Source organism: Acomys minous (assembly GCF_964271855.1).
Source record: "Acomys minous genome assembly, chromosome: 8".
Lineage (NCBI taxonomy): Eukaryota > Metazoa > Chordata > Mammalia > Rodentia > Muridae > Acomys > Acomys minous.
The window spans coordinates 126,078,653-126,212,772 of NC_140489.1; the positions used below are offsets into that span (position 1 = coordinate 126,078,653).

Below are 134,120 nucleotides of genomic sequence, written 5' to 3' on the forward strand. Positions count from 1 at the left end.
GAAAGAAAGAAAGAAAGAAAGAAAAATCTGTGCTGGTTCTCTCCATGTACACAAGGCTGACTTCAAACTTGCGATGCCTCGGGCTCCTTGTGGTGCTGTAGGCATGCACCACCATGCCTGGTTCAGAATGCATTTGTGTGTACCATGAGATGCCAAGGTGCCCAAGTGCAGTGCTGGTACGCAGTAACCTTGCCGATTCTCTCTCTTCTGAACATGTGTTGGGACTCCATGGGCCCAGTGGTTTGTGGGTATATGTACAGTTTGTCACTTCTGGGCCTGAGCATTTAAATGTTGGTGGAGATGTTCCAGTGTGTCCTTCCACAGCCATAACTGGTGATGTTGCAAGTGGCACAGGCCCCCTTTAGCCGGTCTCTAAAGAGAGCCCTCTGGAATCCACAGTATGAGTGCATTAAGAAAGACATGTTTGTCATGTTAAGACAGCTGAAATTATGAGGCTTTGTGTTACTGCAGTGTAACCCAGCACATCCTGACTGACCTCCCTAGTGTCCCATCATGTGGCCAGGTTGCGAGTCAAAGCTGCTGGTTGCCTGGTACGATGGCATTTTCTCCACACAGACTGGATTAGACCTCATTGCCCTGATGTGTTGTGCGTGTGCCCTAAAGCTGTGATCGAGCCCACACTGCTCCTGATGTAGACCCCTGGAAAAAGCAACTGCTTCCAAGACAGGCCGCTGCCACTCCCCAACATCCTCTTCTATCAATCTCAGTGAAGGGGAGGAGTGTCCATATCAGAGATCAGTATATGGAGCAGAGCGGAGGCAGCCATCTCAACACACGGTTCACTTGGAATGGGAACCACTGGCCAGCTTGGGAACAGGACACTGGAGGACAACAGTGACAAATCCGATGTATCCCTTTCACTTCAATAACTCAGTATTCAATAGTCTAGTCAAAGGGGGAGAAAAGTGGGGAGGAGGGACAGAGAATAGAGAGGGAGGGGGAGAGGAGGGAGAAGGGAGGAGAGGAGATAGAGGGGGCCATAACACAATGCAGTGAACTACTTCCGCCAATAGCCAGGTGAGCATCCTGTTATCAGGGTGGCCAGAGTCACATTATGTCAGTGAATCCACGGACCTCTCACAGGAAGAGGAATGGGCCTGGACTGTGGGGACTTTATCTAACAATGGAAGTGCCCTGGCAAGACCGAAGCAGGTGTGTAGACCGGGTGGGCTCACTTGAGGTAGCAGAGAAGAGTCTGTTCCCAGAAGTCTCAAGTGCCTGTGCTGGTCTTCTTGTGACAGAGTCATGAAGAAAAGGAGAGGGGGGGAGGGAGAGAGGGAGGGAGGGAAGGAGGGAGGGAGGGAAGGAGAATCTACAGCTGTCAGGAGTCTAGCAGAACAGGATTTTTTTCATCACCACACAGCCACTGGCAGCTAAGGTAGCCAGTCTCTTCAGAGCTCAGATTTGGCTTACTGGAGCGACTGAGAGACTCTCAAGGGTCTAAAGCAGAGAGAGGACAGTTTGTGTCTGAAATCCCCAAAAAGGGTGAGTGGTTTTGAACTTCAGGGAGCTGTTTCCACAGCACGTAGCTCAGGCTCACAGGCTGTCAGACCAGGTTAGAGCCCTGACCAGCAACAGCATTCTTGTGTCTCCCCTTTAAAATCAAGATTGTCCCACAACTGCTTCAAGAGAGATGGCTAGCAAGCAGATTTACACATCCCACCCTAGGTGACAGCATGCCTTCCAGAGTTCCTCTTGCCTCAGGCAGGAACTGACAGCTGTGAATTCTCCCCTCCCCCCTTACACCCATTTTATTTTATTTTTCTTTTGGAGCGCTGGCACCTCAAGCAACACCTAGCACAGAGTAAGTACTCAGGACATACGCAGTGAATTAATGAAGGTGGCGTCATAGGAAGCAATAATCTAGAAAAGTCTTCCTTTGAACAGGCGAGGGCACTTGACAAGCTGGGTGTGACAGCACTTGCCTGCTAGACTAGTACTCAGGAGAATGGGGACTTAGAGGCCAGCCTGGGTTACATAGGGAGACCCCATCTCTAAAAAAAAAATCACTATATTTCTTTTCTTTTCTTTGTTTGTTTAGTGAGACAGGGTTTCTCTGTGTTAGCCTTAGCTGTCCTCGACACACTTTATAGACCAGGCTGGCCTCGAAATCCCAGTGAACTCCACCTGCCTCCGCCTCCCGAGTGCTGGGATTAAAGCCATGTGCCACCGCACCCGGCTACACTTTATATGTCTAAAGAAGATGTCAAACATGAGTCTCCTGTCTCCTCTGAGCACCACTGTGGAGAACGGTGAGGCGTTCAGGGGACCAGAATGTGCCGCGTTCTCCCCTGGCTGTGTCAACAGAACTGAAGCCCGCCTGAGAGGCCAAGCTATAGACCTAATGTCCGACTCTCTCATTACACAGATGGTGGAACTAGAATCCAGAGGGAGACCGACACACTGCAGGTCCTGCATCCATCTTCCTCACTTTCCATCCTGAGCTGTGTGGTCCAGGTGGCAAGAGGAGGAATGAGATGGAAGGGACAAACCGCACAGCTGTGACAGAGTACGTCCTGCTGGGACTCCAGGGCCACCACAGCCTAGAGATAGGCCTGTTTGTGCTTTGTCTGGGCATATACTGCGCAGCTCTGCTGGGGAACTCCTTCCTTCTGGGGCTGATCGTGCTGGACTCCCACCTGCACAACCCCATGTACTTCTTCCTCAGCAACCTCTCTCTCATCGACATCTGTGGCACCTCCTCCTTCACACCGCTGATGCTACTCAACTTCCTGGATGTCCAAAGGACCATCTCCCTCCCGAGCTGTGCCCTGCAGATGTTCATGACTCTGGCACTAGGTGCTACAGAGTGCCTGCTTCTGGCTGTGATGGCCTACGACCGGTACGTGGCTATCTGCCATCCGCTTCGGTACTCTGAGATCATGAACGGGCAGCTGTGCATGCAGATGGCAGTGATAAGCTGGGGCACGGGCTTTGCCAACTCTCTGTTGCATTCCATCTTTACCTGGCGCCTCCCCTTCTGCGGCCATAATGTCATCAACCATTTCTTCTGTGAGATCTTGGCGGTGCTGAAACTGGCCTGTGGGGACATTTCCCTCAATGCACTGATATTGACTGTGGCCACAGCTGCTCTGACAATGACCCCACTTGTGCTCATCTGCCTCTCTTACGTGTGTATCCTGGCCACCATCCTTAGGGTGCCCTCGGCTGCAGGCCGGATGAAAGCTTTCTCCACTTGCTCTGCCCACCTCACAGTGGTGGTGATTTTCTATGGAACCATCTCCTTCATGTACCTCAAGCCCAAAAGCAAAGACGCCAGCACGGATAAGATTATCACATTATTCTACGGGATTGTGGCGCCCTCGCTAAACTCTTTCATCTATAGTCTGAGGAACTCAGAGGTGAAAGCAGCTGCCATAGCCATGGTGCGGGGAGGTCTCCTTGCCAGGAAAATGTCCCACTTTTAACATTCACCCTCCGCCTTTATCAGTCAGCACCTGTTGATCACCACGACCCAGGGAAAAGAGAAGCAAACAGGCCTGCATGGACTCTCACAGCACAGTCCACTCAGAAGTGGCGCGGCGCCTTCCACTCTTCATCTCACTGGCCGATCCTCAGCCACATCTAACACAAGGGGTCTGGGGTGAAGCTCAGTCTGGCACATGCTTGGGAAAAAGAGGACTCAGAGGTTTCTGAAAACCTAGGGACCAACACACAAAGCTGGGGAGTAGGCCAAAGAGAAAGTAGAGACTCGGTTTCCTGTGCCCTGACCTCTCCTTCCCAGACCTACACAGGGTTCTGCACCCCAACAAAGTTCCCTTAGCTTGTTACTGGCAGCTTTTTACCGGGACAGCCCGGCTAGGCTAGAAGTGTGCTTCTCAGAACTTTCTGTTCCTATGAGCTGCCCATGCGAGACATGCACAAAAATTTGGAAGCCAGAATGAGCAATGCCCAGCCCTGCAGGAGCACGCATGTCACTGACATGCTGGGCTCCCTTGTTAGCAGCCCCTTCCTATGCCAGCCAGATCCCCTCCAGAGCTCTCCGCAGGCCGAGCCAAGTGCAGCTACTTGCAAAAGGTGCCCACTTCTCCTCAGGCCCTGTGCATCATCACGTTTGGAGAGAGAGAGCTGGACACAGTCTTCATTTTTCTCCTCAGCTCTAATCCACCTGTACTCTCCTTCCCTCACAAGCGTGCCCTGCCCGCCTGCCTGTCCACCTGCCATCAGGCCTGTAAAAGCTTCAGGCCCAGTGCCAAATGCAGAGACTTCAGCTTGTATGGAGCAAACTACTCTCATGACTGTGTAAGTCTAATCTTGATACAACCTTATGACAATAACCTCTTGTCCCCCAAAGACTGAAATAATATCCCTTGAGATTAGGACCATGTACTTTAACCTGCTGACCTGCTGTGCACCCAGCTTAAGTTTAACCTGTCTTTAACAGAACAATGTAAGCAGTCTTACTAAGCATTGCCCCGGGGCAATGAACTTTCCAAGCTGAGCTAAGGCACAGCTGTAATCTTATTTGCTTGCCCACGCCCTCAACCCAGTGTGTATGTTGTAGTAATCGTTTGCTAAAAACAGCTAGCAAGCTGGAAGCAACTTGAAAACAAATGCCCGACTTGAATGTTGACAGAAACGTGTGGGCAGTTGGGGGCAGTAAAGTTACTTCCTTTTTAAAACTTGAAGATTTTGGTAAGAATTCTCATTCCTGTCCTATGCCATACTGTCTGTGCCGTTCTACACATATGGTTCAAAGCCAGTTTGTACAGACAGACACAGGACATTCAGGGACAGACACAGGGACAGGCACACATTCAAAAACAGACACAGATAAGAAACAAGGACAGTCACCCCCACACACAGACCAGACAGGCCGGCAACCACGAACTACAGACAGAAGACACAGGAAAACAAATAACGATTTCAAATGATGGCTCATTGTTGGTCAAATTAATCCAAGGAAGTAGAGCATTGTGGTGCATTCCTTTAATATCAGCACTCGGGAGGAAGAGATGGGTAGATCTTCATGGGTTTGGGGTTAGCCTGATCTACACAGTGAGTTCCAGGCCAGCCACAGCTACACAGTGAGACCCTTTCTCAAAAAATAAGAAAAAATTTAAATGGAGAAACTGCTTGTTGCCATTCCTTAATGGGACACATTCTAGTGTTCCCTGGGGTTGCCTGTGTTAGCTACCCACAGTCTCTACAATGAGTCCCTTGTATCACCTTTCACGGCTTCCCACTATCACATCATTAAATCTAATGTTCTTTGGCTGAGACCTCAAGGCCCCTAGGAGCCTGGCTCCACCTACTTCCGCAGCATGACTTCCCCTCCCCATGGGCCAAGCTCTAATTATGTCACTTGTACTTGTCGTACCCTCAGATCTTTGCTCATGCTATTCATGAATCACATCAAGGTCAGGTTTTCAGGTGACTTTTTTTGATGCACTTTGAGGTTGTCCTCTTCATAGCCTGTGGCACTCTGGTTGGGACCCTGAATTTAGGATTGGGCCCATCTTTACACTCATGTCACCAACAAGAGAGCTCCTTTGGGGCAAGATGCTAGCAACTCCGACTCACTCCTGTGGTCCTTACAAGATTGGGGGACCGGGTTGTCACATGGAAGTTCTCACGCCAGCACCTGATGACACTGAGCTGGCGTCACTAGGTACGCTCCTAGCAGCCAAGGTGGGTTGGCAGGGAATGTGGTACAGCAATGCATACAGATACATGCAAGGAAGCAGCAACAACTAACAGCCACAGCGCTGTGTCCATGGCAGGCCAGGCTCGCTGCATCTGAGATACCCCCAGAGATCCAAGACAGCACACAACTAAGGGCTCCGGGCCTGGTTCAGCTGCTATGCACAGGCCTGTCTTATTACTAGCCCCCCAACCCCAGTACTCCAACAAATCCCTCTAATTCAAAATGTCCCCAACTGTCCTCATCATCCCCAGTCACAAGCGCCACTGTTAAGGGAATGGCACTATAATCCAAGCCAAAAAGGGAGTGGCCACCCTAGACTTCCCACCCCACCCCTCCCCACCACACTAAGCACTGCACTAAGTGCTCCCAAGTCCGCCTCCTGGAGCTCTTAAACCAGTCTCCTGCTTCCACTGTACAGAAGCCTCGACTGGTTCCCTTTCAAATAGCATGGGGCTTTGTCACTGCACTCTCCTCACCCAAACACACCCTTCACACAGCCACCAAAATGCCAGTGCTACTCTCCTGCTAAAATGCTTCCCTCTTCCCACAGGGTAAAGAGCAGCACCTCTCTACAGAAAACATCATTAGCTGTTCACTTTCATCACCCCAACTCTCTCTCTTCTCCCCTCCCCCTCCCCCCTTTCCCCCTCCTCCAGGCCTACTTCACTCTCCACAGGTCCTCAGTCGTTCCCACCTCTGTCTCTCCCCATCATCCATCATCATAACCATTTCCAAACATGCCATGGCCTTTGTCCACTGTATGTGTGATAGGCTGGGCACTATGCTACATGTCCTAAGTATGCTAGTGACTGGGGACAGCGGGAACAGGTGTCTCAGGAAAGCAATAAAAGATGGACACTCACAACCACAGAGACTTCCCCAACGTCTTAGGTTACGGCAACCCATCTAATTCTCTCAGGGTGCCCTTCACCGGAAGTCCCTTCCTCGCCCTCCCCTTATCACTGCCTCTATCTTCTTGTCCAGTCAGGCCTGACCCTGGCCTTTGAGTCTACTGTCCTCATATCTGGCTCTACCCAGCCCAGGGTGAGAATGGCTTATCTCCCATCCAAGCACTGACCAAGCCCAGCCCTGCTTAGCTTCCAAGATCAAACAAGTGCACATCTGTTGAGGGTGATGCGGCCGTAAATAAGGTTAAGAGTTGGCATTTCTTTCTTTAAAAAAAAAAAAATTTATAGCCGGAGCAGTGGTGCACACCTGTAATCCCAGCACTCGGGAAGCAGAGGCAGAGGCAGGCAGATCTCTGTGAGTTCAAAGCCAGGCTGGTCTACAAAGAGAGTCCAGAACAGCCAGAGCTACACAGCAACCCTGTCTCCAAAAAAAATTTTTTTGTGTGTGAATGTGTGTGTGTGTGTGTGTGTGTGTGTGTGTGTGTGTATGTGTGTGCACGCACACGCACGTGTGTGGAGAGGCATCCATGGACCCAGAAGTGCCGAATCCTCTGGAGCTGTAGCTGCAGGCGTGTTAGCCTGCAACTGTGTCTAGAGAACTGAACTCAGGTCCTCGGGAAGAGCAATGATCCTCTTAGCTGCTGAGCCCCTGCTCCAGCCATCTTTCTTTATTTTACTTAAGAGAGGGTCTCTGTGACCTTGGCTGGCTTTAACTCATGTAACTCACCAGAATGCTGGGATTAAAGGCATGGCCACCATACCTGGCCCAAGAATAGCACTTCTGACACAGGAATGGACACCCAGCCCGTACACCTTCACCCCTGGCCACTCAGTAAGCTACTTATTCTGAACTAGGGGCCCCAGGAAAAAGATTTGATTGCAGAGAGTAAAGAATAAAATGGTATCTTCTAGGCTTTGAGCTTCAAAGGCCTGGGCTGCAAAGAGAAAGGACTTAAGGCACAGAGGAAAGATTTGGTAGAAATGTGGGGCTGTCTCCTCCAGACTGACAAGTAGGAGGGTGGGGAGGAAGGAAAGAGATGTGAGCACTGCCCCGGGTTCCCTGAAGAGACCAGAGCTGAGCCCCTGGCTTCAGCTAGAGTTTAAAAGAAAAAAATTCATTCATCTCTTGCACTACCAAGTAAAACCCAGCACAGGAGCCCAGAAGACTGGCTCCATGCTGTGCCTGGGTAACCAAGCAACATCTCATGTGGCACTAATCCAGGGGCAGAGACCCAGGGCCACGCAGACAGAACGAGACCCCTCCCATCGTTCGGCACCCTGTCTGACGGCTGACTAGGAGCCAGGTAGGATGGCTGAGCAGTCAGGTGAGTGAAGTATGGGCACTGGGGACCAGAAAGAATGTTCTAGTATCTCAGCATAAGACATGATCCTCAAAATTCAACTATGAGCCCATGGAAAAAGAAGTCCAGCTGCCAGGCATGGCATCCATGTCTGTAATTCCAGGACCCAGAGGATCATGGGATCCAGGCCAGAACAAACTACATACACAATGAGAAGCTCACCACCACCACCACCACATATCTATCTCTCTCTATCTCTCTCTCTCTCTCTCTCTCTCTCTCTCTCTCTCTCTCTCTCTCTCTCTCTCTCTCTCTCTCTCTCTCTCTCTTCTTGCACGCAACCACACACACACGATAAAAAAGGAAATCTCAATTCATACAAGATTATTTCTGGCATGCACGAAAAAAATGGAAGCTTAAAATAGTAGCTCCGTTCTTATGATGCCTTGTACATCTGAGATTTACTCTATTTCCTGGCACCTTGGCTTCCTTCTCTGTGGGTGTGGGCATCATGGGGCAAGCCTGTCTCTGTATAGACACAGCAAGCACAGGCATGCATGCATGCACACACCTCTTCACTACTGCAGACTAGGAGCCATAGCAATAGGGAAATGGGCCTGAGGAAGTATTTGGAATTAAACATGGGACCAGAAGGAAGGGAGGATGCAGGGTGCAAACCATAGGGCACAGACAGCAGCTTCCAGCATCTTCAGGAATGTCCCCTTCACGCTCACCGTTTCCCCAGTGTCCCTCTTTCCCTCCATTTCCCCATACCCTGGCCCCACAAGGGAAACAAAGGCAGCAGAGAATCAGCACATACTTCATTGGAGACACCAGGCTCCACCTGTGCCACACCAGGACACCAGCTGCCTAGCGGTCCAAGCTCTGCCTCTCTTGCAGCCCTTCTGCCCAGCACAGCAGCCCAAGGCCAGTGTTGCTGAGCCACTGGGAAAACCCAGTGCCTTGTTTCTGCAATGGGGACTCCTTTTTCCCTCTGTACCGATGGCACGCTACAAATGAAAATGTGTCTCCTTGGGGAGGATCTCACATCTGCAGAAGGGCTCCCTATCCCTCGGAAGGGCTCCACGGCCCTGGGGACATCTTGGTCCTCAGGGGCTCAGTGGCCTGCATAGCTCAACCTTGAGAAAGACTCCATAAACACAGGAGGACTCTAGGCTCTCAAGAAATTCTCCTCCTGGTCCCTGAAAAACAGTCATCCTTGAGAAAGATGGCGTGTCTTTAAGAAACACAACTTGTCCCTTGGTGCTAGGAGGGCTCCGCAGCCCCAGGAGGAGCCCCAAGTAGGGCTTACAACCCCTAGGAGCCTGGCCCAAAGCCTCTCTCAGCTAGCACAGATGCTGCTGACAGTGGCCCCTCCTGGGCCCACGAGACCCAGCTCCTCCTGTTCGTTGATGCACAGCTGGTAACCACAGCCCCGGGCCCTAGCTCCAGATGTCACCCGACGGTCAGTCTTGGCGCGGGGAGGCAGCAAGAAGCCCACACTGCCAGCAATGAGCATATGCCAGATACTATGGATGTAGAAGTAGTTGTTCCGGGTCTCCACGAAAGCATACAGTAGGACAGCACTGCCGGCAATAAGACTGCCCGGGCACAGGTAGAAGAGCCAGCGGCGCCATGTTGGCGGGTAACAGTGCCGGCGCCGGACGCTGCGAACTGTCTGGAGGAAGCAGAGAAGTGGGATTCAGGGATATGAGCCCTGAAATCCAAGCCAGAGACACTGCGGACTTCCCCTGAGCCCTAGGTGTGACCTAAAAGGCACCCACCAGGCCTGAGAGGCCACTGAACAGCAGGTGTTAACAATAGAATGCAAAGCTACCTTAAATTGGGGCCCAAATAGCCTGTATTCACTCCTGCTCCCTCTTGTGCCCCTCACAGATCTCTCCACTCTTACCCAAGCTGTGGCCAAGATCCCGAGGGCAAAGAGACTGGGGCCAAGCAGGTTCCAAAGTCCATGGCGGTCAAGCTGCAGAGCCATGGACAGCAGCATAGCCCCCAGCAAATACAGCACCTACAAAGAGAGGATGCCAGACAGGGCTGGGCCAGGATGCTGCAGCACCGCGGCGCTGGGGAGGCCTGGAGAGCGAGTGACTTTTAGATAGTGGTTAACTACACGTGTCTCCCAGGACCCACCCTGGACTGACCTGCTTGATCACAGGCTGTAGACGAGCCATGGCGATGACGGTGACCCACACGGACATTAGGGAGCCCAGGAAATCACAGAACTGAAGGACGTCATAGTCCATGATGCAGAACACCACGATGCCCGGCTGGTCACAGGCATGGTAGAACTGCAAGAAGAAACAGCAGGTGTTAAAAGGCCTCGAGGCTACAAATCTAAAGGTATGACATCAAAGAAAGAACCATGGGGACTACCTTGTCAGAAAACCCAAGGTCACAGGTCACAGGCAATGCTAGAAACACCCGAGTCCTTCATTCTTTGTTAAGATTTATTTTATGTGTATGGGTGGTTTTGCCTGCGGGTATGTCTGTGCACCACATGCATGCAGTGCCCACAGAGGCACAAGAAGAGGGCCTCGGATGTCCTAGAACTGTACAGATGAGCCTCATGTGGGTGCTGGGAATCAAACCCCAATCCTCCACAAGATTTACTCATTCTTGAGAAGAATACTGCAGTGAGGTCTGGTCTGCATTCCAGCCTAATGTTACCTGGCAGCTCAGACACTGGTCCCTCCCCATCCCCTCCCTGCTCCTGGGCTACACATGGAGAACCAGGGGCCCAGGTATCTCAAGCAGAGGAAGGCCCCATTTTCACCCTCTCGTGCTTACTGAGTCATCAACAATCCCCATCTCAGGCGTCATGGCATCTGGCTCTGGTTTTTAGGCAACCTCAGACTCAGAACTGGGCTTCACCCTCTCTCATCACTTACCTCGGCAGACCCACTTCAACACCCCACCCATGCCAAGGGGTCAGGAAGCTCAGGAAGCAAAAGGGCTGTGCCTGTGGCCGTGGACAGCAGGCATGGTGTGGCCATGGATGGGGGCATGGTATGGCCGTGGACAGGGGGCATGGTGTGGCGTGGACAGGGGGGCATGGTGTGGCCGTGGACAGGGGGCATGTGTGGCCATGGACAGGGGGCATGATGTGGCCGTGGACAGCAGGCATGTGTGGCTGTAGACAGGGGGCATGGTGTGGCATGGACAGGGGGCATGGTGTGACTGTGGACAGGGGGCATGGTGTGGCGTGGACAGGGGGGCATGGTGTGGCCATGGACAGGGGGCATGTGTGGCCATGGACAGGGGGCATGATGTGGCCGTGGACAGCAGGCATGTGTGGCTGTAGACAGGGGGCATGGTGTGACTGTGGACAGGGGGCATGGTGTGGCCATGGACAGGGGGCATGTGTGGCCATGGACAGGGGGCATGATGTGGCCGTGGACAGCAGGCATGTGTGGCTGTGGACAGGGGGCATGGTGTGGCGTGGACAGGGGGCATGGTGTGACTGTGGACAGGGGGGCATGGTGTGGCCATGGACAGGGGGCATGATGTGGCCGTGGACAGCGGGCATGGTGTTGTGTGGACAGCGGGCATGGTGTGGCTGTGGACAGGGGGCATGGTGTGGCGTGGACAGGGGGCATGGTGTAGCTGTGGACAGGGGGCATGGTGTGACTGTGGACAGGGGGGCATGATGTGGCCGTGGACAGCGGGCATGGTGTTGTGTGGACAGCGGGCATGGTGTGGCTGTGGACAGCGGGCATGGTGTGACCGTGGACAGCAGGCATGGTGTGACCGTGGACAGCGGGCATGGTGTGGCCATGGACAGCGGGCATGGTACAGCTATGCAGAGTGGCACTGTGACCATGAAGAGCAGCATGGCCTCACACCAGGATACCATGTGATGATGGGACATGGCACCCCCTCCCCTACACTGTGAAGAATCAACATTTGAATTTGGATTCACTGGACATTGTTCCCTAAATATCTGTTCTGTGACCCAGTCTGAAACAGAGTCCGAATCCTTTGCTCGGGCTGGCGTAGGAGGCTGCTGGGCAGCACAAGCTGACCTCAGACTTACAGCGATCCTCCTGGCTTGGCAAGCTGAGTGCTGAGGTTACAGGTGGCTATGTGGCTGGTCTCTTTCAAAATCAGACGTAAAAACTATGAGCCACTAATTAAGCTAACCGACGCTGGTTTCTGACTTGAGTTTACTTTTCAAGCATTATTTCTATATTCCAGGCTTAATCAATGTCTTGTACCTGCCTTTGGAGCTCACAGAAGAGAAAGCTCAACAGACTCAGGAAGAGGGGATTAAATCAGAAAAAAGCAGACACAGGGCAGCAGAACAAAAGTGGAGTCACCAGATCCATGAGGCATGCGTAAAGAGAGTCGCTGGGGCCTTTCTCCTGCACTGCTCTGCACTGACGGGCATGGGAGGCAGTCGCGTTAAGAAGGACTACAGTCTTATTCTGCTAACAGCATCCTAATCTGCACTGACTATTTCCTCATTTGGATGTTACACATAAGGTAGAAAATCTGGAAAAATTGGCTAAACTATAGAATTTTACAGTTTTAGACTGTAAATATATAGCTCACCCAGTGGTTCAGAATAGGCCATCCAGACATCAATCTAGAAATGCAAATGTCTTTAATGCACACAGAGACCGGGTATTTGCCCTCGGGACATGATTAGACTTATGTGATCCACTTATTTTTCTGTTTCCTTAGTCATTTTGTTCTAAGACCAGTCGTGGTCTTTACCAAGAGCCACTGAGATGGCTGAGGAACAGGAGAGGTAACACAGAAGCCGGTACATCAGCAACCACCAAGGACGGCTGGAGGCAGTGCAGGATGTGGGCTCTCCCTGGGCTTTTGGGGATCTGATCATAGGAACTCAGGTAGCAGTAAAGGTATATGTGCAGCTAAAGTACTGCGACGTCTGTTTGTTTATCTTAATTTGGTTAGATTCCCCAAGTGGCTCTTATCTTTTAAGAGTTTTGAGAGGTCTGGGATATGGCCCTGTGGTAGAGCACAGGGTCACTTTCCGGGGGCTGGAAGGAGGAAAACAGGGGGGACTGTTGGAGACACTTGGCCAGACAGTGCTACACTTGAGTCCCAGATTGCTCTTCCCTCGCCAGGAGCTCTGAGAAAGTGAAGGCAGAGCAGAGGTGCCCTGGGACAGGTAGGGAAGTGAGGCCAGGCTGAGTGAGCAGCTAGGTTCCACCATTCATGTCCCTCCTTGGGCAATACGCTCAGCTTCCTCTGCTCTACAGAACACAATGCAAGAGTGAGCATGCCCACCTGCCATCTTAGTGCAACCACGAGGGTTAACTAGGAACGTCACACAGCACGCGCTCAGTCACCGTCAGTGTCTGATCTCATTATCTGAACGCTAGACTACATACAGAATCAAGTGCTATGTTTCTGGCCTGGTTTGATATCCCTGGTCTAAAGCCTTGCGTGTTGCAGATAAGCTCCACCATGCATTTCCAGGGAGACCATCGGAGGTGGACACTCATCTACTGAGCCAGTCCTGCCAACCACAAAGGAATCAGCGGGACCTTGAGCAGGCACGGCTGGGAAGTAAAAGAAGGCCGAGCTCTCGGTTTAGATAGGAAAGGAAAGACAACAGGGACCCTGTGCCCAGAAAGCTGGATGAAGCTGGTTCTAGGGTTTGGGGACATGAAAAAGAGCAGAGCTACTGTAGGACTTTCGGTCGAAGCTTTAAAGCCAGTGAGCAGCTCCTTCTCATTCTCAGGCTCACTGACTTTTCTAAGAAAGCGGAGATTGGGGCTGGAGAGACAGTCAGGCAGCTAAGCGTAAAGGCTGCTCATGTGAAAGGCCCCAATTCAGTTCCCAGCAGCCACAGGTGGCTTAAAACCTCCTCTAACTCAGTTCTAGGGAGTCAACACCCTCTCCAGCCTCCATGGGCACCACGTGCTCACGGTGCACAAACATTCACGTACACAAAATAAAAGCAATAAATCTTTAAAAGGAAAGTAGGGGTTCTGTGTGTGATGTGACAGGGAGCAAGGCTCTCCAGTTCCTACTAGGACAAAGGTGTCTTTCCAGGTTGACAGGCCACTGCGTCGAGTGAAAAGGCATCTGGCCTAGAACATTTCAGGACAGGATGCTTGTGCAAAGTCCAGGGAAGGAACATTTTCTCTTACAGCTCCCGCTGCACTAAGGTGCTCTTACTAATTCTGAGTCACGTTAGATCTCCATGACCCAGGAGCGGGCTGGGAGAACAGCTGCTGGAAGATTCCATGAGCAACAGGAGACAGGGCACCTGGCAGTAAGGAGGAACAGAATCAAATATAAAAACAGAGACTCTATCAGACCAGGCCTGAAAAGGAGCCAGCTAAACTGGGGTACACTGGTCCATCTAACATGGCTACAGCCTTCTCTAACTGAGTACCTAGGAGAACCTCACACCCCTCACTGGGACACACAAGCCCCCTACTTCCTCTTAGGCCTTCACTATTTCTGAGATTTGGATTCTAGGGTAGCGATGTTCAGCTTTTTAATTACATTTTACAGTGGTTCCTGTGTGTGTGTGTGTGTGTGTGTGTGTGTCACACTTATGTCACAGTATGTATGTCAGGTCAAAGGACAGGTTGGGGTGATCACTCTCTCCTTCCTCTATGTAGGTCACAGGGTTGAGCTCGCAATGGCAGGCAGGTGACAGTGCCCTCGTTCACTGAGTTCATGCACGGATATGGTCTTTTGTGATATTCTTATTGCCAAAACACATGGAGAATCAAAATCCATCTGTTTGCAGTGCTCACAGGAAGACCTGTGTGCCACAATCTGCCAAGCACGTGCAGACGAGATGGCAAGATCCATGATGTCAGGTCCTGGTAGGGAGCAAACGCGTCAGGCAGCACTTCTGCCTTTCCTATCAGAGGCTGGCTTGTGGCACGCACCTCTCTGGCCACAGAGAAGCTGGACATCACAGGGAAGATACTGACGTCATGACGGGAACAGGAAGACTTAAAACTATAAACCTGGCTGGGCGTGGTGGCGCACGTCTTTCATCTCAGGACTCAGAGGCAGAGGCATCAAGGCTGGCCTGGTCTACTCAGTGATACCTTGTTTCAAAAACAAACAAACAAACAAAAACACTATAATTCTACATCAGAATTATTCCTTTGAACTGAGATTTTATATCATGTTGCCATTTCCCATGATGCCTCAGAACAAAGTTTCTCAAGACTTTAAATCAGATGTTTTATAAACTGCCCAAGATAAAGATCCTCTCCACATCCACAAGCTCTCATGAAAAGAAACGAAGAAGGCCAGGGTGACTGAATGCGGACAGAGGGGCATTTTTATGTCATAAAAATGAGCATGCTACAGACAGAAATCACTGGAACACATCTGTAAGCCTAGCTCAGAAACCCTGAGGTAGGAGTTCTAAGAGTTTCAGGCCTCCCTTGTACACAGATTAAACTATCTCAAGGGCGGAAAGAGGGAGAATGAGGTGAGGCAGTAGGAAAGAGAGCACTAGAGACCACTGAGCAGAGCACCCTCCCAGGGTGCAGTGAGGACTGAGCAGAGCACCCTCACACGGTGCAGTGAGGACTGAGCAGAGCACCCTCACACGGTGAAGTGAGGACTGAGCAGAGCACCCTCCCAGGGTGCAGTGAGGACTGAGCAGAGCACCCTCCCAGGGTGAAGTGAGGACTGAGCAAAGCACCCTCACAGGGCGAAGTGAGGACTGAGTAGAGCACCCTCACACGGTGAAGTGAGGACTGAGCAGAGCACCCTCACACGGTGCAGTGAGGACTGAGCAGAGCACCCTCACACGGTGAAGTGAGGACTGAGCAGAGCACCCTCACACGGTGCAGTGAGGACTGAGCAGAGCACCCTCACAGGGCGAAGTGAGGACTGAGTAGAGCACCCTCACAGGGCGAAGTGAGGACTGAGCAGAGCACCCTCACAGGGCGAAGTGAGGACTGAGCAGAGCACCCTCACAGGGCGAAGTGAGGACTGAGTAGAGCACCCTCACTGTGGAAAGGCTCCATGCAGAGACTCTGTGATGGTTACCGAGCAAAGGTGAAGGTGGAAACCCAACCCCACATTTAAGAATTTCATCGGGTGTGTTCAGCCAATATCTCTTCTACCTTCCGTGTGGGCAGAGTTGGGGTGGGGATGCAAAGCCCCACACTTGTTAGGTTAATGTACAAGGTGCCTGACAAAAAAAGTCACTTTCTACACCTGTCATAGGAGTTGTGGGGAGGTGTGTGTGTGACAGAAATGTAGACCCTCTCCCCACCCTGTGGTGACAAACACACACCAGGATGAAACAGAGGTGCCCCTGCATACCGTGGAGAAGAACATGGTGAAGGTGTAGACGGCGGCTTCCAGCACATATCGGCTCCGAATGGCCAAGACCACGGGTGGCAGGAACATGAGGTTGCTCAGGCAGAGGAGAAGTGTGGACAGCAGCTGGAATCCATAGGTGAGCGCATCCGCACTGTCCGTACAGCCCCAGCCCCGCCACCCTGCGGGCAGGGAGGGGAAGGGTGGGGGAGGGGGAAAGGCACCCGTGGGTTCAACAGACAATTATGCTCACCCCGGCCCCTCATCCAGCTTCTCGGGGTGCTCTTACTGGCCACCCTGACGCCGAAGGAAGCCCCAGTCTGGCCTGCTCCCCACCCCAGCCCGCTCACCAGCCTTGCACTCGCAGGCCGCATACAGGTAGTTGTGGGTGCGCAGCAGCTTGCACTGGCCATAGGGCCCACAATCATCCACACATGGGGACAGGAAGGTGCGCAGCCGCACTTCAGCCGTCGCATTGCGGCACCGCACAAACCTGCAAACATACATGCTCCTGGTTATCTGAGGCCAGGGCTGCCCCAACTGTGCCCCGCATTGCTCAGATGCTCACCGAGGTCCTACCCCGCACAGAGAGCGGAGAGTCAGGAACCAGGTCCCCGTCTGTGGGAATGGGATTCGCAGCCTGGCCACTCTGGAGGTGACGCTGACTGAGAGGAGGAAACCCGCCAGGGACTCTAAAGTGAGAAGACCCCAGGAGACAGGAGGAGTGGTCAGCACTGAGTCAGGACCCACTTCTGGGAACCCCTAAGCCTCTCCCACCACCATCGCGAGGGCGCCCAGCCTCCCCTTACTCCCCACTCTTCTCCCCACCTTTGGAACAGGTCATGGCAGCGTCCCCCAGGCTCAAGGGCACCTCATGAGTCAGGCATCCGAACACTGTTACGTTTTCTTGGCGCAGTGAGCTCTGAGTAGGGTGAGTATGCAAATGAGGCTGTCAGACCCTTGGGGTATGCAAATGAGGCTGTCAGACCCTTGGGGTGGGCGACCCAAGACCTGTCAGTTTTCCTACTCCCTGCGGCGGGACAGCCAGGGAGTCCTCAGGCTTGGCCCACTCCTCCAGGGACCAACCTATCCAAGCAGTGTTCTTACTTAGTAGGAGCATGGAAACCACAGATCCTCACAGCCAGACTCTTTCAAAGCCTAATGAGAGAGCAAGACCCGACTCTGAATCTCCCTTTTGGAGGACAAGGCAGCCTGGTTCGTGCTGTCTAGGAGGAACTGGGCACCTGATGCCAGATGTAGAAACTAGCTGTGGACAAAGGTAATTTAAGGCTCTTAGTCCCACTCCAGGTTCAGGGAGTTGGCTCAGTGGTTAAGGTCACTTAACCGTGCTCTTGAGAAGGACTTGGGTTCGATTGCCAGAACCCACATGGAGGCTCACCACTTCCTCGGACAGCAGGCATGTATGTGATGCAGATACATGTGCAGGCAAAAAACCTTGACTAAAATAAATCTTAAAAAAATAAAAAAATTTAAAAAAACGGTGAAATGACCCCAGGTACGGAACAGAGGTCAGTGAGGCCAGAGACATGAAATGTAGCACACCCAAAGTGTGGACACAGGGGCTGTCTACCAGGAAGAAGCAGGAAAGCTCGTCTCATTCCAGAAGGCCTTGAGGCAGCTTGATACATTAAATCAGGATAAGAATAAATGCATATGAGAAATTTTAAATCAGGATAGAAAAATAAGTCTGTCCCTAGAGCGGAGTTATGTAGTTGGTAGCTCCGAATAAAGAGGAATCTCGGTGATCTCCACATCTGTGCGCACACCACAGTCACTGTATCCAGGGACAAGCACTGAGTGGGGGACAACTTCAGCAAGATTCTTACTGCTGCTTTTGGTATTTCTGACACAGCACTGAATGGAACCCAGGCTGGCCTGGCCTGAAGCTCACTATGTAGCCTCCTTGTGCTGGGATTACGTGTGTGCACCAGCACACGTGCCTTCTCCAGCTAAATTCTCACCAAACAATGCTGTGTGTGTGTGCACCTGGCCTCAGCATTAAGAGTGAGCCCTGTGTGGTTTCTCACTCCCTTCAGTGGAGGCTGGGGAGGGCATTATGCAGAAGTATTGCTCAGCAAGAGTTATTATGGGAATAGCCAAAGGCAGTCTCCAGGGACTCAGCCCTTCATCCAGGGCTCCCCATCCACCAGTGCCCAGATGAGCCAGTGCGATGCGATAAGTCAAATACAGGCTTGTCCTCAAAATGCATGAATGCAAGGCCTTGGCTGGGTGTGGATCTACACCTTTAAGCACAAGGCTTAGGAGGCAGAAGTGGCAGCTTTTTGTGAGTTTGAAGCCAGCATGCTCTATATATAGTAAGTTCCAGGCCAGCAGGGTTACACAGTGAGACTCTGCATGAAAGATGGATGGATCGACAGACGGACGGACAGACAGACAGATAGATGGCCTCCCACACTGGTCAGACCAGCTCAGATCATCAATTTCAGAGCCACGATACTCAAAATATAAGCTGAGGAATGAGGGTCAGGTGGGAAGAAATCTAAACACAAGGGCCCCAAGACACTGAGGTGGGTTCAGCTGTTGGGAGAATGGTGGGAAATATCTGAAAGGTTGTTAAATTAGTATAGGGTTGTAACCAATGTACAGCATTAAGGTAATACATTAGTGATATGGGACACTGCATGGAGAAAGGAGACTATGTGGAGACGGTCTTTGTGTGTGTGTGTGTGTGTGTGTGTGTGTGTGTGTGTGTGTGTGTGTGTGTGTGTGTCTATGTGTGTGTGAGAGAGAGAGAGAGCACACGTGCGCACATGTGCAGTTACATGTATGAGCACATGGAAGCCAGAGGTCAATGTTAGGTATCATTCTTCAAATGCTATCTATCTTGTTTTTGAAACATGGCCTCTCATTTGACCTGGCAATCACCAAGTAGGCCAGGTTAGCCCAGGGCCCACTCTGTCTCTATCTCCTCAGCACTGAGCTTAGAGGGCAAGCACTGTATCCACTGACTGCATCCCAGACCCAAGCGGCTGCTCACTGCTCGCTGCTCACTTTCTTCTACACATCTAAAACTACTATAAAAGAATCTATGAAAAACAAGGGCACACATGGCTTTGCCAGATACAGCTTCTAGACAAAACAAAGATGAGTGCAGGAGGCTCGTGAGAGCAGCTCTGCTGATAGCCTGTCAGGAACGCCATTGGTTGCAGGCGCTGTCTGAACCCAGGCTGCATGGCCTCAAGAGGCAGTGATCCCCAACACAGAACTGCCACTGAGCTCAGCCTATAGAGCGCAGCAAGAGCACAGAACGCACTTGTTGACCAGAGCTGTGCTGAGCATGGGAGGAAAGACTTCCTAAAGTAGACAAGGGCCCTACACTCCTGCAGCTTTCCCCTTCACCCACCCCCCTTTACCCCGCCCCACACCCACCCCACCACAAGGGAACACCCCTCCAGGAATTACCACATTGAGCTGCAGCTCCAGACTAAGGGCACCTCCACTGTCAAGCACTGGCAACAGCCTCAGGGCAAACACAGCCGGGCGCTCAGGCGGAAGGGCCACGCTGGGGCCAAAGAAGATGTAGAAGTGGACAGAGAAGGTATCCAGCTCATTGCGCAGAGTCGGGCGCACAGGCCAGCAGTGCTCAGGTGGCAATACAGCTCCAGAGCCTTCCACAGGAGTCCCCAGGGATGGTGGCTCCGGGGGCACCGGCTGGCTGCCCAGGGACTGGGGCATGTTCATGGCAGCCCCAGGGACCAAGGCACGAGACAGGCTGGGTTGTGGACACTCTGTGAAACAGAGGAAAACCGAAGGTGAGACGCGTGGCCCGCACCGCCCTGCAGCCCAGCATGCACAAAGAAGAGGAAGAAATATAAACTAGAGCGTGACAGGCCTGGAGTGGGAGGTGTCAGGGTCGCACAACTCCAGATGTTTCCTAGTTGTGACCATTATTCAACTGCCAAGATGGGGGTATAAAGGTCATCTGTCCCTCCCCAAGGTCATACTTCAAGGAATTAAAATCATATGTCTCCCTCAAAACAGTGAAAACACTGCAATGTGAGCTAATGTGACATGCGGTGTTGTGGCAAAGGCAGTTCCAGAAGTCCTGGCTGGCCGTGTCCACCCCAGGACACTGAAAATGAGACTAAGCCAAGAAAAACAATGAGAGCCTTTAGTCGCCCCAAGTCAGGTACAAAGGCACACAGGAAGGCAGCCGTGCGACCTGACGCTCCAGGGAGGAGGGAGCTCAGGAGGTGAAGATGCCTGGGTGGAGAAGGGAGGTGCAGGGATGGTGCCAAGGGTCACAGTACACAGCCATCCAGATTACCCCCAACCATGCACTGCTGCACAGGTTGGAGAGTTGAGGCAGATGAAGGGGTCTGACCTTGTAACCTTACACACAGCTGGAAGCGGATGGTCCGGCCAGAGCCACGGGATGGTGTCTCCACGCGCACATAGACCCAGTGCCCCCAAGGGGGCAAGGCCAACTCCAGCTGGCATTCTGAGGTTCCTCCACAGGCCACAGAGCTTGAGTTGTGTAGGGGTGGCGCCTTGGGACGTAGGCGCAATGTCAGGGGGCAGACAGATGTCCCTCGGCCCCCTACACACACCAGCTGTGCCGAAACCCTGTAAGTAAAGCTGGGCACAAAGACCCTGGGCAGAGGACAGGTTGGGAGCAAGAAAAGACAGGACATGTGATGTAAGAAGAGGGAAACATGAGGAAGAAAGGGAAGGGACACAGAGGCATGGTCAGGTCTTCCTCTCTGAGCTCAGAGAGAGGATGCTGGGATGGGACCCACCCTGGGGATTCTGGGTCACTTTAGCAAGAGGGAGAGCAAGACTGCCCCTGTGTAAGATTTGCGGAGAAAAGGGCCATGGACTAGACTTGGTGAGTTTACTTACTTGTACAAGGCTGAACGGTTGTGGGAGGAGAGGGTTTGCTCTGAGGGACGGCCAGGAACCAGTACAGCCACATCCAGCAGTCGTCGGACTATCAGCTGTGGCTGAAGGAGGTACTGACATTCATCCTGGAGACCCTGAAACAGTGACAGGGGTAGCAGGAGTGAGAGAGAGAGAGAGAGAGCGAGAGAGAGACAGAGAGACAGAGAGAGAGAGAGAGAGAGAGCGCAAGAGAGAGAGAGAGAGAGAGAGAGAGAGAGAGAGAGAGAGAGAGCGCAAGAGAGAGAGAGAGAGAGAGAGAGAGAGAGAGAGAGAGCGCAAGAGAGAGAGAGAGAGCAAGAGACAGAGAGACAGAGAGAGAGAAAAAGAGCTACCAAACCAAGGGGTCCTAGAGAAACCCCTTTAGCCTCTACCTCCCAGAGCTCCTACTCTGGTCTCTAAGCTCTGAACTTTTCCAACCTAAGTAGTTTAATTAAGGGTTGTATTTAAAAGCTTTTTAAAAGCAGGCTTAACTATAAGAGTTAGGAGAGAAAGAGGCACTCAGAAGAAAGAGATACCCAATTATGGGTCCAGGCTCTTTGGGGGGAGAACTGCCTTTTTTATTTGTGTATGTTCATGTATTTGAGTGCAAAAACATGCCATAAAGTACAATCCCTCTCTTGGACATTGTGGAGTGGAACGGTTTGCTGTTAGGGTAATGCACCTTATCGCAATCCAATCCCTCCTCTTGGATATTCCATCCCACAACCCAATGCTGGCTCTGCTAGGGGAGTCAGAAAGCTCCTTCTAGGCCTCTGGTCCAACCTTTCCTAGTCTGAGCCATTAATTGCTCCAGCTTGCCCGGTTGCCCTCATGATACGTGCCTACCTGACCCCGGTTTCATCAGGACAGTGAGGACTATTTACTGCCTCCCAAGCAACCTCCAGACTATTTGGAACTTGAGAGGAGAACTTGGCTCTCCAGGCGCAGGCCCAATACAGCGTGCGCAACTTGCCATGAGTGTTTGCCAAACCCATGAGTCAGCACAGCTGCAGACAGCACTGACCTTCAGGAAGCCAAAACATGTCCCCTCACAACCACCCCGACCTGACCCTCAGCCTCGCACTGTCCCTTCAGACACTGAAGGAGCTACCACCATGCTTCCCAAGGCTTCTCCTGTACTAAATAAAGTCCTGGGACTCTTCCATTCTACTCTACTGAGAGTGCACTCCCAGCAGCGCCATCACCTCAGGGTCACATTCCCCTTCTACAGCATCCACATCGTGCAAGCCCTACAGACCGCTAGTTAAGGAGCGTGAGGGCCTCGAGGCTTCTCTAACCTTCTAGATAAATGGCCTTTTGTTGGCTCAATAAACTAGAGACTACAGTTCATTGTAGTGGTTACCTTGATGGAGATGTGCCTGCAAAGCCTTGTTCTGGGGGGAAGTCCCAGGCCCTGACATTGCACCACGGTTTATGCAATGGAAGAAGCCAACCGAGCCACAGACTTTAGACTAAGTCCACAGTGCTATGTAGAGGCCTCGGTCTGTGTCGGATCAGAAGACTCAGGTAACAGGTGCCTAGCACTTTTCTGTACCATCTCACTGTTGCAGTCTCAATGCTTAGCCCCATCCACAGTGAGCTGGGCCCACCTGGCACATTTGAAGTGTTGAAAAAAAAAATAGCTGTCAAGTTGAAAGATGGGTGCCAAAAGGGACCTAATTGTCCAGAATTTTCCATCTCTGACATCCAAAGCAGATGCTCCTCACTTCTGATGTAAAACCCTATGGATGTGATATACTCTGGCAGACATTTGAGAGGACCCCTGCCCCAGTGCAGGGATCTGTAACAATCTGCAGGGCAGGATGTGGTCCTGCTTCCCCGCCTCACAGTCAGAGAAAGGAGCGCTGCTCCCGTTTTCCGCTGTTAGTTTCAGGAAAGGAGCAGGACCTGTGTGTGCTCCGGCTGTGTTCCTTCAGCACCCAGACTCTGCTCCAACAGGAAGCCGAGACCAAGAGCAGCAGAGGGCCTGGTGGCTGGACTCTGGACTACAGGAAAACCCTCAGGGTTTGTGGGGCACAGAGAATGTTTTTTCTTTTTTGTTTTGTTTTTGTTTTTGTTTTTGTTTTTCGTTTTGTTTTGCTTTGTTTTTACAGAGGATACAGGGTCTTATTCTATAATCTAGGCTAGCCTGTGATCTAGGCTAGTTAGAACTCATGGCAATCCTCCTGTCTCAGCCTCTCATGTACAGATATGAGGCACCATGCCCAACTGGGCTAGGTTTCTTTAAGAAACTCCAGGCCCTGAGTGGGGCTTTGTATTGGCTGGTTTTGTGTCAACTTGACACAAGGTAGAGTCACTTTGGAAGAAGAAACCTCAATTGATAAAATGCCCTGACCAGACGGGCAAACCCATGGTGCATTTTCTTGATTGATGATTAACATGGGAAGGTGCAGCCCATGTGGCCCACCCCTGGGCCAGTGATCCTGGGTTCTGTAAGAGGGCAGGGTAAGCTATCAAAAGCAAGCCAGGAAGCAGCACCCTCCATGGCCTCTGCCTCAGCTCCTGCCTCCAGGGTCCTGCCCTGACTTCCCTCAGCAGTGGAGTCTGTCCTGAGAGCTGAAACCCTTTCCTCTCCACACTGATTTTGGTCATGGTGCTCTATCATGGCAACAGAAACTCTAACTAAGAGGGGCTCGAAGACTGAGGTGTCCAAGGACAGGTTCCTTCCTCTGTGCCCAGCACAGCTTCCCTGTCCTTGGTCAGTCAATGTGGAAGTGAATGGGGGCAGGAGACTGGGCAGAGCGACCATTTAGGAGGTTACTGTGGTGGTACAGGAAAACACCAGAGAAGATGTGCTAAGTGCAAAAGTGGAGATGCAGCACAAAGCTGAGAGACAAGACTTTAGGACTGGTCAGGGAAGTAAGAGAAGAGTAAGACTCAAGAGTGACACACTCGAGACGTGACCAAGCAGCGGGTGGCGATTGTAACTACGAGGAAGAAGCCTAGACTGGGAATAAGAGCAATGGATGCGTTTTGGACTTCGCTCTGCTTTGTACGTATTAAGCTTGAGACTGTTCTTGGACAAGCAGTTGACGGTATCAAGGATGATAGACATAAAGTTTTTTAAGATTCAAAGAACACAGGACTGGCTGTCTACTCTTATCAGCATCAGCTCCTACATGGTATGTAGAACAACTGTGCCACAGATGCCAAGCAAGAGGATAAAAATACAAAGAGGTCTCCCGGGACCAAGCATCAGGTCAGGACAGCACTCATAGATCAAGCAGAGACGTCAGAAAAACAAAAAACAAAACCCAGAAGAGTGGACAGAGGTCAGAAGGAGCAGAACAGTGGAGTCCTAACTGCTGAGAGGAGGGTGGTCAAGAAGCGGAGGGTAATATACACAAGTGGGTGAAATCTGGGTACGCGTTACCTGGGGAGAGAAACTCAAAACTTGGAGGCGGGAAGGAAGACTTACTTTTCACTGTGGGCCTGTTGTGCCTTTCAAAGGCTGTACCAGGTACACATGTCACCTATTTGAAATATAAATAAGATAACTTGAGGGGAGAGAAGACGGGAGGCGCTGTTGGCAGATGCTACCTACCGTGGCAGAGCTGCCAACAGGCCTGGCCGTCATCAGCGAGCTGCCTTCTAACCGCTGGCTTCTGTGTTTTCTATCTAGTCACTTTCATTATCGGCCCGATTTTATCAACACCCCTATCTTGGGCTGGAAAGAGAAGGTCTTCAAGGCCTGCGCCCAGCTATTTGGTAAAAGCTCTCATTAGGGGCTCTCAGGTGCTCACTGGTTCCACGACCCCAAAGCCAGCATGGCAGACAGTAAGCAGGGGCCTTCGGATGAGTGCCTGCTAAGACATGGAAGACAGTGAGCTGAGAGGCTGAAGAAGGGGACAAGGACAGGAGTCGTGAGGCCAGCTTAGGGCAATAGGAGTTTGAGAAGGTTGCCACAAAAACTTGCCGAACCCCACCATAAGCCAGCTCTACGCTGGGTACTGGAACATGAAGGTCAGGACTGGAGAAGGGCAGCCTTCCGAGGCCCTGTCACTCTCAGAGTACAGTTCAAACTTCTTGGCCCTCTTTGGTCTGGCTGCAGCCCACCCTTCCACCTCCTTTACCCAACTCACACTGACCTCCGTCAGAGCTCTGGTGCCTGCTACTCTCACCAGCTGAAACACTTTCTCTGTCTCCTCCCTGTCAGGCCTCACTGCCTAACAGCCTCCAAATACAATCTCCACCTCTCTGTCCATCCAACCTCTAAGACAGGCACACCCGAAGAGTGACACGTCTTGGTGCTCAGACGTGCAGCCTCCAGTGACTGTGCCCTTTTCTCCCTGGTCTCTCTCTGCATGGTGCTAGGCGCATGGCTAGCCAGGCCTCCAGCTGCAGTTCCAAGTCTTCACAGGACTGCCTACTCTCTCTACACAGAAACACGTATGCCAGGCCTGGCTCTTTTCTCACTGCCCAGTGGTTAGGACACTTTGAATCAGGCACTGGATTCTGAGAAGCCTTGTACTTGTACTGCTAGCCTCAAGCAACTGTGGCCACTCCCTCCCAGGCCTCGTCTCCATAATCCCTACCCAGGTCTAAGCTCCAGGACTTCCTGTGCACTTGGGAGAGGTGGGCAGGCAGAGCTGGGCTGGAGGATCCCTCCATCAGTTCTTACAGAGGGAGGCAAGATGGTGGCTGGGCTAAGAGGCAGGTCTTTGAGATTTGGCCAAAGACTAATAAGGACATTCCTCCTAGGAGAAAAATCCTTAGTTCTGATATGAGCCAAGAGCTCCCAGCATGCTCTCATCCACGGGCCACCAGACCCTCCTGGGCTTCAAAAAACTCAGTCTAGACTGTTCTGGACATTTTGCCAATGTAGACCCATTTTTCACCTGGTTGGGAACTCCCGACTCTCGCTTTGTAGCGCTCCTGCTTTATACTCTCTATAAAGCTCTCGTTCTGTTCGTGTTCTGCCCTTCACTCTTACCAAAGCCCACAGCACACATGGCTACTAGAGTAAGAGTGGCCATCCCATCATACCATCTCTCTCCTACGATGGGCACATGTAGGAAGCCCACGTACCTCCTTACTACACAGAGGAATCCCAACTTGTCCAACATACAAGGGCAGTGGGGAAATACTGTGCTACTTTCTTTCACTCCAAACTGAAGAAGCATCCTGACCTTTGAACCTGCCCTGCAGTCTGACAACCTCCACTGTGTTAGAAGCATCCTGACCTTTGAGCCCACCATGCAGTCTGACAACTTCAGAGAAAAAGAAGGATATCAGCTCCCAAAGTCCCTTTTATTAGGAAAAGCTTCTCTCAAGGATTCTCACAGGGCAAGGGAGAGACTTGAAACCATGACACATGGGCTAGAGATGAGGGCGCGGCCTGAGAGAAGTTTCAGGGCTGTTATCAGCCAATATATAAAACAAGATCAGTGCTGGGTTTGTACAGCAGGTTCCACCAGGCCCAGATAGCTGAGACCATCTTTATTAACCTTAGTGCCCTCTGACAGGGAAGGACGCAGCTGCCCAGGCCTATCCAGGGCCTCACTTCGGAATCTGTCATTTCTCTCTCCAGCTCTCCTGGAATCACTGTGTCCCAGATGCCAGCTGCAGACCATCCTTCTAGATAACCTGCTGGCCTCTACTGTGGCCACTACAGCCCTCTGGTGCTGACGCCCATCCTGGTAACAAGGCTTTGAGGCCAGTAAGCATTCATCAGGGGTGGAGGGGACGATATGACCCCTCCTGTCCCAGCCAGCATCAACCCACCTTGACAGAGATGTGGCCATGGGCTTGGGGGAGGTGGGCAGCCAAGAACCAGTCCCCAGGTAAGGGGCTGCTGACGTTAAAGATGCCTGAGGTTCTGTTGGGCAGTGTCCAGCTGAGGGTCAGAGAGAAGACCCCAGGCACAACTGTATCTGCTGGGAAGTGTGTGCGCAGGGGATTGATGACAGGAGGCGCTCCAGACCGGAAATACCTGAGGGACAAGAATTAGGATGAGAGAAAAAACATGGGGTGGGAATTGGGAAGTGGGAGTTAACAATGAGCTATCACTCATCACTAGTAAAACAAACTTCTTCCCTATACTGGCATATACCACAAAACAGTTCTGGGTCAAGGGCCAAGTCCACAAGGGGCAATGGGTCAACTCAGGCACTCACAGTAGCTGCAAATGCTCAGGTGGAGGAGGTCATGGCCCCCAAGTGACACTTCATCCTGGATAAGGGTCAAGGTCAGGGTCAAGAGGCTTGTTTAGACCTCTAGAAGTCATACTTCAGTTTGAAAAGCGACTAGGGTTGGAAATTGGGGTTACAGAGGGCAATTCAAACACTCACACAGTCACACTTTGATCTGGGCAGTGGTCCCCAAAGGTCCCTCCCTGCTCCTTGAAGATGATGAGGTTCCAAACAGCCAGGAGTGTGTCCTCGGGGACGTGGAAGTGGAAGAGCTCAGTGCTGGCAAAGGAGCGAAATGGGCTGAGCTTGCGAGGTGAGCAGGTAGAGTAGTCAGTCAGGAAAAGGCCTCCTGGGAAGCAGATGTCAGGAGAGGGGAGGGACAAAGGCATTTCCGTTAGGTAGCAGGCACGCCCATTTTTCTCACTAACAATGCCAAGTCAACAGCAGCACTCTCAGCCAGTTTATTCCTCTCGAAAACCTTCTTTTTTAAAAGATTCATCTTGCAGCCGGGCGTGGTGGCACACGCCTTTAATCCTAGCACTTGGGCGGCAAAGCCAGGAGGATCGATGTGAGTTCGAGGCCAGCCTGGTCTACAAAGTGAGTCCAGGACAGCCAAGGCTACACAGGGAAACCTTGTCTCAAAAAAAAAAAACAACAACAAAAAAAAAAAAAAACCCACAAAAAACAAAAAGATACATCTTGCAAAAATGAAAACCTGAGGATTTAAACCCAGGACCCTTCATAAGGCCTCACAGCAGCTCACTTCCTCAGGGAGAACTGTTCTCTACTCACTAAACCTAACAGACAGAGTGTGTGTGTGTATGTGTGTGTCCGTGTGTGCATGCGTGTGTGTTTGTGTGTGCGTGTGTTCACCCATGCGCGCATGTGTGTGTGTGCCTATGTGAGTTGGCATATGCTCTTAAGCCACTGAGCAAGCTAGAACCCCACCTGTGGGGCTTGGGAGTCAGCACAGAACTGTGTAACTTGTTTGTTTTCTGCCCTGTTTCTATTCCCCAGTGGTTAGGGGCAGGAAAAATCCTCAGAAGCTTCACAAGAGCTGTCTGTATACCAGCCCAGGGCAGAAGAAGGGAGGGGAGGTGTGGTGAGGCTGCAAGGGAGCTGCTTGGGTGGCAGAGTCAAGAAAAGGACCTGACGGGCCACCACGACAGTGCCCAAGAGAGGAGAGTGATCAGACTCTCCAGGGTCAAAAAGAGGAGCCAGGGGTGTCCTCCCAGAGGGAGGTCCTGGAGGTGACCCAGGTCTCCAGGTGGGGAGGAGATGGCTCTATAGCTGAAATGCTCAGATCCCTGCTGTCAGAAGCAGAGCCAGGGCGGGCAGGCAAGTCACTAGCCAGGTAAGCACATGGGGGCATAAGTGCCCAGCGGTGAAGGTGAACCACAGCTCAGATGATAGGAGAGGGTGGCTCAAACAGGCAGGCAAAGTGTCCCCACGTAAAACACTCTCCCCAGCCCCTCCTTCAGAATGGCTCCACAGAAGCCCAGGGACATGTCCCTGGACAGGTGAAAATACGGAGAAACTCAATCATCTTCAAGGTAGAGTGGAGGTTGGAGGGAGGACTCTGGACGGGAGTTTGCAGCTACACAAGAAATACCCATAAGGCTTACCTAGCCTGAAGGAGACAGGACACGTGACTCCAAACATGAGGCATTTAAAGTAACAGGGAGGTGGGGCCTCAGGAAGAAGGCGGCTGTGGAAGGAGGGCAGGTTGGCCCCACTAAACAGACACAACTTAAAAGAGTCACACACTCAAGATATGACTTATATGAGTGGAACACACTGACTCACGGCTCAAAGGCCACGACAGCGCCAAAGGACTAGACTCTGCTGTGCCAACCAGATAATCAATTTCAACAAGAAAAACTGCCAACTTGCAAGCTGAGCACTGCCCAGGAACCTAGAGAGGCTCAGAACTGCAGTCAGACAGCAGTGGGGAGGTTCTCAAGGCGGAGTGCGGTGGAACTAATAAGAAGACTGCTTCCTAGGAGGCCTGCCTCTCACAACTGGGACCCAGAGGCCCAACACTGAATAGCCTTGAATACTATTGTTACAGGAAATGAGAGCTCCGGAGTGCCCTCTGCTGGGGCTAGGAACAGATGCGCCTCCTAAAAACAACATCGGACAAGCACACAGAGCTTGCTTGGTCTGGAGAATCAGGGACCTGCCTGAGCCAAGCCGGACAAAGCCAGCTGCTATGGGCTCACAGGGTGTACTTACTGGGAAAGGGTTTCATATCAGCTTGGAGCTCTGGCGGAAGCTTAGAAGGAGTCTGGAGGCGGAATGGATCCTTGGGAAACACCCCTATTTACCACAAGCTTTCATTTGGGTTTTGAACAGGACCTACCAGAACCATGTCCCAGAGAAGGCATAAGCAAGGCCCTCTCCAAGTCTAAATGAGCTTGTCCTGATGCCACCCAAATCGTGGTGTGTGTGTGTGTGTGTGTGTGTGTGTGTGTGTGTGAACTCCCTCATCAAAAGCTGATTGCCAGCCGCTTCTCCAAGCACCAAACCTGCACTGCAGTCAACAAGGAATGCCCACCCCTCTGCCCTGGCCCCTTCCTTCCAGAAGACTAGATGGAGGATGAATAAGATGCTCTCAGGGTCTAGGGAGATGATTCTGTGGGTAAGGATACCTGCTATGGAAGTATGAGGACCTGAGGTGAAGTCGTCATTGCCCACATTAAAAAATAATAATAATAATAAGCAAGAAAAAGCCAAGCATGGCCGTGCATGCCTGTGACCCAACACTGAGCCGTGAAGGTAAATGGTTAATAGAGGCTTCAGGCTCACACACACTGGTGTGTAAATTCACACACACACACACACACACACACACACACACACACACACACACACACACCCCTAACACTTCCTTCAAGCCTAGGAATAACCTGCTTCCAAAAGCAGCACTTTAGTGATATGCTCCTAAGAGGAGTGGGCCAAGCTGAGGAGTGTGTGGGTCACGCCACTTTCCCTCACCCTCACACAACAACACATGCACTCCAAAGACACATCAGCTCACGTATGTTCCAATAAAATACATGCCACCAACCTACACGCAGGAATGCGTGGCGCCTATGAGCCATCCCCACAGGTCCCTGGTAGACACACAAGTGTGCAGTGCCCACACGTCTCTGCAGGACTGTGACCTTAGGGATGCATTGATCTCAAGCTGCCCACTGAGATCAACCCACCTCCACCCACGGCTGCTGACAGTTGTCACTGCCAAAGACTGCTGAGGCAATCTCCGTCCTCAGAGTGCCGCTCAGTGGCTTGGAGCTGAGGCCGCGAACCCTAGCCATTTCATAAGGGGGCCATCTCTGCCCGAGGACCCTCACTGCTTCGCTCGTTCCAACCACTAAGAAGCTGGACCACTCTAACCAAGTGGCTTCCAAGGCTGGCAGATGAGAAACAGTTTGTGAATTAAGCCTCCTTGCAGACAGACTGGGGAGAAAAGCAATTATGCTTTGGGCCAATGGAGGAATATTTTGATCTGGTTTTGTGCTCAGCGGGAGGGAGGGAGGGAGGAGAGGGAAACAATCAGTATGTCACAGGAATTAGGAAACTTCTCTAGGTCCACTACTGCCTTTCACACACAATACAACTTTGAACAGGTTGCCACCTCTCTGAGCCTCCGTTTACCCATTTGTAGAATGCTGCTGAGGTTCAGCTGTGCTTTAAAAGTATCAAGAACCATCCGTAGCCCAGTGACACTTGCTTGAGGAAGGACCCAGCACAAGAAGAAAGCTCACTGTAATAGCAGCCAAGCCATGCCCATCTACTTAATGCAACATATCGTCTCAAGACTTCGTTTTAGCCCTTTTTCAGACTTTGAGGGTTGGTTTCAAAGCACAGTTTCGCTGTGTAACAGAGCTGTAGCCGTCCTGGACTCCATCTGCAGACCTGGCTGGCTTTGAACTCACGAAGATACTCCTACCTGAGAGCTGGGACTAACGGTACGTGGCACCACGCCCAGCCTTTGGCCCCTTTTCAACATGTGTTTGCTATCTCCAAGGTTTAGGCCACGTCTCGGGCTGGAATAGAAGCTTCTGCTGTAGAACTACATCATCTCCTTAAAACTTTGGAAACAGAAGGACTAAAGCCCCAAAGACTTCGTAGGAAAGCCAGACTTGAGGAGTCCTGGTGGATACCAGGAAAGGAGGTCTCCCAGAGTCCCCTGAGGGCTATTAGCCACCTGCTGAACCATCTGAGTAGGACCTCCTCCAATCTTGAAGGCTGCCAACCCATCTCTTGTGTAAGCCCCTTTTCTCCCTTAACCCCCCAACCCTCTCCAACACACACACACACACACACACACACACACACACACACACACACACACGCCACACTTTCCTCTAGTGACCGAGTTCACCAAGTCGCGCCTCTCCCGATTCTTCCCAAGCCACCCCTCCCTGGAACCCCATCCTCGTCTCAATTCTTTCTGCTTCTGCACTCACCAGCCACTGGACCAAGGACAGAAAACAGCAACAGCAGCAGTAGGGCTGGCGGCAGCTGGAGCCCAGACCTGAGTCGAGGCTGGGAGAGGGGCAGAGTATGAGAGAGGCGGGGGGCCAGTGGAATAGCCTTGGGCAAACACAGAGACGGGGGCAGGGGCTGAAATGTTGAGTTGCGCTGGACTGAGCACTGGGGTTCACACAAGGGCAGGAGGTGTGATGGAGGGAGTGGACGGGATGGGGACGGGTACAAAGGCTGGGGTTGGGCTAAGGGTTTGAGCAAACGCTGGGAACCGGACAGGGTCAGAGGCTGGGCTGGGAACAAGGGCCGAGGTGGAGACAGCGGCCAGGCCAGGGACAGGGACTGGGGTAGGAGCGGGGACCTGGACCTGGGCATTCGTTGGGACACTGGCCGGGGCTTGGGCAGGTTTGGGGAGCGGGGCGAGGGCGTGACCGGAGACCAAGGCTGAGATTGGGATAGGATGAGGGGCCGGGACAAGGGCTGGGCCATGGCCCGGGGCGGGGGCGGGGCCGGCCAGGCCAGCACGGGGCGCTCGCAGAGCTGACCCGCGGCTCCGCTCCCCACCCCCGGGGGTGACCTCTGGCGTCCTCGCGGGCCCGGGGCCGGGGCCGGGGGCCGGGACCTGGGTTAGTAGTTCAGGCCTGGGCGACTCCGGGATGCGCTGAACCGGCGAAAAGCAGGCCCCGCGGCGGCCTCGGCGTGACGCTCGCCCGGCGCTCCGCCCCGCGCCCCATTCGATTGGTCCCTCTCCGCAAAGCCCGCCCCCACCCAGTTCTATTGGCCTCTAACTTAAGGCTGCTGGGCTTCCTACCTAAGAGCCTCAGGCTGGCCCTCACCACCGGAGCGGCTTGACCCCTCAACGTGCTCACACATGGTACAGGAACCTTCCAGAGACTCACAAAACCAGGCTCCTCTCGGATCATGTTCCTCCCGCTCCTATGCGCCAACTAGATTCAAAGCAACCCCCTCAGGAAAACTCACGCAGAAGATGACCAAAAGACTTCTGTTGCCCTGGAGACCACTGGACATTCCGGCTGCCCTGGTGACCGATGCCCGCTCGCCCACTCCCCTGCTCCAGCCTAGGTTTCTCAAGCGCATCCTTCAGCGGGCCCCAAACCTCTCTTGTCCCTTCCCCCTTACTTCCCTTCCTCAACTCGGGCTAGAGTGCCTTTGCGAAGGTCTGCAGATGCCCAAGTCTCCCCAAACAAACCACAACAAGGCCTCTCAGTTAGCACCTACAGCCCGGCTCATCAACAGCAAAACCATTCCCTCAGTCAGGACCAACGCTCCCCTCTCCAACCCAGGTAAAGGTCTTGCAACCAGCGAGCCTAAGCCCTCCACTCCAACCTTTTACTCCATTCTGTCTCCTGACGCCTTCTGCCCCTCCCCCACTCATTCTTTACTTTTCATCCTTATCCCCTCTCTAAGTTCGAGGCCAGCCTGGTCTACAGAGTGAGTCCAGGACAGCCAAGGCTACACAGAAAAACCCTGTCTCGAAAAACCAAAAAACCAAAACCATTTTCTTTTCATTATACCTCTGCCCCTGTCCTAATTTGCCCTTCAGAAGGGCTCCAGTGGAATTACTTTGTTTTTTTTTTTTTTTTACCTTTAATTTTAATTGATGTGTATGGGTGTTTTTGCCTGCATGTGCATCTGTACACCACTTATGTACACTGCTTGCAGAGGCCAGGCGAGAGCATCAGATCCCTGGGGACTGGAGTTACAGACCACTGTGAGCCGTCACGAGGGTGTCGGGAATTAGGCTCAGGTCCTCTGCTTCCAGATTGCTCTAATGAGCTTAACTTAAGATGCAGTGTCTAGAGATGTCTGCTTCTGTCTCTGAAGCATGAGAGAACGGCAGAGCAGTGAAACGCAAGATTCCTCAAGTAGCACTTACAAATGATGATGAACTTACAGGTTACAGAGTCTGTTCTGGAAGCCCAAATGGTGGTACTGGCCTGTAATCCCAGTACGCAGGAGGGAGGCAGAAAAAAGGGAACTGTTGGCCAATTCAAAGCCACAATGGGCTACACAGCAAATTCTAGACCAGCCAGGGCTATATAGTGAGACCCTGTCTCAAACAAACAAGCAAACAAAACAAAAGGAAAAAAAAGAAACAAAACAGAACAGAACAGAGGTTGAGGTTGTAGCTCCGTGATAGAGCACTTGCCAGCATACGAAGGCCCTTTGTTCAATCCTTAGCACCTGAAGAGGGTCCAGGGTGGTGACAACAGACCTTGCAAGTCAGGACCAAGAAAACTTGGATGTAACCCTTTAGGCTGAGTCAGAATGTTTTGTGTGTTCAAAAGATCTTGCTGAAAGGGGAATGACAGCTGCTCTCTTGGATCTCTCTTCCTATGGTAAATTTGGCAGCCTCCCTTTTCACAGCATCCTGGAAATAAGCCACCATGCCTTTGTATTGTCCCTGTGTGTTACATTGTCTCTCCCAAGCTCGCCTGGTCCCAGTGTGTAGCAAGCATGGTGCTGGTCAGAGGTAGCCAGGCATGGTGATGCGCCTTTATAATGCTATCAAGAGGCTAAGAAAGGAGTGTCCTCTAAGTTCAGACCAGCCTGGACTATATAGTAAGACCTTGCCTCAAAAGAAACAGAAGGGGGTAGAGGTGGGAGGAACATGTGTGCACACAGAATGTAGCTGGAAGTAGTTGAAGCCTTGCACAGGATTGAGATCAAGGGAGGAGGCATCTGGTCCATGGATAAAAGCAGAGACCCGCTGTGTGCACTGCGTCCTGCGCTCGTGGCAGCCAACCCCAACTCTGGCTTCATGCTCAGACTCTGGCAACTCCATAGCTACAATTCCAGGGTCCTAAGCTAAGAGCCCCATACTCTCTGCACTTGGACTGGCTCCCTGTGTGGAGGACTGAGGGCCTGGTCCTCTGCTACCATCCGCTGATGGGGTTCTGAACCACCTTCTGTCTCTCCATCTTTAAATCCCAGCTCCCTGCCAACCTACGGTAGTATGCCGTGTTGGGGTACATGAGAGACCCTCCTGGCATTGCACCCTGACACTCAGACCTCTTTCTTCCTTCTAATGTCTTGGGGACCACTAATAATTGTTAACATCTGGGAACCCTGGGGCCCTGCAGCCTCTGCCTGATGAAGCCTATACCCGACTCTACCACTAGATGGAAGCAAATGAGACCACAGAGAGTCCTCAGACCACCGCAGACGCAAAGGAACACCCCTCCTTAAAGAGGCCCTCCGCTGGAGAAGAGCAGGAGCCTGAAACTCCCAGCTTGCAGACGTCTTTACAGCCTCCTGCCTCTGAAGCCTTTTTTGAAACATCTGCTTCCCCGAATCGTGAGGTGGAGAGCTCTGAGGACCTCGAGGAGCCTTCTGTCTCTGAAACTCCTTTAGAGTCCCATGGCGATAAGCTTCCTTCCACACAATCCCCAGTTTCTTTATCGGCCCAAGGCTATGAAAACCTTTCAAAGTCTCCCCAGTCTGTGCTCTCTCTAGAAAACGCCGTCACCGAGATCTCTTTGGAAGAGCCTGCATATGAGACTCCTGTCTCTCAAGTTCCTGAAAACTCTCTTCAGCTCTCGCCAACAACCAAAAGCCTGGAATCTCCTCCCCAAAAGCTTTCTTCTGAGCAAATCCCACAGACCCAGGTCCCCGAGTCTGAGCACTTTCCAAAGCACTCCCTTTCAGGACCTTCAACCCAGACCGAGGAGGACACATCTGCCAACCAAGAGGAAGCAGGGAAAGATGAGCCGGTGGTGGATAGCAGTCATGTCACTGCCCACGCAGCCACGCCTGAGCCTAGTGTGGCCAAGAAGAAGGAGAAGAGAGTTAATGGTAATTGTCGCTGCCTTTCCCCCTATCTTGTAACTTTGGCACTGTCCTGGGCTTACCCAGAAGTAGAGGACTGGCCTACTCTTGCACATGGCTCCTCTCAGTTAACTCAGCCCCTCTCTTCCCAGGTTATACAAACTGCCCAGTGGTCCTTAAAGGCCCAAGACTCTGAAAGCCTTTCAAAGTCTTTCCAGTCTGTGGCCTCTCTAGAAAAAGCCATCATGGAGATCCCTTTGCAGTAGCCTACAAATGAGGCTCTTGTCTCTACAGCTCCCAAAAACTCTCTTCAGCTCTCGCCGACAACCAACAGCCTGGAATCTCCTCCCCAAAAGCTTTCTTCTGAGCAAATCCCACAGACCCAGGTCCCCGAGTCTGAGCACTTTCCAAAGCACTCCCTTTCAGGACCTTCAACCCAGACCGAGGAGGACACATCTGCCAACCAAGAGGAAGCAGGGAAAGATGAGCCGGTGGTGGATAGCAGTCATGTCACTGCCCACGCAGCCACGCCTGAGCCTAGTGTGGCCAAGAAGAAGGAGAAGAGAGTTAATGGTAATTGTCGCTGCCTTTCCCCCTATTCCTGTGACTTTGGCATTGTCCTGGGCTTACCCAGAAGTGGGGGCCTGGCCTATTCTTGCACATGGCTCCTCTCAGTTTTAAGGCCCTTCCACTCCTCTCTGGTTACTCAGCCCCTCCCTTCCCAGGTTATAGAAGCCGCCCAGTGGTCCCTGATAAGCGGGAGGAGCTGGTGGAGGTGGCTAAGACAATGCACAGAGAGCAATTTGGTGCTCAGGTGAACAATCTTTTCCAGTGGGAGAAGGACTCAGCCCTGCAGGTCATCCAGACAGGTGAGCCCAGGTGGCCTTCCAGAGGAGGCGGCTTCCAACCCAACCGATTTGGGAACCCGCCCCTTCAGTGTGGAAATGGCCGCGCCACCTGCCTGGAATCTGGAAGGGGACCCTGTGGGGGCGGCCTGAGGAGAAAGTGGAGATTTCATATGAAGTCCAAGTCGCGATAGATAGATAGATGTGCTAAAGCACCAACAGATTTGGGGGCCAGCCCCAGATATAGGACCCAGATAGTCTACACCAGAACAACCCTAAGGCAGAGGTGACCCCAGGACCTTGGACAGTCTCTAAGAACCTTGTTCTCATATGAATATGACAAAAGATTTCAATCCTTTTACTCCAGTGAGGACTATCACTTCTGCATGGCAGATTAATGACCATCTGAGTACACAAAACCCCTGAAGGTCCTGATATATCTTATAACCCTGTTAAGTTCGAGTCCCAGCTCATAATTAGTATACCCACCCTAACCCACTCTTGAGACAAGGCCTCATGTAGCCCAGGCTAGCCTCAAACTTCCTATGTAGTCAACAGTGGCCTTTAAGACTAACCTTGAACTTCTGATCCTACTTCTGCCTCCTGAGTGCTGGGGTTACATGTGTGTGCCCTCCCCCACCACTGGTTACACATGGTGCTGGGGTTATATGGTGTGCCCCCCATACCGCTGGTTATACATGGTGCCGGTGTTACATGCATGTGCCCCCACCATCACCGCTGGTTATACATGGTGCCGGTGTTACATGCATGTGCCCCCCACACCGCTGGTTACACATGGTGCTGGGGTTGCATGTGTGTGCCCCCACACACAGCTGGTTTTACATGGTGGGGGCGTTGCATGTATTTGGATCATTTGCACTCCAGGTATAGTTTAGGCTAACAAATTGCTCTGCTCAGAATCCTGAAGAAACAGAGGAAAGAGGCACCAATTTTGGGTGCTAGACTACTAATAAGCACAGGAAGGAAAGACTGCGGAAGCTAATTACCTGTAAGAGGGTAAGGAGAGAGAGTCAAACTGGGTGTGCCGGGGCATAACTACGACCCCAGCACTTGGAAGGCTGAGGCAGGAAGATGACAAGTTTGAGGCCATCACAGTTTAGATGATGAGTTCCAGGTCGGCCTGGACTGCATAGTAAAAAAAAGAGCTTTCCAAAATAAAAGTTTAAGTAAATAAAAGAGATATAAGAAGACAAGGAGTCCTAGAAAACTATAGTGTTTTGTCTAGTGCAAGGGTGTTGGTGGGAGCATTGGCTCCACTCTGGAGACACAGCTGCGTGCGCAGGCATTTTTGTGCCAATGTGAAGAGTCACTGTTGTATCCCAAGGGCACCTGAGAATCACCAAGACATTTAAAAGAAGGCAACAAACAGCATAAGTTGTGCTTTTAAATGATCACCCCTGGCAGTAGAGCAGACTAGAGAAGGCAAGGCTGGACACGGGACCACTACACTGAGACACTAGTAGTAATTAAGAAGTTGTTGCTGCTGGGTGTGGTGGCAGCACTTTAATCCCAGTGCCTTTAATCCCAGCACTCAGGAGGCAGAGGCAGGCGGATCGACCTGAGTTCAAGGCCAGCCTGGTCTACAAAGGGAGTCCAGGATAGCCAAGACTACACAGAGAAACCCTGTCTCAAAAAACCAATAATAATAATTTTTAAAAAGTTGTGGCTGCGTGAAGGTAGAGACAAGTGGAGAGGTTCACAAGACACTGTTGGGTCATTGGATGTGTAGAACAAGTTGAGAAATGTTAAATAGCAGGATGTGGTGGCACACACCTTTATTCCCGAGCAGCAGGAAGGCAAAGGCAGGCAAATCTCGGAGAGTTCGAGGCCAGCCTGGTCTACAAAGAGAATTCCAGGACAGCCAGGGCAGTTACACAGAGAACAGCTGTCTCAAAAAAAAAAATTAAATACCTGGAGTGACACTTGGCTTAAGTGTCTGGTTGAATGAATAAAACAGAGCAGATAGATGCAGGGCGCACACAACCCTGCTGAGCTGAGGGCAAAAGCTGGGTAACAGGTTTTGAGATGAAAACTAAGGTAAGTGCTTAATAGAACATGTAGGTACGAATGTGATCGGCAGATGTCCCCATGGGTCTGAAGTCCAGGAGAGGGTTAGGATGGAGGCTTCCCTCATGTAAAAGACAGCTGTATGCCGTGTGGAAACCTCGGAGGAGTCAGGAGCCGATCGATAAACAAGCTACAGCGTGCAGAGGCAGAACGGAGGCCAAAATACTGTCTCTTCTGCCTGCCTAGTCCACATCTAACAGGAAGAGAGTCTGGAATCAGAGGGTGGAATCCAGAGCCAGATTCCAGCTTCCTCCACTTGTAAGGGCATTAAGGAGAGTAGAGAAGAGCAGAACAGAATCTGAGGGAATTCTTTCCAGCCTCTTTATTCAAACTCTTCCTCTGAACGCTAGATACCGATTCCCGCGTCCACGCTTAGACTGGCCAAGCTTTGATCTTCAGGTGGACTCCTTGACTCACCTGCTCCGCCACAGCTTAGCCTTTGTAGAGTTCAGAATTCCTCCAGCAGAGTGCTGGCTCCCACGCACCCATTGTGACCCTGCCTTCTCCGGGTGTTCTCAGCCAATCGTTCTGCGTACGGCAGGGGCCTGGCACTGCAGACTGTATCAGTCCAGAAGCAGCCAAGCCAAAGAAAGCCACACCTGAACAGGTTCTTAGAACCTTAGAAACTATGGGTAAGATAAAAATGCCTGGGCTGAGGCACAGAATGGTGGATTGTGCCGCTGAAGGAATTTATTCCTTCACTCAGTCAGGCAGTCCAGCCTCTCTGGCATCTCTCTCATGGCTGGATTTGCGACAGAGATGAAAATACGGACCCTTCTCTTGTGGGGAATCTGGGGACAACTTTTAGAAGAGGTGACACTGTCCTTGAGATCTTATATAACAGGCAGAGCCCGACAGCCTCAGGTTCCCGCCCCCTGAGGGCAGTTGGGGGGAGGGGGTTCAGGCAAGATCTGAAGTAAAGTTGAGATAGACTCTGCCCTCATGGAGAAGCAGGAGGCGCTGTTCATTTGTCGCCTCTCCTAGCCCTGCCCTTGCCAGGAGCTGAGTTCTTCCAGACCCCACTGCTAAAAAAACGGGGATCATGTAGCTAGCTACCTGCCAGTGGCTGCATTCGCGGATCCTAGGCCCCACTTTCCTCCCCATGCCTCAGCCCTGGCCTGCCCCTTTCTCCTGACCTCAGGAGAGTCATCAATCAGCCTTCTCAGGATCACAGAGGGCATTAGCTACATAACACCCGAGCTCAGGAGACATTGCAGAGATGCCAACCTGCAGAGTGAGGAGGCAGGCTTTCTCTCACCACTTGATACCAGGTCTGTCCAACTCCCTCCCTTTTCTCTGGGGTCTGTCACTAACAGTTCTCCTCGGGGACCTCTCCCCATCACCTACTGTCCTCTTTGCCCGGTAGCTTCCCTCTTGCTCAGCATAAACACTCCAGAAAGGTCGGACTCTTGCGCGGTCCAGGGAGGAGGTAAGAAACCCTCCAGTCACAGGGGCCTCATGTTCATCTTCAGTGTTATCTGCAATCTCCCTGCTCCAAAACTGAAGAGTGCCTTCAGTTCTCTGATAGGCTGGCAGGCGTGGAGCAGATCCTCGGATGGCAAGGAAACCGATGGAACGTTGAGATAATAATAAAAAATAAAAATAAAATAAAAAATTTAAAGACAAACAGTCTTGAGAGCCAGAAGTGAGGGCTCCCCAGTGGGAGACAGGAACAGCAGAGTATGGTGATGACTTACCCCACTCCAGAGGACCCACCAGAACACTTGTAGGAAGTTTAGGGTTTTTTTTGGGGGGGGGGAGCGGGTTGGACAGGGTTTCTCTGTAGCCTTGGCTGTCCTTGATTCGCTTTGTAGAGCAGTCTAGCCTCGAACTCACAGCGATCCGCTTGCCTCTGCCTCCCAAGTGCTGGGACTAAAGGCGTGTGCCACCACCGCCTGGCTATTATTCACGCTTATTAATCCCTTCATGTGCAGGCCTCTACATTGGCTGGCGCTGCCCCCACTACTTATGGGACTGTTTCCGTATTGGAGATGAGTCCAAGTGCTTTTGTGGACATTTGCTGAAAGAACACCAGATCATCTCAGGTAGGAAAGGAGTTACCAGACTCTTGTCAGATATAGAAGGGCTACTGGATTCTGTCAGGTCTTGGTGGGAGAGGGGGAGATGAACCGAGAGTGTAGAAATTCGGGCCCTTCCGAGTGCTGCTCCCATGTGCCACCATCTCCATCCTCCCAGATTTGTCGGTGCCCTGCAGTGTGAGCCAGTGCAGGTGCCTCATGTTCTGTTTCATCCCATCACGCCCGGAGGAGGTGGGTGAGTTCTGGCTTAAAAGACGGGCCACCTTTGACCCCAAGGCCTGGAGAGCCCAGTGTCGCTGCAAACATACTCATGAAGAACACGCAGCCACTGGAGCGCATCCCTGCAGGCACCGAGGTAACTTCTGGTGCAAAAGGGCGTTTGGGTGGGGAGAAGGGGATATGAGGTGCCCGGCGGGCTTGAGGTTACGGATGAGGTGAGAGTGAGTCAGCTTGTGAGGATGCTGTGATGCCTTCCGTTCTTCTCGGGTGCTCTTCTAGGCTGTGCTTGCAACTGTTTTGAGTCTAATTTCCTCTGCTCGGCCTGTGACCGGCGCTGGGAGGAGCACGAGACTTTCTTTGAAACCAAAGAAACCAGGCGAAGAGGAGGGAGACCTTACGGTAAGGGACAGCAGGGGCGGGACCATGCCAGCGTCTGTAAGCAGAAGGCTGGGCAGAAAGGCACTCCACCCTCTGCCCCATCCCCAGCCCACCCCGCCGCATCCCATGCCTGCACTACTTTCCATCCCCAGGAGCAGACTATGTGCCTTTTGCAGAGATGCTTGCCCTCTGAGATGCCATCCTCACCAACTCTGACCTTGGGGCCCTCCAGAGGCAGGTGTCTCTGGCCACCCCAATTCCCACTCTAGATCCCTGGCCCAAGCAGCCTTCGACCTGACCCCCATGTCTGACCCCCATACCTGACCCCTTCGCCTCTCTTCTTCCCTTTTCCAGGGACAGACACTGCCAACAACTGACACAGGCTCTTCTGAGCCTGGCCAAGATCAACAATAAAGTGAAAGCCAATAGAACCTGACCCGGCTCTATATGGGGCAGGTAGCGTTAAGACTCAATTTGCCGTCAGCTCAGACTCCAGGCAAGAGGCAGCACCAAGCAGCCATCATCTTCCTCTACCGTGTCACATTCGAGCTCTCCTGGCCCTGAAAGCCAAAGGGAGAGTTTGAGCAATAGAATAGGTGGTGGTTTCTGATGTAGCGGGGTTCCGTTGGCAAAGACACTGCAACCAGTAGGGCTCTGGAGACTTTGAGCAGTGTGGTTTCACACCACCTTGGTGGGGGGCAAAGAGCAAAAATCCATTCATTTGAAGGAGTTTTTTCAAGGTTGGGTAAGAAGGAGAGGTAAGAAATCAGCCAGTATCCAAAGTGGGCTGTAGATCAAAGAAGCAGCTTTTTTTAAAGGAAAAGGGCGGGGGGGGGGGGCAGGTGTGGTGGCACACGTCTGTAATTCCAGCACTCAGGGAGGCAGAGGCAGGCAGATCTTTGTGAGTTCCAGGCCAACCTTGTCTACAAAGCAAGTCCAGAAGTCCAGGACAGCCAAGAAAGACTACACAAAGAAACCCTGTCTTGAAAAACCAAAACCAAAACAAAACAAAACAAAAAAGGTGAGGGGTAGGGGGCATCCATATACAAAAAGATCTCCAAGGATGCAGAAGAAAGGAATGTTTGGTCAGACGAGATCTCCAATGTGGAGGAAAGAGGATGAGGTCAAGGCAGAGGTGAAGGTGTTTCCTCTGGTGAGGAGAAACTTCATTTCAGAGGAGGAGGTGTGAGCTGTGTGGAGTAGGAACTCCTAGAAGGTCCCCTCTGGTGACATCTATATTCCCTGTGATGCAAGGAAGGGGTTAGTGGAGAGCAGGAGACACCGGGGAAGACTGGCGTAGGGAATGGGAGCAAAGCGTGGAGCAAGCATAGAGGATCTGGCATGGTTGGAGGTGAGCGTGAGAGGAAAATAGCTAGGCTGGTGGATGCTGATGGGATGGTGTCGGGACAGTGAGGAAAAGGCAGCTAAAGAAATGGGCCTGGGGGCTGGAGAGATGGCTCAGGGGTTAAGAGCACTGGCTGTTCTCCCAAAGGTCCTGAGTTCAATTCCCGGCAACCACATGGTGGCTCACAGCCATCTATACATGAGATCTGGTCCTCTTCTGACATTCAGGCAGAATACTGAATAAATAATTAAAGAAAAAAAGAAAAAATGGGCCTGAAGAAGTGAGGGGAGCAGGTGTCACAAATGAGAAGTGATGTCAGGAAACAACTGCTGGATGACGGGAGCCAAAAAAAGGAACACGAGAGCTCTAGTGAGCTCCAGAAGCAGGTGTGTTGGCATGTGCTGCCGTGCAGGGCCTGCAGAGCACGCAGATTTCAGGGAGCAGCTGCAGGTGATGGCAGGTGTTGGGATAAGGAGTCCAGGTCAGGGTCAGGTTTGAGTCAGGGTCAAAATTATGAATGTCTGGGGGGTGACAGAACTCCATAGGTGATTTTAGGGCCGTAGGACAGTCAGACACTGGTGAGCTTTGTCATGCTAGGTTGCCTCCTTGGGCTTCAGTTGCTAGGTCTATAACAGAAATAACCTGTGTTCCCTGCTTTCCACAGAAACCCAAAGAAATACCTGGCTTCAAAGCTTGGCACTTACTGGATTCCCACCTTTCCTCCCATCCCAGATCCCCCTGCCTCGTACCTTTAAGTCTCACATCTAAGGCTCAGGGGCAAAGTGAGCCTACATTTCTCATATTTAGAAAGGTCATCTGTCTTTGCAGAGGAAGGGATGTAGCCCAGATTGCTAAGACCCCAGGGCAAAAATCATACCACATATCAACCCTCCAAAGAAGACAGGGCTTTCTAACAATAATATTTATGTAAAACAGAGCATGCTAATTCCAGAAGGTTCTCAACATTGGTTGTATGAACTGTGGTGATCATATAAAACTAATTCAGTTAATAGAAGAGTTGATAGAAGAGTTACTATGATTAGGTCACTGGGGTCACAGTATGTAAACACAAGAGAATAATAAACACCATCTATTTCTATATATAAAAAGCAGAACAGTGAAACACCAAATTAAAAAAAAACATTTATACAGCATTTATACATCAGGCCTCATGCAAAAACAAAACAAAACAGTCTCTAGAGGTACAATAGTAACTTACATTACTGTGCCAGACTAGAACTCACCAAGTGGTAAGTATTGGGGGCAGGAGAGGGGATGCTAATGATTTTTGAGTCCTAGTCTTGCTATGTAGACCAGACCAGCCTGGAACTCGTGAGTAGCCCTCCTGCCTCTGTCTCTCAAGTGGAATCTCGTGTTTCTTGTTTCAAGATACAGAGATGGGGAGATGGTTCAGTGCTTGAGCGTTGGCTGTCTTGTAGCAGACTGACGCTTGGTTCACATCTGGCGGCTCACTCCAGCTAGGAATCGCCAACACCCTCGCTGGCCTCCACAGGCACTCACATGGACTTGCACATAAACCCACACATATACATATAAACCCTTAGGGGCGGGAGAGATGGCTAAGCATTTAAGGGCACATACTGCACTTGGAGAGCACTGGGACTCAGCTGTCGGTAATCATATCAGGTGGCTCCCAAAAGCCTGTAACCTCCAGTTCTAGGGCACCTTATAGCGTCCCATGGGCACCTGTACACATAGGCACACAACCCACAGGCACACACACATAATTTTTGTGGGGAAAAAAATGGTATGTCTACAAGCAGAACTGGCTCGCTGAAGATGCTTGCCACAGAGCTAACGGCACCACACGCCACTTATGAAGTAGAAAAAAAAATGTACAGCATGCATAGGATGCTCCAATCCTCACCAGTTTGAGAAAAAAAAAATATGCCGGAAAAACTGCGTGATATCGATGTAGGCGGGAGCACGAACATAAAGAAACTGACCTTAAGTTAAAAAAATTTTTTTTCCCATACAATATATCTCGCATATTTGAAGTGGTCAAAGAGCTGGACTTGATGAGACCAGGTACCTACTCTACAAATTAAAAAAGACCTGGCTCCCAGTTCACCTTTAGTCCCGCCCACATGACTTCTGGAACCAATAAGCGCCGAATGTCCTTGGCCAACGCCGAGAAGGGGCTGCACTACATTTAGCCCTTTGTGCGGCAGGTGTCGAGGCTCCCCTCCCCTCTTCCTCCCACCATTAGGGGCCAGAGCTAAAAGGGACTAGCCGAGCACGAGTAAGGTCCCACCCACTCAGGAACCACAACCTAAGCTAGGTCTAGGTGGTAAACCTGAGCCCATTAGGAAAAGATCCCACCCCCCCGAGGTTCAGTCCTTCCAATGGAATGGGAAAGAACCTCAAAACGAAACTGCGTAGGGATCCAATGAGATGCACCGCGGGGTCCGCCCCGCAGCCGCACGGGGCCAATGGCGCTGTGGCTGCACGCGGCAGGCTCCGGGAAGATGGCTGCTGCAGTGCTGCTGGCACTGGGTTTGCGCGGTGCGCGCAGAACCCTGGCAGCCGCGGGGCTCCGGGGGGCGCAGGTGAGACGCAGCCGGAGGGGCGAGGGGGTCTTGCAGGCACCGGTGCATCCCGGGGTCGGCACGCGTGCCGCGCATCCCCACGGAGCCACTGCCTCTCCCAAGGGTCAGATTCAGGGACTTTCTCTGCAGCGTACCAGTTGGGACGGAACGGGTGCTGCTGGCTGGGCGCCTGCTCCAGGCTACCTCTGCCGTGCACGCTTGCAGGAATTGAGTTCTCCTTTCTGGGAGCTAGCCGGCTGGCCTCCTCGGACCTCAGGCCCCTAATGTGCACCAGTTTTTGCTTTTTCGTCTTCCACACTTTGCGGCAGCGATTTAATTTAGCCCACTGTTTCCCCTCAGTGTAACGCGCTCACTCTGGCCTTCCCTGAATCGGTGGGAAACTGGAATATTCCTACCTCCTATCGAGTTCACTTAGCTGGACTCTTACGTAACCCAGATATCAAGTTTGACACCCAAATGAGAGATCAGCCAAGTGTCCGATAGGACAAATATATTAAAAACCTAAACTCAAGCAACAAAGCCTAAAGATCGGAGAACGCACAGTAGAAATAAGCGGGAACATAGTAAAGAGCTTCACGCCCTCTTAGGACAGGATTTCCATCACTCTTCGAAGCGGTCAGAGGGGGTATTCAAGGGTAGCATAGGAACTCAGACCCCAACGTTGTTTTGTTTGCTTTTGGGGACAGTGTCTTATGCAGCCCACACTGCCTCCCCATCCTAGGGCCTGCAACTCCACACCTAGGAAGAGACAAGTCTTGCAACTGCTGTTCTGGGTCCTTTTTACATGCACAGCACTAGATTTCTTAGGCACATTTACAGGCATCAATTGCACTCCTAAGTCCTACACAGTAATTACTGCGTGTTCTGTAACCGGGCCCACCGTCATCTGGCGCACACGTTGCTGCTCAGGCCTTGAGATTCGGGAACTTTTCCCTTGAGTGGAACCACTAATGAGTTCTTAGAAGAAGGAAGGAGATTAGTGATGCTCTCGGGAGCCCAGCGCCAACTAAGTGCGAGGGGAAATCACTGCCAGCTCTCTCCTTTGGATTCACACGCCCCACCTTCAGGCTCGAGGAAACGCAGGTGTGACCGATGGGAGTGAAGTGGCCAAGGCCCAGACAGCAGCTCCTGGAGGAGCTGCACCAACCATCTTTTCCCGGATCTTGGACCGGAGCCTTCCAGCTGACATTCTGTATGAAGATCAGCAGGTGAGGGCCCCCCCCCACCCCCCCGGTTAGGGACCAACCCTCTTGAGAATTTCATAGGTGCCATTGGGCCTGATGAAGTAACAGTGATCTCTCACCTGTCGCTGCCCACCCCCCTCCCCAGTGCCTAGTGTTCCGGGATGTGGCGCCTCAGGCTCCTGTGCACTTTCTGGTCATTCCTAAGAAACCCATTCCTCGAATTAGCCAGGCTGAAGAAGAAGACCAGCAGGTAGGGAGACCGGGGACAGGGCCCTGTCTGGGAGGAGCCCTGGATTAAGCTAAAGGTTTGACTCTGATGGAGTTGGTCACCTCTGTCCCTCCCCTTTTCCCGGTAGCTTCTAGGACACTTACTTCTTGTGGCCAAGAAGATAGCAAAGGCTGAGGGTCTAAAAGACGGGTATCGGCTTGGTGAGTGATTTTTTTTTTCCACGAGAGTCCCGGTTTCTCGACACAATCTCTATTCTTTGGCCTCTCCCGTGGTCATGATCCCTAACCTCAAGCTCTGTTTCAGTGGTCAACGATGGGAAGATGGGCGCGCAGTCCGTGTATCACCTTCATATTCACGTGCTTGGAGGCCGACAGCTGCAGTGGCCACCTGGCTAACCCTGCCAGCTGCCCAAGGACCACAGACCTGGATGCTTGGGTGGAGAGAGTTGGAAAAGGAATCCTGTGGTGTTAATAAAATCTATTCTCCCCCACTATTGCATCTTTGTCTTAAATATGTGACAAATTTATACCACAAAGGTGAAAAAAGAAAATGGATCCAAGGCTATGAACTTTCTTAGCCATGGTCAGAATAAGACCCAGTCAGTGGCTGGAGTGGTGGCCTTTAATCCCAACACTTGGGAGGCAGAGGCAGGCAGATCACTGAGTTCGAGGCTGGCCTGGTCTACAAAGCAAGTGCAGGACAGCCAAGGCTACACAGAAACCCTGTCTCCAAAAACAAAAACAAAAACAAAAAAACCCAGCTCAGTGGTTAAAAGAACGTATAGCACAGATCTGCTAGTGTCTAATGGTCCATTCTAGGTCTGGCTTCTAGGGGAAATAATAATAATAACAGTAGAAATTTGCCCTAATGACTACACAGAGACGTGTGTACTGTACCATATTCCCTTCCACTTTGCAGTTATCTGTATCTCTGAGGAGGATCGAACCCAGGACCCCAGTTGGGCATGCTGGGCAAACACTACTACCACTGAGCTGCATTATCAGATCCTATTTCATATATTTTTCATCCCTAAACTGTTAAAAAAAGGAAGGGGGGAAAAGCGCTTTGCTCCCCCAACTTAGGAAATGAACCAAACAAACGGGAGTTCATATTGATGCCCATCCTGTTCTTGTCTCCGATGCATCCCCGCCCCCATAAGTCACTTTAGTCACTACAATCAAGTTGGGCGTGGGGGCGAGAGTCCAGACTAGTGGAACCTTTAAAGCCCAGGTGAAGCCGAACGGAGCCGGGACTATTGAAGAGCACCGAGTCCAAGACTTCCGCCCCTGGAGAGCGTTTGTTTATCTCCTCCTACCGGCTACAGCCGGGTCCGTCGAGCTCTTGTGCGCAGTCTCCTGGAGTTGTTTGCCGTCTCTATGGCAACCTAGGAGGTGGAGTCCGAAAATGGAGACCTCCAAGTCTACGGAGGACTCTCAATCCCAGTAAGCGCCCGTGGGTATGAGAGAACAAGGAAGGTCTACGAACTAACTTTGAAGCGATTTTGACAGCTTTGATGTATCCGTTTCTTTCAGATCTTTAGATGTACAGCCCAGCTCGGAAGAGCTGGAGACCACTTCAGAACCCATTCCTTCCAGTGACAGTCCTAGGTCTGCCCTAGAGTTTATAACTGCCCCAGTTGTACTACCTACAAGGGTTCCTGGGCTCACAGAGCTCTCCGAGGCCGCCTGCTTTGCTTCCCATCAGATGGGCCATGGGAGTTTGGGATATCAGCCCCTCTATGTTTCTTACGTTCCTCGGAATCCCTGTAACACCTCAGGCCCAGCAACTGCATCTTCTTATCCTGCCCATAGCTCTGGTCACAGCTCTGAGTCTGACCCTTGCTGTGGTCTTGGCCAGAGCTTTGAACCTTGCCAGGGCTCTGGGCCTGGGCCTGCCCCTACACCTGTCCCTGCCTCTGCACCTGTCCCTGTCTCTGCACCTGTCCCTGCCTCTGCACCTGTCCCTGCCTCTGCACCTGTCCCTGCCTCTGCACCTGTCCCCGCCTCTGCACCTGTCCCCGCCTCTGCACCTGGTCCTGCCCACTCTGTGTTCAGAAGCCCCGCACCATGTCTGCTCCCTATATGGAATCCTCCGCCCGGCCACTGGGAGCCACACCAACAGCCCTGGGAAGCTCTGCAAGTCTCAGAACCTGGGGCGCGGGGCCCACATAAGCCACCAGAGGTTGAAGAGGAACCTGGGTTTCTCTGTAAAACCCTGCCACGTGGCCAATGTCTCCTCTACAACTGGGAGGAAGAGGTATGAAAGTTTGGCCTGCTCTCTTTTCCTGAAAGCTGACCTCAGTTTCCTAAGGGAGCCAATAGTTTGTGGTGAAGGTCTATGTTAGAAGGGAACTCATAGTCACTTTACCATGGGATCCACAGAGAGCCACCAACCACCTGGATCAACTCCCAGGATTCCAAGATGGCTCTGAGAGTTACTTCTTCCGACACGGACACCAGGGGCTGCTGACTATGCAACTTCAATCACCCATGCCTTCTAGCACCACCCAGAAAGACTCTTACCAGCCCCCAAGAAAAGCCTGCCACCCACTTCGAGGTGTGAAGCATGGAAGACAGGGGGCCAGAAAGAGCCCGGTGGGCAGAAAGACAAGAGACAGGCCTTTCTGGTGGGACTGTGACTTGCTTGGTGGCTATAAAGGCCACACCCCAAGCCTTCCCTTCTTTTCCCTGAAGCTGCTTGACGACCCTCCTCTTCTGCCCTCCCACAGGGAAGCGTGAAGGCATGCTGGAGCTGCTCCTGCACCACCAGATCTGGTGAGAGCCTGGGAATGGGGAAGGGGAAGGGGAGGAGGAAAATGGGGATTGGCCTTGACCTCTCCCAGGGCTATGCAGTAAAGAGGTACAGGCAGAACAAGAACCTCCAAGGAAGCTCGTTGAGCCTGAGTCCGTAACACACCATGACTATAAAGTGCAGCTGGTACTAACAGGGCCTCCAGCCCCAACGAAGGTGAGAGAACCCAGCCCACCCTGCTTGTACAGCTGGGTGTACAACAGTGGGAAAGCAACAAACCCACAGGTTTTGAGAGAGAACCGAAGGCCAGGGGTTACTCAGTATGTCTCCTCTCACAGCCTCATGATTACCGCCAGGAACAGCCTGAGAGCTTCTGGGTACAGCGAGCGCCACAGCTACCGGTGTGTGCGGGTGACAAGGTGTTGGGATCGGGGGAGAGGGGCTCTTCTGTTCTAGCTCGGGGAAGGGTGGCATCTGTCCTTCTCCTGGGACTCTTCCAGGGTGTCAGTAACATCAAGACGCTGGACACGCCATTCCGGAAGAACTGCGCCTTCTCGACACCGGTGCCCTTGTCTCTGGGGCAGCCTTTGCCCTATGAACTTGACAGTGGCCCCCAGCAAATGGGGGCAGTGTCTTCCCTTGCCTGTCAGGGAGGAGGGCAAGGGTGTGGAAGAGAGAGAACAGCTCTACTCTAAGAGTTCAAGGGGCCAGGGGACATGGAAATTGGAGTCTATTTTTGTTGTTTATACTACAGAGGTGGAGTTAATTCTCTGTACTTGGCAAGGGAGTTTTACATAAAGCACTCCTACCCGGAAGCCACTAATGATTGATTCTGTGAGTCACTGTGTCCGCACCCACTATTCTTCTCTTGAGATGGCCCGGACCCCAGACAATGACACCATGATTTATTGTTGTTGTTGTTGTTGTTGTTTTATACTTGGACAAAATATTCTGGTCTAGATACAGATATTTACAGAAGGCAGGAAGAGGACCAAGCCAGGGAGGGGGCATGTATAATATATACAAGGCTGAGCTGCAGTATATGACTCCATATAAGGCAAAGGGCTTTTGTGCATGTTTTCCATCTCATATGGCATGGCATATGGCATGTTGTGTAGAGAGACGGCGTCCATTGCCCATCCAAGTGCCAGCGGCAGGAGATTGTCTGGCTTGGGGTTTACAGGAGTCCAGGAGGTCCTTTTCGCTCTCCTAGGAGCCAATAAGTTCTCATTTTTCCTTTTCCCTGGAGGCAGGGGAGTGGACATAGTTCAGATTCTTCTGTGTTAATGCCTTCATCTCCCTCTCTTCCCCCACCTTCCACCCTCCCACAAGCCACGCCCCCACGGCCTGCTGTCACCTTCATCTCCACATCCCCACGGAGCTCTAGCTGAAAGCATCCTAGCTCGTCCAGGGCATCCTTGGTGGTTGAGGAAACATGGATCTTTAGAGCTGGGGTGGTATAGACCAGGAACAGAGGGAGAAAGAAGAGTCAGAACTGACGTTGCTGGAGAATGCAGTCAGCCACCCCTCAGGAAGACACGCACATACCCCCTGCCCTCCCAGTGCACACTTATGATAATCAATATATGCCCAAGGACAGGGCACCTCAGAACTATCCAACCAAGAGACACGGAGGAGCTCTGGAAAGAAGAAAAGAGCTAGGCAGATCCAGGTCAAGGCTGGAATTAAAGGCTGATGTGATGTCCTCACCTTGACCATTGGACTCCATTCTAGAAGCAGTGTTTACTGTGTCTCCAAAAAGACAGTACCGGGGCATCTTCAGGCCAACAACACCAGCACAGACTGGCCCTATTAAAACAAACTTGTTGGTAGAGACCCAGAAAAGTAGGACCTTGGGCTGGGTGAGAATCAGCCTTACCAGTATGGACGCCGATGCGTAACCTCAGCTGGTCATGGGGTCGGTGGCGGATGCGGAAGGAAGAGACCGCATCTAGTAATGCTAGGGCCATTCGCGCAATCTCTGGTGCATGCCGCTGACCATTTCGGCCTGGAAGGCCAGATACCACCATGTAGGCATCCCCAATGGTTTCCACCTGATTTAAAGGGAAAGTTGAAAGGTCATCTGTCGGCTCAGTAGTAAGAACAATGGCTGCTCCTCCAGAGGACCCTGAGTTCAGTGCCCAGCACCCACGTAACAATGCAAGCCCCCTGTAACTCCAGCGCCAGGGAATATGACACCCTATTGTGGTCTCCACAGGCAACCACACACAGGTGTCACATTCACACAGATGCGCGCGCTCACACACACACACACACACACACACACACACACACACACACACGAATAAAATAATAAAGCTAGTTTGAAGAGGCCATCGCTAGCTGTGTCACCGGGAATGAGATAGGAAGACAAGCTGGGCACCATGCGTGGTCCTGCCAGCCTGCGAGGCCATGACTGAGTAGGTAGACTGGGAACTCCATGGCCCTAGGTCGTGGTCCTGAGAACCTGGGGATAAGACAGGGAACCCACAACTCCTCCTGGAGACCCCAGCACCCAGTGAATACTCAGCAGCATTTGCTGAGCAAGTAGAAAGGGTCACCATCCTAGTCCAAAGAACTCCAAGGCTCAAAGAAGATCAAGCAGCCTCCGCAGCACTTAGAGATAGAGGAACACTGTGTCTAAAACTTACTCTCAGCTGGTCCAGAAAATAATTAAATGAACTTCAAAAAATAAATAAGTAAAATAAGACCAGGGATGTACAAGCAGTGGAATGGATTAGCATGGGAAAAGCAATGGGTTTGATTCCCAAACACTCAGGGATAGGTGAAGTCATCTGAAGTAAATAGGAGGAAATAAAGCAATTGATGGATTTGAGTAAAAGGGTTTGTGGGAGTTTTGTTAGGGAAGCATCAGAGAGAGTGGCTTTAAAAGAACTTTGTTTACGTGTAGCCAAGGCTGACCTCAAACTCACATCCAACTGTCCCAGCCTCCTAAACACTGGGATGACAGGGAAGACATCACCATGCCCAACATAATTATCTGCCACATACCACACTCAATGTTAGGCGCTTAAAAAAACAAACAAACAAACAAAAACCAGAAACAGTTCTCTCTGGGCTCAGTGGAGCATGCCTGTAATCCCAGCACTCAGGGAGGCGGAGGCAGGCGGATCTCTGTCCAGCCTGGTCTACAAAGTGAGTCTAGGACAGCCAAGGCTACACAGAGAAACCCTGTCTAGAAAAAAAATAGTTCTCACATTTATTTATGTGTACATGCACATGAGTGCGCGCACACGCGCGCGCACACGCGCACACACACACACACACACACACACACACACACACACACACACACACACCCCTGTGGAAGTCAGAAGACAATCTGCAGAAGTCGGTTCTCTCCTTCCATCAGATTCCAGGGAGCGAGCCTAAGTCATCAGGTTTGGTGCCTTTACCCCTAAGCCGTCTCACCAGCCCATCAGTTCTCATATAACTAATCTATTCCTGCGACAAATTAGGCTCAGAGGACCCCTGTTGATTGCCTGAGTCCACATAGTTGGCTATAAAGTCGATATTCAAACGCAGCACATTTTTACTCCCAAGGACAATTCGGCCAGCTCAGTGACTTTAACAAAGAGCTTTATACCATATACTCATGTCTTTCCCCTCACCACACCCCATAGTCAGTCTGTGCTCACAGCCTCCGTGGTTCTTCTGGAAGGAAAGACCAGTTGGATATAGTAATGCCCCAGAGAGAGGGAGACTAACCCAGGTGATGGCTGTGATTAGGGAAGCTGAGAGTCACAGGTGTTAGCCCAGTGACCGCATTGCTAGAACCACATCCACTAAAGGGCACCAGGGTGCTGGAGGACCTTGGGGGAGCATCAGCTATGGAGTGGATCTGGTATGTAGGGTTCAGGAAACTGGGTTTCAAATGGGTCTTAGAAGGAGGTCGGCTCTGGCTCTCACCTTGTAGACATCAAAGTTGTCGATTATGGCATCAAAGCAGGTATAAAGGTCATTAAGGAGTGTCACCACCTAACAGGACGGGAAAGCAGAGGCTCTGAAGTTTACACCCAAGTGTCTAATAACTCTCAACCCTCAAGCCGAAAGATAAAAGAACTTGAGAGCGAATTAGTCCAGTAAGGCTTCCAGGGCCCTGCACCACCCGTGTCGGCTCACAGCCCTCACCTGCATGGGCGTGCTCTCGGCCGACAGTGCTGTGAAGCCCACAATGTCACTGAAGTAGATGGTAACACTGTCAAAGGCCTCCGCCTGGACCGTCTCTCCCCGTTTTAACTGCTCGGCCACAGAACTAGGAAGCAAGGGGGCACCGGTCAGCCCAGCCCAAGGGAAGAAAGTAGGAGGGTAAGGACAGGGTAGGTGGCTATGGCATGGACAAGCTATAGCATCAAAGCCAGATTTGGTGGAATAAAAGGAAAGCGGGTGAGAAGATGTCACCTAGTGCACAGTAGGGTGTGCAAGCGGTGGGGAGTTGTGGCGGGACCCATGTGGGGCTAAGTGCTTCCTGCTGAAATTGTTCTGCACACACTTGCTGAGACAACAGTGAGGAAGAACGGGGCCCTAAAAGTGAAGAGCATTTAGCCTGTAGCTGGAGGGTGGGGGAAGCTCACTGTGGCAAGAAGTAGGGTCCCCAGGATTGCAAACAAGTTCTCAGAAGATAAATGAGGCAGAACCCACAGTGGGACAGAGGTCTTACTGGGGTAGGATTTGGTAGAGCAGCGCCTCGGCCTTGCGTTTCTCCTCTAGATAGGCCTGTGTGCGTTCCTCCACCAGCTTTTCCAGGTTGTTGGCGTACTGCTCCATTCGAAGCAAGAGGTTGTCCAATATGCTGGTACCACCCTCCCTGCAGGAAGGCCAGGATATAACACCTGCTCCAAGGTCCTCAGGACTAACAGGACTTCCTATCCAACCCACACCTGGGGCCCACCAGCCTCATCCATTAAGAATGATACGGCTTCTGTCCCCGGGAGCCCCCGAGCCTCCGTGCCCTCTCACTTGTTAAACCGGTGAATGAAGCCTTTGATTTGCCCAAAGTCTGGACGTTCCGCTGGGTCCTGGGCCCAGCATCTCTCCATCAGCAAAACCAACTCTTCGTTCAGTTGTGTCCGATCAATGCTGGGCCGGAAATATGGCCTCTGGCCATTTCGCACTTTCTGGACAATCTCTGAAGGTGACAGAAAGTGTGGATGAAGAGCCAGGCTCCCCTAACAGAAGAAGCTGTGAATAGCAACTGACTCTCTCACCTTTGGGACTGAGATCCAGGCCTTCCAAGTAGAAGGGACCACTGCGAAGTGCTATTTCCTGAAGGATGATCGCAAAGCTGTAGACGTCTGCCTTCTGCATGCCCGTGGTTGGCAAAGGGTTCCCACTAAGCAGTTCGGGGGCAGTCCATAGCTTCTCTGCAAAGAGCAAAGAGGCTGGCTAGAGCATCCTGGATTCCACCGGGGCTTACCACCCCACCCCACCCCACCCACCCCCACACCCACATTACTGCTGCTGGTCTACCTCTCACATCCTCCCTGGGAGGAAATGACCAAGGCCTTAAGGACAATATAAAAGGTAGGTGGCAGGGGGAGGGAGTGGGAGAGGGGGGGATGATGCAGGAAGCAGCCTCACTGGCATAGAGGGCATGGCTGTCGTCAGGTTCGGCAGTCGATCGGAAGCTAGCCAGACCATAATCTGTTATCTTGAGCACAAAACGACTGTCCACCACACAGTTGGAGGACTTGAGACTTCCGTGGGATGAAATAATGCTGTTGTGGAGAAAGGCCATACCCTGCGGGATTCAGAGTAAGCATCTTGGTCAGACTCGGCTTAGGCCACCCCAGTCCATGAGACGACCCAGCTAAGTGTATAGAGACATTCAGACCGCTAACCCCAAATCACTAGAAATTAAAGGATATTGAGACCATAAAAACAAGCAGCTGAGTTGGGACAACATCCCTGGAGGAGCCTCTACTCAACGGAGCAGGGAGAGTGGGAAAGCCATCCCTTCCTGGTACCAGAAATAGCATCAAGGTATCAGGCACAAGGGATAGGGGGAAGTGCTTAAGAACAGAGGTACAGGGAATCACCAACAGTCTCCCTGGAAATGGCAGCCTTCTGAGCGGTGAGGGAACAGCCAACGCTAGTGTGGCACCCGAAGTGGCGTCACAACTTAAGGCTCTGGCCTAGTCTCTAGATGCACCACAGACAATCAGCCAGTTGGAATCTAGTGTTTTACTGTGTAGGAAGCAGGTCGTGGTGAGAGCAGAACAGGGTCCACTAGAGGGATGCTAGACCAGGCAGCAGTGAAGGAGACAGAAAAACCAACCAACCAACCAAATTAGACAGAAACAACAGCCAAGCCGTGCAGAAGTATGGCTTCCAGGAGGCAGAGACGTCACGACATTTTCCTTTAAGGAATTAAAAGGCTAGTCTTGAAGGACAAGCAGCAACCCCCAACACCCCCTACATACACATACACACACACACACACACACACACACACACACACACACACACACACACAAGGAAAGAAGGCTCAGCATGGTGAGCCGACATCGCGACATGAGCACGTAAAACTCCGGCCCTGAACAGCTCGTGGTCTGTGAGCTCTTACTCTTTATTGCTCTGAGAGCCAAGAACCCTTCAGAAATGCCTGAGCCAGTAAACTGACTGCTGTGGAAACTGAAAAAGGAGCCCTGCTTTTCATAGTTATCATCTCTCTCAGTTGATGACAAACTTTCATATGCATAACTTGATTTAAAAAAAAAAAAGCTTCCTGAGAATTTAGCAGAAACCCAGAGGTGTCATCAGGCACAGCCAGGGATCTTGTTATCAGACTGACTGGCTCTGAGACCTGCTCCTGAACACCTGTCGCACCCGTGCAAGGTTCCCCAGGGTGCTTCCACTGTTTGTGAGCCTCTGGGTCATTTGAAAATAGTTGACCGTCAGAATGGAAACAGGGCCGGGCTGTGGTGGCACAGGCCTCTGGTCCCAGCACTCAGGAGGCAGAGGCAGAAGGATCACCGAGAGTTCAAGGCCAGCCTGGTCTACAAAGCGAGTCCAGGACAGTCAAGGCTACACAGAGAAACTCTGTCTCGAAAAACCAAAAACCAAAAACAAAAACATAACAAACAAACAAAAACAAAATGGAAACTAAGGTTTAGTGCAATTCTCCTTCCCTTATCTTAGTTTAATGAATCTTTTTTTTTCCAGTCTAACCAGGTGTGGTGGCACATACCTACGGTGTTAGCATTTGGGCGGGAGGTAGAGATGGGAGAATCAGGAGTTCAAAGCAATTTCTGGCTTTATAGTAAGTTTGAGTTCAGTCTGGGAAACATGAAATCCTGTCTCTAAAAGAAATCAAAGCACGTGTGGTGTTACACGTGTGGCATTACACGCCTTTACTCCCAGCACAGAGGAAGCAGAGGCAGGAGGATCTCTGAGGCAAGCCTGGTCTACAGAGATAGTTCCAGGTCAGCCACGACTACACAGAGAGACCCAGTCTCCCAAAAAGTCAGTTACATTTAGATCTGCTGGCTACAGAGTAGACATATCTTTAGCAGCTAGTTATAGATATGCCAAGTACTGATTAAAGCAGGAAACAATAGGAAGTACGTGCTTGGAGGCTTCACTCATCTCTTTGCTGTGTAAGGGATTTGGTTTGATTGTTTTGTTCTGATACAGATTGTTACTATGATGTTCGGGCTGTTCTTGAACACCCAATCCTCCTGTCTCAGTGAGTGCTGAGATTAGAGGTGTGCACTACCCACATCCAACTAAGAGATGTCTTTTCACGGGTTTTTTTTTTCTTCTTGTTTTCTTTTTCTGGATAGGATCTTGTGTAGTCCAAACTGGCCTGAAACTCACTATGAAGCCTTGGCTGGGCTCAGAATCAGAGCACACCCCTGCCTCCACCTCCCATAGGATGGCATGCCCAGCTAGAGCTAAGGGATTTTAATACCCGCCCTCCCCCTTTGAGGCAAAGGAGGCACTAGAGGAACATTTAAGATACCTGGGACAAGAAGATAACCCTCCCTGGGTAAGGACTGCTGTGGCAGCTCAAACTCCCTGCTTCCCTGCCAGTTATAACCCAGAACCCCAGTTCACCCATCACCCCTCAACCACGGTGATAGAGGACATGAACAGAGCACTTGACTGTGAGAGATCTAGGAGAGAAACTGCAGCAAACACTGAACAATGGAGGCATTTTAAGTGGGTGGAAAAGACTCACCTTCACAAGATCATTAATGAGCGAATAGCGAAACATCCAGTCCAAATTGATGCTGTCATTTTCCAGAATATCCTGGCAGTGACATGGAAGAGATCAGCGTCTGTCCCGAGTCTCACTGGCTGTCACTTGGCACAGTGTGTGACTCTGGCACCTCCCCTACCCCACCACCATCTCCTACACTTGTCCCTCACTTGTAAACTCCCACGAGGACAGTACTCAGTGACGATGCAAATGTTGGGAGGGTCTATGCAGGCGCCAATGAACCGAGTAAGATGGTTGAACTGAACATCTCTCATCTATCAGAAAAACAAGGGAGCAAGAGAGCTGACATCACTAAGATTTAGATGCGGAAACATACTACTGTGACGTATACCTTACACTCTTACTTATACCTGCAACTGGGAACCAGTGATAAATGAATCCCCTAGCCAGTTTGCCATCCATGGTCCTCCCGTATCCTCTTCCCTCTCTACCCTCATCTTTCACTCATACCCAAGTACGTACGTGTTTGAGTTCAAACAGAACTTGCCGCGTCAGCTCGATGCGCTTCTTGTTCACATGTTTAATGGCAACAACATTTCCCTAAGGTCGGGGTGGAAACAGAAAAAGCGACTGAGCACCAGAAGGAGTGTCTGAGAAATACTGGGGAACCGAAGAGCACCCAAGAACTTAGCTGGATCCAGAGAGGGGGTTATGAGGGGCCAGAGGTTCAGGGGGCAGAAGTGGCCGATGGGGATGAGACACGATGAAATGGTTAGGAGCCAGAACAAGCAGATGACTCTTCACCTTGAAGTGACCGGTGTTGGCAAAGATCTGGTATTTCCCATGGGCTGTCATGAGCGAGCCGTAACTGGATCCCCGCTGGGGCCAAGGGCAACATGGAGGCGGAAGGATGAAAGGAACGTTAGATGGTGGTGGTAGTGCAAGGGTCTGTCCTTACAGGCCAGTGTGCTGGAGAAGGTCCAGGGTAGGAAAGAACAGGGGACGGGAAGGCAGGGGAAGGTGGAGGGCCAAGGACTCACCAGTGACAGTGTCAAGCGACTGCCTGCACCTTTATGATAACGATCCGAGTTGCCGAACTGCAGTTCCTCCCAGCGGATGCGCCACAGCATGCTAGCCAGCTCCTTCTCCAGCATCAGTTTTCTGTAAGGACTGCATATCTCAGTTGACTGCCAAAGCCCTGTCCTGTCACCCACTAGGGCTGCAAGGGTTACACCAGAGACAGGGCTAGGACAGAAGGAAGCGTGCCACATTCTTGTGAGTGCCTGTGTGTACTCAGTGTTAGAGGGAAAGTGGTTTGGGTTGGGTTGGGTTGGGTTGGGCTGGGTTGGGTTTGAGACAGGGCACAGGTAGGCCTCAAACTTTTGATGACTTTCCTGCCTCCGCCTTCCAAATGCTAGAATTATGGATGTATAGCACCACACATCGCTATAGTTGTGTATTTTTCTCCCTTCCGCTCTCATCTCTCTTCATTTCCTTCTTCCGGGCTAGGGGGTCAAGCCTGCGGCTTTAAACATGCTAGGCAAGGGCTCCAGTGAGCAGTGCCATGCCCAGCCTGGGGCATCTAGTCTTCCACTATGTGAAGACACAGTGAAACACTGTCTTCCACAAATCACAAAGTGCACCATAACCAGACATAGAATTTGTTGGTCACTTGATTTTGGATTCCCCAAATATTCAGATCTGCCAAATTTTTGTTGCTTATTAGTGGGAGTGAGGTGAGGAGGGAGGATGGGGACAACCATTGCACAGAAATTCACTTTTGATCCCAACTCTAACCAAAGTCAATACTCAAGGGCTGTGAGACATGGCTAAGTGGTTAGGAGCACCTGCTGCTCTTCCAGAGGATCCAACTTCAATTCTAAGCATCCACCCTGGGCAGCTCATAACCACCTGTAACTCAGGCCCCAGAGGTTCTGATGACCTCTTCTGGCCGCTACAGGCACCTACACATGCACATTGCATACACTCACACAGACATACAGGAGATATATAAATAAAAATATTTTTTTAAAAATCAGTACCCAGATCTGGGCATGGTGGAAGACTCCTTTAATCCCAGCACTCGAAAGACAGAAGTAGGTAAATCCCTGAGAATTTCAGGGCCAGCCTGGACTACATAGTGAGTTTCTAAACCAGCCAGGCCTCTGCAGTAAGACCCTATCTCAAACAAGAAAACAGTATTCAAGCAAGGCACCATGACATTCATCTGTAATCCCAGCACTCAGGAGGCTGAGGGGAGTAAGATCTTGACTTCAAGGCCAGCCTGGGCTACATACATAGCAAGATTTTGTCTCAAAAGCAAAAAAACAAAAACAAAAATAAAACAGACAAAAAAACTAGTCTACCCAGCTTACAAACATCTAGGATGAAGGGCAACCAAATTAAAAGGCCAGAGAGGAAAGTGCTAGTCCAAGAAACTCGCACCAGGTTGGGAGACTTGGCATCCACACCCCACACAACAAGGATGCCTGGCCTGAGCCAGAGGCCATGCAGCAAGAGGGAGGTAAGGAGGAGGAAACCCAGAACTCACCGGAAGATCAGGAAGCTGGACACGCCAAACATGATGAAGGTGATTCCCGTGCCCAGGGCCACAATTGCCAGAGTGGAAAGGGGGGCTGAAGAAGAAAGAGACGAAGAGAGAGACCCTGAGAAAGACTGGAGGGGGCCGAGGGGCAAAGAGACACAGGTGCAGGGGGTTACACGGCTTTCTTGAGGGAAAGAAGTAAGGAGAAAGAGCTGCAGCGGAAGATTAAGATACAGCTGGTAGTGGGAAAGGGTGTCGGTGAGGTGGAGGCAGAGCGCACAGGCAGGGTGAGAGGGGAGGGGACTGCTCCCAGTCCCTGCACACACCCACTTTTATCACAGGATGGGTCCTCCGCATCAAAGGCACAGGGGGGATTGTCCAAAGGTGGGGCCCCCTTCACCCAGGGAATAGGCCGGCCTGTCCACCAGATCTGCTTCTCGGCTCCTGAGTAGTGGGCTGCTGGCTGTGAGGAAGCAGAGCGCTGGGCCCGCAGGCCTGCCCCCCAGCCCCCTCCCTGAGACTCCCACCAGAGGTAGTAAGCTCCTGCCCACCTACCACCCACCCCCAGAGCTACTGATTCTGTCCCAACTGCACTTTCAGGTCACTTCCTCTTCCCTGTCCTCTCCCCCGTCACCTGAAAGTCCCCCAAATCCAAGTCTCCCATGGCCCACAGGACAAAATCAGTCTCTCGGTCATTGTTCTTGTCCATAACAACCAGTCCAGTTACACCTAAGATTAAAAAAAAAAAAAAAGAAAGAAAGAATGTCCCTCACATTTGAGATCTACCCCTGGGGCCAGGCGTGGTGGCGCATGTCCTTAATCCCAGCACTTGGGAGGCAGAGGTTCGTGGATCGCTGTGTGTTTGAGGCCAGCCTCGTCTACAAAGTGAGTCTAGGATAGCCAAGGCTACACAGAGAGACCCTCTCTCAAAAAAAAAAAAGAGAGAGAGAGAGAGAGAGAGAGAGAGAGAGAGAGAGAGAGATCTACCCCTGACCCACTCTCCTCCTGTTCCCCCCCACACACACACACACAACCTTGCTGGCCCAGGGCATCCACTCTGCCTGTTCCTGAACCTCCACTGACTCTCTCTGCCATCCCTGGATTCTCTCTTCTCCTGCCCGCTGCACTCCTGAGCCCAGTGCCAGCCCCCAGGCCTCCATTCACCCCCTCTTCATTACCGTGGTATCTTCGCCCTTGCATCTTCTCCACAATCCGAAGCCCGTCTTCCCGGGTGCCTCCTTCCTGTATTGTCTCATTCAGGACTTGGGCATAGAGCAGGACCCCGTCATAGAAACAGCCCGCGATGAGGTTCATCTGAGGGCAGCAACTTCAGCAACACTCCCCAAATGTCCCCCCCCCCCCGAGGTCCCCACACCCCTTCCCATCCCTGCAGTGTCCTCCTGCCTCCCCAGCTTCCTGGCTTACTTCCTCCCTGCTCTATCCACCTGGTCCCAAGAGTGACCCTCCCCCCAAAGTGGGGCTTGCTGTACGATGGAGATCAGATGATGAATTAAAGAGTGAGTCCCTACTCACCAGGGATGGGGCCAGCTCCACACCAAAGTCTTCCCGGGCTCTGATCAGCAAGCGGTTCTGAAATTCCTGATACTCCGGATTTGGGGGTTCTCGGTATGTGATCACCAATACAGTCTGCACCACGGTATATGGGGAAGAGTAAACAGGGTTCATGATAAGCACGAGGGGAAAAGATCATTCTAGGAGAACGTAGTTAAAAACAACGCAGTGTAACACATGCACAGGGCAGTGGGGTGGAGGGACTTCTGGGGAGAGTATGGGAATTGTGGCACCCCTCTATGAAAGACAGACGGGGCTGCTTCTGGGAAGGTGGCAGGGTGGCATGAAGTCAACTCCGTCTACAAGCTCAGCCCATCATGTCCCTGCCTCTCTTCCACCATCAAGCCTCCGGCCAGGCTACCACTCTCATGGGACTTCTTCTGCTCCGTGTTTTCCTGGTTACCTGCCACTGTCAAGAACTACAAACTCGATTTGGCCAGGTGTGGTGGCACAGGCCTTTGATGCCAGCACTCGGGAGGCAGAGGTGGGCCAGTCTCTGTGAGTTCTAGGTCAGCCAGAGCTACAGTTACTCCCAGCAGTGTTAAAAATGCTGATAATGTTATCCATTACAAGTTGACTTTTTCATAGTGGGTCACTGGCCCACACTGAATTAGATTCTAAGCCCTGTGAGAAAGACTTTGAGACAGCGATTGCATCTGTGAAAGCCATGAATGTGATTTACTGTATGACAGGGAACACCCACTATAGGCAGCGTGCTCACTAAGAAGCACATGTGTCACCTAAGTCACATGGCCATACACACTGCACAGATAAACAAATGATGCGTGTGGCCTCAGCCATGCATGCGTTTTACTAACATGAATCAATGCATCTCTGTCCCTCACCAGAGCGCCTGCCTGGCTCCTTTGAGCCTCATCTATTCCCCATCTCTAACTGCAGGACTGCTCAGACTTGGACCACAAACGAAATGAGACTCAGACGGTACTCAGGACTCAGACAGGAGACTGGTCTCTCAACTCAGAGTAAGATATCAGTGCGATACATTTTTTGAAATATGACTATGTGAGTGATGGATTGGAGTCTAGCCATTTCATGCTGGGCCTGGTGTGGGCCTGGTAACTCACGTGTGTAACCACAGCCCTCAGGAGGCTGAGGCAGGAGAACTGCAATAACATTAACGCCAGTCTTGTCTACACAGTGAGTTCCAGGCCCATCAGGTCTACATAGCAAGACTCCATTTCATAAAACAACCGCAGCAAAATCAGAACAAAAATCTGGCCATTACTACCAGTTTTGTTTATTCTCGTCACAGAAAGAACATATGGACCACACAGACATCCTGGCTGTATCACATGTGACCCACAGATGCTCCAGGTAAAAAGTAACAAAGTCAATTTCTAATGTGCATGCACCGTATTAAACTAGAATTTTCTTACTAGGGGATTCTGGTGCTTAATCTGACACCCTCTCATAGACATACATGCAGGCAAAACACCAATGCACATAAAATAAAAATAAATAATTTAAAAAAACAAAAACAAAAGTAGAGAGCTATGGTACTGTTGACAAATGACAAGGTCAGCAAAGAGCTGGAGAAAGATCAGAGCAGCACAATGTTTACTTCAATAAAGGCTAGTAATAGATTTTTATCACTTTTTCGACACTGTAACTCTCCAGGTTGAAGACTGACCCCTAAGCTGGCAGTGTTCAAACTTTTTGCCATGGGTGGTGGACACACGCCTACAGTTCCAGCACTCCAGAGACTCAGGCAGAAGGATGGAAAGTTCAAAGTCAGTTTGGGTTACACAGCAGGCCTCATCTTAAAAACAAAAACTGTCATAATCTCTGAATCCCTTTTTCACTTGAGAGAGAGAGAGAGAGAGAGAGAGAGAGAGAGAGAGAGAGAGAGAGAGAGAGAGAGATAACCCCTTTAGGCATTGGATACCCCTGGAGGTGGAGTGGCAGGAGGCTGCAAGCCACCTGATGTAGGTACTGAGAAGTGGACTTGGCACCTCTGGAAGAGCAGTGGATGCTCTTGACTGCTAAGCCATCTCTCCAGCCCTTGTTTTGTTCGTTGTTGTTGTTGTTGGTTTTGGCCTCAAACTTCCAATCCTCCTACTTCAGACCCTAAGCACTGGGATTACAAACTTGCCATCCATAAGTTTCTTCTCTTCAAATTTATTGAGAACCCCAAAGAAATTTTACGTCATCTATCAATAGTTAAAGAGTTAGAAGTTAAAATTAAGACTCAGCCTGATAAATTATGAAAACACAAGAATTCACAAGCGTGTTTTCCATGGCTGTCAGAGAGGTGACATCACCCCACACTGTGTAGCCTCTAGAAAATCCAGCTGTGCAATCGTAGGAGAACAGAGACAAAAGCAAATAACATCTTGACATTATTTTTAAATAGCTTTCACCTCACAGCCCCCTAAAAGAATTTCTGGGGCTCCCAGGATCCCAAGACCATACTTAGAAAATGGCTATTCAAGAATGTTTTGCTATGGTTACTAACTAGCTGGAAAAAAAAAAAACTAACCCCAAAACAAAAACAACTCCGAACAGTTTCTGTACTTACTCAAGGACTAAAAAGAAGGCAAAGGTAGCTAATTGAGTCCCAGTTCATAGTGGCCCCCAAGTGGAAAACTAAACAAGCAACCCTGCCAAAACTAAGGGGTTCAATGGGGGGCAAACCAGGAGTGCACCACCCACCTTGAGACCTGCTCTGGGCACAGCAGAAGGCGATGCCAGCCATGGCCGGAAGAAACCATGAATAGCCTCCAGAAAGGGAGCCTGCCTTCCATAGCCTCCGGCTTGGTGCTTTCTCCCCAAGTCTGTTTCTTGCTGTTTGTTGCCAGACAGAATCTTACCAGACAACCCAGGCTGGCCTCAAACTTCAGCGACCCTCCTGCCTCCGCCCCCACCAAGTGCTGAGATTACAGATAAGTGCCTTTCCCTCCATCCTTGTGGCAAACAGCGGTTCCCATGGTCAGCATGCATGGTTTGGGATTTCTAATCCTGTATCCACAGTTCCTCAGTGCGAATCTGAGTTCCGCCCCCCACCCCTGCACCCCGCTCCCTGCACACACACCCCACCCCCGCCCAGCATGGCTGCTTGCTTATTGCATTCCATTCTATTGACTTTTCTTACCTGTCCTGGCTAATTATCTTAGTTTATGGCGCCTGGAAGGTGTACTCTCTAAAGTAATTCCTAGGCTTATCCACCCTACACACACACACACACACACACACACACACACACACACACTTTGACACAGTACACGTGTATTAGACATCTACTGCATGCTAGGTACAGGCAATACGAAGATGAACACAACCAGGCCCTGCAGCATCAATGACTGAACGGGAAAGAAAGCAATCCTATCAATTCCAGTTCTTTCCCTCCCCTCAGTCCCGGTACCCAGACTGTGCCGGCACCTTTTGACGTGATATCACAGCCCCTTACAGAGGCTCTGAGCATCTAAGGCCAAGGCCTCTTTGCCTTACCTACCACCTTTGCAGAGTTGGCCTGGTCTGAGACCCAAGGGGATCAGCATCTCTGGCAGAAGAGGCTCACAGCTCTTTTGTTCTTGGCCAGGGCTGACCACTGACCTCCATGAGGCTTCCCCCTCTGTCAGTCCAGGCAAAGAATGAGAGAAGCTTTTCCTAAGGAGGCCTCACATCCCACCGCTCCCAAGCCCTGGTCTCCCTGCAAACTTATCCTTCACTGCCTGACTCCCTTAAGTAACAAGACTCTTCCCTTTTTGTCTGTCTGAATGAGGCCTACAGTGAGGGGAGAAGCCAAGAATTAGTTCACTGATAGAGCTCTTAACTGATCAGATCTTTCTTTCCCCTACTCTAAGTGCTGCCATCCCTGGGCTGCCGGTAATTCTCTTAGGAGGAAGAGATATTTGTCCTATACAAAGTTCCTTAGAAAACTACAGCCAGGAACGGGAGTGTAGCACGGCGGTAAGGCGCTTGTCTAGCAAGCACGAGGCCCTAGGTTGGATTCCAGAACTTAAAGAAAAAGCAAAACAAAAAATTCCTACCCAGCCGGGCGTGGTGGCGCATGCCTTTAATCCCAGCACTCAGGAGGCAGAGGCAGGTGGATCACTGTGAGTTCGAGGCCAGCCTGGACTACAAAGTGAGTCCAGGACAGCCAAGGCTACACAGAGAGACCCTGTCTCGAAAAAAAAAAAAAAAAAAATTCCTACCCAGACAGCTATAGAGTCCTGTGACCCAGGAAAGGTGCAGACATGCCTGGCCTGAACTAACCACGGCTCGGCCCTCTTTTCTTCTCATGCCACTCAGCCAGTTTTCTCCTGGTAACCCTTATCACCAGAGCATAAGTTTGCTTCTTGTCTGTCTCGCCTACTAACTGTGAACTCAGAAAAGGCGGAGAGTCTTTCTAGCGTGTTCTGCATCACATTCCAGGACCGAGTAAAGTGATGAGGCCATAAGAGATATTCAGTAAATCCCAACAGCGAGCGGTCTCTAAGGGAGTCCAACACTGAATAACATGCTCTCTGGTAGGCAGAACTGAGCACCGGAATAAGGGACTCAGCCCAGCCTGGGACCTGGGAATTGTTCCTTAGAAGGCGAAATACTGCTCTGAATCTTACGCTGTCATACAGACGCAGGTGGGCGGCTGTTTCAGGAGAGAGGAACAACACAGGCAAAGTCTACCCCATCACCGCCCGTGTTCAGGGGTGACAGTCACAGACTAAACGGCAGGCGTGCGAACAGATATGTCATTCACAGTCAGACACGCTCACCAGTCACAACCAAGTGTATAATCACAGCCACATAAATCCTTACTCACTGGAGAAGAATGGCCACCCGGCTCCAGCCTGTGTACCCTCTCCTTAGAACCAAAGACACTCAGAGAGGGAAGGACCTCACCATCACTCTGAAAGCCACCTCAAATGCTTTTTGAGGGCTATGGGCAAATAAATAGGAAACACTTACATACACAAATTGGTGACGAATTGGTGAGGGAACCAGACAGAGATTCAAGGGTGTGACCTCAAGAAGGAGTTTTAGAGTGGGGCGGGCGGGGGGGGGGGGGGGGGAGTAGAGAAGAAAACTAAAATGTGCAGAAAAGGAGCCAAAGTGCACAAGGCGGAAAGCTAGGGAGGGGGCCTGGGCTGGCAAGGGGCTAGTCAGCTGGGCTTCCTGGCATGAGGGCAACAGGAAACAGGGCTGAAGCTGCAGGCAGAGAGCAAACTAGCGGGTCCTAAACGCCATGGTAAGGAGTTGGGATTGTCTTCTGCAGGGGGCAGGCTGCTGAAAGCTCGGGGCAGAGATGGGAAACTGCACAAGAGCATGGAATTTCTCTGCAAGTTCTTCCGTGAGTGAATTTCTTGCCATTCTTCCTAGCATCAGGTGCCCTAGTCCAAGCCGTGTGAGCTTGCTCCTTGCCGAGCCACCACGAGTCAGTCTCCTAATGCGGCCTGGGTTATGTTATACACGGATTATCATACAAAAAATGTCAGGGACACTAAGCGCAAATCCTTAACATTCAAAGGCCTCTTAACCTGACTATATCTTTGTCGTTTTGTTTGCCAGATCTGCTTTAAGTAAACCCTTTAGAATGCGCACGTCTATAATCTCAGTATTTGTTCAAGACCAGTCTAGGCCTGAATGAAACCTTGACTCAAAAAAAACCTATTTTTTTTATAGTGAACCCTCCTTTCTTACCAGACCAAACATGTAAGCCCTTTTCCCCCACTCATGCTTCTAGACCTCTGCCCCATCACTCTGTGAGTACGGCATCGCTCATAAAAATTACCAAAGTCTCATTTCCTTTACAAAAGCCCCAGACTCTCCGGATCTGTTCCATGCACAAAACTGTCTCCTTTTTTTACTTGCTGTATTGTAATTGCACCTTGCCTCTCCAATAAGTATGGCAGCCCTTTCTAGGGAAAGGCTCGGAGCTTTTCTCTCCTGCACTCTAGCTCATTGCTGACACTTAGGAGAGCACCCTGAGATCTCCAGAGGTGGCCAAAGTCAATCCTGGCAAACACACTGAATAACAGCCGCCAGTCCGAGGAAGGAAGGGTGACACCAGACACAGAAATTTTCTGGCCATCTCATTCCCTTAATGCGCAACCCCTGCCCTGTGCCAGGGGCTTCGCAGGAGCCTTGTGGGAAACAGACCTCTTCCCGTCTCTGGTCTGGGTTCCAAAGATACCTGAAAGGCCTCTCTGAGGGCCTGGGCCTGGTCCTGGGTCCGATTGTCCTGCCATGGCCGTCCTGCGGCACGTGTGGGGCCTGCTCGGAGACTCTCCCCAAAGACATCAAGGTAAAAGAAGACATAGTCCCCATTGGTCAGGTTCTCCCTCTGGGCCTGAAGCAGGATCTCATGCAACATCTCCACAGGGCCGCAGATATACACAACTAGGGGTACACAGGACAGAAGGCACCCTGAGGCAGCGTCCATCTGGGCTCCCCACCAGCACCATCCCGTGAGTGCCCTACCTCCCGACCACCCAACAGATGGTCCCATCCTCCGCCCCCTTGGAGTTCATGTCATCAGTGCCCTTGGGCCACATGGGCCATCTGGTACAAGTCAGAGATGGGCTCCAGACCCCAGAGATGGGGGTGATGACTCAAGTCCCTCCTTCCCCCACAGCCACGCTTGCTACCCCTCACAACTATGTTCCCCTCTTGCCTGCCTCTACCTAGGCTCACAGGCATTTGTGCTCACATTGTGTGTGTATGTGTGTATATGTCTCTGTGTGTGTGTGTGTGTGTGTGTGTGTGTGTGATCTTTACCTGCTTTCTCAACCAAATCTGCTGAGTCCTAAACCCATAGGACTGCCTCTATTGCTACAAAAAGCCTGTGTCCTTTTTGTAGGGGGTCTCTCCTCACCGGCAGGCGCACATTTCAGAGCAGGCATCAACCATTAACACTACTCAAAGCACCTACATTGCTTCCCCAAACGCTCCATTCCCTCAGTCCTAGCTTCTGCCTTGCCGACCTCTGCCTAGGATGCTAAGGCTCTCTCCTAACCCTCTCCCAGATGCTCTGTTCTCATAAACTTCTCCATCCCAATCATTACATATGGGTTTCCCATGGCTCTATTTCTGTGCTGTGCTCCAGGGACACAGTGGCCCTCCTCCCCTGTCCCTAAAACAGCCCGGGCCACACTTACTGCGCCCGTTGGTTCTGATGAAGTGGGTGGCTTGCTCAGGGCCACCTGGCTCTCGGGCATACACCTGGTGCTGCACACTGAGGTTGCTGCCCTGCAGGGCCTCAAAGACGCCCTCGATGGTGAAGTAGTGGGGCCGGTCATCTGTGCGAGCATCCAGATACAGCAAGGCAGCCCGAGAAGTCCAATTGAAGTGCCCGTGTAATGTCACTACAAACTCACCCAGCTTGGGAGCAGAGGGGCCAGTGCGAACCAGGGTACGGTAATGCTCATTCTTAGCTGCAAAACCAGAGGCCACTGCACCCGCAGTCAGGAGAGGGAGGTGCCAGTGTGAGGCAAAGCGAGCCACAGAGGCAGCAGGGTACACACAACCAGGGCCCAACAGAAGATCGGGGTCATGGTACAGCTTGAGATCCACGGCGCGAAGTGGTGCCAGGTACTCAGAGCAGGCGCCGTCTAGTTCGGAGCTGACAAACCGCAGGTCCACGGGCAGTGCCCGGCCCAGCGCCTCCACAGCCAGTGCCACAGCAGGACCCACCCGCGGCCAGGCCCAGGCATAACTCAGGTTGTGTTCTGGCAGCACCACCGCCAGCGTCAGGTTCCGCGCCCCCGGAGGACGCACCCCACCTGCCAAGGCTGCCACCACTAGCAGCAGTGATGGCAGTGCCATGGGGGTAGAGCAGCTGACCCACGGCCCCCCAAACCAGGGGCCGTTCTGGCCTACTGGACAGGCACAAGCACCACCCAGCCTGAAGCCTGGGGACAGAGGGCCAGGAAGAGAAGAAGTAGGGCCAGGCTTAGTTGGGCCGAGATACAGAAAGTGCTCGAGACCACGCAAGAAGGGGATTGGGGAAAGCCTGGGTTGGGAAGGAGTGGGCTACCAGTCTGCAGCAAGGACCAAAGACTTAAGGATAGGGTGGCAAAAAGGAGGGAGGGACCAAGGGGGCCTGCGACCGGGATGAGGACAGTGAGGGGTGAAATGGCCTGACAATCCCAAGCCTCGAAGGGGAGGGATCTGAGCCTGAGATGGGACAAGGACTTGGGGGAGGTTGGTACAAAGAACCGGCCTGGGGGCACCTCACAGCAGACCCGGCCGCCGGGAGGGCAAAAAGCTGCGAAAAGCGGGAGCCCCGGGCTGAGGAGGGAGGGCACCCGCCGCGGAAGGACTGGGACATGAGCAGGCAGGGAGCGAAGCGAGGCCTGGGCCAGAGGGGAGGGAAAGGCAGGGGTGACTCTCCCAGTGACGGCTACCCCCGAAGCTCCTGCCTGGACTAACGGGCCAGGGCGCTGGTCCCATCCGGAGCTGCGGCGGCCCCGCCCGTGTCCCCCGCTCCTCTCGGCTCCGCTTCTCCCCGGGGCCCGGCGGCCCGCGCTGCCCGGCGCTGCCTCCCGCCCCCCGCCTGGGCCCCCCGCGCGCGCCGCTCGTCCAGGTCAGGTCGCCTCGGCCCGGCGCGTCTCCGCTCGCTGCGCCCGCCGCGGCGGCCGAGGGTGACTTCCCCCGCAGGCCGCCCGACCCCGCCCCTCCCCCTCCCCTCCCCTCCCCTCCTCGCCCGGCCCCACCCTCCGCCTGCTGCTGCCTCCCCCCACCCCACCCTTGCCCAGAGCCCAGGGACCTCCAAGTCCCCAAACCACCCGATGAGCGCCCCCGGGGCGGGGCGGGGGGGCCTCTGCACCCGGGCCTCTAGGCCGGCGAGGTTCTCGGGCGGGCGTCCCCGTTCTCTGAGGGCCTTCCTCTGCTTCCCCCAGCCCCTTGTCCATAGAACTGCTTCTACCTCTCTCGTGCTGGGGGACCCCTGGGCCTGTCTTCTCCCTGCTCAGCTGGACACCCCGCTTTTCTTAGGATCCATTTACTCAATCAGATTTCTGCAGACCCTCCGGTCTCCGGGACGCTCTCAGGAATCCCCAAACATTGGGTACCCATTTATCTGTTCCTGGGTAAGGAAAACTCTACCTATCTCCTCAACACCACTTCCTCTGGCAGGAGCAAGGCAGGCCCTCCCAGCACCAAAGGACCCAATTCTTCTTTATGAAGTCCACGAGTCCTCCTCTTCTCAGGACTCAACTCTGCACTCTGTTTCTGTCGCCACAGCCATCCTGCTCTTAATGCCTATTGGATCCGCCAGCCATCTGTTCCAGGGCCTTGTCCCTTTGTCTCCCTGAGCCACACTTGATGGGGGCTTATGAACTGACTAAGCCCAACAGGACTCGGCAATGAAAGCCCATTGTACCCCCACCTAGGGTTCCACCACATTCCTAAGATTCCTGACTAAAAAGTTCCTCTAGGTATCCCCCACATCTGGAGTGCTGACCCCATCTGGAGGAACAGCTTGTGAAGGATGACATCATAGCAGAGGGGACCGCTATGGGACCTCGGGGAGTTCTCAAATTGTCATAAAGGACACGCACATAAACATATCCTCCTTCGTGCTGACAGCCGGTTTCTCCCCCCACCCCACCCCACCCCTCACTCCCTTGAAGCCACTTCTCCAGAAATCACAGTGGCAAGAAGCTAAAAAGCTCCCCATCAGAGAGAGTGTGTGTGTGTGTGAATGCAAAGTGAGGGCCCACTCTTTTCTCTGAGATAAAGGCGACACCTAGTGGCTCGAGGAGAAATTAAAGACAGTGTCGTTTTATCCAAAGGCTTGAGCTCGGGCAGCTGTAGGCACCAACACCAACAGGAAGGAAGCTAATTGTTTCAGCCCTTACCTTTGACAGGCATACAGCTGAAAACCCTGATCCACAAAATAAAGACAGAGGCCAGAGGCCAGCCGCACTGACAAGTGCCCCTGCCTGAGACACAATACAAACTGAAGCCTGTGCGCGGCTCCTCCTGTGGCCCCAGGCCGCCAGTCCCGTTGGTGAAAAGGAATTATGTTCTATCTGGACAAGAAAAAGAATAGCAGTCACAAGGGTGATGTGACAATATGAAAACGACAGCACTCTCAGGTCTGTCATCTTGGGACAGGAAGGACTGAGGCAGAGTGATCGTGAATTTGAGTAGCCTGGGCTACATAGTGAGTTCAGAGACAGCTAAATAGCAAGAGCATATATGGCCACCAAGTCCCAGACAAATGTTTCAGGGATGCCTGCAGATCCCAGAGAGAAGCAGGCACCACAGTTACCCAGAAAGTACGAGTATAGGTGTGTCGTCACTCTCAGTACTCAGGACGAGACGTTATCTTAAGGATTAAACACTCAAGCATCACTCAGTCCCGAGTTCTGCTTCCCAATTAGCTGTGTATACTAGACAGTTAGAAGGGGCCAGGAATGGTGGTGCACACCTGTCACCCCAGCACTCAGGAAGGCAGAGGCAGGATGCTCTCTGTAAGTTCAAAACCAGCCTGGTCTACAAACGAGAGTCCAGGACAGCCAAGGCTACACAGAGAAACCCTGTTTTGGAAGAAAAAAAAGGGGGGCAGGGAGGGAGGACCAGACATAAAAGTTAAATGACTTAGTGAGGTTTTAATTTATTTATTGTGTACACACGTGGTGTGTTTTCACAGGTATGTGCATGTATGTTTGAATACATGCATAGAAACAAACAACAAAGCAGAGGTCCATACCAAGTGTCTTCCTCCATCACTCTTCACCTTAGTTTTTTTGAGAATGACCCTCTCACTGAATATGGCGCTCTCAAATTTGACCAGGCTAGCTGACTAGCGATCCAGAGCAATCCTTCTGCTTCCACCTCTGATTAGAGGTGCACACTGTCACACCCATCTCTTGCCTGGGTGCTGGCATCCAAACCCTGGTCCTTAGTGCATCCAAACCTGGGTCCTTAGTTTGCACATCTCCCAGCCCAGCTTGGCAAGGCTTTTAACATCCAGTGAAAGGTTTTGTTTTGTTTGTTTGTTTGTTTGTTTGTTTTAGGTTTTTCGAGACAGGGTCTCTCTGTGTAGCCTTGGCTGTCCTGGACTCACTTTGTAGACCAGGCTGGCCTCGAGCTCACAACGGTCCACCTGCCTCTGCCTCCCAACTTCTGGGATTAAAGGTGTGCGCCACCACCACCCAGCCTTGTTCTTTAATTTTTAAAGGAGTCTCATATTCTACCAACTGAGCTAGCCGGGCAACTAAGGAATCTATGCGGGTGGCCCTAGCAAAGACTACTAGTAATGAGGGATTTGGAACCTGAACCAGTCATCTTTTGTGGCCAGGCACGACTTTCCAATGGAGGGATGAGGATACGAACCCAGTCACAAGACCTTCACCTTACAATTTGTCCTACCTTCCGGGACAAAGATGGCACAGAACTTGTGGGAGTGGCCAGCCAGTGACTGGTCCAACTTGAGACCCATGCCTAACACTGCCTAGAGGATCAGGAAACAGAGGCTGGTAGCCCAGAGACCTAGGATAGGACCTAATACAACCAACCAGAAAAAAAAAAAAAAAAGAAGTCAATGAAAGAAGTCCTAATGATGCTCTGCTGTACTTGAAGACCAGAGCCTAGAAAAATCATCATCAGAGAGGCTTCATCCGGCAACTGGTGGAAGCAGGTGCAGAGACCCACAGCCACACATTAGGTGGAGCTCAGGTCAGGGAATCCTGCAGAAGAGGGAGAGGAAGGATTGTAGGAGCCAGAGGGGTCAAGGATACCACGAGAAAACACACAGCATCGGGGCTCATAGCAGTTCACAGAGACTGAGGCAGCAACCGGGGAGCCTGTGTGGGTCTGACCTAGGTCCTTTGCATATATGTGTGTGTGTGTGTGTGTGTGTGTGTGTGTGTGTGTGTGTGTGTGTTAGTGTTACATAGCTTGGTGTTCTTGTGGGACTCCTAAATGGGAGGGAAGTATCTGTCTCTGACTCTTTTGCCTACTTTTGGGACCCTTTTTCTCCTACTAGGTTGCCTCATCCGGCCACGATATAAGGGTCTATGCATAGTGTTATTGTAACTTGTTATGCTGTGTTTCATTGGTGTCCCTGGGAGGTCTGCCCCTTTCTGAAGGGAAACAGAGGAGGAGTGGATCTAGAAGAGAGGGGAGGTTGGGAGGGAGGGACTAGGGGGGGAGGAGGTAGGAGAAACTGCAGTCGGGATGTAAGATATGAGCAAAGAATGAAAATTTAAAAGGTAACATAAATAAGAATTTTGGTCATCTGTATATTCAAAGCACTCGTATATTCAAAGCTATTGCTGTAGACAGTGAGATCTGGGCTGTGTCTAGTGACCTTGCTGCAATGCATACAAAGCCTGGGAAATCTTAGATTCTCCTGACTCTGTGCTCCCCTCAGTTGCTGTCAGGGTTTCCCACTATTCCAGATAGCCCACCAATCTGGCTAGCTGCTAGAAGAAGTTATGGGTTCTGAGCAGCCGTGTTCCCTTAGCAAAAAGAAATCCTAACTTCAGTCACACTCAAAGGTGCCTCAAGACCCTAGCAGGCCACCCTGGGGTCACACACACTGATCTCCACAGTAGGTCCCAAAGTTATTCTGCACTGTCAACTTGACTGGACTTAGAACTGCCTAGGAGGTGTGTGCGGAAGGCCTTTCAGAGAGGCTTAACTGAGGAGAGAAGACCATTCCATAAGTGGGATCCTGGGCTGAATAAAAGAAGCAAGCGAACTGTGACCGGCTGCCTCGTGTGCCTGCCCCACACCTTCCCCCATCCCAATGCCCTGCACTCTCTGACTGAGTCAGAATTAAAGCCACCCTTTCTCAAAGGTTTTTGTTGTTTGTGTGTTTCCTTGTTGAGACAGCATCTCTTATGTAGCTCTGTCTGTCCTGGCACTCTCTATGTATGAACTCACAGAGATCCACCAGTCTCTGCCTCCCAAGTTATAGGAGTAAAAGCATGTTCCACTACACTCGGCTCCTTAAACTGCTTTTGTCAAGTACATCATCCGCAATGAGAATGGTAACTAACACGGCCATATTCTCAATATGTAAAGATTTTTTTTAATGGGCCAAACAATTCAAACTCAGAAGTTGTTATGAGCCCAGGTGTTCTTTAAGAGTAAAGGGTTCCTGAGAGTCTAACAGCGGCACAAAGGGGGATGTGTGCCGTTATTAAAATGCTGTAGATGGGCGCCTAACAACCCAGACTGTAGATTAGGTTTCTAAAATGTGCATATTCAAGTTAAATGTTTGCTAGATTGTGCCTTAAGTTGCAGTGAAATTCGCACATGCATGCAAGAGCCTACACACATACACACACACACACACACACACACACACACACACACACAGTTGTTATCAACATCATCATCACTATCACCACCATCATCATTATTATTTTAAACAATTGTAGGAACAATAGCCATTAGCCATGTACAGTTATGTTCTTTTTTGTTTGGGTGTTGTTTTTCATGACAGAGTTTCTCTGTGTGGCCCTGGCTGTCCTAGAACTCACTCTGCAGACCCGGCTGGCCTCAAACTCACAGAGATCTGCCTGCCTCTACCTCCCCAGTACTGGGAGTGCCCTGCTACATGTATATTCTTTTTTTTAATGATTTGTTTTTATTTTATGTACATTATGTCAGATCCCCTAGAACTGGAGTTACAGACAGTTGTGAGCTGCCATGTGGGTGCTGGGAATCAAACCTGGGTCCTTTGGAAGAGCAGCCAGTGCTGTTAACCCCTGAGCCATCTCTCCAGCCCACACATTTATATTCTCAATGAGTCAAATTTCAGGTGACCCATGTTTCTCCTGACAAGTAGCCCTGTGAGTGTGCAGGGAGGTCCCAGTGGCCTCCATTGCTCCTCCACACCTGGCTTGTCTTCTTTCAGGTCCTCATGCTGCCTCTCTGACGCTCACTTGGGGAGGAGCTGAGAGTTGAAAGTCTCACACAAACCATTCTACACCATTTAAAGCTCTACTTTCTTCACAAGTCTTTCCCTGAGAAGTGGTGGTAAGTGCCAATAGGAAGTGTGTGTCCTCACATTGAACGCCACTAAGTTTACAAACGGCACATGGAAAGAAGCAAAGGAAACGGTAGCTCCCAGAGAAGGGAAATGTATTCGTTGCTATTTAAACCTTCTGTTCTACTTAGAGTTTTCTAAAGAAGTCAGAGACTCGGTAAAGGAAGAAAGAGCTGGCGGAAACTGGACAAAGCTACTTTCTTGCATGTGCTGCAATACTTCGTGAAAAACAAAGTAGCTAAGGGTGACAAGGAAAGATTGGCTGACGACAGCAGGAAGGCAAGTTAAGAGACTCCGCAAAGGAAATTATCAGTGCCTGCTGCAGGACAATGGTGGTGCATGAGACACAGAAGCAGGGGGATCATTTCAAGTGTCAGGTCAGCCTGCTCTACACAGTGAGTTCCAGGGCAGCTAAGGTTACACAGCAAGACCCTGCCACAAACAAACAAAACCCAAACCGATGTAGGTGATGAGGTAAAAATAGTCAGAGAAACCACCTTGAAGGAAGAAACGATGGGCTTGGTGGCAGATTAAATTTGTAAGACGAAAAGGAGAGAGACAAAGATCACTACAGGCAGAGGCTCCTAAGCAAAGGCCCTCACAGGGCCAGCAGGGAGTGTGAGTGCAAGGGCCGCAGGGACTGTGGCCCAGGAAGCCTGTGTTTCACCTAAGTGCCCGCCACCACAATTTCTGACAGGGTCTCCAATTTTGACCCTCCTATGTAGACTCCAAAGTGTGTCCAGGCACCAAAACCCTTCCGTGGTTCCCCATGGAGGCTGTTTCTCAGACTGTTGGTGTTTAGCACAAAAACCGGTCTTTAAATGAAAAACAAAACAAAGCAAAACACAAGCCAAGAGCCCCAGATGGGTGGTGAAGGCCCCAGGACCCCATGCCTTTACAGACTTCGCAGACACTCAAGGGCTTTCAAGCCCCTCCAGGGACACTGTGTGAACAAAGATGGCGGAGAAAGATTTGCCAAAGAGTATGTACAGATGGTCTTAAGGAACCTGTTTCCAGAGCTTCTGAGAACTAACTACACTCACACTGTCCTTATTGTGCCTTTAAAAAAAAAAAGGCGTGCCCTGGGCTGAGATGGCACGTACCTGTAAGCCCAGCACTGAAGGAGCTGGGGAGGAAGAACCAAGGCTAGGTCAGGGCCAGACTGCTTTATGCAGAAGTTCCTGGACAACACCCTGTTGGGGGATGGTCTGATGTATTGTGACGCTAGTTACTGCTTGCTGTCTCTGTGACTTACCTTTTGCTTAATAAAAAGCCATCCCACTTAGGCAGGGCAAAGGAGATAGGTTGGGCGAGGAGAGAGAGGAATTCTGGGAAGAAGAAAGACCACTACAGGGAGAAAGGAGACCTGAAGGGAAGAGAGGCAGGCCGCCATGGGTTAGATGGAGGAGGAGCACATGGCCGGCGGCGTGGATGGAGAATCCGGCCCAGATGAAGAACATCGGTACGTATATGGGATTACGGATGGGAGGTAGCTGGATAGAACTGATTGGAAGCAGATGGCGTGGGACTGAGGCAGGGATCCCATGCCTGCCCCACTATGGGAGGTAGTTTAGAGGATGGTATCTGCCGTGCCCCAGGTTAACTAAGGCTATTTTAAAATATAACAAGTGTCTGTGTCGTGATTACTAGCTGGGCCTACAGGTAACACAGATAATTTTATAAAACAATAACACCCCTCACACACGCCCAAAAAAAGAAAGGGAGAGAAACATCCTCAATCTCACAGAGATCTATCTGCCTCTGCTCCCCAAGTGCTGGGAGTAAAGAATTGTGTATTCCCTAGCTCCTTGTTTCACTTAAAAGGTTTATGTGTATAACTTGGTGTGGTTTTATTTTTGTTTTGTTTGTTTTCTTTGTTTTTAAAAAAAGAAAGTCCAGGGCTGGAGAGATGGCTCAGTGGTTAAGAGCGCTGCCTGCTCTTCCAAAGGTCTTGAGTTCGATTCCCAGCACCCACATGGTGGCTCATAACCATCTGTAATGTGATATGGCGCCCTCTTCTGCCTTGCAGGAGTACATGGAAGCAGAGCACTGTATACATAATAATAAATAAATAAATCTTAAAAAAAAAAGAAAGAAAGAAAGGAAAGTCCATTTAGTATGCTGCAAAGGTATCAAGCTGGACAGTAACAAAATAATTAGCTGCAGCCTTGTTCTGCTTGATTTTAATTAATATTTAATTATATGTGTATGAATGTTTTGTCTGCAAGTATGATGTGCACCACATGTGTGCCTGGTGCTCTCTCTCTCTCTCTCTTTCTCTCTCTCTCTCTCCCTCTCTCTCTCTCTCTCTCTCTCTCTCTCTCACACACACACACATACACACACACACACCACTCACCAACCACAGGTAGTGAATGACAATATTGAGTCTTCACTCCAGACACAAAGCCTGGGAGGTTTCACAATAGCCCAGTTTCCTTCCTTTAATATGTATCTCCATGGGATAATAATTTAGATGTAATATGAATAAATTAATAAAAAAATTTTAAAGCAGGAAAAAATATGTATCTCCATAAGCACCAACCAAGAACCATGCATGGACTGGACCTAGGCCCCTACAACAATGTAGATGTCCCTGAGGGCCAGCCCAGGACTCCTGTGGGTCCCCTAGTAAGGAGAGTGGGGGCTTTCTCTGACATGGACTCTCTTGCTAGCTTTTCAATCACTTCAGCCTGGCAGGACTGCCAAGCCAGGTCACAGGGGAAAAGGACGCACTCAGTCCTGTCAGGACCTGATGATCTGTGGAGAATGGGAAGGAGGGTCCCTTCCTCAGAGAAATAGGGGAGGGGGATATGGGAGGGAGAGAGGGTGGGGCTGGGAGGTGGGGAGGGATGGGGCTATAACCAGGAGGTAACATGAAGTTTTTGTTTGTTTTTTCAAGACAGGGTTTCTCTGTGTAGCCCTGGCTCTCTTGGACTCACTTTGCAGACCAGACTGGCCTCGAACTCACAGAGGTCCACCTGCCTCTGCCTCCAAAGTGCTGAGATTAAAGGCATGTACCACCATGCCCAGCATAAATAAATTTTTTTAAAAGATGTATCTTGGTAAGCTGTGATTTGCTAGGGTTAGGGTTGCTGGGTGGGAGCTAAAGTCTCAGGAAGAAGCCATCTATATGCCCTGAGGGATCTGGGATTGTGTGGAATAGACTCAGTTTTACCTTCCAGGTTCCCACCTTCTCCATATATTCATTTGTCATAAAAATTACGTACTCATGTGCTCATATGTACATCCATATTTTAGAGGCCACATCCTTGTATATCACATCCTTGTATATCACAATGAAACATTTAGACTTTTGTTTATAAAGGCAATTCAGTGAAAATGGAAGCTGAGCAAGGACACCTGCATTCTCCTGACTCCTCTTGTATGTTCGCCAGCTTGTGTATTTATTTTTTATGTAAATATATTTAAATTGCCTCATTTTTTCATCTCACCTAAGCAGTGAGCAAACATTCCCAAATGACAGGTTTAATCATCTGCATGAAAATGAATACATAGTGATTAAAATGAAAATATATGGGGCAGGGGTCTTTGCGCCACTCTTTGGAAAGCACTGCGTTGTATGAACAAATAGTAGCTTGACACACACTACCCTAGAGATACTTTTCACTAACCAAGCAACACAGATCCCAGAAGCTGGACCTTAGAGGCAGAAAGACCATCAAGATCATCTTAGGCTACATGGTGAGTTCAAGGCCAGCCTGGAATACATAAGACCCATGTCTCTACATATGTAAAGAATGAAAAACTAGGAAAGAGCTAAAATTCTAATACCAGGTTATTATATAATTACTATACCTATGTTAAAATCAAAACAACCCATTAAACATTGCTTCCGGAAATCAAAGATTGTTTGCCGGGCATCAAGGCAAAAGTAAAAGGTTGAAAAATGACCTGGAGGTAGTTGCTTGTCCCTAAGGTCCCATCAATAAGATCTCAAGGAGCTGAGGCAGAAGGACTGGGGCTTTGAATACAGTCTGAACCAACAGGAGCCCTTATCTCAAAAAAGAAAGAGGATGGAAATGTGTAGATCAAGTCCGTTCTCATTATGAACACACATACACATCGTAGAAACCCAAACAGCATAAACTAAAATGTTTATAAACTAAAAAGTAACTATAGTGGGTGTGATAACTTAGGCAAGAATGTGTGTGTGTGTGTGTGTGTGTGCTGTACTACTTCTGTAATAAGACATTTTTAAGAGCTGGGTGTACAGGTGCACACATTGAATCCCAGGGTTTGGAGGCAGAAACAGACAGATCTTTGTGAGTTTGATTCCAACCTGTCTACATAGCAAGTTCCAGTCCAGTTGGAGGTATATAGTGAAAGCTTGTCTCGAGAAAAGAAGAGAGAAATAAAGGAGGGAGGGAGGGAGGGAGGGAGGGAGGAAGGAAGGAAGGAAGGAAGGAAGGAAGGAAGGAAGGAAGGAAAAGCAAAGTTTAAGATTTTTTTCTTTGAAAATGCCACAGGGATAAAAGAGCACTTTCTCCCCCCCCCCCCTTAAGTCTCAGGACTAAAGAAGCTGCTTATGCATTGAGAGCACTGCTCCTAGGCGGGTGCAGCAGCACACCACTGTAATCCCAGCCCTCGGGAGACAGAGGCAGGTGGATCGCTGTGAGTTCCAGGCCAGCCAAGGGTACACAGAGAAACCCTGTCTCAAAAAACAAAAAACAAAAAAAAAGGGGAAATAAAAAGATAACTGCTCTTGCAGAGGACTCGAGTTCCATTCCTAGCATTCACATAAGATGTCTCACAACCACCTGTAACTCCAGCTCCAGAGCATCCAATGCCGCCTTCTGGCCTCTGCTCTTCTTACGCAGCGCTGAGGAGGCAGACCTCTGAGTTCGAGGCCAGTCTGGTCTACAGAGTCCAGGACAGCCAAGGCTACACAGAGAAATCCTGTCTCGAAACAAAAAGAGTTACCAAGAGCCGGGCGTAGTGGCTCACTCCTTTAATCTCAGCACTTGGGAAGCAGAGGCAGATAGATGTCTGTGAGTTCGAGGTCAGCCTGGTCTACAAAGTCCAGGACAGCCGAGGCTACACAGAGAGACCCTGTCTCAAAACAAAAACCAACAAACAAAAACAGTTACGAAGGCCAAAAGGGCCGTGCCCTAATGTACTATTACTGCTGGGCAGGTTCTGATAAACATCGGCTTGGTTCTCCCTCCCTCCCTCCCTCCCTCCTCTCTTTCTCTCTCCCTCTCTCTCCTCTTTTACTTTCCTTACTCTTCTCTTTTTCCCTCTCTTTCCTTTAGATTTTCTGCGACCAGATGGTGCACCAAGGCCCTTGACAGATACAAGCCCTTTGACCTCAGATTTCCCGGCTTCCGGAGGCTTCCGGAACTGCGGCAATCAAACAATCCTTTATAAACATCGCAGTCACTGGGTGATGGTGGGCCAGGCCTTTAATCCCAGGCCTCGGAAGGCAGAGGCAGATGAGTTGCTGAGTTGGAGGGCCAGCCTAGTCTACAGAGTTCCAGGACAGTCACAGAGAAACCTTGGGGGTAGGGGGCTTTACAAATAAAAAATTAAATAAACATCATAGTCTCAAGTACTGTTGTGGCATCAGAAAGGAAACTAAAATCCTCCAGTTTAAGGAGAAAAAAAAAAAACTAAACCAGGCACGGTGGCGCACGCCTTTAATCCCAGCACTCGTAAGGCAGAGGCAGGAGGATCGCTGTGAGTTCGAGGCCAGCCTGGTCTACAAAACGAGTCCAGGACAGCCAAGAGAATATAGAGAAACCCTGTCTTGGAAAAAAAAGAAAGAAAAAAAAACTGATATGGGGAATGGAGAGATTGTTGGCCTTCCCGGTCAGGTGGGAAGATGTCCAGGAAACCGACAACTCTGAGGCCTGGGACGGTATCTCAGCTCTCAGGTGGGGTAGTGTCCCAAGAGAAGGGTATCCTGAGACACCCAGGAACCACACAGCTCCTCGGCAGAGGCCTCTTGCAGTCCCCAGAATCCCCTGATGGGCTGAGGAGCTCAGGAGCCTGCACCCTGCTCTTCCTATTCTTCTCCTCTGGGTTTCCTGGCTTCTTCCAGTGAGTCACAGCAGGCAGCAAATCTCCTTAAAAGAGATTTATCAGAGGAGTGAATCCAGAAGTTGCTGCCTCCACTCCCAGGTAAGGACAGCAAAAGAACTGGGCAAATGCCGGCTGGCTTTTATATAGGGGGTGGAGCTTTCTAGGACAGAGATTTCCAGAGTGAGGATTGGTGGGATTTCAAGTCCTGGGCTTGGAGAAGAGTTTAGGGATTGATGGGGTTTTGTTCAGATTTGTTACCTAAAATTAGCATAACTCTGGGAGGGGACCCACTGAGGAGATGGAGAGGGGCATTGACAGAGGCTGGAACTGCCAGTTTGACAGTTGAGAGGCTTTGGGGAGGGGCCTGTTAACTCATGTCCTAAGGAGTTTACACAGAGCCCTTGAACTTAAAACTATGAACTTAAGGGGTCAGATGTTTAGTTCTGGTCCCTGGCTGGCAGTGTCAGACCACATAAAGCTCCCTGCCTCAGAGGAATGACAAGTTTTATACCTTGGTGCCACAAAGATTGCATCTAGGCTCACTGACTAACTCAGGTTGAACATGCCTCCCCTCCACGGAGTCCCCTGCCAGAAGCAGTCATAACTTCGGTCTCAGGCTGCTGCGTTCTCTGTGGCTCCAGCTTCTCAGCTCCGGTCCTCTTCTCTCCCGTCCCAGGGCTGTGGAGATGTGGAGATTTAGCCTTAGCTGCTCTGGAGTCCGGAGGTGTTAGAGAGGCCAGCAGCACAGTCTGAAGATCTGAACACCCCCATTCCGGGACCACAGGTGGGGTGTCGCACCCAGGGGAGCAGAAGAGCTGAAGAGGGGGTACCCAGAGAAAGATGTAGGGGGAGCCCAGAGGCAGAACTTGAAGCAACTGGGCTTGGCTGTTGGAGCTGCTCAGAAGAGGCCGGAACCTTTTGCTACAAAGTACACAAAGTTTACAGAGTGTAAGAAATGACTGAAGGCAGACTGGCACCGAGTGCCTTCCCTGTCCTAAATAGCCAATAGAGACGGCTCAGTCATTAAAAGTGCTCTGAGCTCTTCCAAACGACTGGAGTTCAGATCCCAGCACCCACACTGAGCAGTGCACAGCTGCTTGTAACTCCAACCCTAAGGTATCTGATACCCTCTCCTCACCTCCGTGAGCTCAATACAGTACAACTTCATGGCTTTTTACAGAACCCCACCACTGTTTATATCAACTCAATAGGTACTTGTTGAGGGTGGGGTGCATGTCTGTAACCTCAGCTGCTCAGGTAGGAAAGGTAGGAGATCCTTAAATTCAAAGCCAGTGTGGACTGCAGGGCAGGTTTAGGGAAAGCCTAGGCAACATAAAGTTGTGATTCTGTCTCGATTAAAAACATGTTTTGAAGAACCAGGAATGGTGGCTCGTGCTTGTAATTTTAGCGCTTGTAAGGGTAAGGCAGGAGGGCTACCCACACGTTCAAAGCCTGAGCTACATAGTAAGATCTTGTTTCAAAAGCTAAAATAAAAATAGATGAATAATTAAATGTTTGCCTAGGGTACGTTTGTCTAATGTAAAAATTTTTATAGATGGCCTAGATAAATGGTTTTCAACTTTCCTAATGTTGTGAGCCTTTCAATTGTAATACTCATATTGTGGTGATCCCCCCCAACCATAAAATTTTCATTGCTACCTCATAATTGTAATTTTTGTTACTGTTATAAATCATAATATCTGTGTTTTCTCATGGTCTTAAATGACCCCTGTGAAAGGGTCATTCTATCTCCAAAGAGGTTGCGACCTACAGGTTGAGAGCCACCAATCTAGATGAAAACTTCTATGAGTTGTTAGCTTACAGGTGACAGCAGGTCTGTGACGCTGACATCACACTTGGCCTTAGAGGTAGTCACTTCCTTCCTGAGTGTTGGCTCTGTTTCTTAACAATTAAACTTTATTATACAACCCAACTAGCATACACAAGAAGGAAAAAAAGGTTAAAGGGACAAAAGAGTGAACCTTCCAGTATCCGTTCCACGGGACGGGTCCTTAGGTATCTCTCTGTCCCACGTGCGGGTCTGGCCTGGTTGCTCTCCACGCGCTCTCTCCTGGCCTCAACTTGTTGTTCTCTTCTCCCCACCTTCCCAGTCACATGCAAAGGGCGGTCTCCTTCTCCCATCGAGGGTCAATTAGGAAAACAATAGCCACGGTGGGGTTCCCAGGTCGGCTTCCTGAATTCCAAGCCCAGGAAGGCTCCAAACAGTCCGTCACAAGGTATTCATGGGGTGCCCCAAGGGTAAAGCCAGCCAAGATTGCTTCCACCTGTGACAAAGCTTAATCTTTCCCACAAGTTGTTAGCTTACAGGTGACAGCAGGTCTGTGACGCTGACGTCACACTTGGCCTTAGAGGTAGTCACTTCCTTCCTGAGACTCTTACCATGGCTTCTCCATAGCTCACACCCCTAGTCACTGATCCTTTTCCTCCTTGGAAGTGTGTGGGCTTCTCCTATGTGTGTGGGCTTCTCCTATGAGGCTGCAGCCCCTGGGGTTCTACATGCCCAGCCTTACTTCCCTGGGGCATTCACCCACAGTAATGGAGTCATCACCAGCACCTCGCACATCCCTTCCACAATGACTTGCTGCACTGGGTGTGATCAGGGTGCTCTTGTTGCTACACAGATAAGGTATTTTGAGATTGCTAAACAGCAATCGCTGGGGTGTGATGATTCCCTCCTGGAAGGAAGCTGGAATCTCGGGCGACTCAGAAACCCAGGGACTTTCAAGGCTTACAAAGCGCCTAAACTTCCAAGGCTCTCGAGGCCTGATGGTGACAGTTGCTAGGGAGAAGAGACTCTCGGAACGGGTGAGGTGCTGGCATGTTGTGCCAGGAGCTAAAGGGATGCAGCTTCCTTAGTCATCTTCCTGATCATACGGTGGCCTTCGAGTCACCTGCACTCCTGTGACTAACCCCTCACCTACTCTAGGGGCTATGAGCCCCGAGAAACTCACTGTTTACCAATGCTGACTACCTCTGCTGACCTTTGTGGAATCCTTTCTTTGTTCTGTCTTCAGCGTCTTCTCTGGGGTGAACAGATATTTGTTCATGCAGACCCAGAAAAGGCCACACCACAAGGGTTAGATTTTACAGTATGACTCCCCACAGAAATGGCTGCCTGAAGGATGAGGAAAAGTTGACATCAACGGCAATACATTTATTTCCTCCCTCCCCATAAAGCAAACCAAATAAAAAAGAATACATAAACAGAAAAGTCAGCAAAGTGTGTTTTTTTAAATTCTTGGGTTAAAAAGGCTGCAGATGTGTCATACTTTGTTTGGGGAAGAAAAATAAATTCAATGATTAGCCAAAGGAAGCAATAAATTAGACTTCAGAATTTTAAAACTTTGGCTCTTCAAAAGATGCCATTAAAAAAAAAATTTTTTTTAAAGCTGGGCAAGATGGCTCACACCCATAATCCCAAAACATAGAGGCCAAAGCAGGAGGATGGTGAATTCTGAAACCAGCCTAGACAGGGGGTGAGGGGTGGGGATGGGCGTGAGAGGGTAGGGGGTGGAGGACACAGACACGACACACTCTGTCTCAAAAAAAAAAAAAGATGAGAGGCTGCAGAGATGGCTCAGCAGTTAAGAACACTGCCTGCTCTTCCAGAGGTCCTGAGTTCAATTCTCGGCAACCACACGGTGACTCACAGCCATCTGTAATGTGATCTGATGTCCTCTTCTAGCATGTGGGTGTACATGTAAAGAGAGCAGTCATACATAAAATAAATAAATAATCTTTTTTTAAAAAGATGAGCACCAGGCTGGGAGGAAATATCCCCCCCCCCCTCAGTTTTTTGAGACAGAGTTTCTCTGTGTAGCCGCCCTGGCTGCCCTGGAACTCAATGTGTAGACCAGGCTGGTCTCCAACTCAGAGATCCACCTGTCTCTGCCTCCTGAGTGCTGAGATTAAAGGTGTGAGCCATCACTGCCCAGACTGAAATTCTTAATCCAGATACCCACAGAAGACTTAGACAATAAAGAACATTAAACAGTCAATAATAAGAACTAAACATTCATGTTTTTAATGGGGGAAAGATTCAAATAGACTTGAGTTTCTCAGTGGGAGTGAACGGGCACAAGAAAAGAGATTCCCTCTCATCGGCCACTTGGGAAAGCCACAAAGCAGAGTGTCAACATCTCCGGTCCCTTTCTAGAATGACTTTTAAAAACAATCAAGCCGGACAGTGTTGTACTGAGGGTGAGGAGTGATGAGGAGTCTCTTACCGCCCTGGCAAATGCTGGGTGGTACAGCCGAAGAACAGCCAGGCATTCTGCTTGTTTGTTTGTTTTGTTCTGTTTCTGAGACAGTCCTCTCTATGGAGCCCTGGTTGGCCTAGAACTTGCTATATAGACCAGTTGACCTTGAGTGTGTGGAGATCATCCTGTCCTTGTCTTCTGTGTGCTAGGACCATGTGTGTGTGTGTGTGTGTGTGTGTGTGTGTGTGTGTGTAGAGAGAGAGAGAGAGAGAGAGAGAGAGAGAGAGAGAGAGAGAGAGAGAATGAGAGAGAGAGAGAAAGAGAGAGAGAGAGAAAGAGAGAGAGAGAGAGAGAGAGAGAGAGAGAATGAGAGAGAGAGAGAAAGAGAGAGAGAGAGAAAGAGAGAGAAAGAGAGAGAGAGAGAGAGAGAGAGAGAGAGAGAGAGAGAGAGAGGGTCTCATGTAGTCCAGACTGGCTTCAAGCATGCCCCCCAGCCACGGCGGGCCTTGAACTCCTGATCTTTCTGCATCCTACCTCCCAAGTGCTGAGATAGTTTATTCTTTGTCAAATAAAAAACAATCACTTGTTAAGGGGCTTAAGATTTGACAATCTCTACAAGAACGTATAGTATATACACCAAGACTCCTCTGCTAATGTCAAAAGGAGCTTCTAGAAAGTGGAAATGACCCAGACATCCACAGGAAGCCAAGAGGAGAGACAATCCATGGAGTCGAGTAACAGCACCCATCAAGGATAAAAAAGAAAAGGAAGCTACTGACATTCCCAACACCTTGAGGAAATATGAAAGATAGAATGCTGCATCAAAGGAGCCAAACGCAGGTGACATCTCTGTGACTCCATGCACATGGAGGCCAACAACAGGCAGAACAACTCTGTAGGAGCCTGAGTCAGAAGCATGAGGGAGAGCAGGTGTCTCGGGTAGGGAGGAAGAGGACGACTCTGAAGGCCAGTGCCGAGCTGCCACAGTGGCACACACCTGTAGTGCCAGATGTGAAAAAAGTTGAGACAGGAGGATTGCTCGAGTTTGGGCAACATATCAAGAGTCTATCACACCCAAAAACGGGGAGGGGGGCTGGGGCCGGGTGTGGTGGCTCACGCCTTTAATCCCAGCACTGAGGAGGCAGAGGCAGGCAGATCGCTGTGAGTTCGAGGCCAGCCTGCTCTACAAAGTGAGTCCAGGACAGCCAAGGCTACACAGAGAAACCCTGTCTCAGAAAAAAAAAGAAAAAAGAAAAAGAAAAAAAATTAACAATGTGCCGGGCGTGGTGGCGCACGCCTTTAATCCTAGCACTCGGGAGGCAGAGGCAGGCGGATCGCTGTGAGTTCGAGGCCAGCCTGGACTACAAAGCGAGTCTAGGATAGCCAAGGCTACACAGAGAAACCCTGTCTCGAAAAAACCAAAAAAAAAAAAAAAAAAAAAAATTAACAATGTAAACTGCTCTTACACCGTACTCAAGTTCAGTTCCAAACTCCCATATTGGGCAGCTCACAACTTCCTGTGTTCCAGCTCCAGGGATCTGATGTCTTCTTTAGGCCTCCACAAACACTGCACTCACATGCTCGCCGCCCCCATTCCCACACCTCCCCCCGCCTGCCCAACACAGGTGCACACATAATTAAAAATAATCTTTTATAAAGAGAGCCATGCCGGCCAGTGGTGGCACACATCTTTAATCCCAGCACTCAGGAGGCAGAGGCAGGTGGATCTCCATGAGTTCGAGGCCAGCCTAGTCTACAAAGTAAGCTCCAGGACAGCTAAGGCTACACAGAGAAACCCTGACTTGAAAATAAAAATTTTTTAAATTAAAACATGGTAAAAATAAAAAGAGAGAAGAGGTATGGAAATATTCTGTGCCTCTCCTGAGAGCTAGATGACCTCATAGGCACATAGGCATGTACATCTGTCAGTTACCACATCATACATTAAATTAGGCATGCTACTGAGCATGGTGACTCATGACTATAATCTCAGCACATGGGAGGCTATGTCAGGAGGATTGCCGAGTGTGAGATGAGCCAAGACCAGCCTGGGTGACAGAGTGAGATTTTGTCTCAAGCCTCCTACAATCTATCTGCTAAGTGTAAATTGTATATTGATACAGTTTTTAAAAATTATTCCGAAGCAGTTACAGAGTTACTTTTAAGTCATTACTGTTATCAATAGTGGCTCACCCAAAGAAACCACTGGCAAAGATTTATCAGATCATTAACACAGGGCTAGAGAGATGGCTCAGAGGTTAAGAGTACCGCCTGCCCTTCTAAAGGTCCTGAGTTCAATACCTCACAACCACATGGTTCACAACCATCTGTAATGAGATCTGGTGCCCTCTTCTGGCATGCAGACAGAACACTGTATACATAATAAATAAACTCACATCAACCCGCCTGCCTCTGCCTCTGCCTCTGTCTCCCAAGTGCTGGGATTAAAGGCGTGTGCCACCACGCCCGACTTGAATTGGTTTTTCAAAGGCCATCCCCGAACTTCGATAAGAGTAGCAGTCAGACAGTATCATCAAAAGGTTGATGCTTCCAAAGTAATGCCTTGCCATCATGACAGAGCAGAACCTCAATCTTCCGCTAGATGTTACGGTGGGAGGCAGACAGCCGAGACTCTCCGCACCATCAACAGGACATGGCGAAGAGTGGTTCACCATTGGCCCCTCGAGATGTTAGAACAGCTAGAGGGATGTGGGTTTTCTGTGTAACGTATCCAGCTTTGTCGGGCACCAGCAAAGACACAGGAAAGGAAAGACGAAGGTGAACCCCACCAGCCTGCTGTCTCTCACATCTCTTCTCTGCTAGAGTCCCTGACCTCACTGCTCTCAACCCTCAGCGGGTGTTAACACCACACGAGAGGGGCTTTGATTAGACAGAGGTTTAAAGTGGAAAAGGGCTAGAACCAAGGTGTATGGATAAGGAGGGGAGCTGATGGGATTCAGTGCACTGGACACACCCGTCATTTTGGGTCACAACATACCAGCCACCTTTCCTATTCTCTGGTTTTTTGTTTTGTTTTTTGTTTTTGTTTTTCGAGACAAGGTTTCTCTTTGTGGCTGTGGCTTTCTTGGACTCTCTCTGTAGACCAAGCTGGCCTCGAACTCACAGCAACCCACCTGCCTCTGCCTCCCGAGGGCTGGGATTAAAGGCGTGTGCCACCACACCCGGCTTACTCTGGTGTTTTTTCCAGCAATGTTCTCCCCCGACTATGTACTGACCTTGCTGGAAGAATAAAACCCTTAGCTCTCTCCCTCATATGAACACAAGGACTCCCTAGGACTCCTCCGTTAGTTCCTACTCTTTGTCCTTCTTCGAAAAACGCCCATTGTTTTTATGTGTGTGTGGCAGGGTATGCGTATGCCAGTGCTCAAGGATGCCTGAAGATGGTGGTCGGGGCTGCCAGATGTGGGTGCGTGGGAACTTAGTAACAGCAGCACATCTTCACCACTAAGCCAGCTCTCCCACAAGGGTGGCATCTAACCAAATTACCTCCTGGCATCTCAGGTAGGAAAATCAAGGCAAAAGCCAACATCAAGAGCCTGGCTGGCTACTCAGCAGTCCTGTTGTCTAGCCTCCTCTGTCACTTGTACACCTGGCTCCTTAAGTCCCCTGCTTTAGGAAAGGAAGCGTAGGGCTAGGGACACGGCTCAGTGGCAGAGCACTTGCTTGTCACGAGCAAGGCACTGGTAGTGGAAATTAAGGGTCCTGAGAGACGCTCAGCAGGTAAAGACACTTGCCCTGCAAGCCTGGCCACCCAAGTTGCATCCCTGAAGCCCACATGAAAAGAGAAAACCAACTCCACACGCACACTGTGGCATACAACCCGCCCCCGGAAATGACACGTGCCGCCTCACACACAGTAATAAAAGAAATACGTCTAATTTTCCTTCCTTCATCTGCCCCTCCCCATCTTTTCTTCCTCAGAATTAACATTGTGTTCAGTTTGATGTGTTCTCATCCAGATAATTTTATGTTTTTTGAAATGCATGCATGTTTGATACAAGTAGGGTTATTAATATATATTGTTATGCAGCTCTTTTTGCCCCCCAAGACAGGGTTTCTCTGTGTAGTCTTGGTTGTCCTGCTTTGAACTCACAGAGATCTGCCTGCCTCTGTTTCCTCAAGTGCTTGGATGACAGGCATGCACCATCTTGCCCAGCTGTTATACAGCTTTTTATGAGCCATGATATTTCTTCATTTGCTTGGGTGGAGGTTGAGACAGGGTCTTGCTATGTAGCCCTCACTGACCTTCTTACTTAGCTCATGCTGCCTCTGCCTTTTGAGTCCTGGGATCATGGGTATGTGCCAGCAGACCTGGCTTATTTTTCTATCTCACATGAACAAAAACCTCACCTCGCACACATGCGGCTGGGGATAGAGGTCAGTGGTAAAGCACTTCCTAACATTCATGAGGCCTGAAATTCAATCCCTAGTTAATCTCAGTACTATACAGTCCATCAATGATTCACTCTTGGGTGGATTTGGGCTCTCACTCGGAGGACAAGGTACATCCTAAAGAATGCTAAGTAGGAGATGGAGGAGGGGAAACAGTGATCAGAATATATCGTATAAAAATTATTTTCAGCCAGGCGGTGGTGGAGCATGCCTTTAAACCCAGCACTTGGGAGGCAGAAGCAGGTGGATCTCAGTGAGTTTGAGGCCAGCCTGGTCTATAAAGTGAGTCCAGGATAGCCAAGGCTACACAGAGAAACTCTGTCTTGTAAAACCAAAAACAAACAAAAAAATATTTTCCATTAGAAAAAGAATACTAAGTGATCTTAAAGTATATTGAAGTGTCACTGTGAATTACTATATGTCAATGTGAAGGGGGAAAGTCAGGAAGGGATGTGTGGGTACACCATGGCTCCCACACCCATACAGAGTGCATAGAAATACACAATAAAAAAAATGAAAGCAAGATTGTTCTAGTTGGAGCAAGAGTCAAGGCCCCAGAGCTTTGTCTCACTCCTCTCTGCCACTTCCAAGGCACTTGGAACCTCCAGGAGACCAGGGGAAAAGCTTAAGAAATCTCTAAAGACCTTAGCAGCTCTATTAGTCAATGGCCCAAGGGGTAAGCTTGGCAGAGATACCGAGAAAAAAAACTCAGTGCTACTTGCATTTACATGCTTGGAAGTGTTGTGTTGAAGCCCAGTGTGGCGGCTCACTCTTTTAATCCCAGCAGAGGCAGATCTGTGAGTCTGAGGTCAGCCTGGTCTACACAGTGAGTTCCAGGTGAGCTGGGGCTATATAATGAGACCCTGTCTCAATGCATACATGCATGAATGAATGGATGGATGGATAGATGGATGGATGGATTTGAACAGTTGCTACAAGGTCATATAAGAGAAATGATGGATTGTTTTGTTTGTTTTGTTAAATTTGCCTGGCTCTCCTTTATAACAATTTAATGCCCGGAACATCTGAACCTGTGATAATGCTAGCTTCCATATAAGCCATGATCTAACCTGTGTAGGCTGCCCACACAATCCCCTCCCTAATAGTTTTCACTCATTCTAACCTCTCATCCTTATTCAGAGGTCTGTCTGTCTGCCTGTCTGTCTTTCTTTGGTTTTTCAAGACAAGGTTTCTCTGTTTAGCCAGGACTCACTTTGTAGACCAGGCTGCCCTCGAACTCACAGCAGTCCGCCTGCCTCTGCCTCCCAGAGTGCTGGAATCACAGGTATGCACCACTGTACCCGGCCAGAGGTCTTTTTTAACCAACCAAAATTTCTCTCCATCACTGTCATTTATAAATAGATAAGTAAAAAACATAATCAAATAAAGTCCTAGAGTCTATCCCTGAGTCTCAAGTATTTAAGCGCAAGTAGATTTTCATTTACTCCTGACTTTGAGGGACTTAAGCTAGATGAGTGCTCCTAAGCAAACGACTAGCTCTAAAAATGATATGTAAAAAAAATAAATAAATAAAATAAAAATGACATGTAAATACAACCCACATTTTATTACTTGGCAGCTTTTCTTTCCAGGCTACACATTAGCTGCTGTCAGTGTATCAAAAGTAGATAGCTAAACCTTTTGGTCCAAAGTAAATTATGAAGATATCTGGGCAAGGCGGGTGTGGGGGGGGGGGGAATTCAAGACTTGAGAGCCAAGGAAATAAGAATTCGTAACGTAACTAAAAAGAAGCATCCTGACTTCAAGCTCGTGATCTAACCAGACTTTAGGAAAATGCAATTCTTACCACTACAGAATCCGACTACTATCAAGGCGACATGAAACATCAGTTTCAGAACAAGCGTTTCATTCACTGTCCCTCCCCAGACCCATTAAAATCCCACCACCTCAGGAAGCCAGGGTGTGGTGTGGGGCTGGGGTACCTTCCAGCTTCAGGACTTTGGGTATAAGAGGCATGACTTAGTCCCTAAGAAAATAGCAAGCAGCACAGCCATTGGCCATGATGCCTGTGGGGAGTGCTGAACCTTTATGGTTTCCTGTGCTTTGGTTGTCTTGGTAACCTGAGGCCTCCCTGTTTGCCTTGGCATCAGAGGCCAAGAGCGGAAGCAAAGCTGGAGTACCAAGAAGATGTGCAGGAGAAAAATGTGGGCAATGTAACAGTTACACCACAGGAGGGTCAAGCCTAGGACAGGAGAATTACTTGGTTGAGGGTAAAAGGGAGTGCCGTACAAGATCCTAACCTCTGGATTTCACCTCTCGCATTTCCGATTCCGTGGATTGAACAGTTTAGGAACCAACAAGTCCATGAGGCTGCCTCCTACCAAGTAGGTCAAAGACGCTGTGTCGTTTCGTCTTGTTGTAGACAGTGTCTTACTACTGACTGGCCTGGTACTTATCACATAGCCCAGGCTGGGTTAAAGTTGAGGCAAGCCCTCTGCCTCAGCTTTTCAAGTGCTGGGGTTACAGACAGCTACTGCCACTGGCCCAAAGATTATCTAAGCATTTTTTTTTTTAAAGAAATCGCTACTGTTTTCTTTTCATTCCAGATCCTAAAGCTTAGACACACCTTAAAGCTACCTCTACAGATAGTTGGGTTTTGTTGTTGTTGTTTATTTGTTCTGTTGTTTTGTTTTTTGTCTGCTTCTAAATTTGCGTTTTAAAAAGATATTATTATTTTTTTATTTCATATACTTGACTGTTTGCCTGCGTGTATATATATATGTGCCTTAACTATTTACAGTGACCATGGAGGGCAAAAGAGGGAATCTGAGCCCATGCAACTGGAGTTACAGGTAGTTGTGAGCTGCTATGTGGGTGCTGGGATCCAGGTCTGGGTCCTTTGCAAAAGCAGCCAGTGCTCTTGACTGCTGAGCTGTCTCTCTGGCCCCTTATTTTTCATTCTTCAATTTTATTTTAAAGAGGTTTATCATCCCTTTGCCAGTCATCAAAGTATAAATATCCTCTACCCACTGAAGACAAGTGTCCTATGCTGTCACCTAGTGTCTCATCCTCTGCTCACTGTCACTGTCCTACTCATGTGCCTTTATTGTCTGTTGTTCCCATCTCCTTCCCTATCTCTTTAATGAAATTCACCAACAGTAGTTTCTGGGGAGTTGCAGAGATGACTTAGCTGCTAAGAGGTTCCAAATTTGACTCCCAGCACCCACTGGGCTGCTCATTACGATCTCTAACTCCAGCCTGAATGCATCCTATGCCCACTGTGGCCTCTGTGGGCACCAGGCACAAATGTGGTGCACAGTTATACAGTCAGGAAAAACACCTATACACATGCAATAAAAATTTTAAATTTGCTCGGGCAGTGGTGGCCTTTAATCCCAGCACTTGGGAGACAGAGGCTGGTGGATCACTGTGAGTTCGAGGCCAGCCTGGTCTACAAAGTGAGTCCAGGACAGCCAAGGCTACACAGAGAAACCCTGCCTCGAAAAACAAAACAAAACAAAAAAATAATAATAATAAATAAATTTAAATTTAAAAAATAGTTTCTGGATTGGGAAGACAGTTCAGTGGGTAAAGTGCTTGCTACACAAGTGTGGGGACCCACGTTCAGCTCCCCAGAACCCTTGTAAAAGCCAGATGTGATGGTGTGCACCTATAAAACCCCAGCTCTGGGGAGGCGCAGACAGGTGGATGTCTGTAAGTCTGATCTATATAGAGTTCCAGGCCAGTCGGGGCTACATTGTGAGACTGTCCCAAAACAGAAAACCACAAAGCAAAACAACCACAAAAGGGGGGGGGGGGGGGTAGGGAGGGCGGCCATGTTGTAAAAACAACTCTCCCAAATTGTTTCCAAGAGAACTAAGACAAAAATGTAGAGATGAAAAAAAAATGTAGAGATGAGGAAAACCAGAGCAGGACAGCAGCAAAAGCCGTATCAGCAGGACAGACAGCAGCATCAGGAAGCACGTGCCCCGTTTATTAGACAGCCCGGCAAACTGTACCAGCAATGAGGAGAATTACAAATCTAACAAAAGACCGGAAGTCTTTGTAAACTAGTTTTAAGTCTATTTTAAGAAATGGGAAGACTTAGGGGAGGGAGAGGGAGGGGGATAGGATCAAAATACACTGTATGCATGTGTGAAACTCTCAAGGAATAAAGATATAAGCAATTTATAAATATGATAAAGAGCAGCAAGTGGGATTTTAAGTCACTCTTGTTACAGTCAGATTATGCAGCAGGGCAGACAGAGAAAGCACACAGATAAATAAGGAAGTTAATGAGGACTAATAGTGCTTAATTACTAGCTATAATTATAATAATAATTGCTGATGGCAATTAAGTGCTGGTGGTAGGAACTACCATCAGTGTAATAACTTACAATGAAAGGTAATGTCAAATATGGTAAGAATGGCTCCAGGGGTTCAGAGACAGGGTGGGAAATTTCGATGTGACCGTTTGAGGCGGGTTCCCACTCCACAGCTCACGCTGGCCTCAACCTTGCGGCAATCCTCCTGTCGTAGCCCATACCATACGGAGCTGTCGGCGAGCCCTGACAGACAGGTCATAGTTGCAATTAGGGCTGCAAAAGGATCTTGCATAGTCTGTCAGAAGAGTGGGCCATTTGCAGATAGCAACTATACATGCTTAGAGTCTGCAGCCCCCTCCACACTCCTGCTGTTCCCCACAACCCCACAAGCCCCACAGCCCCACAAGCCGTAACCCTGGAACTCAGGTGAAGCTTCTTCATGTGCACAGGAATGAATGCCTCTCCTCTCACTCTTCTCCAGGCTTGAGACAGAATGCCAAAAGAGGGTTTCTGCTAAATTTCTAACCATAAAGTTAGCCAGTGTCACCTTCCATCCCCAGAACGTATTTGGCTTGACTCTTATGCGATATACTAAGCATACTATTTTTATATATTTGCTTTGGGCTGCTGTGTGTGTGCATATGACAGTACTCATGCACACATATGATGATGTCTTTGTTTGGAAAGCACTTAGGACCCAGCACCAGGATTGTGGAATTCTTCTCGCTGTGCCACCACAAAGGCCAACCTTCAGCTGTCACCCAGTGAGTTTTGCTATATAATTCTGGACACTCAATGTTGAGAGAAGAGTCTAGAGGAAATGTGAATCTGGAAAAAAATTTTTGAGACAAGGTTTTACTAATCTAAGCTACCCTTGAGCTACGTAGCTGAAGATGGATTTGAACATCTGACCATCCTGCTTCTGCCTCCCAAGTGTTGGATTACAGGCAGGCACCCCAGATGGTGTTGGAGGAGCCTGAACCAGGGCCTTGTCCATGCTAGGCAAGCATGTTACCAATTATATCCCCAGCCAATGAGAACTTAATGATAATAATAATGATGATGATGATGATGATGATGATGATAATAATAACAACAACAAGATGAAGATGACAACAGAAGAAGAAGAAGAAGAAGAAGAAGAAGAAGAAGAAGAAGAAGAAGAAGAAGAAGAAGAAGAAGAAGAAGAAGAAGAAACAGAAACACAAATATCCTTTACTGTATCTGGAGGAAGATTTTTTTTTTTTTTTTTTTTTTTTTTTTTTTTTTTTTTGGTTTTTCAAGACAGGGTTTCTCTGTGTAGCCTTGGCTGTCCTAGACTCACTTTGTAGTCCAGGCTGGCCTCGAACTCACAGCGATCCGCCTGCCTCTGCCTCCCGAGTGCTGAGATTAAAGGCGTGCGCCACCACGCCCGGCTGGAGGAAGAATTTTAATCACAAGGAAAAGGTAACAGCTGTGGTAAACGTGGTTTAGAAATTATCTAGAAAAAAAAAGGTGCTACAAGAGGAAGGCAGGCAGAAATGGACCATACAGAATAAACAGCCAAAGCACAGCTTCTTAGAGACCAAAGGGCACATCAAAGAAAAACAGTGTTCCAACGAGGGTGGTGTTAAATATGGAAAAAAGCCAAAGAGGGCTGTGGGCTTAAAAAAAAAAAAAGATGAATAAGAAGTGGTGTATGTTGGCAAAAAGAAGTGAAGAGATGAGAGGAAGGAGAAAATTTATAACAGAGGAAGTCGGTGTGGAGTTTTCCTCTCAGGATGTCCAGCAGAGCAAAGAAATAAAAGCAGGAGCCACTGGGAGGGGGCAGGGCTGGGGCTGAGACCCCGTGAACAAAGCAACGGGGGCCCAAATAGGACATTTTCTTTCTTTCTTTCTTTCTTTCTTTCTTTCTTTCTTTCTCTTTCTTTCTTTCATTAACTGACTCAGATTTACTTGTTTAGAACCAAAGACAACTGCAGAGTTTTAAACTCCCTCAAATTACAAAAACCCTAACCCTTGCGATTGCCTCTGGTGCAAGAAAGCACAAATTATACGGATTGTGATAGAATTTAGTGTCAGTTTCCAAGACAGCACCAACAAATCCCATTTCAGAAATCAGAGTAAGTGGTGATGCTGTAAAATGCTATTTGAATTAGACAGCTCATCTTCCTCTTATCAGCCACAGCGCAAAACACGGTCGGTGAGATGCGATGGGATTGTGACCTGCTTTCCTTTGCATACTGGAATCCAGTGCCCCATCCCAAGAAGCCCTTTGCTTAGGTCAGGATACACAGGACAGGCTAAAGGTTTGTGGAGAAGAAGTTAAGGCTAAAAATAAAGACAAATAAAGGAAAGGGAAGCAGACATGTTCTTCTGATAAGAACCAAGACTGACACCAGTGCAGCCCAAAGCCAGAGGCCTACACCAGCAGAGGGAAACACTCAAACCATGAAACTAATTCCTTTTCTCTCTCAGATTGCTCAGTTCAAGACACACACACACACACACACACACACACCCCTACACACACCCGCACCCAGCCCAAGTGCTGAGATTACAGGCCTGAGCTACTATGGTTGGCCACATAACTAGCTTTTTAAAAGGTTAATTGATGTGTATGAGGGCTATGCATTCATGTATCTATGTGCACCATGTGCATGGTGGGGGCCCAAAACCAGAAAAAAAGGGTGTCAGAGGCCCCGGTGCTGGGATTATGAATGGTTATGTACAACCATGTGGGTGCTGGGAGCCAAAACCCAGGTCTTCTGCAAGGACAAATGCTCTTAAGCCCTAAGCCATCTCTCCAGCCCCATAAAACTAATTTCAGTGACCTAAGTTTGGGTTTTAAATCAAACGCTTAACACTGATTTTCAACTTTTATTCAAGATTTTAAGATTCAATAAGAGCAAATTGTTTTTACAATGGGGTCTCGCCCTGTAGCCCAAGCTAGCGGCATACAAATGGCAACCCTCCTACCTCTTTGGTGCTGGGCTTTTTATATAGGAACAATCCTACCAGCCTTACTTGGAGGAAGGGGCACCTAGGAGGGCTGGTTATTACGGTAGACACAGATAACTTCATTTTTACATTATCCACTACCTTTGCTGTCACAGCCCAACATGATTCGATTCTACCTAAGAAGCCCAAACGTGATTTTTCCAGCACAGAAAGCCTCTTTAGAACCAGAAACTATCACAAAGATCCAAATAATCTAGCCCAGGATACTCCCTTCATACAGGCCTCACCGGCCTGTCATCCCTTCCACCTGCGGGATGGTGGCCACCTGGTCCTCAGAAGCCTAAGCCACCTGAGTTTTACCACCTGCCTCCTCCTCTCTAGGAAGACTTTGTGGGCCTTTCCTGTCTTTCCCCTCAAGCTTCCCGGGAGCCTTACCCTGGCTCCCTGTTTCTATTCAGCCATAAGCTATGAATTTAGGGGCTTCCCATTTTGCACTGTGGTGCCAGCTGGACAGAAAGACCCTCCCATGATTCCTTTGAGCTTTCTCAAGACCCTCTTGCCCCCATCCCAGGCTCCAGTCCTCAAATCTTCCAAAGCCATACTGTTCCATCTGGGCAGAGCAGTCAGGGTTGGGGTGACTCAGGCCCGGAAAGCCCTCACTTCCTAACCCTGAGCACCTGCCTTGCACTGTTGGAACACAGCCTGGACCACCTCCAGCGGATGTTTTCCTTGTCCCTGCATAGGTGGCCGGTGCCAACTCTCACCCCCGCCCCGCCCCTTGCCCCAAAGGCTGCTCCCCTGGGACTCAGTGAGCTGGCTCTAGCCACTGATCCCCCTACACATCCACACCAATGCCCAGGCCAGCTGCCAGCTCCACACTGCCTTGCCACCTCAGAGAGGACGCCTGCTTGGCCAGGCCTCCTAACACATGCCTGCCTCATCTGCACTCCAGGAGGCTAATCCTCACTCTGCTGTTTGCCCTGGCTCACCAGGCCCCATTCCCAGTACCTCCACCGCCTCCAGCTTCCCACTTGCACTTAGTCTGTAGTTACTGCTCAGCCTCCAGGTAGGCTCCCCGAAAGGACGACCACAGACCAGCCTTGTAAGCTTGACCCCTTCTCCAGTCAAGACAGTGAATAGCCAAGGCCTTGCCCAACACAGGACCCTACTGGGTCTCTCCTGCTAAGTTTTCCTTTGTTTTTACCTTTCACTCAACTTTTTTGGGGGGATGGGGTGGGGGTGGGGTGCTTGGAGTGGAACCCAGGACACTTGAGAACTGCATCCCTACAAGGCGAAAGGGGTCTCGGAGGAGTTAGAGGTGTGCTGGCAATGGCTGCTGAATGAAGAGGTGACAGGCAGGGTGGCTTCTCAAGGGGACTGCCAGAAGTGCGGTGGTGTGAGTGGGACCACAGGCTTGAAGGGATGTTGTATGGGGGGGGGGCAACAGCTGGCACAGCAGCTGGGAAGGAGAAATCCAGTTTGACCAGGGCCTTTAGTGACAGCCCAACTGTTATCACAGGCGGTCATAAAGGACACTTGGAACCCACGTGAGAGGATGGGGTGGGGGGAGCCAAGTCCTTTCTCCCCAGGTGCTGAGGTGGGAAAGCAGCTCTGACAGCAGCAGCAGCACCTTCCAGATGTCAAGGACTCAAACCACTCGCAGGGCCACATCTGTCTCTGAAGGAGGCAGTGAGTGGGGACGCCTCGGGACACACGTGCGGGAGGCAGAAGTGGGCCTGGGGAGTGGAGTCCACAACAGAAGCTGTGCAGAGCTGCTCACTGTCGTCCAAGTGAAAGGACACCAGCAGTTTCATCTCGGGGGGGGGGGGGGGATGGGCCAAAGCTGGTGCTAATACCATCCCATGACAAGCCCATGGCATTTCTCAAGAGTACAGATGAGAAAAGAGGGCGACAGAGGCAAAGTGACGTCTACGAGGTCAGATGCCAGTGAGTGGAGACATGGTCTGATTGTCAGCGGTCTCCCAGAGCCTGCACACACTCAGACTGTAGAGGACTGAAGTCCACGAGGCCTCGTTCTATCATGAGAAAAGAGGGGGCACCTCTGGGAAAGAAAGGTGACTTCTGTTAGGGTGCCTCCCTCAAAGGTGCACTGCCAGGGATGGGACAATCTTGTGTCTGCTGTCCATTTGTGTGTGGGTGTGTGTGTGTGGAAGGCTTATCTTGGGGTGCCTTTCCCTCACGATGCTGAGGAGCCCCTGCCCTGGGATCTGAAGGGCACACTCTCTCCACTCCAGATGCCTGCCCTCCTGGAGCCTCTGGCACTTGCCACCTTCTGCAGAACCTTGGTTTGGCTGGGGCACAGGGTTAGCCATCACCAGGAAACGCCTCCCTCCGGTCCAGGCAGGGATCCCAGCACACACACCCCTGGAGGTGGTGGAGGGAGGGTTGATGGAATGCTTCCTCTCAGCAGGTCAGGGAGATCTGGGGAACCACCTGGGGCCTTCAACCTTCCCCCCCTTCAGCCTGGGGAGGTGCCCGGTCCAGGTGCCCCCTCCATGGCCACCTCCTTCCTCCTAGCTGCATTGGGGCATGAATCAGCTCACAGCTTGTTAAAAGCTGGACCTCTTGTTTTCATGCCCTCACCTCAGGAAACTGCTACAGCTGGTCCAGCTCTCCTCAGCAGGGGGCCAGGGTCCTCACTTTATAAACATGCTCAGCCTGTGAGAGCAGAGGGCACTGCCATGGTATGAGACTGGCGCCCCGGAGAGAGAAATTTACCAGTCAAGGAGCCAGGTGAGGAAAGCGCAGGGATAAGGCCAGAGGAATCTAAACAGAAGGCACTAAGTGTCTGAGAGCTGAGCAGCAGGAATGGCTCTAAGGATGCTCTGGGCTGGACAGGCCAAGGGGATCCTGGGAGGCTGGAGGGCCATCTGCTTGGTGGTGTCTCTGCTCCTACAGCACCCAGGAGTTAACAGCAAATGCTACTTCCAAGCTCAAGGTAAGGTGGATTGATGCTTAGGGGAAGGTGAGGGCAGTGATGCGGGCTGAGAGAGGACCCTGTGTTAGAGTATCAGGTCCTTCAAGTGCGGGACAGGAAGGACCACACAGAGGGGCAGTATGCACCGACTCTCTCCCACCCCAGAGTACAGGAGACCGCTGCCAACACTCCCCATGTCATCTCATTCTTCCCTAGCCCCCTGCCACTACGAGGGGCAATATTTCACTCTGGGTGAATCTTGGCTCCGCAAGGACTGCTTCCATTGTACCTGTCTGCATCCTGTTGGTGTGGGCTGCTGTGACACGTGAGTGGCCAAGAATGGCCAGAGGGAATGCCTCTGAAGTGACTGAGGCATGGCCAGGGAAGGACTAGATTGCTGCGAGGCGACAATAAACAGAAGAGCATCATAAGGCTGCAGATGTGAAGGCACCAACGGGAGAGGGGGGTCGAAGTAGCTCTGGAGGGAAACACTCCTGCTTGGAGCTCTAAAGAGTCCTTCTGTGGGACTAGAGAGCCTAGTTAGAGTTCCAGGGGGGGGGGACTGGGGGGGGGACAACAGAATGAGGATATGGAAGGGCAGCTCCGAGAGGGAAGGCAGGCCATAGGGGTGGCTTTTTTCACTGTACTAAATCTCCCAATCTTTGGTTCTCTAGGTCCCAGCATCCCATTGACTTCCCCGCGGGGTGTGAAGTGCGCCAGGAGGCAGGAACTTGTCAGTTTTCCCTGGTGCTAAAATCTGACCCTCGGCTGCCCTGCAAAGGGGGAGGACCCGACTTAGAATGGGGCTCCGCTAACACCCCAGTTCCTGGGGCTCCTGCTCCCCATTCCAGCTGAAGGATCACCCATCTGCTGACTGCTCACTGCTGCTGCCACTTCCAGGAAAACCACTAGCAGCTGCCAATTTACTCCAAATAAATAAGTTAATGCTACAGCTGAAAGCCTGTTTCTCATTGCCTGGGCTGCTGGGCCCCAGGTGGGGAAAGTGGGCCCCACAGGAGTCCAGGGGTTGAGTTCTCAGTATCTTGAGATACAGTGGGCATGGGAGCCCGTTTCAGATAGTTATGCTGCTGGTGCTAGGGCCCGGAGCAGCGTAGGAGACCAGGGTGGGGCTTGTAGGCAGCACTTTGATGGGGAGGTCCCAGCTGAAGGTGTCTACAGGCACCTGCTCGGGCCCTGTCCAGGTTGCAGGCTCAGCCTGCTCCAATGGGGGCAGAAGTACCAGTCCCGGTTCTCGCGATGTTACAAATTCAAAATGTAACCGCCACTTCAAGGACACTGTGAAAGAAAAAGACAGAGATCTGAGACAGTGGTTCTCAACCTGTGGGTTGCAACCCCTGGAGGCAAGGGGGGAGGGGGAGGGGAGAGGGTGGGCAGTCAGGAGAGGGTAGGGGGTTGGGAGAGGTCTAGGGGGTATCAAACGATCCTTTCACAGGGGTTGCCTAAGACCATCGGAAAACACAGATATTTATATTATAATTCATGGCAGCAGCAAAGTTACAGTTCTGAAGCAGCAACAAAAATAATTTTATGGTTAGGGGTCACCACAACATGAGGAGCTGTGTTAAAGCATTAGGAAGGTTGAGAACCACTGCTCTAAAAGCAAGAAGAACAGGTGTGGTGGCACACGCCTGTCCCAGTGCCAGGTGAAGGCAGGAGGACCACAAGTTCAAGGTCAGTTTGATGCCAGCTGGGGGACTACCTGAGACCCTAATATCAAAAATCCAACCAAACAAAAAGCAAGCAAATGGTAGGTGGTGAAAGAAAATGGCAGAATGTGTTTAGTAAACTGAAAAACTCAGAACCATCAAGATGGCTCAGTAGGTTAAGGAGACTTGCCACCAAGCCTGATGGCCTGAATCTGACCCCCCAGTACACATACAGTAGAAAGAACCAACTCCAGAAAGTTCTCCTCTGACCTAAACACACACATGCTTCGATGCAGATGCCCCAATCCAAACACAAAATAAAATAATTAAGTGCATTGAACATTCTTCGCCAGGTGTGATGGTGCATGCCTTTGATCCTAGCTCGAGAAGAGCAGGCAAGACGGTCTGGTCTGGTCTACATAGTGAACTCAAGGCTAGCCAGAGCGACTGATGGGGGTGGGGGGGGGAGAGAGGGAGGAGAGGGAGAGGGGGAGGGGAGAGATCCTGTCTTAACAAAACAAAACACACACACGCACACACACACACAAAATTTTTTACAAAGAAAAAACAGATGGTATCCATGAAGAGGAGAAGGCACAGGGCAGAAAGCTTTGATCAAATACTTTGTTTTTTAAGGAAACTGGTGTTAACATGTTAGCCAGAGATGCCACTAAGGGCAGCAGTATCAACTACCTAGTAGGACCAGGACGACCAGGACTCACTATGCTAGGGAAACAGAGGTCAGTGCATCACAGGGTAGGAGCGGCGCCCTATAAAGCTGCTAAGAGTTTAGGGGTCAGCACGTCTATAGTGGTTAGGTCCTCACCGATGGCAGTGCAGAAGCCAGGGGTGGAGCAGAGAGGGATGGGGAGAGAGAAGCTGGTTCTAGTTGTATGTAGGCAGGACTCCTGGTGCCGGGCGTGAGTCACATGAGACACTGAAGGGGCAGCTCCTGTCCCCCGGCGCCGCTGATATTCAGGCTGCACTCGCTCTTCGGTTTGCAAGCTTACCGAGAACTGGGAGCAAGAAGAGAGGGGTATACCAACTGTAGGTTAGAGGTAGCCCTGAGGAACCCCAATTTCCATTTCTACAAACCACCCCTCTTTCGTAGGCTGCCTTTTCCACCCTAGCCCTTCAGGCCAAGCACAGTAAAAGCTGCCCCTTTCTCACCTGCAAACAAGCTACAGTTCCTTCCCCTAAGTTCAAGGTCCCCACCACGTCCTCGCCGAGTCTGTACACAGATTTGAAGATACCGAATGTCCCAACTTTACCTCGGCCATCACTGATATTGTACAGATCTGGGGAGAAGGAGATACCAAAAAAGGCTACAGTTTCTACTGGGGCACATCTAGGACTGAGCCTCAGGGGCCAAAACATGAGGCTTTTCTTTATAATGGGGACAAGACACTAGCGGACCCATGAAGAGATGTGGCAGGCAGGGAGGCTTCTCAGACAGGAGCCCACCGAGGAAAGGGTTGGAGAGGGGCAATTCTAAAAGGCTTCTCACGGAGGCTGCGGCAGGAGGTGGCAGCCATGAGGCGCTCCCCCGCTAGCTCGGCTAGCCATGAATCCTTCTTCCCACTTTCATCCTCCTCCAAGAATGGGCTGGATGGAGCCACAGCCTCGTCCCGGGGAAAGGGAACGTCCTGAAGACCTAGAATGGATGAGTGGAGGCGACGCTGGGGGGACCCAGACGTACAAACAGACACCTAGTTTTAGACTCTAACCTGACAAGGCTGAATGGAGCCATGCTTGAGGCGTACACCTCAACTTACTCTCTACCTCTCCCCAACACCACCCCTGAAACCAGGGGTCCCCGCAGGTCCTCTTCCCACTATACTTTGCAAGCCTCTACTCCACCCTGCCCCTCCAGGAACCTAACTTACCAGTCAGGACAAGAACTCTCAAAGGGACTCGGAGTAAAGTGATGGGTGAATTGACACGCTGGCAGCCAATGGTCAGTTTGTAGACATACTTGACTGACTGACCCCGAAAGGAAGGCGGTCCCTCTGTGGGCAGCACTTCACTGTAGGAGTCTGGTTGGGAAGCAGTAGTCAGGGCAGCTAGAGGCAGCCAGGGTCATCCCTCTAGGACACGCAGGAAGCAATGTGGGGCTAGGGAACAATCACTTACATGATTTGGACTCTCCAGGGTCTAGCCTCAGGTCACAAAACAGAATTTTTGGTGGGGTGGAAAGGATACACTGACCCCTCTCACCTAGGAAAAGTAATAGAGACGCCAATGAAATGACTCTGTTGCCCATTACTGACCAGGGTTACACAGCAAGTAGAGCGAGGAGAAATCCACCAATTCCTTCTGTTGTGATACGGGAACAGTCTTGTAGCCCCCAATAGCTAGCTTCCTCTTCTACATCACCGATGTGTTGGTGACCATATCATACAAGCACAGCTTAGCTTTACCCTCGGGTGACAATGACTTCCTTCCCCTCCAAGACAAATAAATACTCTGTCTCTAACCTCGGTGTGGCAGAAAGACAGTCTGGCTGTCAGGCTGGACATCCGGCTGACTAGAGTCAGGGGGTGGCAGTGCCACACGGCTCTCACTGGCATGGAACTGGCAGTGGATCTGGGCACTGGCCCAGGCCAGAGCCTCACTGTGGAAGAGGAAAAAAGAAGGCATGAGAAGATTGCTCCTGGCACTTCACAAATGCTTTCCCTGCAAGACCGTCTGACAGGACCATCATAGTGACCAGGGGATCCGGAAACTGCTGAAGTGAAACCATTACACAAAGAAAAGTTCACAGAGTTCAAAAGGAGCGACAGAGAGAGGAGGCGCAAAGGAGGATAAAGGGTCATGTCACCCACATCTTTTGTTATAAAGCCCTTCATTACAACAAGAGCAAAGTGAGTGCTGAGGAGCAGGTGGTGATGGTAGTGTAGTTACGCGACAACCAAAGCTCTGATTTAGAACGAGCAACACTTGGCTTCCTCCCGGAAGGGCCACCTCCTTCGGTACCAGCATCCCCCACCTGGATGCAGAAGTGGCGGTCGGGGGCAGGGGATTCGTGACCGTCACCACACACTCCAGAGCCTCCCCGGCCAGAAAAACAGGACCTCGACTCAGCTCAGCTACCACTTCAATCATGGCAGCTCCAGAACCAAATCTAGAAGGAAAACAGAGTGCTAAGAGTCAGTACAGGGGAAAGGTGGAAGGAGTATCTGAGACCTAGGGTTAGGTCCCCATGGGGGCAAGAAATGGGGGGGGGGGGGGGGGTTTCAAGTTTCGATGCGGGTGGGAAGCGCTGGCAGGCGGCGGATACTGACTCCGTACTGCCCGCTGGAGGGTGTCGCTTTAGCCCTGGACCTCTCTGCGCCCAGAGTCGGGGTAGGTAGGCCTCCTGCGCCGCCTCCCGCAGGCCCCTTGTCTCTGTCCCCGCTTCCCTCGAGGCTCCACGTCCTAGTCCAGGACACCGCCGCGCATCCTCACCTGCCCGCCCCTCCAAGACCGGCTCAGGGATCGCTGGCGTCCCTGGTGTCGGTGGCGCGACGGAGGCGGGACTTCCTTTGTCACACGGCGGGGTTAGGCAGGCACCCCTTCCGGCCGGAGGAGCGGGGTGCTTCCGGCCGGAAGGGGCTCTCGTGGTCCCGGGGCTGCGGATCACTCTCCCAGTGGTGGCTGGCACCTGAGCGCGGGCGCTGGGGATCCCAGCCGGAGGGAGCGGGGGCCCAGCCCTGGAGACCCTGGAGCGACGGCCCGGGGCGGGGCAGAGGATCGCCGCCATCTCCTGGGCGGGCCCCAGGGGCGGTGCTTTGCGGGGCAGGTACCGCGGCTCCGCCCCCATCCGCAGGGCTGCTCGGCCTCCGGCTGGGCGAGCTAATCACCGCGGCCCAATGAACACAAGGCCCAACCCTTCCCGCCTAGGATCTAGAGACGCTACCCAAGGAGAGCCGGTGGTGACTTCTTGCGTTGGCCACTGCCTCACCTGCAAGAGCGCTCCGACTTAATCCTGAGACCAGCTTCCCACGGCTCTCCCCCTCAGCGTCCGGCCCTCCCCGTACTGCACCTAACTGCAACTGGCACCCGCGATTCTAAACGCCAGAAACGTGTCAGAGGGACCCGAGGCCACCAGGGTCGTGAGGACCCAGGATCCAGCGAACATGGTAACCTGCATACCACCCTCCGAGCAAATCGGCTGTGCCAAAGGAGATTCGCGAGTTTATTGTACTGAAGATACCGGGGACACTGACGCTGTGCGGGTTACAGACTGCGGGAGCCCTGAGGACAGTGGACCACAGAATGAGCCAGGCTACTGCAATTCAGAGGACTCGGGGCAGCTGATGGCCTCCTACGAGGGTAAAGCTAGGGGCTACCAGGTGCCTCCTTTCGGCTGGCGAATCTGCTTGGCTCACGAATTTGCAGAGAAAAGGAAACCCTTTCAGGCCAACAACGTCTCTCTAAGCAACTTGGTGAAGCATTTCGGTATGGGCTTGAGGTGAGTAGATTCCGTTGCCTAGAATGCCTTGATTCCTTTGTTCCCACTCAAGACTCCCTGCGAAAGTGGGAAAGGGTGGACGCCTGGTTCCAGTCAAGTATGCCACATCCCCTGCACTCTTTAGTCCTGCAGTTTTTGAGGGTGGGACCTCCTTCTTTTCCTAGCATCTTGTCTTCTCCGCCAGAAAGAGAAGGAATGTGTAGTCCTGTAGTCAGGCTTTCCTAGTTAGGCTCCCTCCCAAGCACTTCCTCCTTCCCAGACTTCCTTGGAGATTAGCTATACTTTGTAGCAAGGTACAAGTCCGGTTTTCTGTAGTACTTGATACAGTGTTTTGTTTTTCGAGGAAGAGGTTCTCCGGCCTGCATTCCCCTCAGTGGCGTATGCTGCTTCGGGCCCAGCATTCATCTGCTTCCTTTCTCAAGCTCTGATTCCTGGCTGTTGTCAACCTCTGTATGTGACAGGCGGCTTCTGATACAAAGAAGCAAGGTTGGAATTGGGCAAAGCAGTGCACGCTGTAGTGCCACCTACTTGAGGGGCTGAGACAGGAGGATAATTTGAGCGTGGGCATCACAGTGGGGGAGAGCTGGGCCCCACTGAAATCCTTCCCCGGACCTCTAATGGTGACTTCTACCAGTGATGCCGGAGCAGCCCCAGTGCTCTTGTGGGTCTGTCCAAGCCAGCCTTAGCTTTTCCTCCTACCCCAGAGGTTACAAACACTCCAGAGCCCGTACTATGGAACCTTCTGGATTCTCCACTGAGTTCAAAGACTAGTGATGAGGGACCATACCTAGTAACAGCGAACAGATGGAGATGAAGACAAAGAGCACCATTCTGAGTCAGTTCACATAGAAACACAGCACTGGGGAGGGAGGTATAAAAGTTGAGAAACTCAGCCCCCAAAGCCTCTAAAATAGGGAAGCCTTCCTTGCCCCAGGCAGTGCTGTGGGACTGTGGTGGGAAGGCCACTTACCTAACCCTAGCCCTGGGCAACTGGCAGGCCTGGTGCTGCTGGGACATCTGGCTCCTGTGGGCAGCCTATCTCAGAGAATCATCTCTCCTGGCCCTATTTGAAACTGACTGTATTACTTTTTTCTTGTCTCCATGATCAAAACCAGACAAAAGTAACTTAAGGGTTTATTTTGGCTCACAGTTTGAGACTGCACACTGTCATGGCAGAGAACACACTGTGGCACAGCCAGTAGCAGCGAGCAAGGAAGGGTAGAACTCTGCTATCTTCCTCCTCCTTACTCAGTCCAGGACTTCAGCCCATGGGATGGTGTCACCCACAGTTGAGGTGTACCTCTCTGCATCAATTAGCCGAATAGAACCATTGCTCATAGGCATGCTTGTCAAGTTGTCAGTAAAATTAGCAATCCTAGTGTTCCAGTCCAGCTTGGACTCCAAAAGCCTTTGTATCAAATTGGATTTCCGGACTGAGACAGGCACCATGGGTGGCATGTGATGAGGAAAAGGGCAAGAACAGGTGTACATTCATCCTAGCTACTGACCATGAGCGAGTCACAGAGGCCTCAAGCTCTTGCTCAGCCCCTTGGACCTTGGCTCCCCATACTTTGATAGGGTGGGAATCACCCACACAGAGCTTATGGAGTGGGATGAGGCCCTACATTGAGGAGAAAGCAGAGGCGAGAATTCAGAAGGATCATTTCTGAGCTGGGATTGACATTACAGGGAGAACTGAATATGTCAGGGTGCCCCTCTAGCGAGGAGACCTGAGGGCACCCTGTCAGGAGTGCTGGCAGAATAGGTATCGGAGTCTCAGCTTAGTGAGAGTTCAATTGCGCGTCCTTTAGCCAGGGTTGCTTAATAAATATTTACTACCAAATAGTCCTTCGTTTGGCCTATTTTCCTACCTTGTAATTCTCCAATCCTTTCTGCTTTCTCATTGCTGTCCTATTTCTTCTAAACTGGCGAGGACTTTCAAGCCTTACTACCGTAGCACCTTACCCTCTGTCTCCCATGCTTTTACCCTGCCCCCAGAAGGCACCACTTCTATTCTTTTTACTATATTTCTCCCCTCCCAACTCTTGCTCCAGTCTGCCGTCCACTGCTCCACGCCCACTGTTCGTACATCCATTCACTTACAAGTTCATCAGATACTTACGGGCTGCAGGCCCTGTGCCTTGCCCCATGCTTAGAGCTGTGGGTGACATTCAGCCAGTCTTGGTCACTGTCCCTTAACACAAGGAACGTAAACATTTGTCATGCTCATGTGAGGAACACACTGCAATTACAAGGCAGTGTCATTAGGAGCTGAGATGTGTGTGACAGGCATCATACCTGTCACAGACGTCCCACTTGATGGCTTCCTTATCTGTTAGGCTATTTGCTCTTTCCATGATTCCACACGGTTCCTAGGGCAGAAGTTATTCCCATTTGTAGGTGAGAAAACAAAAGCTCGAGGGCTCATGGGCCTAATAATTTGCTTGCTGTGACTGAACGGTGGGCACAAAATGATTGGCTAAGGAGAGTGGGCATGGGGAAGACTGATAGGGCTTGCTTAGTGGCCCATCCTGAGTGAGAGTGTATGAGGAATAAGGTTAGAAGGCAGGCTGAGGCAGATGTGCTAGCCTTGGAACTGCAGACATCCACTCACATGTGACCGTCCTCATCGCTCTCCTGTGAGCACAGAGCAAGGAGCAAGAACAGGAAAACACTGTGACTTTTCAGAAAGCTTTACTGTGGTGGGTATTCTGACTTTGTTTTGTTCTCTTGAGACAGGTTCTCACTCTGATGCCCAGGTTGACCCAGAACTCACCATGTAGCCCAGGCTAGCCTCAACCCCAAGTGTGATCCATCATGCCCAGTTAATTGATTGGGTTTCTGGAAAAGCAAAATCTGAAAACTTAGTTAAATGCTAAAGGGGGCAGGGGTAGGGCTTAAGAGGAAATGGTCTAGGATCTATAAATATTTATCTTCAGCTGAGATGGTATATTCTCTTAATTTTTTACCTTTTATAATGATAAATAAAAATCATTTTTAAAAGAGGAAGTCCTTTTGGCAACCTCTACTTGTTTGGAATCAGGGGGATGGGTAGAGGAGGATGTAGCCAGGGAGGGGCAACTGGGCCTTCCAGCACAGACAAAAGCTCCTGTGGTTTGAGCTAAAACAGTGCTGTGGGGGCTGGAGAGATGGCTCAAAGATTAGCAGCACTGACTGCTCTTCCAAAGGTCATGAGTTCAAATCCCAGCAACCACATGTTGCCTCACAACCATCTATAACAAGATCTGTATACCTAATAAATAAATCTTTAAAAAAACAAAAAAAAACCAAAACAAAACAGTGCTGTGGAGTTAGAACAGTCACTTTCTCTCAGAATGGCGAAAGCAAGCATCGTACACTAGTGCCTGGGCAACTGGGAAGAGAGGGATTTGAACTGGAGTAATCCAGAGGAAGACAGCTTGGAAGATACAGTTTATTGTTTGAGACGGTCTCACCATGAAGCCTGTGCCAGCCTCACACTTGTGATCCTCTGCCTCAGCCTTCAGGATGCTAAGATTATTATAGGAATGGTCATGGAGGTTGGCATCCGTGGGGCATCACAGTGGGTGACAAGGCAAAGGGAGAGGACTGCAGCTGGTAAGAAACAGCCCACTTAGGCTGAGGGGTGGTGCACACCTTTAATCCCAGCACTCAGGAGGCAGAGGCAGGTGGCTGGCTAGCCTGGTCTAGAAAGGAAGTCCAGGACAGCCAAGGCAACACAGAGAAACCCTGTGGCGGGGGGGGGGGGGGAGGGGAACAGAGAGAGAGAGACAGAGAGAGAAAGAGAGAGAGAAGGAAGGAAGGAAGGAACGAGCAAGCCCACTTACCTTCTACTCACATTGACACTTGCCCCTCAGGTACTTGAAATGGTGGTACCGGAAGACTCAAGTGGAAAAGAAGACCCCTTTCATCGACATGTTGAATTGTGTACCCCTGAAACAGATCTATGGTGAGTCTCAGCCCAGCTGCCCTTTGCCGAGAGGGCCTCACGTCCGTGAATCCATAGAGTCAGGCAAAAGGGCTTCTAGCTTATGCATGCCACATGCATGGCTCCACTTCATAGGTTTCCAGAGCCCAGGCAGGAGACGTGGGCTTGCTTTCTTCCTCCAATTCTCCACTAACCATCTTAACTTCCTTTGTAGGTTGTCCCTTGGGTGGCATTGGAGGAGGCACTATCACCCGGGGCTGGAGAGGACAGTTCTGTCGTTGGCAGCTTAACCCTGGAATGTACCAGCACCAGACAGTCATTGCAGACCAAGTAAGAGCCAGGAAAGGGAGTAGGGGTAGGGTAGCCAAAGGAGTGACTCTTGGCAAGCATAGGATGTGACAGACATCCAATGATCCAGTTCAGTAGACACTTTCAGGATGCTGAGCCCAGCCTGTGCTAGGATGGACAGACAATGGGTTAAGATGAACACAGAACATATGTTCCTTGAAAGACTAAACCCGCTGATAATTCCCATGCATGTCTCCTGCCTAGCTCAGTCTTCTGAGAACTAGCTCAGCCAGTACCCAGCAAAGAGTAGACAATCCCTGGGTCATTTAAACTGGCTAAATGAACATTTGCAACTGTGTGGGGTGGTGCATCCTTACTTGGGGGACAGATGTAAAAAGAAGAGGAGTTCAAGGCCAGCCTTAGTTAGGAAGTAAGGCTGAGACTAGTCTGGATGACCTAAGACCCTGTCTCTCAAAACAGGGGTGGGCGGGGGGGGGGGGAGGGCAGGGGGAGTGGTGAGATGGCTCAGTAGGTAAAACCACACAGGCCTGACATCCCTGGACCTACAGGATGGGAGGAGAGAACCTCCATGCATAACTTGTGTAGACTGTTCACTATGGCATCCGCATGCTGTGGCATGGGTGTGAAAGTCAGAAGACAGCTTGTAGGAAGAAGTTGGCTCTCACTTTCCACCATGTGGGCTTGGAAATTAAACTCAGGCTGTTCGGCTTGGTGACATGTGCCTTTGCTTGCTTAAACCATCTTGGGCTGGCTCGAAATTTTTTTTTTGTTGTTTTGTTTTGGAGACAGGGTTTCTCTGTGTAGCCTTGGCTGTTCCTGGAGTGTCACTTTGTAGACCAGGCTGGCCTCGAACTCACAGCCATCCACCAGCCTCTGCCTGCTGAGTGCTGGGATTAAAGGTGTGCGCCACCACGCTCAGCACTGGCTTGAAACTTTATTTTTAAAAAAGAACATTTGAGAAGACCAGAAGAAAGAAAACAAAGTCTAAAAAGTCATTGTGATAAAAAGATGTCCAAGCCAGGCATGATGGCACACACCTTTAATCCCAGCTCTTGGGAGGCAAAGGCAGGCAGATTGCTGTGAGTTCCAGGACAGCCAAGGCTACATAGAGAAACCCTGTCTTGGAGAAAAAAAAAAAAAAAAAAAAAGATGTCCAGCACTAAGTCTCCCTACCTGGATTTGTAAACCTTTAGGCAAAGGTGAGCCCCCGGCTGCATTTCTCTAGTGGTTGCCCAAGACTCCCCATGTCCCTGGGAGTCTCTGACCTTCCTCACGTTCCTATGTCCCTTCTCTCTGACCTTCTTCACTTTTCTAAAACTTCACGTTTTTCATTTCTATTTCTGTATCTGGGCCTCGACTGACAGTATATGAACTGCCCTTCACCATGACCTCCCTTTCTGATCCCCTTTTCCTGAGAGATACCTCCAGCTTTCAGTTTATCTGTGAAGGACAGATGACTGGCCATTCCTAAACCATTGATGACGTATCCTTCTCTTCTCAATTAGGTTCAGTGGCTGTGCTCAATGTCTGAGCTCCACCCCCAGCCCACACCTCATCTCTTCTGTATTCCAAGGGGCATGTCTTTCGGAAACATGGCTCTGCAGTGACTATTGCCTGTATACTGTGTCAATACACTGTGATGGGCTTTGGGGACATTTATATTAAAAACAGTCCTACAAAGTACCATTAGCATTATTTCACAGATGAGGAGTCGGAACCCAGAAGGCATTAGTAACATGCTCAAGGCAGCGTGGTAGGGAAAGGATGCCACTCAGAGTCAGCCCTTCTTGCGATAAGGAGCTGGTCTTAACCATTTGTACTTCACCAACAACATGAAAAATTATTTTATGGCCAGGCCCATATCTGTAAGCCCAGCACTGAGATAGGAGGATCACCAGTTCAAGGCCAGCCTGAGCCACAGAGCAAGACTCTATCTCAAAAGATAGAAGAAAGAGAAAAAAAAAATCTTCTATATGATAAAAACACCAAGCGTAGTTGGGAACTAACAAAAGAGCTACTAAGCCCTCAGCATTCCTCCTCTCTGGAGGCTGCAGTTTTACTGGAGAGAGAAATAAAACTTGGAAAACATGGAAACTGCCACTGTGAGAGTGCGTGCTCTGCTAGTGACCCAGACAACACTGCAAAGACTTTATTTGCTCTTTGCACACACGCCAGCTCTGTGAGGTCCACTTCTGTAAGCTTGAATTGGCCCCTGCCTTCAGATTAAGCCATGGGACAGTTGGGGACACAGGATAGCAAATAAAAACAATGACGTAACTTACCAAATACTAGGATAAAGAGGAATGGCACAATCAGCATGGCTCCATGTTGGAAGGAGGAAGAGGGCGTGTTTGACTTAGTCCTTGAAAGATGAGGCGATGACTATAGGCAGAGTCTTGAAGGTGTTTGTGTGACCAGAGCGCCCATGAAGAGGCAGAGGCCAGGCTATTCGGGCTTTGAAAGCCAGGTTAGAGTTTAGCATTGAGTGCTTTAGGAGTCAGTGAAACATTCTAAGCAGGGATTGGCACATACTTTGTTAGATCATTTTCTGCTACCAAGAGGCAGAGCTAGTACAGGCCTGACTAAGGTACTGAGATCAGGCATGAAGGCAGAGGCAGGAGACATGATGGGGGCTCACGGAGCTGGAAGGAAGGCCTGAAAGACAATCTAAGGCTGTAGATGACAGCCCGAGAAGGGAGGAGTGTTTTAGGGGAGGAGACCAGAGTGTCACTTGTTCTAGCCTGTCTGCTTTTTTGATCAAGTTTACAGTATGCTTGCGGCGGGATGGGCGGACTGTGTATCAGCAAGTTCTGTCCCTGGAGCGTCCAAGGGTCCTGCGCAGCTGGAACTGGGGCCTGTGTGGTTGCTTTGCTTTCTACCACGCCCTCTATCCCCGAGCCTGGACAGTCTATCAGCTTCCCGGCCAGAGTGTCACCCTCACCTGCCGCCAGGTCACACCCATCTTGCCCCATGACTACCAGGTGAGGCTTCCTCCAGATCCACCGCTGCTGCCGGTTTTGTGAACGACACACTGGTTCCCTAGCTTTCCAGATCTTCTGGTCCACCAGTTTCCTGGGAATATTGGAGATGCAAGGAAGATGGAAGGGGGTCTAGTGGGGAATATTTGAGAAGGTTCTCTTATGCCCATGGCTGGTCCTGAGGAGTGAGTGGAGCCACACATGGGGACACTGAGACTGAGTCCAGTCTTTTATCCCCAGGACAGCAGCCTCCCTGTAGGCCTCTTTGTGTGGGACATAGAAAACGAAGGAGATGAAGCCCTGGATGTGTCCCTTATGTTCTCCATGCGGAACGGACTAGGAGGTGAAGATGACGCCCCAGGAGGCTTGTGGAATGAGCCATTCTGCCTGGAACAGGACGGGACGACCATACAGGGGTTACTCCTTCACCATCCAACCCCTCCAAACCCCTACACCATGGCTGTGGCTGCACGATGCACGGTAATGGAGGAGTCCACTCTATGCTGCCCCCTGGGAGCCCCTGCCCTCACAGCCTGGACCCGAACCTACTCCCTGTCCCATAGTCTCGTTTCGTCAACTCCTCACAGCCCTCAGTCTCTGGCACTCAGACGTGACAGTGTAGAAGAGATGTGCCAGTAAGAATCCAGTGTGCAGGGCCGGGCGGTGGTGGCGCATGCCTTTAATCCCAGCACTTGGGAGGCAGAGGCAGGTAGATCGCTGTGAGTTCGAGGCCAGCCTGGTCTATAAAGGGAATCCAGGACAGCCAAGGCTACACAGAGAGACCCTGTCTCGAAAAAAACAAAAACAAACAAACAAAAAAGAATCCAGTGTGCTTGTACCTGCCCTCACAGAGTCTTTGGCTCCTTAACAGGCAGATACCACAGTATCCTACATCACAGCCTTTGACCCTGACAGCACTGGGCAGCAGGTGTGGCAGGACCTACTGCAAGATGGACAGCTGGACTCCCCCGCTGGTGATGGGGGCTTGGCTGGGAGGTGTTGGGAACAAAGGCTGTGTCCTGTCTTAGGACCAGGGTGGAAGGCCCTCGAGTTAGCAGTTCCCAGCTGTGGGGCTCATGGAGGTGCCTGTGCTGATTCCTCTGTGCTTCTTAGGCCAAAGCACCCCAACACAAAAAGGAGAGGGTGTCGCTGGGGCTGTGTGTATCTCCAGGAAGCTGCCACCACGAGGTCGGTGCTGCCTGGAGTTCTCACTGGCTTGGGACATGCCTAGGATCGTGTTTGGAGCTAAGGGCCAGGTCCACTACAGGTAAATGCAGGGACCCACAGGCCCCGGGCTCTGGCCAGAGCACCTGTTCTTACGCTTTCTTTCCATCCCAGGCGGTATACACGGTTCTTTGGTTCAGATGGTGACGTGGCACCTGCTCTCAGCCACTATGCACTGTGCCAATATGCAGACTGGGAGAAGAGAATCACGGCATGGCAGAGCCCAGTGCTGGATGACAGGTGCTAGCGAGTCCCCTTGTACTTTCTGCTAGGCACTTAACTCCAAACAGGATGATCTGTCTGCCCATCATCTGCCCAGGGACCAGGCAGTAGGGCTGTGCCGGGACTCACTTAGTGCCCCTACTCCTCTGAACTCTAGAATCCAATCCTTTATTTCTCAGAAGCTCAAAAGATCTTTTCCCTCCTCTTGGCTTCCCAGATCCTTACCTGCCTGGTACAAATCTGCACTGTTCAATGAATTGTACTTCCTGGCTGATGGAGGCACAGTATGGCTGGAAGTTCCTGAAGACTCCCTACCAGAGGAGCTGGGAGGGAGCATGCATCAGCTTCGCCCCATTCTGCAGGACTATGGGCGATTTGGCTATCTTGAGGGTACGGGTTGCTGGTGGGCTGAGGTGTGTCAGGCTGGCTAGGGTCCTGCACAGCCCAAGATGACAGATTTTGCCTATCCCAAGGTACTGATGGGAAGGGATAAATGGTGGCCATGCAAAGTTGACTGTGCCCTCCTTCTAATTTCTGAAGAGTGCCCAAGGGGAAGCTTGGATACTGGCAACAGTGTCTGTCTCATTCCTACAGGCCAGGAGTATCGCATGTACAACACATATGACGTCCACTTTTATGCTTCTTTTGCCCTCGTCATGCTGTGGCCCAAACTTGAGCTCAGTCTGCAGTATGATATGGGTGAGAGTAACTGGCCTCAGCTTTCTTTACCCTTGAGCCTTTGTTGTCTCTCAGAGGCCATGTCCTTGCCCTTCCCCTGAGCATACCTGTACCTTGCTTATTAGTTCTTCTCTGGGGTCACCCACACAGCACCTGCCCACTCCCTGCTTCCCTCACATACTTGTGTCTGCTCCCCCAGCTCTGGCAACTTTCAAGGAGGACCTGACACGGCGACGGTACCTGATGAGTGGTGTGATGGCGCCTGTGAAAAGGAAGAACGTTATCCCTCACGATATTGGGGACCCAGGTAAGATTCCGCTACCCCAACGTCAGCTTCCATCTATCAACTTTTATGCCCTCTACCCTGTCCACCAGTGGAGACAAACCAGGTCCCCTCCCCTCCAACAGATGACGAGCCATGGCTCCGGGTCAATGCATACTTGATTCATGATACTGCGGACTGGAAGGACCTGAACCTGAAGTTTGTGCTGCAAGTTTATCGCGACTATTACCTGACGGGCGATCAAGGTTTCCTGAAGGACATGTGGCCCGTGTGTCTGGTAAGGAATGAGTAGTGTCCCGTCTACCAGGGACATGGCTGGTGTCCTGGGAGAACTCAGATGGCTGGTATCTTTCTTAGAACCTAAGTCTTCAGTGTCTTGCCCCTCTCTAGGCTGTGATGGAATCTGAAATGAAGTTTGACAAGGACCAAGATGGCCTCATTGAGAACGGAGGCTACCCAGACCAGACCTATGACGGATGGGTCACCACAGGCCCCAGGTTTGGGGGTGGGGGTTTCTAGGTCTGAGGTGGGGAACTGGGCACCATAGGACAGTAGTGCTCATTCATGGGAGGGGCTGGAGCTGCCAGTCTCACCCAGCCCCTGTCCCTGAGCAGTGCTTACTGTGGAGGGCTGTGGCTGGCAGCTGTGGCTGTGATGGTTCAGATGGCTATTGTGTGTGGGGCCCAGGACGTCCAGGAGAAGTTTTCTAACATTCTCTGCCGAGGCCGAGAAGCTTACGAAAGACTTCTCTGGAATGGTGAGTAAAAGCAACCTGGGACATCTTAAGCCAACTACAGGGACACAGCAGCGTCACTTTGCCCTTCCTCTACTCCAGGCCGCTATTACAACTATGACAGTAGCTCCCACCCTCAGTCTCGCATCGTCATGTCCGACCAGTGTGCTGGGCAGTGGTTCCTGAGGGCCTGTGGCCTAGGAGAAGGGGACACTGAGGTGAGAGACTAGAAAAGGCAGAAAGAGGGGCTCCCTGGAGGCGGGAAGCACGTATAAGAGACTCTGCCCCTGCTCTTCCTCCTCCAGGTATTTCCTACCCTGCATGTGGTCCGTGCTCTCCAAACCATCTTTGAGCTCAACGTCCAGGCCTTTGCAGGAGGAGCCATGGGGGCTGTGAATGGGATGCAGCCTCATGGTGTCCCTGATAGATCCAGTGTACAATCTGATGAAGTTTGGGTGGGTGTGGTCTACGGGCTGGCAGCCACCATGATCCAAGAGGTAATACAGTCCTTTTCCATCCCTTCATCATTTGTAATGGATCCAGGAAACTTCCTCTAAATTTATTTATTTCCATTAAATTTATCCCAAAGACACCCTAATGCCACCTTATCTGTCCATAGAGCTCCCTTTTCCCTGCTCCACATTCCACCTCTTGCCTTTAGGGCAAACGGCCCACTATTTTATCTGCTAGGCTAAGCAGTAAGTGTCCCAAGAGAGCCAGTTATTATGTATGACTTCTACCTCTCCCCACAGGGCTTGACTTGGGAAGGTTTCCGGACAGCTGAAGGCTGTTACCGCACCGTATGGGAACGCCTGGGCCTGGCTTTCCAGACCCCAGAGGCGTACTGCCAGCAGCGAGTGTTCCGCTCCCTGGCCTACATGCGGCCACTGAGCATCTGGGCCATGCAGCTGGCCCTGCAACAGCAGCAGCATAAAGAGAGCAGCAGGCCAGTGGTCACACAGCGGACAGGACTCAGCACAGAGCCTGAATGTGGACCAAAGAAACCTTTGTCAAGCCTGAGTCCAGAGTGACTCTGGACTGTGAGGCCCGGCCTCTGCACTGGTCTGCGCCCCGTCCTCCCACAACTCCTGCAGCCCTGAGCCAACTGGACAATCGTGCCCCTGCCCTTCTTCCTCCTGACTGTGCCAGTAACAAGGGGCTGAGGAACCACTTATTTATTTCTTACCCTACCCGCTGCTTCGGTGGATGAAATATTCAAAGCCAGTACATTTCTCCAAGTCAATTCTTGGGACAACAGATAAACACAGGTATCAGTAAAAGACCCAGAAAACTAGTAAGTGTGGTGCGTCTGAGTTCCCAGGCATCTAGTGGGGCACAGGAGCAAAAGCCAGCTCCCCTGCTCCTTGCTGTTTGAAGACAGACAGCAGGCCTCAGGCTGAGGACTCCCAGACCCTCATCTAGCCTGAACACCTGCCCTGCAAGATGACAGAAGGGCTGCGGGCAGGTAGCCATGCCCCATTTTCTGAAAGATTTGCCTGAAGGGGAAGGTTGGGGCCTGAGGTCTCTGAGGAAAGATCAAGGAGTGGCCAGTCCAGGGGCGCCTCTGCCTGAGGTATGTGGTAAAGTAGGCAGAAGTTGGCAGCCAGGAGCATGTGCTCTGAGCGACCCAGCAACTGGTGTGTGCTGTGCTTCGGTAATTCTGGCTGCAGGGCAGGCAGCTGCTGCTCCTGCTGCTGACGGTCCTCACTGGGGAGGGCACGAAGCTGGCGGTGCAACACTGAAGAGACAAAGACTGGTCAGGAGACAACACCAGGAAAGCCCTCTATCACAGCCCACGCCCTCAGGTGTGCTCTTACCGACATACTCAGCTGGCACGCGCCCCCTTGTGTCAGAGGAGTACATAGCAGGTACCAGAAGAAGACAGAAAGAAAACAGGAGGACCTAGAACACAGGAAAACGGAGATGAAGGGCTCGGGGTCATACAGCCTGGTTCTGCCAAGGAAAGGCTCTCTCATCCCGTCCTCACCAGGACACACGTGCTGCCACTGCTGGTTTTGTTTGCTATCTCAACCACCATGGCCTGAAGTTTCCTCAGCTGACCTAGAAGGGACCTAAGGGAAGAGAAGAAACAGTGGTGAGCATGCCCTGGACTACCACCCTGAGGTGTAGTGAACGCTCCTGTTTAAGGCCCCCCACTCCACTGCTGCAGTGGATCCAATCTCTTAACTTCCTTGCCATTTCTCCCCCAAATAACTTCTTTGTGCACAAATGCCTATAGTTCCTTATTGAAACAAAAAATAAAATTTCTCTACCCTGACTTAAACAAATACCTCCAAGAAAACTTCTCCAAGGCTGATCAGCTACGCATGCAGCCCTCCCGCGGACAGTATGCACCTTCTGGGTGCACCCCATGCTAGAGATAACTGTTTTCTCTCCACCTAGAATGTTTTACCCATCCAGTCCCATCCCCATAACTGCAACTGCTCTGATGCTGGGGACCTCTATTCAGTCTTTTACTTCTTCTTTCTTTATCTTGAGCCTAGTTTCTCCTCAGCTTCTTGTAAAGTGATTCCCCTTGACTTGAGTTTGAGACCTGGTGAATGCCAACCACCAGATTTTTGCATTTAGGAGTTATCCAGTTAGAAATCATGTAGAACAGTGGGAACAGTGAGAAAGCATTAAGAAATTTATAACGAGGCTGGAGAGATGGCTCAGTGGTTAAGAGCACTGTCTGCTCTACCAGAGGTCCTGAGTTCTATTCCCACCAACCACATGGTGGCTCTCATCCATCTAGAATGAGATCTGATGCCCTCTTCTGGCCTGCAGGTGTACATGCAGATAGAGCACTCATATACTAAATAAATAAATATTTTCTTAAAAAAGGAAGGAAGGAATTTATGACTATTAATGGTCGCTTACAGATTCTGTTCCTCTAGAAGTTGTACTTTGTTCTGCAGCTCCTGATTCTGGGCAGTGTATTTCAAGACCCTGGAGGACAACATAGATAACATGTCCGTGTCCTCCCTTCAAAAACATCAGGCTTCTAACTCCCCCCACCCCACGGTCTTTCTTTCTTACCTGCTCTCCAGCCCCCTACATAAGGCTTCTAACCCCCTCACGATCTTTCTTTCTTACCTGCTCTCCAGCCCCCTACATAAGGCTTCTAACCCCCTCACGATCTTTCTTTCTTACCTGCTCTCCAGCCCCCTACATAAGGCTTCTAACCCCCCCATCTTTCTTACCTGCTCTCCAGCCCCCTACATAAGGCTTCTAACCCCCTCACGATCTTTCTTTCTTACCTGCTCTCCAGCCCCCTACATAAGGCTTCTAACCCCCTCACGATCTTTCTTTCTTACCTGCTCTCCAGCCCCCCTACATAAGGCTTCTAACCCCCTCACGGTCTTTCTTTCTTACCTGCTCTCCAGCCCCCTACATAAGGCTTCTAACCCCCTCACGGTCTTTCTTTCTTACCTGCTCTCCAGCCCCCTACATAAGGCTTCTAACCCCCCCATCTTTCTTACCTGCTCTCCAGCCCCCTACATAAGGCTTCTAACCCCCTCACGATCTTTCTTTCTTACCTGCTCTCCAGCCCCCCTACATACACCTTCTTCTTCTTGCGGCTTTCTTGAGCTGCTCTCTTGTTGCGAATCTTCCTCCGTACTCGTTTTAGAACTTGTTCCTCCCCCTAAGAGAAGATGGGGAAAAGGCCACCCAAGGTGTATTATTATATGCCTGTATATTATTATGTACCTGCCTACATTACTTAGGTGTGTTGGAAGGCAGCTGAGTTCAACGTCTTCCTAATCAAAGACTCCACAGCTTCTCTGATCAGTAGGCATTCACCTTCTGTGTGAATGGATCCAAGGGCTGGTGCTCAACACTCAAAAGCTAGACTTGGGGGGTGGGGGAAGTTCAAGACAGGGTCTCTCTGTGTCGCCTTAGCTGTCCTGGACTCACTTTGTAGACCATGCTGGCTTCAAACACACAGAGATCCGCCTGCCTCCTGAGTGCTGGGATTAAAGGTGTGAGCCACTACTCCTGGCCTAGACTTTTTTTAATTACTACTTTTATGTGTAAGATGTTTTGCCTGTATGTATGTCTATGTATGATTTGTGTGCCTGGTACCACATAGGCCAGAAAAGGGCGTCAGACCTCCTGGACTGGAGTTACTGACAGTTGTGAGCTGCCATGTGGCTGCTAGGGCTTGAACCCCGGGTCCCCTAGAAGAACAGAAAGTGCTCTAAACCACTGAGCCATCTTTCCAGCCTCTAATTTAATTAATTTTTAAAAATTCCTCTTAAGCTAGGTGTGGTGGTACATGCTTATAACCTAGGCACTGGGACAAGCACTGCTACATCCAAATCTCACTGGGTGGTGGCCAGTGTGAAGGAGGACCAGACAGTTACTGTCCTGGGGACAGCAGCTCTATTGATAATTTCCAAATTCCATTTTCTTTCCTATTAATACATTGCTCCCTCATCTTGTAATGGTGGGGACAGGGATCAGTGTTTCGTGTAGTCCTGAACTTGCCTGAACTCAACATGATGGATGCTAAGGCTGGCCTTTAACTCCTGAACCTCCTGCCCCAAATAACTAAAGGTCTATATAACCAAAGGTTCCGTGAAAACATTTAAAAGGCAAAAGGTAAATGACATATAAACGTTTGCTACAAAAACTAGCTGCAGTAGCAAATGCCTACAATTCCAGCATACACTTTGGGACGTGACTTTGAACTTGTGAAGACCTTTCTATCTCTGCCTCCAGAGTGCTGGGACTATAGAGGTGTTGAGCCACCGTGCCCAGCTTTGCCAATTGTTTTTGTTAGACTGGTCCAGAGCCTCTCAAACACTTCTACCATGGAGCAAGAGGTGATGTGCTACAATAACACTAGACTTTGTCAAGGCCCTTCATTTGCAGTCCATTTCGCGGCTCTGTACTAATGCTAGCTGACATTTTCAAAATTATCTCTTGTATGTGCTTGTGTGGAGATCAGGGCACTTGGAGGAGTCAATTCTCTCCTTCTACCATGTGGGTCCCAGGGACAGATACCTGATCATCAGGCCTGACAGCGAGGGCCTTTTCCTACCGAGCTGATGATTTTGAAAGGGACACCAACATGTGACCAAGCCCCACAAGATCTGGATCTACCCTGGCATCTAGCCTATTCTCTCTACCTGTCCCAGGTTCCCACTGGCAGCAAGTCGGCTTGGTTCCTGACCTCAGTCCTTTTTCAAGGGATTGATAGAAATAAACGGAGTTTGCCTACTTGGGGTCACCCTAACCCCCTCCAGCTTTTGCTCCACCAACAGGAACATTACCTTAGTGAGAGGAAGTGTTGAGGGCAGAGTAAGCCCCTCCTTCTCCAAGAGCCTCTTCTCTTCCTCGGTCAGTACCAGCCTAGAAATCTCCTAAGGTTGTAGAATATAGTGGAGAGAGAAAAGCATGGGGATGTCAGGGCAGAATGGGCGAATCCTGGCCCTCTGCAAGGGGAGGTAATCCTGACAAATCAAGTCCAGTAGTACCTGCTCTGCTGCTGTTTCCTCCACACACAGTGGAGTTACGTGGAACCCCTCCCTTTGGAAGCTCCCAGTATCTGCAAAAGCGAAAGTGGGACTAGCTAGGCTTGTGAGCTCTCTCTCTCTCCTCGCCCCCATGGCGTAACATTTCACACTCACCTAGATCTATGGAGACATGCTCCTGTGGGAGGGAATAGCTGTGGTCATGGCGAACCGAGGAGTTGGCAGAGCTGAAAACATCCAGCGACGCCGAGGGACTGAGCAGAGAGCTCAGGAAATCCTCTACCTCCCAGTCGCTCAGTGCTTGCAGCGAGTTCTAACAAATTCAAAGGGCCCTTGCTTTATCTCCGTACCCTGGGTCTCACAGCCGTCGTCGCTAGCTTCCCCACTCTGAACGCCCACCCACCTCGGAAGGCGGCAGCTCCAAGTCCAGCGGAGCCTCCACGTCCTGCTCAGTCGCAGCCCACAAATCTCCGCTTCCCTCAAGCAGGAAACCCAGCAGGTCCTGATCACCAGGATCCAAAGCTAGCAGGTCCTGATCACCAGGATCCATCTGGGATATCTACGGATAGAAATCCCTCCACGCAGATCCAGCCTCCGAACGTTAGGCACGGCCGCTCTCGGTCTGTCAAGCCGGCTCTGCTTACCTTCGTCACTCCCGGCCGTGGGCCTCAGCGGTCACTATAAACCACAGCCACCTCCCAACTTCTAGTCTCCTCAGCTTCCAACACAACGGAAGTGATGCTCACAGTCCCGTGGCATCCTGGGACTTGGAGTTCCCGACTCCAAGTCGGAAGTGGTTCTTGGACTAAAGCCACGTCCCGCGGGCTATGCAAATTGTGCGGACGTTCCGTACAGCTTCCCACACCCCAGGGCGGGGATTCTGAGGATCCGGCCCCGCCTTCGCCGCGAGCTAGGAAAAAAAAAAAAAAGAACTTAAAGAGTCTAAAATCAGAACTCCGGCTCTGTTCGTTCGGGCGTTCTCTCTCCAGCGCGCCGCGCCCTCGCTTCCTGCTGGGGAGGGGCGGCCAGGCTTCGCGGGCGTACGAGCATCGAGAGCTGAAAGCCAGAGCAGCTTCCTGCGGTCTCGGCGACCATAGAGCGCGGGCCCAGGGCGCCGCCGGCGGGTGGGGGAAACGTCTCCAGGACGGAAGTGGACCAAGAGTGTCGAAAGGGAGGGCGAGGCCGGAGCCCCGCGAGCGACCGGGAGAACAAGCAGGGTAGCGGGCCGGCGGGCGGGGCGCAGAGCCGGGCAGCGCAGGTAGGCCGGGGCGGGCTGGGCCCGAGCTTCTAGGTGGGGCGGCGGGCGGGGCGGGCGGGCCCCCCCCCCAATCCTCCTGCACATCCTGTGTCCGGTCCGGTTGGGGAGGTCAGCGTCTCCCAGTGCGTTTCGGTTTGGGTTTGGAAGTAAGCTAGCCGTATGGCAAGTGGCAGGCCCTTTTCGTTCGTGGGAGTAGGCAGTTCTCTGTCTCGGCTAGGTTTTTGGGGAGGAAGGCGTAGGAATGGGATGGCTGTGGGGCACTGGGCGGGGATGGGCTTTGGTGCTAGCCGATCAGTGAGTCTATGGTTAGGAAAAGCTTTGGGTGAGTTTGGGGTTAGGCGCGGCCGGGTTTAGGAAGGAAGCAAGGGTCCCTTTAGAAGTTGAAAGAGCTGGACCACCTTTAAAACTTTAGCTGCATGGTGAGTCAAGTCGGCTTCGCGTGTGTGACATTTAGATTGAGGTCAGTTATTTTGTTTTGCGGACCGAGCAGCGCAAGTCAGAGTACAGGGTCGGGTTTAAGGATCAACAACGGGAATTGGCTTAGAAGCCCGTTTTAGGGACTAAAGGCCGTTGTCGCGGTCAGTATTAAGAATAAACAGTGAAGAGGTGAATTAGGAAGCAAGTTAGAAGTGAGCTTTGGGATTAGGGGTCAGTATTTAGGGTTGGGGGATCTGGGCCTAGAGTTAAAAAAAAACAACTAAATTATTATGTATGAGTGTCTGCTAGGAAAGGGATGAATTTCAAAGGACAGTGAATTCGGAAACACACCAAAGTCAGGACTAATGTTAGGGATTTGGTGGCACCGTTGGGGATTGAGGTGGCAGCTACGGTTGAACAGGTAACATTTAAGAGGCTGGCAGCAAGTAGCCGCCTTTGTTTTCTGGCGAGGTCTCTCATTCCTGTGTAATCACACAGGCTTCTTTTACCCAAAGAGGTGACAGGCTAACTTCAGGCCAGAGGCCTGGACTTCAGCTGGAACTGCCAGCATCTGGGACTCCGGCTTTCTGAGGGTTATCCGGACTGTGCTGTGCACTAGGTGGGAGGTGGGAAAATGGAAAGAGACCCAGGAGTCAGACAAGATCTAGTCATGAGTGAGGAAGGCTAGGTAGGGAAGAGGAGGCCCGTGACTGAGGGAGAAGCTGACCAAGGAAACACTGTTGTCAACTGGGTTCTGACAGTTGAACTCCACAGCGTCCCTCCGCCTCTCAGCCCTCCATGGCCCTATGCTGCACACCTTTTATACTATAGATACTTTCTTGGTCTTTTAGCGCTTTTCCTGTTGTTCATCTTAACCCTCCGTTTCCCACTCTCTTTCCCCATCTCTTACACATCCTCCTTTAGCTTCTGTCCCTCAGACCTAAGCTTTCGCATCATCACAGAGCACTATCTCATACCTGCATGCCACCCGGTCACCTACTGAGCACCCTTCCCCTGCCCCCCAGCTCTTGCTGTGTGTCCCCTTGGCCTCTGAACTGCCTTTAACTTCTAGGTCCAGTTGTAGATCCCCTTCCCCCACTCCCCAGCGGAAAAGAGGAAATGATACCCAAAGAGGAAACTGGGTCTTGCTGATCCCACGCCCAGCCAGGCCACTGACCACACCCCCATGTCACTCCTAACTTGACCCTGCCACTGACCACAGCGCTATCCCCTGCCCAGCCTGATTCAACCACTGGATCTGCCCAACGCTGCCCCTCCTCCCAAGTCCAGGGTTACTTAAACACTTGTCAGCGTCCCTTCACTACTCCCACCCCAGCCTAATTTAGCCACTTACCACATCCCTAGCTCTTCTGGAACTCCTGACCTGGCCTCTGACCTCACTCTTGTCCTTCCCCAAGTTTAGTCACCGTCCACAGAATCTTCCTTCTTCCCCACGTGGCTCAGTTGCTCGCCTGCTCACCAGAAGTGTCTGTTTCCTACCATCTCCTTTCCAGTCTTTTTGTTTTTTAACCCCCAGTCATCCCCAGTCACAGCCTGATCATGTCAGTAACCCCACCTACAGACACCACCTCAGGGCATCCCTCTTTCCCCGAAGCTGCACCCCCCCCCACGTCCCACCCTAGCCTAGCCCCACCCCTCCCCTGCTGGTTTTACTAACCCTGATGCTGTCTTGCCAGTGCATGGCTGCGGGGCACAGGAAGCTGACAGAAGAGGCTCAGGCATCAGTGTGCCTTTCTTCTCAGTGGCAGCTCCTCTCCACACAGCTTCCACTCTGCTTTATAGTCTCCTGTACTAACACGATCTCCTCCTAACTTGGCCCCAAAGTTGCGCTCAAATCCAGTTCTGGGGATGCCCCTGTTCTTAGCTGCCTTGACCCCCCACACACACCTCCCATCTCCTCTCTCGGCTTTTGCCTTTCGATCTTAACCCTGACTTGCCCACCACTGCTCCCTTGCAGGTGCCCTGTGCTTCAGCCAGCTTTGCCTACTCACTTTCCTGAATGTTCCTCCACGATTTCCTGCTTCTCCGCCTTTGCTAATGCTATTCTCTCTGCCTGGGACACCACCTTTGACTCGTCTTCAGCAGACCTAATGGAGAGAGCTTGGCTTTGGAGGCAGAGAGACCTGGGTCCGGATTTTGGCTTCACAACTTACTGTTCGGACAAGAACTTTGGAAAAGTATTTTAACATTCTTGAGCCTGGGTTTCCTTATCTGTAAACATGGAAATACCAACACCTACCTTGCAAGGTTGTTGTAAGGATTAACTGAAATTATGTATACAATGCAATTATAGTCAATAAATGACAAACCATTATTACTTTTCATTATCTTCATGGTTTTAAAATCCTAACTTCAAATGATACCTTTCATGGATGCTTTTCACTGCCACTTCCCTAACCTAAAGGGATCTCTTTTCTGACCATACATGTTTTGGCTCTTTTCACATCCTGCCCTCTGTTGTAACTCTTTATTTAGCTTATCCACCCACCTGGAAGGCTTGCAACCTACAGAAAGCAAAGTCTAGGTCTGATTCATCTTGGGTCCCAGCCACTGAAAGTTTGGCCGAGGGCCTTCCCACAACAGGCCCTCAAAGAACGCATGGAGGGAAAACGTGTGCATAACAGAAGGGGAGATATCAGGGACCTGGGCGTCGGGGCCTGGTGCACTGGCGGAGAAATAGTGTGTGTCATGTGGTACCTACAAGAAGATAGATCTTTTGTAGGGGCCGTGAACCCAAGTTCAGATCCATGTAGAGGCAGCAGGTAGTTTTGTGGCAAAGAGTCCTGTGTCTAGGCGCCTCGGTGAAGAATGAAAATACGTGTATGGATATGGAGATTGTGTTGGAGGAAGTCAGGTCCAGCCCTTCAGCTGCCCTGTCCAGCCCTAAATGAGCCTCCAGCAGCCCGAGGCCGGATATGTCAGTCTCACCCACAAACCCCTCCCCCCTCCCAGTGGTTGAGGACTCAGAGGCCAAATTTGGTAACAGACTGAGTGTTATTCCCCCAACCCTCTTACATTCTGACTCTGTCTCGGCTTTCTCTCTCCCTTTGCCCTCTTCTGTAACTCCCTATCTTTCTGCAGTTCCCTCTTGAAGGTACCTGCACTGATGATATTCCCCCATATACCCCAAAATTCCTCAGTCCTGGTATACTTGCATTCCATTCCTTGCTGGGATTTGACCTCCTGTACTCCACTCCCCCCCCCCCAATTGCCCAATGCCTCTGGAATGCATCTCAGGAATGTATTGAGGGAGGAGGAGTTCTCTGGGAGGGGGACTTGGGGGGGGTGTTGTTGCTGTTCATAAAACATGATAAAAAGGGACCAGAGTTCTCAGATCAGGACGGGGAGCGTCTACTCATAGTTCCAGGGGTCTTGTCCTTTGCCACCCGATGTCCAATGCCTTGACTTCCTTCTCTCCCACTTAATCGTATGGATAGCCTAGAGGTTAGGGCAGGCATGACTCAACTCCCTTATCAGGGTCTCAGCAGAGGAAGAAGTGGGGATCCTTACGTCCGGAGGAAGTGGGGGCAGCGGGGCACACATGCAACTTCAGCCTAGGCTGAGCGCCCTTCCAGTCCTGCTCCGGCTCCCCAGACTCTGCTTCTCTGACCCTCCAGCCCTCACGCTCCCACAGCCAGGTCTGCCCCGCCACTGGGAAATGAGGAGGGCAGAGAGGTGGGATGGAGGAGGTTGGGAGGGTCCTCTGACGGGGGTAATGGAGAGCGAGCTCTGCTACTTTTCTTTTGCAGTCCTGGACTGTGTATATGCTCAGAAACTTTCTCCTAGCCATTGATCCTGGTATTTCCTCCATCTGTGTCTGCTTTCTATCAAGGCTTTGAACTCTCCCGACCCATCTCTCCCAACCTCATTATCCTCTCTCTGCCCTTTCTGACTTACCTGGGTCTCAGATGCCTTCTATATGGTGACACCCGCCTGGTTACCACCTTTTACCCCTAGTCCTGCTTACCCAACTCAGCCTAGCAAGTTTTCCAGGTGGGGACTGGGAAGCTGCATTCCCTGCCTTTCTTGGTTAAGAGATACTAATCCCGTAGTGCACTGGGCCACATCATCAGGCGCCGGGCAGAACTGTCCTCCTGGTCCTGTTTCACCCTGCTGCTCATGGTGGCTTCTTTAGCCCACTGAGAAGCAGTGGCTGGAAGGTAGAGGAAAATGGGAGCTGGAGTTTCAAATGGTGAGGTGCACTAGGTGCCTAGTGAAGACGGAGAGCTGTCTGAGGAGGGCTTAATGAAGAGAGCACATGAGCGCTACCGTAAGACTTGAGTATCAACTTGGTGACTTAGAAGGACCGCCGACTGAGTTTAAAAGTCTCGGCTCCTTGTCTTGATGGCATTGAAACTTTCTCCTCTCCAGGGTCATTTCAGAGCCTCCTAGACAGAGAATCATAGTGCTGCCTTGACTGCACAGCTCACTGGGAGACCCTGCATGTACCGTTCAGGGTAGAAGAGAGCAGGACCCTGGTGTGCTAGCGACAGGCTGCTTGCAGGAGTCAGAAGCCCTGGGATTCTGCATTTTTGCCAAGAAGAAAGCAGAAGCTCTGAGAAGGAAGGTCACGTGCTGGGTCAGGACAGCACTCTGAAAATCCCAGGGCAGAATAGGAGACAAAGGGAAAAACTGACCCCAGAAAAGTAAAAAACAAGCAGAGGCGGGGTAGGAAAAAAAGGTGAGCAGGAACAAGAGGCACTTAGAACCAGAAAGCAAATTCCAGTGGTACAGGCTAGACAGTGTCCTCAGGTGACACTGCATTTCAGGCCTGCTATTGTACTCTAGAGGCCAGCCTCTCTCTGGGATGTCTTAAATGGTGAAGACTAGCTGTCTTTCACCTTTTGAAAGTATTAAATAGGACAAACAGCCTACTACTCTGCTGCCGTGAGTGCCTTAAAAGTCCTCTCTTTGGAAGACTGGTGTGGTGCGCGCCTTTAATCCCAGCACTCGGGAAGCAGAGGCAGGCGGATCGCTGTGAGTCTGAGGCCAGCCTGGTCTACAAAGGGAGTCCCCAGGACAGCCATGGCTACACAGAGAAACCCTGTCTCGAAAAACAGAAACAAAACAAAACAAAAAAAAGTCCGCTCTCTTCCTCTCTCTGGGACGCCAGTGAGGATATATTCTAACGCTCTGGTGCCACTGGCCAGGTATAACCAGGCTGAAGAGCAGAAGCCGCCGCCATGGTTGCGCTTTCGCTGAAGATCAGCATTGGGAATGTCGTGAAGACGATGCAGTTTGAGCCGTCCACCATGGTGTATGACGCCTGCCGCATAATTCGGGAGCGGATCCCAGAGGCCGTGGCTGGCCCTCGTGAGTCTGGCTGCCTAGGTGGCGGGCGGGGGACTGAGGGGGGGTTGTGACACAGAAATCTTCCACCCCTTGATCTCAGCTCCTGGTCTTGAGGCGGTGTCCCCTCGCCTCTCAGGCCTGGACTCCAAGGTTTCCTCTCCTCTTCAAGTCCAAGGTCATGGAGAAAATAGTTTACAGAGGCAGTGGTGTGGCTGTTTGGTGGAGGTGTAAGTCTGAGGTGATCCACCTTTTTTTCTAGCCAGCGACTTTGGACTATTTCTGTCAGATGATGACCCCAAAAAAGGTATATGGCTAGAGGCTGGGAAAGCCCTGGACTACTACATGCTCCGAAATGGGGTGAGTATCTCCCATCAGTGACCACCCCCATCTTCGACCACTATCTCACTACCTGCTAACCCATACTGGTCTCTGCCCATCTTCCTCTTCCTCTTTTGCCCTAGTTCCTTCCCTAACCCTGGGCTTTGCACACGCCAGGCCAGCACACTCCCTGCATACCCATGTGGCTTTCCCTGTCAGGCAGTCAAAACACACCCTCCTTTTGGATGAGCCACCGTAGCCTTCCATTCAGTCATCTCCTTCCTTCTCCTTGGCTGTGTAAAGTGAACTAGTTGGAATAGGTGCCAACCATCTCTCCCTGCTCCAACAGGACACCATGGAGTACAGAAAAAAACAGAGACCCCTGAAGATCCGCATGTTAGATGGAACCGTGAAGACGATCATGGTGGACGACTCCAAGACGGTCACTGACATGCTCATGACTATCTGTGCCCGAATTGGTAAGGGGTCTTGGTAGGGCAAAGGCCTGGCCCGGGAGGTCCCGACTCTGTCAGAAGGCTTTTGTGATTGAGGAGCTCACCAAGCCATCCCCATCCCCTAGGCATTACCAACCATGATGAATATTCACTGGTTCGAGAGCTGATGGAGGAAAAGAAGGACGAGGGGACAGGGACCCTAAGAAAAGACAAGACTCTGTTGCGAGATGAAAAGAAGATGGAAAAACTAAAGCAGAAACTGCACACAGATGACGAGTGTAAGCAGAAGTAGAAGGGTCCTTGGACGCGTAGAAGAGATGAGGGCAGCCATTTATTTCCTGTTTACCCCAAGTCATGGAGTGATGAGGAAGGGCAGGTGGTGAAGAAGTGAAAACCCAGACACTAGGCAGCAAGGAGCCCTGTGGGGTTGGTGCCAAGGGTACTCTGTGTTCCAGTGAACTGGCTGGACCATGGGCGGACACTGAGGGAACAGGGAGTGGAAGAACATGAGACGCTGCTGCTGCGGAGAAAGTTCTTCTACTCAGACCAGAATGTGGATTCCCGGGACCCTGTGCAGCTGAACCTCCTTTATGTGCAGGTATGGGAAGAGTTGGCTGGGGGTGGGGGACAGGGCAGGGTCTACAGGGATAGCCCAGCATCCGTAGGGCAGGGCAGAGACTACAGGGATAGCCCTGCATCCATAGGGCAGAGCAGGGTCTACAGGGATAGCCCTGCATCCATAGGGCAGAGCAGGGTCTACAGGGATAGCCCTGCATCCGTAGGGCAGAGCAGAGACTACAGGGATAGCCCTGCATCCGTAGGGCAGGGCAGAGACTACAGGGATAGCCCAGCATCCGTAGGGCAGGGCAGAGACTACAGGGATAGCCCTGCATCCATAGGGCAGAGCAGGGTCTACAGGGATAGCCCAGCATCTGTAGGGCAGGGCAGAGACTACAGGGATAGCCCTGCATCCATAGGGCAGAGCAGAGACTACAGGGATAGCCCTGCATCCATAGGGCAGAGCAGAGACTACAGGGATAGCCCTGCATCCGTAGGGCAGGGCAGGGTCTACAGGGATAGCCCTGCATCCGTAGGGCAGAGCAGAGACTACAAGGATAGCCCTGCATCCATAGGGCAGGGCAGGGTCTACAGGGATAGCCCTGCATCCGTAGGGCAGAGCAGAGACTACAAGGATAGCTCTGCATCTGTACATTTGTTCCCTCCGTGTTCTCCAGGCACGAGATGACATCCTGAATGGCTCCCACCCTGTCTCCTTTGACAAGGCCTGTGAGTTTGCAGGCTTCCAATGCCAGATCCAGTTTGGACCTCACAGTGAGCAGAAGCACAAGCCTGGCTTCCTTGAGTAAGTGACCCACACCTACACCCTGTCAATGGCTTGGGGCCCCCTACCATGTGACCCAGATAGCCTGTCTGTACCCCAAGCCTTTTCCCCCCATTTCCTCTTCCAAGGTATGAAGATTTGACACCCAGAGGTCACCCCCCTTTCAGCCGCCTTTTTCTCCTACTGGCCCCTCAGTGTGTGAATGTTCAGTCCTCTGCCCTTTGCCCTGTAGCTTGTTTTTGATTGTTTGATTGTTTTAGAGTCTCTAAAGAGTTTGCTATATTAGCCAAAGTAAAATAGGACATTTTTCTTGTGGGGAACTTTAGATTAAAAGGTTCCCCAGATCTCATTCACTGGTATTTCTCAGGATCCAAAGACTTTAGCAAGCCTTTCTTAGGTTCCTAAGTGCATGGTCATCCCTCTAGGGAGCGTCCTCTCTTCTCGGCTCCCTTTCTTTCTTAGAAAACTAAGCCTGCTGCTGCAGTTTCCTCTGCCCCCTCCTCACAGAAGGCACAGAGCACTCCGGAGCTCTCGTATGAGCCAGTGCAGACCAATTCCCTCAGTCCTCCTCAGAGATGATGCTGTCCTAGTCATCTCAGACCTCTAGGCCCACACGCATGGCCCTCAGGCCCCTGGTGCTGTCACCACATGCTGACCCTCCCTTTTCTGGTATAGCCTGAAGGACTTCCTGCCCAAGGAGTATGTGAAGCAGAAGGGAGAGCGTAAGATCTTCCAGGTGAATGGGGGAGGGGAAGTGTCTGGGAACCTGGGAGCTTGGCTGCTGAGTGGCCCACCACCTCCTCTCCGTCTCTGCTCACCTCACTTCTGCCCTCCAAGCTGTCCTCCCGTCTGTCTTATGCAAGGCAAGCAGAAGGTTTGGGTCTCAGTGGCAGCTCGTCAGCAGTTTTGCTGTGGGATTTCCCCTTTGGGTTTTGCATTTAGTTTGAGACAAGGTCTCTCATTTCAGGCCTAGGCTGGCCTCAGACTCACAGCAGTCCTTTTACCTCAGCCTTCTGAAATTGGGGTTGTGGGTATTCCTTACCATGCCTGGCTCAACTCAGTGGTTCCTTGCCTCTAATGTGGAGTAATGGTGCCTGCATTGTGGAAGCCAGATAGGAGTGTCTGGGGCTATTACACCTGAAACTACTATGAAATGTAATCTTTGTCCATCTGTAGCGTGTCATCCCCACTCTGAATACGCAGCCCCAAGCACCTCTTTGAACTTTGATGGTCCCAGATCCTCCTCCTCCTTAACTCCCTTGTCCTGTCTCCAGAACGCCTCCGAGTTTCTTAGCCATATTTCTTATGTTGCTGCTTCTGCGCCTTAGCCAGCCCACATCACACCTCCTCATCTTGCCTTCCTAACCCTTCTGTGTGCCCGTAATACTCTGTCGTTGCAGCTAACATCCCAGCTTGACTCCTTCACTGCAACACTGTCCCCAGGTTGCTAACTTTCCCTGTTCCCTGCTTGAAGGCACACAAGAACTGTGGGCCGATGAGTGAGATTGAGGCCAAGGTGCGCTACGTGAAGCTGGCCCGTTCCCTCAAGACTTACGGCGTCTCCTTCTTCCTAGTCAAGGTGGGTTCTGACCCTCTTACTTCCTTCTGTGTGTCTAACTCTTGTCCTTTCCTGTCTCCCTGAATTCCTCTGACGCAGCCTCATCTTTCCTAGCAGTTCCCAAGAATGTCCCTCTTAGGCTTGTCCTGTCAGTCAGCCCTCCATTACCGCCACGTCCTCTGTAACACCAACTCCACTTCTGTCTCACAGGAAAAGATGAAGGGGAAGAATAAACTAGTGCCCAGGCTGTTGGGCATCACCAAGGAGTGTGTGATGCGTGTGGATGAGAAGACCAAGGAGGTGATCCAGGAGTGGAGCCTCACCAACATCAAACGCTGGGCTGCCTCGCCCAAGAGCTTTACTCTGGTGGGTGCTGGGATTCCAGTGGGAAAGGGCTTTGGGATTGTCCAAGAGGAGCAAGTACAGGGGTCTTTGAAGGGTGGGGTGCAGTGAGCATGGCTCTGGAGAAAAGAACCAAGTATGTGAGAAGCGGAGGCTAGAGTGGGTAGAGGAGCTCCAGCAGGTGGATGGTGTGTGAGTGGAACGGGTGATGTGCATGCTTCTTAAACTCAGCGGAGGCTTGGAGACGGAGCTGCTACCTTCCTATTGCTGTGATAAAGCAGCACGGCCAAAGAGCCCGTAAAAGGAAGGGTTTGTGTGGGCTCATGATTCTAGCAGGATGAAAGCCCATCCCCCATCACAGTGGGGCAGGTGTGGCCTTCACATGCCTGAGATGGGGGTGGGGGGTGGGGGAGTGGCATCTCATTCAAACCACCACAGGGGAGTGTATCCTCAGTGATAAGGCTTTTGCCTAGCATACCAAAGATGGGGGTTCAACTCCAGTGCCACAAAATAAGTACAAAAAGAACTTTTGGTTTGTTTTATTTGTTTTCGGTTTTTGAGTCTTTTTTTTTTTTTTTCCTCCAAGACAGGGTCTCTGTGTTAGCTTTGGCTATCCTGGACTCGCTTTGTAAACTAGGCTGGCCTCAAACTCACAGTGATCCATCTGCCTCTGCTTCTGCCTCCCGAGTACTGGGATTAAAGGCGTGTGCCACCACACTCAGTCCGATTTTTTTTTTCTTTTTAAAGAAAAGCAAGTGGGGGCTGGAGAGATGGCTCAGACGTTAAGAGCACTGGCTGTTCTTCCAAAGGCCCTGAGTTAAATTCCCAGCAACCACGTGGTGACTCACAACCATCTATAATGAGA

The 134,120-nt window shown here is 50.9% G+C and overlaps 11 protein-coding genes across 34 annotated transcripts in view; 7 read left to right on the forward strand and 4 right to left on the reverse strand.

The window, feature by feature from the left end:
- The first annotated feature begins 1,297 nt into the window (after positions 1-1,297).
- Positions 1,298-4,769, forward strand: LOC311602821 (olfactory receptor 13C7-like). Its single transcript, XM_084791429.1, has one exon. It carries the CDS (start codon positions 2,499-2,501, stop codon positions 3,447-3,449), a length of 951 nt encoding a protein of 316 aa, XP_084647555.1. The 5' UTR covers positions 1,298-2,498; the 3' UTR covers positions 3,450-4,769.
- Positions 4,770-4,902: 133 nt separating this feature from the next.
- On the reverse strand, positions 4,903-32,690 carry TMEM8B (transmembrane protein 8B). Of its 13 annotated transcripts, XM_084791415.1 has the most exons (14): positions 32,370-32,422; positions 31,729-31,807; positions 27,413-27,602; positions 26,847-27,054; positions 21,084-21,217; positions 20,566-20,834; positions 19,644-19,969; positions 17,028-17,121; positions 16,768-16,891; positions 16,550-16,692; positions 16,203-16,381; positions 10,061-10,207; positions 9,811-9,927; positions 4,903-9,576 (listed from the first exon to the last, which is right to left on the reverse strand). In XM_084791415.1, the coding sequence occupies exons 7-14, from the start codon at positions 19,920-19,922 to the stop codon at positions 9,241-9,243; spliced, it is 1,419 nt and encodes a 472-aa protein (XP_084647541.1). In that variant the 5' UTR covers positions 19,923-19,969; positions 20,566-20,834; positions 21,084-21,217; positions 26,847-27,054; positions 27,413-27,602; positions 31,729-31,807; positions 32,370-32,422; the 3' UTR covers positions 4,903-9,240. The 13 variants fall into 13 exon arrangements, with proteins under 13 accessions (XP_084647541.1, XP_084647534.1, XP_084647540.1 ...); XM_084791408.1 differs by having other exon boundaries at positions 31,729-32,453; XM_084791414.1 differs by lacking the exons at positions 26,847-27,054; positions 27,413-27,602; positions 32,370-32,422 and adding an exon at positions 32,559-32,690.
- Positions 32,691-32,724: 34 nt separating this feature from the next.
- Positions 32,725-41,617, forward strand: FAM221B (family with sequence similarity 221 member B). Of its 5 annotated transcripts, none has more exons than XM_084791423.1 (8): positions 32,725-33,051; positions 34,891-35,563; positions 35,831-36,109; positions 36,262-36,405; positions 40,404-40,514; positions 40,666-40,863; positions 41,007-41,126; positions 41,460-41,617. In XM_084791423.1, exons 2-8 carry the CDS (start codon positions 34,891-34,893, stop codon positions 41,480-41,482), a joined length of 1,548 nt encoding a protein of 515 aa, XP_084647549.1. In that variant the 5' UTR covers positions 32,725-33,051; the 3' UTR covers positions 41,483-41,617. The 5 variants fall into 5 exon arrangements, with proteins under 5 accessions (XP_084647549.1, XP_084647547.1, XP_084647551.1 ...); XM_084791421.1 differs by lacking the exon at positions 41,460-41,617 and adding an exon at positions 41,258-41,404; XM_084791424.1 differs by lacking the exon at positions 41,460-41,617 and adding an exon at positions 41,258-41,410 and having other exon boundaries at positions 32,914-33,051; positions 35,963-36,109.
- Positions 41,618-44,861: 3,244 nt separating this feature from the next.
- HINT2 (histidine triad nucleotide binding protein 2) lies at positions 44,862-46,923 on the forward strand. The gene is made up of 5 exons (XM_084791941.1): positions 44,862-45,020; positions 46,088-46,228; positions 46,350-46,454; positions 46,561-46,633; positions 46,737-46,923. Exons 1-5 carry the CDS (start codon positions 44,904-44,906, stop codon positions 46,826-46,828), a joined length of 528 nt encoding a protein of 175 aa, XP_084648067.1. The 5' UTR covers positions 44,862-44,903; the 3' UTR covers positions 46,829-46,923.
- A 112-nt stretch (positions 46,924-47,035) lies between these two features.
- Positions 47,036-49,998, forward strand: SPAG8 (sperm associated antigen 8). Of its 2 annotated transcripts, XM_084791939.1 has the most exons (7): positions 47,086-47,875; positions 47,966-48,689; positions 48,815-48,989; positions 49,162-49,207; positions 49,286-49,400; positions 49,523-49,585; positions 49,685-49,998. In XM_084791939.1, exons 1-7 carry the CDS (start codon positions 47,838-47,840, stop codon positions 49,877-49,879), a joined length of 1,356 nt encoding a protein of 451 aa, XP_084648065.1. In that variant the 5' UTR covers positions 47,086-47,837; the 3' UTR covers positions 49,880-49,998. The 2 variants fall into 2 exon arrangements, with proteins under 2 accessions (XP_084648066.1, XP_084648065.1); XM_084791940.1 differs by lacking the exon at positions 48,815-48,989 and having other exon boundaries at positions 47,036-47,875; positions 49,276-49,400.
- A 71-nt stretch (positions 49,999-50,069) lies between these two features.
- NPR2 (natriuretic peptide receptor 2) lies at positions 50,070-70,103 on the reverse strand. 2 transcript variants are annotated; one of them, XM_084791937.1, is made up of 22 exons: positions 68,605-70,103; positions 67,641-67,846; positions 61,448-61,561; positions 61,093-61,228; positions 60,549-60,643; positions 60,245-60,377; positions 59,921-60,005; positions 58,410-58,530; positions 58,174-58,248; positions 57,892-57,969; positions 57,579-57,683; positions 57,388-57,459; positions 54,786-54,945; positions 54,413-54,568; positions 54,165-54,333; positions 53,866-54,012; positions 53,337-53,460; positions 53,115-53,183; positions 51,064-51,238; positions 50,895-50,993; positions 50,542-50,633; positions 50,070-50,427 (listed from the first exon to the last, which is right to left on the reverse strand). In XM_084791937.1, exons 1-22 carry the CDS (start codon positions 69,269-69,271, stop codon positions 50,362-50,364), a joined length of 3,144 nt encoding a protein of 1,047 aa, XP_084648063.1. In that variant the 5' UTR covers positions 69,272-70,103; the 3' UTR covers positions 50,070-50,361. The 2 variants fall into 2 exon arrangements, with proteins under 2 accessions (XP_084648063.1, XP_084648064.1); XM_084791938.1 differs by lacking the exon at positions 58,174-58,248.
- A 27,167-nt stretch (positions 70,104-97,270) lies between these two features.
- MSMP (microseminoprotein, prostate associated) lies at positions 97,271-101,155 on the forward strand. The gene is made up of 3 exons (XM_084791542.1): positions 97,271-100,318; positions 100,514-100,622; positions 100,972-101,155. Exons 1-3 carry the CDS (start codon positions 100,189-100,191, stop codon positions 101,150-101,152), a joined length of 420 nt encoding a protein of 139 aa, XP_084647668.1. The 5' UTR covers positions 97,271-100,188; the 3' UTR covers positions 101,153-101,155.
- A 36-nt stretch (positions 101,156-101,191) lies between these two features.
- On the reverse strand, positions 101,192-105,550 carry RGP1 (RGP1 homolog, RAB6A GEF complex partner 1). The gene is made up of 9 exons (XM_084791537.1): positions 105,412-105,550; positions 104,954-105,088; positions 104,442-104,578; positions 104,098-104,181; positions 103,851-104,000; positions 103,472-103,618; positions 103,135-103,262; positions 102,791-102,980; positions 101,192-101,593 (listed from the first exon to the last, which is right to left on the reverse strand). The coding sequence occupies exons 2-9, from the start codon at positions 105,067-105,069 to the stop codon at positions 101,370-101,372; spliced, it is 1,176 nt and encodes a 391-aa protein (XP_084647663.1). The 5' UTR covers positions 105,070-105,088; positions 105,412-105,550; the 3' UTR covers positions 101,192-101,369.
- A 532-nt stretch (positions 105,551-106,082) lies between these two features.
- GBA2 (glucosylceramidase beta 2) lies at positions 106,083-118,066 on the forward strand (the record flags this gene model as incomplete). Of its 2 annotated transcripts, XM_084791535.1 has the most annotated exons (17): positions 106,083-106,417; positions 110,275-110,366; positions 110,560-110,675; positions 113,417-113,635; positions 113,873-114,112; positions 114,504-114,606; positions 114,746-114,899; positions 114,971-115,096; positions 115,296-115,468; positions 115,673-115,777; positions 115,956-116,063; positions 116,165-116,316; positions 116,430-116,536; positions 116,654-116,796; positions 116,875-116,990; positions 117,078-117,269; positions 117,525-118,066. In XM_084791535.1, 17 exons carry the CDS (start codon positions 106,083-106,085, stop codon positions 117,801-117,803), a joined length of 2,760 nt encoding a protein of 919 aa, XP_084647661.1. In that variant the 3' UTR covers positions 117,804-118,066. The 2 variants fall into 2 exon arrangements, with proteins under 2 accessions (XP_084647661.1, XP_084647662.1); XM_084791536.1 differs by lacking the exons at positions 106,083-106,417; positions 110,275-110,366; positions 110,560-110,675 and having other exon boundaries at positions 113,439-113,635; positions 113,878-114,112.
- CREB3 (cAMP responsive element binding protein 3) lies at positions 117,998-123,009 on the reverse strand. 4 transcript variants are annotated; one of them, XM_084791539.1, is made up of 10 exons: positions 122,897-123,009; positions 122,656-122,811; positions 122,409-122,565; positions 122,256-122,326; positions 122,052-122,141; positions 120,312-120,418; positions 119,653-119,721; positions 118,760-118,844; positions 118,590-118,674; positions 117,998-118,510 (listed from the first exon to the last, which is right to left on the reverse strand). In XM_084791539.1, exons 2-10 carry the CDS (start codon positions 122,800-122,802, stop codon positions 118,191-118,193), a joined length of 1,131 nt encoding a protein of 376 aa, XP_084647665.1. In that variant the 5' UTR covers positions 122,803-122,811; positions 122,897-123,009; the 3' UTR covers positions 117,998-118,190. The 4 variants fall into 4 exon arrangements, with proteins under 4 accessions (XP_084647665.1, XP_084647664.1, XP_084647666.1 ...); XM_084791538.1 differs by having other exon boundaries at positions 122,656-122,984; XM_084791540.1 differs by lacking the exon at positions 119,653-119,721 and having other exon boundaries at positions 122,656-122,987.
- Positions 123,010-123,361: 352 nt separating this feature from the next.
- TLN1 (talin 1) overlaps positions 123,362-134,120 on the forward strand; it is a 32,532-nt gene continuing 21,773 nt past the window's right edge. For both annotated transcript variants that reach the window (XM_084791529.1, XM_084791530.1), the window contains exons 1-10: positions 123,362-123,510; positions 129,099-129,261; positions 129,500-129,597; positions 129,908-130,037; positions 130,139-130,291; positions 130,469-130,611; positions 131,249-131,376; positions 132,031-132,091; positions 132,830-132,934; positions 133,124-133,279. In XM_084791529.1, coding sequence (XP_084647655.1) covers positions 129,132-129,261; positions 129,500-129,597; positions 129,908-130,037; positions 130,139-130,291; positions 130,469-130,611; positions 131,249-131,376; positions 132,031-132,091; positions 132,830-132,934; positions 133,124-133,279 — 1,104 coding nt within the window. In that variant the 5' untranslated portion in view covers positions 123,362-123,510; positions 129,099-129,131. The remainder of the gene's footprint in view (positions 123,511-129,098; positions 129,262-129,499; positions 129,598-129,907; positions 130,038-130,138; positions 130,292-130,468; positions 130,612-131,248; positions 131,377-132,030; positions 132,092-132,829; positions 132,935-133,123; positions 133,280-134,120) is intronic.

Excerpts from the sequence above, each read along its gene's own strand:
- SPAG8 (XM_084791939.1), top strand. The coding sequence starts at position 47,838 with ATGGAGACCTCCAAGTCTACGGAGGACTCTCAATCCCA. Across the intron at positions 47,876-47,965 it reads ACGGAGGACTCTCAATCCCA|ATCTTTAGATGTACAGCCCA; the intron begins GTAAGCGCCCGT and ends CGTTTCTTTCAG. Across the intron at positions 48,990-49,161 it reads AGCCTGCCACCCACTTCGAG|GGAAGCGTGAAGGCATGCTG; the intron begins GTGTGAAGCATG and ends GCCCTCCCACAG.
- MSMP (XM_084791542.1), top strand. The coding sequence starts at position 100,189 with ATGGCTCTAAGGATGCTCTGGGCTGGACAGGCCAAGGGGATCCTGGGA. Across the intron at positions 100,319-100,513 it reads ATGCTACTTCCAAGCTCAAG|CCCCCTGCCACTACGAGGGG; the intron begins GTAAGGTGGATT and ends ATTCTTCCCTAG. Across the intron at positions 100,623-100,971 it reads GGTGTGGGCTGCTGTGACAC|GTCCCAGCATCCCATTGACT; the intron begins GTGAGTGGCCAA and ends TTGGTTCTCTAG.
- FAM221B (XM_084791421.1), top strand. The coding sequence starts at position 34,891 with ATGGAAGCAAATGAGACCACAGAGAGTCCTCAGACCACCGCAGACGCA. Across the intron at positions 35,564-35,830 it reads GAAGGAGAAGAGAGTTAATG|CTCCCAAAAACTCTCTTCAG; the intron begins GTAATTGTCGCT and ends TTGTCTCTACAG. Across the intron at positions 36,406-40,403 it reads CCTGCAGGTCATCCAGACAG|GCCTCTACATTGGCTGGCGC; the intron begins GTGAGCCCAGGT and ends CTTCATGTGCAG.
- HINT2 (XM_084791941.1), top strand. The coding sequence starts at position 44,904 with ATGGCGCTGTGGCTGCACGCGGCAGGCTCCGGGAAGATGGCTGCTGCA. Across the intron at positions 46,455-46,560 it reads CTGAAGAAGAAGACCAGCAG|CTTCTAGGACACTTACTTCT; the intron begins GTAGGGAGACCG and ends TTTTCCCGGTAG. Across the intron at positions 46,634-46,736 it reads AAAAGACGGGTATCGGCTTG|TGGTCAACGATGGGAAGATG; the intron begins GTGAGTGATTTT and ends GCTCTGTTTCAG.
- LOC311602821 (XM_084791429.1), top strand. The coding sequence starts at position 2,499 with ATGGAAGGGACAAACCGCACAGCTGTGACAGAGTACGTCCTGCTGGGA.
- CREB3 (XM_084791539.1), bottom strand. The coding sequence starts at position 122,802 with ATGGATCCTGGTGATCAGGACCTGCTAGCTTTGGATCCTGGTGATCAG. Across the intron at positions 119,722-120,311 it reads GTAGGGGGGCTGGAGAGCAG|GGTCTTGAAATACACTGCCC; the intron begins GTAAGAAAGAAA and ends GTTGTCCTCCAG. Across the intron at positions 118,675-118,759 it reads GTGGCAGCACGTGTGTCCTG|GTCCTCCTGTTTTCTTTCTG; the intron begins GTGAGGACGGGA and ends CCTGTGTTCTAG.
- NPR2 (XM_084791937.1), bottom strand. The coding sequence starts at position 69,271 with ATGGCACTGCCATCACTGCTGCTAGTGGTGGCAGCCTTGGCAGGTGGG. Across the intron at positions 50,634-50,894 it reads AATGGAGTCCAATGGTCAAG|CTCTAAAGATCCATGTTTCC; the intron begins GTGAGGACATCA and ends ATACCACCCCAG. Across the intron at positions 50,428-50,541 it reads GTGGGGATGTGGAGATGAAG|GGAAAAGGAAAAATGAGAAC; the intron begins GTGACAGCAGGC and ends CCCTGCCTCCAG.
- TMEM8B (XM_084791408.1), bottom strand. The coding sequence starts at position 32,236 with ATGGCCCAGCCCTTGTCCCGGCCCCTCATCCTATCCCAATCTCAGCCT. Across the intron at positions 21,218-26,846 it reads ATGGCCACATCTCTGTCAAG|GGTCTCCAGGATGAATGTCA; the intron begins GTGGGTTGATGC and ends TCACTGTTTCAG. Across the intron at positions 16,693-16,767 it reads CTGTGCGGGGTAGGACCTCG|GTTTGTGCGGTGCCGCAATG; the intron begins GTGAGCATCTGA and ends GTATGTTTGCAG.
- RGP1 (XM_084791537.1), bottom strand. The coding sequence starts at position 105,069 with ATGATTGAAGTGGTAGCTGAGCTGAGTCGAGGTCCTGTTTTTCTGGCC. Across the intron at positions 104,001-104,097 it reads CCCTGGAGAGTCCAAATCAT|ACTCCTACAGTGAAGTGCTG; the intron begins GTAAGTGATTGT and ends CTTCCCAACCAG. Across the intron at positions 102,981-103,134 it reads GAACTGTAGCTTGTTTGCAG|TTCTCGGTAAGCTTGCAAAC; the intron begins GTGAGAAAGGGG and ends TCTTGCTCCCAG.